The sequence below is a fragment of the Dasypus novemcinctus genome, chromosome 17, assembly GCF_030445035.2.
Source record: "Dasypus novemcinctus isolate mDasNov1 chromosome 17, mDasNov1.1.hap2, whole genome shotgun sequence".
Lineage (NCBI taxonomy): Eukaryota > Metazoa > Chordata > Mammalia > Cingulata > Dasypodidae > Dasypus > Dasypus novemcinctus.
Window position 1 is genome coordinate 11,837,290 of NC_080689.1, and position 144,179 is coordinate 11,981,468.

The 144,179-nt window shown below is 43.7% G+C and overlaps 2 protein-coding genes across 5 annotated transcripts in view; one reads left to right on the plus strand and one right to left on the minus strand.

Annotated features, from left to right (window-relative positions):
- ECRG4 (ECRG4 augurin precursor) overlaps positions 1-10,573 on the plus strand; it is an 11,297-nt gene extending 724 nt beyond the window's left edge. Inside the window, exons 2-4 of the mRNA XM_058278287.2 lie at positions 4,613-4,660; positions 6,665-6,822; positions 10,176-10,573. Of these exons, the coding sequence (XP_058134270.1) occupies positions 4,613-4,660; positions 6,665-6,822; positions 10,176-10,328 (359 nt within the window). The 3' untranslated portion in view covers positions 10,329-10,573. The remainder of the gene's footprint in view (positions 1-4,612; positions 4,661-6,664; positions 6,823-10,175) is intronic.
- A 14,158-nt stretch (positions 10,574-24,731) lies between these two features.
- UXS1 (UDP-glucuronate decarboxylase 1) lies at positions 24,732-121,623 on the minus strand. Of its 4 annotated transcripts, none has more exons than XM_004461135.4 (15): positions 121,371-121,623; positions 92,887-92,914; positions 91,485-91,533; positions 89,804-89,847; positions 84,854-84,914; positions 78,228-78,408; positions 61,667-61,771; positions 56,638-56,697; positions 54,680-54,801; positions 45,289-45,408; positions 38,417-38,460; positions 34,358-34,418; positions 31,147-31,204; positions 28,749-28,852; positions 24,732-25,613 (listed from the first exon to the last, which is right to left on the minus strand). In XM_004461135.4, the coding sequence occupies exons 1-15, from the start codon at positions 121,462-121,464 to the stop codon at positions 25,482-25,484; spliced, it is 1,263 nt and encodes a 420-aa protein (XP_004461192.1). In that variant the 5' UTR covers positions 121,465-121,623; the 3' UTR covers positions 24,732-25,481. The 4 variants fall into 4 exon arrangements, with proteins under 4 accessions (XP_004461192.1, XP_004461191.1, XP_058134272.1 ...); XM_004461134.3 differs by having other exon boundaries at positions 91,485-91,548; positions 121,371-121,586; XM_058278289.1 differs by lacking the exon at positions 121,371-121,623 and adding an exon at positions 120,699-120,717.
- Between the last annotated feature and the right edge of the window lie 22,556 nt (positions 121,624-144,179).

Genomic DNA, 144,179 nt, shown 5'->3' on the forward strand with positions numbered 1-144,179 from the left:
CCCTGAGGGTTCGCAGACCCCACTTTAAGAACCGCTACCTGGAATTACTCGTATGCTTTCCCCCGATAATACCTGCTTACACGTGCACACTGCTTTGTGGTTCATCTGCACAGCCCCGGGTATCCACGAGCACCTCTGGTACTTGCTGCTTTGCCTTGCAGCTCTTACGACCCCAGTTGTACTGCGGAGGTACTGGTGCTGGAAGGGGTTAAGTGACTTGCTCAGGAAAACTCGTTAATGAGACAGCTGCTTTTCCCACTATACAGTGGTAAACTGAAAGCAACCTTGGCCTTGCAGTTCTGTATTTTGCTTATTCAAAACAGCCATGGAAAAGCCAACTCACTGCTGAAGAAAGGGAGGAATTCTGCAGTGGGAGGGTGGGGGGGGACCTGCGGGGGGCGCTCTCAGTACAACTACAGGTGATGCTAATCAGTAATTACCTATTTACCTTCCCCACTAGCTCCTCCCGTTTTAAGTACATCTGAAAAAGCCACGTGAGCACTGGCCCTAAGCTGTTCCTTTCCAGGACTCACATTCTAGTTACTCCATACCAAGAGCTTAAAATCTCATCTCATCGAACTGGCATGTGCTCATGATATATCTCATGATATAAAATGAAAATCTTTATATGTATGTAGTCCCAAAGGTGACGCTACAATATCCAAAAACATTGAATGGAGAAAAATATTAATTCCTCGACTTGATCAGTTTATTAATAGTTAGCACCTACAAAAGGGCATCTTGCAATTCTGAATCTGAAGCTGAAAGATCTAATTAGCTCTATTATCACAGCCTAGTAATAGTAAGTGATGATACTGGGGTAAAAATCCATAATGCAGAAAAAAAATGTCACAGCTGTTCACTGGTTCTTGGATCCTTTATTCAAACAAATTTAGCTTTGTGTCCAATTATATGTATTAATATTTATAGTTCAGTGTTTCGTAATTAGCACAGGAACAACATACATAATTCATAATTCAGGGTTTACCTGTGCTTCGCAGTTGTATAGCTGAGATTTGGGAAGCCTTCTGTTTCTGGAGCAGCAGCTACACACATTTGCTGCTAGAAATTGCAGCCTCATCACTAAAGCCTAAAGCCCATATCTATTTCAACGTTGGAACCACACTTTACTCATTAATTTTTAAACACTTTTACAGACAGCAAACAGATGGAAGGACGATATTTAGCTCCGTGTGCTACCCTGTGAGTTGTTAAAAGATTGGCAAATGTTAAGGTATTAATGAATGCTAATATTAGTACCAAAGATCTTATCTTCTTTGGCAAATGTTTTTATGGATTTCTTCATTGACTCTTAAGATTGGAAGAGAAGTAGTAGTTGCACCCCCATCGAATTAAATAATCCCCTCTTACCAAATACTTATGCTCAAACACCTCCTGCAAGCCTTGATCAGAAACGTCTCAGGGAGACTCATTTCATATTTGGGTGACTGCCCAGCTGTTGGAAACCTGACTTAACGCCCTAATCTACAGCAATTGGCCCCTTAAGAGCCATAGTTCTCCTCCTGCAAGTTTCATCTCTCTAGGTTAAACAGCTAAATTCCTTTAATATTTTCTCACATAACAAATGTTTGAGCTCTTGGCTACCATTTGCATCTCCTCTGACCAAAACTCCCATTTTTCTTTGACTTTCCTAAAGTGAATATTGTAAATTGAACAAAACAGTAGCAGGATAGTCTGGTCAAAGTAGTGATGGCACAGAAACAGGACACTTATTTTCTTTTTTTTCAAGATGCTATATCCTTTTATTAACCCAGCCCCAGACTGCAGTTGCTTTTCAAGAACCCCATCGCTGTAGACTGTTGTGGTGCCCAGAGCCGGAAACCACTGGCTGCTGCCCACTGCACTAATCTGAGAGCTCAGCTGTCCCGGAGAAACCCAGCTATTCCCTGGAAGATGTGAAGCCACCACCACTCTGCTTCCCCAGTCCTTCAGGATCATCAGAGAGCTCTAGATTCTTCTCATTTCTGGCTCTGCCATTGAGTCTTTAAAAATAGGGTGACCCTACAGTTGATTGTCCAAGCTGGAACACTTAGAGAGGGAAGGGGCACTATCACTAAATAACCCAGGACCACGGGCATAGCCTGGGATTGCCCTGGGAGACCCAGCCGCGAGTCATGAGGGAGGCACTTGGTAAGTCCTAGCAGTTTGCCCGTCCCATCTCAGAGACACCGGCAGCAAGCTCCCTGGCTGGCACAGCTCTTCTACATGCAATCAACTTACACCCAAAAACGTTGCAAACACAGCGCCTATAGGGGCAGTGGCAAGTGGCTGCTTATGGGCCAGTGGGGCTGCTGCCAGCGGTGTTCAGATTCATGTTTTATTGCCCCTGGGCCCACTGACGAAAGGCAGCTGCCTTAAGAGCCCACGCGTGGTGGTCATTTGAGAGCCCTGGCTTCGGAAATGTATTTTCTCTCCCCAGGGGCCTAGTAAATTTTTAAGCAGGGGTTCCTAACTTTATTTGGATTGCAGACACTTGAGAGACTGGTGCAAACAATGGCTCCTCTTCCTAGGACATTGCACCTTTGCAGTTGGACACACAATTTCCCACACCTTTTCAGATGCCCGCAGGCTGTCCGTGGCCCGAGGGGGTGCCTGACGAGGGGTGCCTGCCCGAGAAGCAGCATCGCCACCGCAAGGCATTTCTCAACCGGGCCGGGAAGCCCGGGGGCTCCCCAGGAGCTCCAGTTCGCCCTTCACGAGACAAACCTTGTGTCTCATTTTACCTGAAAGGATTAGAGGTTCTTCTTCCCTGCAAGTTTAGACAAACACCTCACAGGCCCTCAAACCCGTTCTCCACGTGAAGGGGGCTGTTCTGTGAGGCCAAATGGGATTTTCTATGAAAATGACTGGGTTGATTTGAAACACTTTCAGAATTGTGTGAAAACAGCAGCAAATGTACAAATAATGCCTGATTACAGGATGACCTGGGCAGGCTGTGCAATTGGGCTGAATTTTGTGAGAATTAAAGCATGTTCTCTCCCATCTGTGTGTCACCCCGCTCACTTGCTTCTCACTGCCACTAGGTGTCGGCAAAGTGAGTGGCTCCATCAAGGACAGGCACCAGAACCAGCTCTAAGTCTATGAATCAGGATATTAGAAAAGTGAACCCACTTTTAACCACTCTAAACTTGAATGAATTGTTCTCAATATTTTAGCCCACTTTTCAATTGGGAGAGACTGAGTTGGTAAAAACAGGGAAACATTTTTGTCACTGACAACACATTTTTAAAGCTTTTGACACCCCCTCTCCCCATCTACCCACAACCTAAAAGAAAACAAAACAGAACAAAAAAACAAACAACCAAAAATCCAAGGTACCTGACTTGAATTCACTTAAAAAAGAAAATTTTCCATGTAGGCAGGATCAGAGAGAGATCTGAGTTCTGGTTTACATTACATACCGCCAAAGTACCGCCTTCTAGAAGCAGAATGCATCGTTTAGTGTGTGGGAGGGGGCAGCTGACAGAGAGCTGTGGCAGGTGGAAGCCGCGTGGGGGCAGTAAACACAGTGTTTGGAGCATGGGCTCTGGACCCAGGCCTCTTGGGTTCAACTTCCAACTCCAGGACTTTGTTCTTTGTGCTTGGGCAAATCTTCATCTTCCTGTGCTTCTATTTTCTCATCTTTAAAACTGTGTGAGAACAGTACTTCCACCACAAGGGCATGGTGAAGGTTAAGTAAACAAACATGCATGAAATCCTTAGCATAGAGAATAAGCCCCAGAAAGCACTCAATAAAAATTATTCTTTTTTCCAGTTAGCGTTTTTCAGAAAAACAAAACCCACTATTTAGAGACACCCAATTTGCCCATTGAATCAGCTTCTGGAATGTATGAAATAGCTGAGCACGTGCACATCTGGTCACCCACGTGTCACTTTCCCAGGACTGCTATAACAAAGTCCCATGAACTGGGTGGCTTTAAACAACAGAAGTCAATTCTCTCCCAGTTCTGGAGACTAGAAATCTGAGAGCCAGGTGTTGGCAGGGCCCCTGCTCCCTCAGAAGGTTCTAGGGGAAGATCCTTCGTGCCTCTTCCAGCTTCTGGCGGCCCCAGTGTTCCTTGGCTTGCGGCGGCAAACTCTGCTCGCTGCCTTCCGCTAGCTCCCGTGGCCGGCCTCTCTCTGTACCTGTGTCCTCTCCTTGTCTAGAAAGGAGAGCAGTCATTGGGTTTAGGGCCCACCCTTGGTGAGCCGTGGCCATTGTCACCAGTATGAGCCGTGGGCAGCCTGTATTTTGTTTCCTGGCAGGAGGGGGCCACAACTGTGATTAAATACTGTGTCTCTGATGATTAGTGCCTAGAAGGAAAGGACCACGCGGTGGGGGCAGGCTGATGCGGAAGATGGCTTTCCATGGGGGATGTGCATGGGGATGAGGGAAGGATGAAAGGAAGGGGTCCCCGCATTAGCGGTGACCGCGTCGCGGGGGATGCTAATGGGGAACCCTGTCCTGTAGCGCAGTCAGGACTTTGCTGATGGCCAAGTTACCAAACCGAGGTGGGGGCACACAAATCATTTTTCCGACAGATATCCATGTTTGAGAAATTCAAGGCTATGGTGCAACTCTGAAACTGATATCCATTTATCATTCCTTTAGGTGGCACAAGTGGAAATAAACTCAAGCTGATGCTTCAAAAGCGAGAAGGTAAATATACCCCAAATGGATAAGGGCCACTTGCTTACCTGCCAGAAAGGAAGCGGTGATATTGAACACACTGCCCAGAGTCTCGTATTTGGATGATCAAGTGTTTACTCCTTACAAAGGGTAACGGATCCCAAGGTCTTATTCTGTGGGTATGTGGGGTAGTATTTTATTAGATAAATATTATTACTGGTAAATGAAGATTGCTTTTTGGAAGGCTGTCAGTGTGGACTCAAAAATGAAAGAAACAGTGTGACAGTGTTAATTGAACGGTTTATTTTAGAACCACCAAACACTTGAGAGCGCATATCTAAATTTAGAGCATATCCTCTGGAGTCCATAAAACCCCCTCTGTTGGTGGAGTACTCGGAAGGGCATTGTTGTGTACTCTGTATCCAATTACCTCTTCCCGGAGGGGAGCAGGTTGAAACAGGAAAACCTTCCTGCAGCTAGCCCCTGTTCTGAAAAAATGCTTCTAACGTCAGCGTGGCAGGCAGCAGAACGGAGCCAGCGGAGCAGGCTGGGGCCCTGAAACGCAGCTTCGGGACCCGCTCTCCTGCTGGAGCTACTGGACCAAGGAAGTCAGTTGGGAGGGGGATGGCCCGTGACTGCCCTTTCCCCTCTCCGAACTTTCATCTCCATCTGTAAAATGAAGCGGTATCTTTCCCTTAGGAATGAACATCTTGGCCACATTTCTGAGGTGACCCTGGTAACCCCATCTTCTTTTCTTTCCTGGCTGATGGGGGACTCCAGGGGCCGAGGTCTGCTCTGCTTATCTGCGTGCTTCCCAGGGGGCCCTCACAGCCGGCTCCCCCCGCGGATTCCTGGAGCCTGTGCGGCCCCCTCTGGGGGAGGGGGTTCGTGGGGTGCTCCCCCCTACGGCAGAGCTCCCGGCAGCTTTCTCCCAGTATCTGCAGCCCCTCGGGAGGCCCTGGCGCACCCCCAGGCTAGCAGGTGGCCCAGGCTGCTCAGGGGTGACCAGGTGCCCTCACAGGCCCAGCCTGTCGGAGGTGGGGCCTGAGAACGAGCAGGTGCCATCATCCCGACTCCTCACGGGCATTCCTCAGCTCAGGGCCGGAAGCCCCCACTGAGCGCCTGCCACAGGCACTGAGGGGCGCACACGGGGGCCCAGAGGCGCAAAAGCGAAGCCTGCTATTTTTACCCAGCGACTGGCACGACAGCAGGCCCTTTACCGACGCTGTTGACTCGTTCTTCGTTTTTCGTCACAACGCTGGCTTGCCAGTCCAGCGTTGCAGGTGCGGGCGCCAGGCTGGGACGGTTCAGTCACTTGCTCGGAGCCACCGCTGGGATGGGTGCAGCAGCTGCTTCCTCTGAGCTCAGCCTGTAAAGGTGGTCCCGGGTCCACCACTGAGATGGCCTTAGCTGCGGTGTGAGAGGAGAGCCAGGGTTGAGCACCGGTCGGCACTTGATTGCTTGGCGGGGATCAGCCCCTGAGGCCCAGAGGTGGTAGCCCAAGGGGGGCTGCCCGTGCCCGCCACCTCCTCTGAGAAGTCGGGTCTCCTGCCAGGCGGGGCTGAGTCACTGCCCTCGCAGGGCTCGTGGTTCCAGTTCTCTTTGCTCAGTCTTCTCAGTTAGCAGCATCCTCTCGCATCTGCACAGACAACGAGCGTGCACTAGGCATGCAGTTCTGTGCCCTGAATGCAGGGGCCCTGCTGTGAGCCACTGCCCGCACCCCTCTGGGCATGGTGCCTGGGCTGCAGGGGATGAGCCGAATTTCACTTTTTTCCTGGACCCTAGAAGGTGAACTGTTTTAGCCTGTGCTTTTTTATATGTCTGGACCCAAAAAATGGGAGAGCTTACAAGCAGCACAGAAAAGTGATGTTTTTGTGCTGTATTTTATCGCACATCACGGGAAGGATGAAGCCAAGAGTCAAAACCATCTTATGCATGGAGGGGGAGGGCAGGATATAGTAACTGTGCTTCACCCCAGTAACACAAAAAGAGCTAATTTTTTGGCCTTTGGGGATGGGAAATTGATCATTTCAGCATCTGCCCCCGCTAAGACTAAAGTGGCCGTTGACGAGAGCAAAGCAAAAGAATTTTTAAACAGCCTGAAACGCCCGAAACGCCAGCTGTGGGACCGGACCCGGCCGGAAGTCCAGCAGTGGTACCAGCACTTCCTCTACCTGGGCTTTGATGAAGCTGTAGGTATCTTTCCCACTGGGCGTCTCACTGTCCCCGGGGCAGTGGGGTGGGGACGGAGGAAAGGCTGGGAAATAGAATCCAGAAAATGTAGGCTGCATTATGCGTTCCAAAAACATGAGCCCCCGTTAGATGCAAACCGCTCTTTGGTGTAATACGAGTGGTGTAATGACATCAGCTGGATTTTCTTCCCATCACACTGAGCTCGGAGGGGAATCTCTCAGGCGAGGAGAGGCTTGGAAGACAGAATTCCATAAAGGCCAGAGGCTAAAATGGCTGAGCCATAAATTAATCAAGAATGTGGTTTTCCTAGGAACCCTTTTTAATTTATCTGTACGTTTTACCCCTGGGTGTCATTTAAATAACTCAAAACCACAAAAAGTTTTCCAGCTTTACCTTGAAATGTCAAAAACAATAAAATCGATGCAAGGACTCTTGAGGATAATGGAAAGAGATAAAAAGTGACTTTTAAAGAGAGACAGGTCTTTGCAGATATTTCTGAAAAAAGTTGCCAATGCATTAGAGGAAAAAAATGATTTTCAGTTTGTGGGTCTAAATAATAGCTTTAATGGATAAATTCATGGACTTAAGGACAAAAAAATGCTTGTAATTACAGACTTACAACTGGTATAGGTAAGATGGTGGCCAGGGAAAGGTAGACAGTTAAAAGCTTATATTCTCTTGCACAGGAGCATTTTTACAGTGACTGACAAGGATGACCCCATCACTCGCTAGGAGAGCCCTCTGTGAAATTTAGCCTGTGTGCTCCTGCCCAGTGGTAGATGAGTGTCTCATGGGCAGCATCTTCAATGGGGTCAGCCGATGGGTTTCTCCAAATGGGCACACGATGCATATGGTGCATGGAGGGGGCATACGAAATACTATAATAGGTAAAAACAACCACCACCTTAGAAACAACCTTTACAGTGGCTGCAGAAAATCAAATCATGTGACTGTATCACGATTTCCTTCTTGCACCCTACCACTGGACAAATAGATTGTTCTCTATGATCTTTTTTGCTACTAAAAATATATATATATATTTACTGTTCAAATAGCTAAGCACTTCATACTAAACTCTCTGCCAAGCATCATTCTAAGCACTTATGTGGATTAAGTTGCTTTCACAAAACAACCTAATAGGTCACATCTTAGTTTACCAGGGCTGCTGTAACCAATACCACGGACCAGTTGGCTTAAACAACAGGAATTTATTCTCTCACATTTTGAAGTCCAGACATCAGAATCGAGGTGCCGGCATAATGGAGCTTTCTCTGAAGTCCGGAGCCTTCTGGTGGTGGCTTGCTGGCAGTCCATAACTCAGCCTGCCTGGCCAGCTGTCTCCCCTCCCCCCATGTCCTACTCCTCTGCTCGTAAGGGCCCCACTTACATTGGCTCGGGGCCCATCCTGGTTCTGTTTGGCCCCCCTTTAACCAGTAATATCTGTGAAGATCCTATTTACAAATGGGTTTGCCTGCACAACTGGGAACATGTCTTGGAGGGGGCCTGATTCTGTTTAACAGGAAAGGAGCATTATTTGGATCTTTGTGTATAGAGTTTGTTCCTTATTTAGCAGTACATTCTGACCAGCGGACTTACTGGGGCAAAATACAGAAGCACGTATAAAGGCCTCCAAATATTTTTAAATTACATTTTCTCATAAGTCATGTATGAGAACCCTAGTTTTCTAGCCCCTTCAGCAGTATCAGGGATTCTCATTGAAAACAAAAAAGATAAATTTTCTGACTTGATGGATGGAAACAGTATATCATCTTTTAGTAATTCGCCTAGTATCTGCTGGGCAGGAAGTTTAACATGGAGAAAAGGCCAAAATAATGTCTGGTGACAAAAACAGAACTAATATGTATGTAAAATAAGATTATAACAAATTCTGCATTAAAAACTAGAAGGAAATACAGCAAAATGTTACAAGCAGTTGTCTTTGGTAGTGGAATTTTATGATCCTTCTTTTTCTCTTTGTCCTCCTCCCACATACAGATTTTAAAAAAGAGTTTGCATTATTTCTGAATTCACAAAAATTTTCAAATTTTATTAAAAATATATGTATGTTTTTTCAGCCAAAAGCTCAAATAAATTTAGCAAATAACAAAAGGCAAGGAACAAGATTATATCATGGAAAAAAAAATAACCATGAGAACGAGCGGGGAAGGGAAGGAGGCTGCGGTCAGAGTTCAGAAAGGTCATCAAGGACAAAGATCCCTTCTTTGGCCGATGGAGTGAGCAAGTTGCCCGGCCTACCGTGGCCCTCCTTTTTGGTTTTATGCCCGCTCACCCAAAATGGACAGCTCTTCCGCAGGGAACTCCAGCCCCACAGAGTTTTCAGACTTGAGTGACAACCCAATTAAAATGAAATTTTAATTGACAGCCTGATTAAAATGAAAACCCAGATCCCTGGGACCCAATCACCAGGGAACTCAACCCAGACGGTGCGGGCTGGTGCCCGTGAACCTGCATTCAAGGGCATCCTAGACATGGAGGCAGGCGTGCACAGGCCACGAGAACGCCGGGCTCAGAAGCCCAGGTTCCGTGACATACAGACACCCCCAGCTGTCTCCGGAGGCTCGCGTGCAGATTCACTCCCCTCCTCTTCGCCTTCACACGAAACCTCTTATCTTGCACCCTCACCAACAAGAGTAGCTTCTGCTTTTAAAAATGGATTAACAGCAAAAACCAGTGGCCCGAGACAGAAATCTGAATGTCCTGCTGTACTTTCTATTAATCGTCCATCCTTCCCCTCCCGTCTTATTAACTGCAACTGTCTATATTCAAATCTATCACAAATTGTAGGCTTCCTGAAGGCAGGGAGGATGTCTCACCTGCTTTTGGCAGCCCACCAGTGCCTACCGCCGCACCTGACATGCTGTGCCCCTTTAACCAGCGTTTGCAGCATGAATAAACCCACCTGTGCGTGCTCTGCCAGTGCAGAGGTTGATTTTATTTGGCCAACACGTATTAAGCATCTACCATGTGCAAAGCAGTGGTCCCAGCAAGAATGTATAGTACTTGATGGTAGGTCAAGTTGGCAATTTTTTAAATTTTTTTTTTACCAAAAAGAGGGAAAAACAAGTGTGGGGCATAGTTAGAACTGGTGCGACTTAAGTTTTCAAAGGTACAGGTGTGCATTCCTTTGGAGAATAGCTTTCTCGGCATTCTTTAGGTGGCTGGCACTGACTGCTAAGCACAAGAATACTATGGCAAAGACTTACTCTTAGTAAGGGGTGTCTAATTGAGGAAGAAAAGCCACCCCAGAGAGAAGTCCCGGCAGGAAGCCAGTGACCTAGGGGAGTGTGTGTCCTTAGATCAACCCTTTATTGTTATTTTTCTTTTCCTTCAGAAATTTGAAGATGACATTACGTATTGGCTTAACAGAGATCGAAACGGGCACGAATATTATGGCGACTATTACCAACGTCACTATGATGAAGACGGTCCCCGAAGCCCCTACAGCTTTCGGCACGGGGCCAGCGTCAACTACGACGACTACTAACCGTTTCACACGCGGACAAGAGGCCAGCAGGGCTTTTCTCCGTGGATCTCATAAAGCCAGTTTGGTTTCTGTTTTGCTTTACTTCGCCAGATCTTTTCTACCTTCCTTTTTTTTTTAGAGCTTTTTCTGACCAGAAAGGAAGAGTTAAACAAAGAAGAATGTAGAAATGCCTTTTGATATTTCATGCAGGTCTCTAACAGTGCGTTTCACTTACAGATAGAAATAAAAGCATTTGGTTAAAAACACAGCACTTCTCTGTGCACTCATTTGGGTGAAAACGAAGCTGGCGACGTGCTCCTTCCCTCCACGTTTCTGAAGCTGAAGGGTCACCGGAGAGGCCCCTCTCCATGATCATCCCAAGCGTCCCTCTTCCAAGCAACACCCCACCACCACCCCAAGCGGACAATTGTACCGAGCAAGGGGTCTTCAGTTTGTTAAAATTCAGCCTGCACCAAATGCCAGATATAAAATGAGGAAGATAATTTAATTGAAAATTATTTATGGTGACAGTAAGGGCTTTGAGAGTTCTAATCACTTGACAGGCACCCGAGGCCTTTCTGGGTCCCAGACCTTGAGCTGGGGCTGGACATATTTCATAATATCCTACAGGAAATGAAGAGCAATGGTAAAAAATAAAAAATGAAGTTTGGTTGATTTGGAGCCTCATCCATTTTATAATTAAAACATAAAACTTTAATCACTGAATTCAGTAAAGATGTAAGGATATATTTCATCCTATTTAAACAGCTTGAGTGAATGAAGGGAGAGAGGAAAGAGAAGTGGTGTTGGGGTGGGGAGGAGGGGGGAAGGTGGGAAGGAGATGGGGGGGAGGGAGTTTGGTATCCAAGGAGTCTTGGTATCCTTGCACCACTGCTGAGGGGGTGGGAGAGGGAGTCAGAAGGGGTTGTATGCTCATTTCTGAGACTAATGAACACATTTTGTTCTTCAGGGAAAAAAAAAATGCAATTTTGCATAGTCTCTGAAAACATGTCCCCATTCACAACTCTAGCTACTAAATACATTCTGGGCTTAGTAGAAGTACTGGACTCAGGAGACAGTGTTTATATAAAATCATTCCTTGGAATTCTTTCCACTTTCTTTGCGACTAGTTAGGATGTCAGAGTGGTGACAGAGGACTTCTTGCCTCTTTCCTAAACTTAAAGAGAGCGCTTTCCATGCTTCTCTATTTGCTGATTGAGTTTTGTAGATGTCCTTTATGAAGTTACGGAAATTTCTTTGTATTCTTGATAAAATTTTGCTCAGCACTATTATTTTAACAGCTTTTCTTTTTCGTTTTATTGAGGTATAATTAACACACAATGAAGTGCACCTATTTAAAATGTGCCATTTGATGAATTTGACCCATGTATGCACCCATGTAAACATCACCACAATCAAGATAAGGAAACCATCCATCCTTCCCCGAATTTCCTTGTACCCCTCCATCCCGCTGACTCCCAGCAACCGCCAATCTGCTTTCTGTCACTCTAGATTGGTTTTCATTTGCTAGAATGTGACATAAATGAAATCATGTGGTATTTAATCTTTTTGCTTGACTTCTTACACTCTACATAATAATTTTGAGATTCAGCCAAGTTGTTGCATGTATCAATAGTTCATTCCCCTTAATGGCTGAGTAGTAGTCCATTGTATGGCTCTTTGGGTGGTGTCCAGTTTTGGCTATTACAAGTAAAGCTGCTGTGAACTTCAGTGGACAAACCTTTGAATGCTTTCATCACCCTTGGGTAAATATCCAGCTGGGGAATGCCTGGGTCACATGACAGGTGGATGATTTACTTTTTAAGAAAAAGGCCAAATTGTTTTCCAAAGCGGTTGTGCCATTTTCCGTCACCCACCAGCATGGATCAGAGTTCCAGTCACTCCTTAGTCTCATCCACTTTTGGTATGGCCCATCTTTAATATTAGCCATTCTAGTTGTAGTGTAGTGGGGTATCTTGTGTTTCAAGTAAGCATACAATAAAAATGGCCTTTTTTGGTGTACATTTATGAGTATTAAGATGTTTAGATTTGTGCAACCATCATGACAATCGAGCTAAAAAAACAGCCCCTCATGCCCAAAGCTCTCCCTCATGCTAAGCACTATTTTTAATGTCATAAACTGATGTTGAATTTTTTATCTACTGAAATAATAAAATTTTTCTTCTTTATGTATTAATGTGAATTCTATTAATAAAAACTCCAGTATTAACCAATGTTGAATTCCCAGACTACACTTGATCATGATGTATTATCTTCTTTATTCATTGCTGGGGCTGGTTGGTAATATTCAATCAGAATTTTTGTATGAGTAAAGTGGGCCTGTAGTTTCCCTTCTAGTTCTGTTCTAGTTAGTTTGGATGTCAGGGATATGCCAGCCTCATTAAACGAATTGGGAGTGTTTTCTTTCCTATTCTCTGTGTAAGCATGGAAGTAGCTGTTTCCAGTTTGGGGGCATTCAGATAAAGCCATTTGGATATGGTGTTTGGTGATAAAGGTGGGGATTTCCACTATGGCTTGCATTCCTTTTACAGTCAATGGATTATTCTGATTTTGAGTTTCTTCTTGAGTCTGTTTTTTGAAGTTATCCATTGTATCTAACTTTTGAAGTGTATTGGGAGTTTTTCTTAATATTCTCTTATCTGTTTATAATCTCTAGCCTTGGTGATTCTTTTCTTTTTTCTATTCTATTTCATTTGGCCTTTTAAAATATGAATCTTGCCAGGTACTTTTCAAATATGAAGCTTTTGTTTTGTTGATTTCTTCTTTCGTGTATTTTGTTATTTCATGAATTTCTGCTCTTTTAATTTCCTTCCTTCTACTTCTGTGGTTCTTTGATTTGTATCAGATCTTAGCTCTACTGAGCTGTTTTTTTTTTAAGGGATGTACTTAAAGCTTCAAGTATCCCTCCAAGTATTGTATCCCATTAATTTTTATGTGAGATATTTTTCTTCTAATTTCCATTATGATCTCTCCCTTTGACCCATGAGCTGGTTTTAAGTGTTCCTAAATCTCTAAGGCAATGAATTTTTCTAATTATCTTACTGGTTGTGTTTTCTAACTTAATTGCACTATAGTGAAAAAAAATGTAGTCTGGCTGATCCCAATCCTTTCAAGTTTATTGAGGCTAGCTTTAAGTCCTAGCATGTGTCAACTCTGGAAAATGTTCCATGTATGCTTAAAAAAAAGTATCTTCTCCAAGAATCAGATGCAGTTAAGGACTTAACTTCATCAGTTCAAGCTTGATAGTTGTACTGTTCATTTTCTATTTTCTTACTTTAAAAAATTTTTGGACTTCTTATTTATTGGTTACTGAGAAGTCTGTTAAAATCTACTACTATGAGGCGGTGGACTTGGCCCAGTGGTTAGGGTGTCTGCCTACCAACATGGGAGGTCTGTGGTTCAAACCCTGGGCCTCCTTGACCCGTGTGCAGCTGGCCCATGCGCGGTGCTGATGCGCGCAAGGAGTGCCGTGACAAGCAGGGATGTCCCCACGTAGGGGAGCCCCATGCGCAAGGAGTGCGCCCCCTAAGGAGAGCTGCCCAGCGCGAAAGAAAGAGCAGCCTGCCCAGGAATGATGCTGCATACACGAAGAGCTGACACAACAAGATAATGCAACAACAACAACAAAAACACAGATTCCCATGCCACTGACAACAACAGAAGGGGACAAAGAAGACGCAGCAAATAGACACAGAACCGATAACCGGGGTGGGGGGGAGGGGAGAGAAATAAATAAATAAATCTTAAAAAAAACCTACTACAATGATGGATTTGATAATTTCTCCATTAGTTCTGTCTGTTTCGCTTTATAGATTATGAGGCAATGTTATTAGGTACACACACATTTAGAATTTGATGTATCTTTCTGGTGAATAGAAGCTTTGTATCATGTAGTTAACTTGCTGATTTCTAGTAATGCTTTTTGCCGTAAGTCTCCTTTGACATTAATGTAGCTTCCTTTGGTTAATGTTTGCTTGGGTTATATTTTCCATTGTTTGGCTCTTAATCTTTCTGTATTTCTATACTGAAGATGTATCTTTTGTAGGAGTGTACAGCTGAATTTTGGTGTGAAAATATGGCATAACAAGGTCTTAATTGGATAATTTAGTCCACTTACAGTTTTTGGGATTAGTGATAAGGTTTTATTTCTACCATCACACTTTGAACTTTTTCTCGTTTTCCCTGCTCCTTTCCCCCTCTCTTGCCTCCTCTTTCATTCATTTGAACTATTTTGTTTTCTTCTACTTCTTTTGAAATTATACATTGGGCATATTTTATTAATGTTCACCCTATTTAATATATATTTAACAACAGTTACATGTAATCAATAATACATGGATCTTGGTATACTGTATTCTCCAATCACCCTCTTCTGGTTTATATGCTCTTGTAACTTGACATTTCAAATCTAGTTTCCCCCACAAATAGACATTATCCTTGTTTCATAGAGTCATGGGTTTGTTTAGTTATATATTAACATTTGCTCACAATTTCTCTTTGTAACTCAGACCATGCATCTAAGATCATTTTCCATCTGTCTGAATTACATCATTCAGAATCTCTTTAGTAAATGTCATTGATGGTAAACTCAAGTTTGCTTGAAAATTTCCCTTGCTTTATTTGGTATTGGATTCTAGTTGGAGAGTTATTTCATGAATTCATTGAAGAGATTACTTTACCGTCTTCTGGTTTCCACTATTGATATTGAGATTAGTTGATATTGAATGACTAATTGCCATTCCTTTGCAGGTGATACTGTTTTCTCCAACTATTTTTTTTTAAACCTACTCTTTTTCATTGACACCTCTATCTACACATATGTCTCTATATTTATGCTGGATGGGTTTGTTGAGTTTCTTAATCTGAGGATAAATGCCTTTTAACAAGTTTGGAAAATTCTCATCCATTACTTCTTTAAACAGTGCTTTTTTTACCCATACTATTATCACTTTTCTGGAACTTTGACTCAAGTGTGTAAATCTCAATTTAATTTTATTAAATTTTTCAAATATGCTTGATTATATCTCTCGTTGCCTGCTTAGATTTTCAAGTTCCTCTTTTGAGTGTATGAGACATTTCTGCTATATTCTTTGTTACTTCCAATATCTGAAGCCTTTGGGACCTATTTCTGTTACCTATAGTTTCTCACTCACGGTGTCTTAACTACCTGATTTCAGGTAATTTCTAATTGTGACCTACACATTTTCTTTGACACTTCATTTTTAAAGTTAATTTGAATTCCTCCAGGTACTGCTTTTGCTAGTGGCCTGGGGTATGATGTGTGTGTGTGTGTGTGTGGCGGGGGGGGGGAGGACACATCTACCAAACTGGGAACAATTTAGGTTACATTGTCCTCTTTTGGATTTATCAACCTCATGTGGATACTCTGTGGTTACTATTTTCATGGGTGATGGTTCCCACCCACTCATCTACCCACCACCCAACTCTGAATGAAAGAAATCATCTCACTGCCCCTTTCTGTGTAATGGGTTTATTTATCATTGATCCTACAGCAGTTTGATATTATTGATGAATTCCAAAAAGAAATGTTGGATTATGTTTGTAAACTGGTCTTTTCCTCTAGGCATATTAGAGGCTTTTGGAGTCAGAGGTTTTACTTTTACTCAATTAAATAATGATTAAGTCTTTGATTGGGCCACATCAGTAAGTTGCATTCCCACCCCCTTGGTGGGCAGGGGACTCACAGAGAAACCTCAATGCAGAGAAGGGAGGGTGAAGTTTTGAGCTGGAGCCCTGGGAAGTAAACACACAGAGGTAGAACAGCTGAGCCCAGAGAGAATCAAGCCCTGGAGAAAGAGTCAGAGCCGGTCACCTGACAGTCCACAGCTGATCTTGTGGAGAAAACAGCAGCTGAACCCGGAGAGAAACAGAGCCCTGGAAGAGAGGAACCCAGGAAGCCTGAATCCTGGCAGACATCAGCAGTCATCTTGCTCCAACATGTGAAAATAGACTGGTGAGGGAAGTAACCTATGCTTTATGGCCTGGTATCTCTAAGCTCTTACCCCAAATAAACAACCTTCATAAAAGGTGTTTGGTATTCTGCATCAGCACCCCTTTGGCTGACTAATACAAATCCCTACTCCAAGGGATCTCTGCACAACCTTCAGAAAAGCTCAAGCAGGAACCCTCAGGCAATAGTTGGTTTTCTTTTATCTGGGATTCTGCAGGTTTCTTAATTTTGTACCATTTAAGGAATGCATTTTAAAAGATCTATGTACCTTAAAAAATTTTTTTTTTAAACTGGAAAAAAAGATACTTTTGAAAAAAATCATGCTCATCATTTCATTTGCTCTCACTGAGAGATTTATTCAGAATATCTAATTTACTATACTGGAAACAGAATTTCTATTTGGTTGTTTATTTCAAGGATCTTCACCTTTTCTGTGTCTAGGAATCCCTTCTTAGAAAGTTTTAAATGCAAAGCATAAGATTACAAAGGACACCAATTATATTGAAAACATTGTCAATAGTTTAAAAGACAAATTTGTGATAGAGTAATATTATTTAGTGGCTGGTCTATACAACTACTATAACTTCAAAATAGTAAAAATAAATGTTATTTGGAGATACCTACAACAACTATAACATGATGAAATATCCAATTTGATTTCTGTGGATAACAAAGTCCCAGCTAAGAGAAAATACAGTTTTAAAAAGATCTATATTTATAATACACAGCAATGCTAAATTGGAGTTAGTTCAGTGAAAATAAAGATGCTAAGTTTCCCCCCATTCAAATTCAAGAAACCCTTTAGTTAAAGGGGATGCCAGTCAAATCCTGTAATATATCCAGAGTGGAAGCTTCTGACGATTCTTAGGACAAGGATTAAAATACTTGATGTGTCTGGCCCTTGCCAGCCTCTTTAGCCTCCTCTTGTTCTTTGTGCTTCAGCCACTCCACCCTGTCAATTCCTGCAGCAGGCCATGCTCTTCTCTCTAGAATGTTCTCATCGCTGGCTTAGGTAACTCCCAGACTTCGTCAGTGCTCAGTGTTGTCACTTCCTCTCTCCAATTCTCCCAGGTCAGCTTCCCCTCACAGACTCTGATATATCACTGCAGACCTTCCTTTATAAGATTTAGCAGAGGTGATTCTTTCTCCCTGCTAGACTGTAAACTCCAGGAGAGCAGGGGCCAGAATTGTCTTTGCTCAGCACCCAGCAAAGGAGGTGCTCTTCAAGACTTGCTGAATGAATCCTGACTACACTCAGGAAGTTTGGAAGAACTGATCTAGTTCCATTTTTACATGAGGAAAACGATGGCCACAGAGGCTGAACAACAGGCGCCTTCTGGGATACAAAGTGAGTTAGGAACAGAACAGACCACAACTCAGCCTCAGGGGCCTTCCCATATTAAAGTATTTTTCTCCCTCCTCCCCAGAGACACCCACTTCTTATTGCCAAAGCATGACTCCTGGGCATACGGTTTCCCAAGCCTGTGCTCAGCCTGACAACAAATTCTTCCACGTTGCCTCCACATGGGCAGCCTGAAACTTTCTGAGAAGTTTGACTTGATCGAGGATGAGAATCTGAGGCCAGCCAGGTGGAAGCTGGCTCAACTTTGGTCAGAGGCCCTTTTCCAAGTGCTTTTCCAGCAATACCCTCTGATCCTGAGTGCCCCTTTTAAAATGAAAAGCAAACAAAAAACCTCCGTCTTCCTCTATGGATCAGGATTATTCTATATTATGGGTAAGCCTAGATACAGGAAGAAACGTTAGAGTCATTAGGGATACACTGCCCACACATCTCTGGATTACAGATGAAGAAATTAGGGCTCAGGGAAGTCACCTGACTTGCTTACAACTAGGCCAGAATTTTTCTGGTAGCTTAGTGATCTATGTTTTCCACTTCCTGTAGCAGAAAGGGAAAAATCAAACCTCAGAGATATAGCAGGCAAGTGGGATTTATAAATAACCATCTCAGGGACGGAGACTTGGCCCAGTGGATAGGGTGTCCGTCTACCACATGGGAGGTCCACGGTTCAAACCCCAGGCCTCTTTGACCCGTGTGGAGCTGGCCCACGCACAGTGCTGATGTGTGCAAGGAGTGCCCTGCCACGCAGGGGTGTCCCCACGTAGGGGAGCCCCACACGCAAGGAGTGCGCCCCGTAAGGAGAGTCGCCCAGCACAAAAGAAAGTGCAGCCTGCCCAGGAATGGCGTCGCACACACGGAGAGCTGACACAACAAGATGACGCAACAAAAAGAAACACAGTTTCCCGTGCCACTGACAACAACAGAAACGGACAAAGAAGACGCAGCAAATAGACACAGAGAACAGACAACTGGGGTGGGGAGGGAAGGGGGAGAAATAAATTAAAAAATAAATCTTAAAAAAAAATAACCATCTCATTTCTTTTCTTGTAAAAACGTAATACACCTAATTTAAGACGGCCCGGGAAGAGGAAAAAACACAATGGGATGCTGCTGCTGTCAGCATCAACCATTATAATGAAGCACAGGAATGGCCTGGGTGCGCAGCAGATAAAGTAGTTAAGTGTGGAATAGACTTCGCTACAAATGAGGTGTGGCGTGCATCCGATGTAATTCAGGTTTAAAAAATTGCTCTCTCCTGGCCCATTCTGTCGTGTTTCTAGTTCCTTTCCTCTTCTTGCTGAGAAGCAAATTTTGTGAAAATAAACTGGGAAATGTGAAATGGAACATGGTAAGCGTTAATTACTGAGGAAGCCCATATACCGAGCGGGTTCTTACTGTGCTGACAACAGACTAATGTCACCTCCCGCCACTTGATCGCTGAAGCTACCACTAAAAAATGCGACCGTCCATCTAGGGCTTTTCCTCTTGGCCAGCTGACAGACACGGTTCTGTTCTGGAAGTAATAAAGACACACCATTTCAAAGTAGGAAAATCAGATGTTATCACCTTTACATGTACTTTGAAAATGTTTTGGTAAGTTTTTACTTCATTAATATTTAAGTACTGTGATTCCATTTTTAGTGATTTATTGTTGATCCCTACTTCATCCTTTTTAATGCCTTTTAGGTCTCACATGTATTTTCCTTCCTTTATTTAAAAGTAATCTTTCAAATTCAAGTTTTACCTGAGAGAATGATGGCATAGGGCATAGAGCAGACCAGGACAGAGCTGGAATATTTTGATATGATCTGATTTTTCTCTGCCTTTTGATATTTTTTTCTTTGACCTGTTAGTAACGGTGGACTACATTGACTGACTTCTGAATACAAAAAAACAGTCTTACATATTTGGAATAATCCCCACTTGTTCATAAAAGTATGTAATTCTCTTTATAATCACTGAATTCTATTTGTTACTATTTTAAGAATTTTTGCATCTACATTCACGAGGGATTTGGGCCTGTAATTTTCCTTTTTTTCGTACTGTCTAATTTGTTATCAGGATAATACTTGTTCACAAAGTGAACTGAAAGTATTCTATCCTCCTATTTTCTGGAATAGATTGTGTGAAATTGGTGTTAATTTTTTTTTTTTTAAACATTTGAAAGAATTCTCCAGTGAAAAGTTCTAGGCATGGAGGTTTCTTTTTCAGGAGATTTTAAACTATAAAGTCTATTTCCTCAGTAGTTATAAGGCTTTCCAAATTATCCATTTTTTGTAGGATGAACTGTGGTGGTTTGAGATACTGGTCCATTTCATCTAATTTATGTGTGTAGAGTTGTTTGCAGTATTCCCTTATTCTCCTTAATGGCTTCAGGATCTGTACTCATTTCCCATTTCATTCCTGAAATTGGTGCTTTGTGTATTCTTTTTTTTTAGTCTTGTTGCAGAAGTTTGCCAATTTTACTGACCTTTCCAAAAAGTCAGTTTTTTCCTTCACTTAGTTTCTGTGTATTTTGGTTTTCAATTTTGTAGATTTCTACTCTTTGTATTTAATAATTCCTTCCTCATTCTTGCTTTGGGTTTATTTTGCTTTGTGGTTTTAAGTTCTCAGGACTTAGATGATTGAGACATTTCCTCTTATTTAATAAATGCATGTGGAAAAAATATATTTTCCTCTCATTAACAGATAGTTTGGGGGGAATCAGTCCATTTTATGTAAGTTGTCAAATTTACGTGTAAAATTATTCTGGGTAATTATCCTTTTGATATCTGAAAGTGATAACCCTATTTCATCCCATATATTAGTAACTTATGTCTTCTCTATTTTCTCAGTTTTTTCTAGAAGTTTGTGAATTTTATTGCTGTCTCTGAAAAGTCAGATTTTTCACTGATTTTCTCCTTTGCTTGTTTTCAATGTCAGAGATATGTCTTTATATTTACTACTTCCATTCTTCTGCTTAATTTGCTATTTTTTAGTTTCTTGAGTTTAAGATCTCTGGTTTGAGATTTTTCCTCTTTTTGATATAAGCATTTAGTGCTATAAATTTTGCTCTCAGCACAGCTTTACCTGCATCCAGATTTTGATGTTTGTGTGATTAGTGTCCAAACATTAGCAGATTTTCCTGTTATCTGTTACTGATTTTAGTTTGATTCCACTGAAGTCTTAGAGTTCTCTGTGTGATTCAATTCTTTAAAATGTGGTGAGTTTGTTTTATGACTCAGGACAGTCTATCTTGGCGTATGTTCTGTGGGCATTTAAAAAGAATGTGTATTCTGCTGGTGTTAGGTATAGTATCCTATACATGCCACTTAGATCTTGTTGGTTGACTGTGTTATTGAATTTTTCTAGATCCTGTTGATTTTGTCTAGTTGTCCTATCAATTATTTGAAACTTATCAAAGGCTACTGTGTCAATTTTTACCAGTTTGAATGAAGCATAGAAAGCTTACCTTTCTTTTTATTACTTTACATGTCTCCATTTATCATATAGTTGTCTTATTTATTTTCACTGGGTTTAGAATTCTGGGTTGGCAATTCTTTTCCTATAGCACTTGCAAAATGTTGTATCACTTTTTTTTTTCTGGCCTCCATGGTTTCTGATGAGAAATCAACTGTCATTCTAATTATTTTTTCACCCAGAGAAAATGTATTGTTTCCCTCTGGCTATTTTCAAGATAGTTTCTTTGGCTTTAGTTTTTGTTGGATTTCTTTGGGTTTCACCCAGCTTCTCAAAAATATATATATATATTTTTGGCCAAATTTGGGAAATGGTCAGCCAATTATCCTGGAATACTTTTTCAGCTCCACCCTTTCCTTCTCCTTTCTGGAACTCCAATGATGTGATTATTACTTTGTTACAGTTCTGCATATCCCTGAGGCTCTTTGGTCATTTTCTTTTTCTATTTTCTCTCTGTTGCTCAGACTAATTTCTATTCTATCTTAAAGTTCACAGACTTTTTCCCCCTTTTTCCGCTCTATTCTGCAGTCAAACTCATCCAAGGAATTTTTTATTTCAGCTATTTTTCAATTTTAAAATTTCCATTTAGTTCTTCTTTATGTCTTCTATTTCTTTGCTGATATTTATTTTTTCTTTTGTTTCAAAGGTGTTTATAATTGTTTATTGCAGCATCTTTGTGATTGCCTGTTTTAAAATCCTTGTCAAGTAATTCTAACATCTGTCATCTCCATGTTGGCATCTGTTGGTTGTCTTTCCCGATTCGGTTTGAGATCTCCTTGGTTTGTGGTATGACGAGTTATTTTCTGCTGAAACCTGGCTATTTCGAGTGATGTAGACTCTGGATCTTACTTAAATCTAGTGTTTTAAATGGCCTCCTCTTACAAGACTCCAATGAAGGAGGGACACTTGTCTTGGCCACCTCACTACGATGGGCGTGGAAACGCAGGCTTCCACTAGGTCTCCCTCTAATATGCTTGCTGGGTAGGGGACACCTTGTCACTGCTCCCCCACGGCCTCCACTGAATCCCAGCAGCAGTGGGGGTGGGGGCGGCTGCCTTGTGATGCTGAGCAGTGAAACCCGTAAAAGCCCCGACTCTCCAGAGGCCTCCTGACACCATCCCAGTGGAGAGGGAGCAGGCCTCAGGACTTCTGGGTGGAGGTGGGTGGAGGAGATGCAAATTCCAGCCTCGACCAGACCTGCTACGCAGCTGCTGCTGTTGGGGGTGGGGTCTTCGGGGAGGAGGGGGGATTGAGTGTCCTGCTATAGCCTGGGAAGCATAAAACTCTAGGCCACCCCCAGTACAGGGGAAAGCTTTGCCCTTTTTGTTTTATCTTGTCTTTGTTTCCTTAAAACTGGCCTTCATAATTTGGTAAATTTAAGAGCCAGATATTTTGATTCCTACATCCTGAGCGTTTATACTGCATGACATTAGTTTTAGTTCAAATAAGTTGTATATAAAATGCAGAAAAACAAAATTCAAAAGTACCAAACTAGTAACACTTTTAAAAAAAATTAAGGTTGTTGATAAAAATTCCTATGTTTGTCCTTCCCACCACAGCTGTAGATAAGAATGACCCTTTTTCCCTAATATTGCTGAAGTACAAACAGGAAATAATCAAGAACCTTTAATACAGAGAAAACAGATAAGCAAAACAACAGCCCATTACTGCTGTCTTCTGAGGCTTATGCGAATACTGAATACTGTGGTAACAGTTCTTGTGGTATTGCAACTTTTCAATTCCCTAGTCTATACTTTTCAATTCCCTAGACTTTTTAATTCCCTACCAAACATGATGACCAACCAAAGAGAAAGTCTAGGTAAAATACAGAAATCACTTTAGCATACAAATTGAAACGTTAACAATCCAACTGCCCTGCCCCAGGATATTGCTGAGAATTTCCTGGAATTTCCTGTCTCTTATGAGACCAAATTGTAATGTACAGTAGCAGCTAGACCAGCATTTCACTAGATACAACTCTAGGCTGAGAATTGAGGTCAAGTTTACATATGAACAAAAATCATTAACCAGAACGGCAGCCTGTCTTGTGCCGTGGCCACAATCAAAGACATCCTTGTGCCGTGGCCACAATCAAAGACATCGTCAGTGCTCAAAGAGTTGCCACAATGCCACAAGACACTACTTGGGACTAGTGGCTGGAATCTTTACCCAGGAAGAAGCAGTTGAAACCAGTAATTCAGACTCTGCTCTGTCATTTGCACACTGCTTGAACACCACACAATGTGAATGTAGTAAAAACTACAGAAGTAAAAACTGCAGTAAAAGTAGTTGGTCCAGTTTCTTATTCTTGCAACCAATGGCAGTGAAGCTTCAATTGTGAACCAATGCCAAAGTGCTGGGGCCCCCAATTCCAGCCTCCCACCAAGCTCTTTTCAGGCCCCCTCAACTCCACCCTCTTCTATTCCTGGGAAATAATACACTTAATTCAAAGCACATATTATTTCCGTGGTTGCCATACGCCTTTCCTTAGTGTGAATTAGATACAATCCCTCTTCCTCCTCTTTCACCCTCCCCTAAAAATGCAAGCAAGTTATGAAAATTGTGGGGAAGAGAATTCTGGACTCTGAGGCCTTTGGGTACTCTCAAACCTCACTGTACAGTTTGGTGCCACAAAACTCTCAGCTATGCATGTTTATGCTCATCTGGGGTCACCATTAGTAGTTTCTAAATAAGCTTCTCAAGCCTGTTCATCTCCCGTTCTTTCCCATTTCTGGACACAGTATATTACTTGGCCTAGGCAAAAGTAATAGAAAATGAAAAATGAGAAACTATCCTTGCTTCCTCTTTTTCCCTCAAACCATGTCCAATCTAGCACCAAAGCTCTCAGTTCTAGGTTGGCTGCATCAGAATCTGCTGGGGGAACTTAGCATGACAAAGAAACAAAACTACAACTTTCTTGGCCAAACCCCTGGAGATTCTGATTTGAAATACATATCCAATGGAAAAAAAAAAATCCCACGTTGGTTTTAATGGACAGACAAGCCTAGTTTACACTGCAAATAATAACATGTTATAGATCATATTCTGGTTAGTACCACAGAGTCTTCCATTCCAAATGCCTCTGATCCACGGAAACGAGCCCTGCTTACCTCTTCAATGCCTGATCGCTTTAGTGCCTGTGCAGATTTTTGTCTCTATGATGCAGGACCAATTGATTTGGAAAATTTGATGCTTTAACTTACTGTTTCTACTTAGGAGAAAAGAAAAAAACAAAATCCTAACACTAAGCCTGGAAAGAATTGTCAATTAAAACAAAAGCTATCAAACAAACATTTTCGCTTAATAAACCTGGTTCATAATCATTCTAAATCAGACAAACAGCACTTCTTTTTCTCCATTTGGTCTGTGTTCCCATGAAGGACACAGTATGCTATAACCCTGAATAACTTAAGGCCTGAAACTATCCCACATGCATACATTTCGTCCACGAAGCATATATGAGTTTTAAAGAACCACATGTCGAATTACATATTATACAAACCTGGATGATTTCAGAATTTTCTTTTAAATTCTTTAAAAATTAAATTCTCCACGACTTTTTCTTAGAACCAACAATGCATCAAAATAGAAAGCCAACTTTTAAAACTGAAAGTCCATGACTAGCAAGTTTCAATATTTTATTAAAATAGCATATTCAACCACTGCTAACCAAGAATACGTTCACCTTTTTTGTTTTTGTTTCCGCCAGAATATGCAGCACAACAAAGTAGTGATTTCAAATATCCTTAATCATGACAACCAACAGAAATATTTCAAAGTCAAGTGTGGAACTAAAACCTAGACCTTGGAAAAATTCTGAGTGAAAAAGAAGCATAAAGCTCTCAAACAATTCTTTTATCCACCTTAAGGATAAATGTCGGTGTGCCACCCAGCTGACAATACTGCTAGTTTTTTTTTTTTTCTTTATGCATAGTATAACATCTCATTTATAAGTACCTACTTTTATAAATAAAATTGGCATTTTTCATCCCATTTAATGTTCTTTTTTCAGCTTCACAAAGAAACCAGTAAATAAAACTGTCAACGACAGTCACAACATATGCTCTCACAGCAAGATAAAAAACTTGAAAATACGCAAAGATGCATCTACCATATTTTACATAAAAAGACAGATTTAAAAAGTGCAAGGCAAAATCTGCAGTTTCTTGAGGGGAGTTTTTAGGCACATCCATTTCTTTAAAGCAAGCTTCAGAAGGAAATTCCAGTTTGTTCTTCATGACACCTGTTTATAAGTCTTTCTTTAAAAAAATAAAAAGGAAAAACAAAAACAAAACCAAAACAACCCAAAATACATCCCATCAAGTGTAAAACAGGGAGGCTCCTGTCCCAAGAAGTGAGGTTTTCAGTTATGGCGTGTTCGTCCTTTTTTTATTCTTGCAGGTTTGGGTTTGGGAATGTATTGATTATTTGCCTGGTACTCGAGTTCTTTACGGAAGTAGTGGATGGCTTTATTTAAACCTTCTTCCAGTGGGACCTGGGAAAAGAGAAAGTGAGAATGAGAGACAAGTAGTGTTAACAGAAGGTCCTCCTGAAAAGAGTAAGTGTTGTCCGTTGGGGCTTTGCTGAGGAAGGAGACGCTTACTGTTGGCCCGGCCTCTGCTAGGAATACTCAGGACACCACACGCTGGTCCCCGGGCATCGCTGCCGACCTCCGAGGAGCCAAGAGGTCCTCCAGAAGCTGACTTTAAACCACAGTGGGCAGTGGACCGCATGATGCACTTAGCTGAGGTAAAGTAAGTTCTAACCTCAAGAGACCCTGAACGGTCTCTGGCCAGCGAGGTGTCTACTCCAGCTTGAATCATAAATATCACTTTTTAAAAATAACAAACACGGGCTCCATCCTCTCAGAAGAACGCAAGTTCCACACTCGACTCACCCGCCGCAGCCTCTCCTGTGACGCTAACCCTTTTTGGCCTTTCAGGGGACAGCCCGCGCTCACCCCGCTGACATAGGAAAGCCTGAGAGGGGGCCCACGACAATGATAGCAGGTAAAATCATCGTACTTTGGAGCTGCACGTCAGCAAAATCGAGTGGAAACCACTGCTGATTAGAAAGAGGCGGGCAGAGCACAGAGAGAGGGACTGCCGGGGGCAAGGAGAATATTCCTTGTCTTGATCGTGCCCATAGTTTCACAGGTGCAAAAATGTGCTGAAACCCATCACATGAAACACGGGCAGCTTGTTGTGTGTCAACTATACCTCAACAAAGCTGTTAAAAGATACACATGAGGAAGTAGTGGGATGATATGACTAAAAGCTTCCTTGGACCAAATCCTCAAAAAATTTTTATGAATGGTAACTACTAGTAGAAAGGCAAAGTTGGTAGATGTCCCATATCCTGAGAACATTAGACTATTGTATATCTAAGCGCCAGACAAATTAAAATTGGGATGATACGCATACCCCACATAATGTAAAAGCAATAGTTAATATGTAAGAAATCTGCATGACACATTTTTCAAAATATTTTAAATTGTAGATTTTACCTACAAAAGAACCAATGGCAAACTCCTTCCAAAAACAAAAACAAAAAAACCTTCTTATCTATGCCTGCTTATGTAATTGGTACAGCTGGGATTTTAAATATGACATTTTGCTTACATCTGGACATAGTCATATTTTTATTCCTTTCAGCAAATTTCTGTGGCCTTAGGCAAATCACTTTTTAAACTTGTAGACTGCTGTATAAAATCAGGATTGGACCTGAATTCTTAAGCACCAACATTCCAGGACTCTACTTAGCTTCCACTTCCATGTACAGTTTTAAAAGATGAACGAGCACTTGGCTGCTTCCCCGCCTCTCTGACTGTGCCACCGAGAGCCAGGCAGCCGCCTCCTACGTGGACTGGGTTGAATAGTGTCACCCGAAACCCACCCAGCAGCCCGTGAATGTGACCTCACTTCGAGATAGGATCACTGTAGATTCCGTCAAGTTAAATGAGATTATACTAGAGTAGGGTGGGCCCTGGGTCCAATGACTGGTATCTGCGATGGCTCAGTTCATGCGTCCACTGCGCCAAGTGATGGTGTCGTGTTGTCGGATCAAACAAGCACTGGCCTGATTCTATGGTGGGGACAGTTTGTGGCCCTAAATCATCAGTAAGTAGATTGCATCTACGGCTGATTGTCTACAATCAACTGAGGAGACTGCCGTCAACAACGAGGGAAGTCTCATTCAAGTAGGTGAAGGCCTTAAAAGGAGATGAGATGGCTTCAGCGGTCGGAAGGGAGAATTCCCATCCCTGCGTCAGCCAGCCAGCTCCTCCCGGGGAGTTCATCGAAAACCTTCACCGCAGTTGCCAGCTGGAAGCCTGCCCCCCGGGATTTGGACTTGCCTGTCCCTATAGTCGCGTGAGCGAATTCTTATACAAATCTCATGATTTTTACAGCTCTCTCCTGTCAGTTCTGTTTCCCTAGAGAACCCTGACTAAAACAGGCTCCTCCTAAGAAGGGGGAGTTTAGACACAGGCACACAGGGGAGACGGCCACGGCACGACGGAGGCAGAGACCATCTACAAGTCAAGGAACGCCCGGGACTGCTGGCGACTCCCAGAAGCGAGGGGGGCTTCTCCCCTAGAGGAGGAAGCACGGCCCTATGGACACCTTGACTGTGAACTTCTGTGAGAGGACAAATCGCCCCAGTGTGGAGCACTGTGATACAGCAGCGCTGGGAGGCGACGACACAGGGCCGTCCAGGACGGGTCTCCACTAACTGAGCACCTGCGCTGTGCCAGGCGCGGTCACGGGGTGGGGCGATGGGCTGTGCACAAACACCAGCAGGCCTCTGCCCTCAGGGAGTTCTAGGGGGGCCCCTGGGGGATAAGCAGACGAGCGAAAAACTGTGGAGTCGTGATCATGGGAAAAAGGGGGTGAGTCTACTTTAGATGTGGTCGCCCGTTTGGGCCTCTCCAAGCAGATGGCCCATGAATGGAGACCTGAAGGAAAAGAACGCCCCGTGGAGGGTGGAAGGAGCACCGAGGGGGCTAGGAGGGCAGGCTCAGCTAGGGAGGGAGAGACCAGCAGGTGGGCGGGGGGAGGCAGCATCTCCTCAAGGTCTCGCAGGTGCCGGCACTGGATCTGACTTCATTCTAAAACCACAGGACGGCATGAGAGGATGGTTCGCTCTTCTCCTCGCCCTAAGGTCACCCACGCGTTCAACCCGGCGGTGCACCTGGGGGCGCATTCTGCTGCAAAGCACGAGGACGGATGGGTCCTAGGAAGGCTCGGGAACTTCCAGGCCCCAGTTCCCATGTTAACTCCACCTAACGTGGCATGGCCAGAAACTTGGGGATGTCTGCAGACAGGGAGGTCACCCAGAAAGCTCAGGCCCTGAATGCATGCTGCGGTCGTCCTTCACAATGTGTTCAGGATCAAGCCAGGCACGTGTGATTTACTTAAAATAGCACCCATTTTAGGCCAAAGCCACATCCCCGGTAACAGAGAACAAGAGGCCAGTGATACACGAGAAGTCATTTAAGGGCATGGAGAAGGCCCGGGAAGACCGGCCCTCCTCACCCCACGGAGGGGCCGCTCTGACAATGGCCAGTGACTCTAAGGGCACACAATCTGGAGCTGGGGAGACGATTTCCCAAAGGGGCGTTCACACTTACCACAGGCTCCCACCCCAGCATCAGCTTTGCTTTTTTGATGTCAGGTTTTCTTTTCTGTGGGTCATCCTGGGCTTCGGAGAGAAACTGAATTTCACTTCCACTACCTGAGTTGTTTTCAAGAAAAATTAAAAAGTGAGAGACAGCCACAAAGCAGGAGACACATGACATTTTCCCATATTCCTCCCGGGTGGAGTGGACTATGGGTACAGAGTGCATAGTCTGGTGTTCCTGAAGCCACTGAGAGCCACAGACGAGACTGTTTTGCTCAGAAATCCAGGGGGCATGAAGGGATTCCTTCTGGCTCCACACGAGCGGGGAGGGGCGCACATTGCTCTGCCTCTACAGGCCCCGAGCTTACCTTCCGGCAGGTGAGAGGCCTGCCCCTCAGCACCGCCTTACAGCGTGGACCTGCTAAGAGCAGGGACGAAGGAAGAAATGCCCAGTAAACCACTCTGAAGTACACGGGGCGTGCGGTCGTCTGCTGCATCCCCAGCCCCCAGTGCAGTCCCTCCCCCCAAAATCCCAGCTTTAAAAGACAGAACTCGCAGAAACGTCACTTGCCAGCTCTGGGCCCAGGCCTTAAGACCTGGCCACCTTCTGCTTTCGTACTCTTGCGAGCCAGGGCTGACACGAAAGCAAGGTGTCTAGCTATCCTGCTGGGAAGACCTCATGGGGACAGAGAGAGACGCCTGCTTGTCTAGCCCGGCAGAAGAAAGCCCCTGCTGAAGTCGGCCCAGCTCACAGAATCCTGGACAAATAAAACAGTTGTTGTTTCAAGCCCCTGCAGCTTGGGGTGGGTTGTTACACAGAAATAAACAGTAACGTGGTGGTTTCCCTGCATCCCCCTTAGAGCTTCTCAGACTTTCAAGGGCACATGGATCGACCAAGGATTCTTGACAAAATTCAGACTCTGGTCATAGGCCCAGGCTGGGGCTTGAGAGTCCACATCTGTAACATCGCTCAGGCGATGGTGATGCTGCGGGCAGCAAGGTTTTAGATCTGCCTGGATGCCATGTAAAATGTTAGATGACCACGTCCCTGCTTCACTTTGGTTGGGAGAGACAGATTCAGAATGTGAAAGGTGAAATGGCCCCGAAATGGCCCCGAAAGGGGGGTGCTCGCCAAGAGCTGCTGCAGGTATTGTCTAAAGGACACCACTGCCTCTACTGTCACGGGGAAGATGATTCTGGATTTCCACAGTTTATCAGAACAACGCTGGTAAGCAACAGCCCAGTCCCAGGAGGACAACCTGGTTTTGCACTACCCTGGAGAATCAATCCAGCAAGATGTAGGGTTCAGAGAGTCCCTCCAGTGTATCCTGCATTGCACTCATCCTTGGCCTGCCCATCCACAGCTCAACTCTGTTGTGTCCCGGCTCAAATTTCTAGATCAAACCCAGAAAGCAGACTTTGTCCAAGAGCCAGACTGCCCAGAGCTCAAGCAGACCTGATGCCATGACAGAGGTCTCACCCCCTCTATGTCTGCAACCCAAGGACTGGGTCAAAGATACATGAACTGAAGGCAGGGAGGGAAAATGAGGTGTACTATGGGAGCATTTTCAGGGCTTGGTATTGCCCTGAATGTCACTGCAACAGCAGATAGACGCCATTATATATCCTGCCATAACCTACAGAATTGAGTGGGCGAGAGTGTGAACTACAGTGTAAACTATAATCCATGCCTAGTGGCAATGCTCCAAATGTGCTCATCAACTGCAATGAATGGACCACACTAATGAAAGAAGTTGGTAGTGTGGGGAATGGTGGGAGGTGTGGGGAGTAGGGCATATGGGAATCCCTTGTATTCTGGGGGGAAACATTTTGTATAATCTAAGTATCTTTTAAAAAAAATAAAAAATATATTTAAAAAGAAAAAAAAAATACACGAAGCTCTTACAGATGACGAGCACACACTCGACAGAACTGACTGCACCTCCAACATTTCACAGCCAGGCTGGCCAGAACAGCTAAGACCATTTCAAACTTGCCGGTACATTCAATCAGAAACACACAGGCTGGTGGCCCTCTCCGTCGCTTGGCATTTGCACACCAAGCAAACAAGCCAGTATTTGGAACCACAAAAACCACATAATTTTACCCCCGTGCAGGATGATCTAGCGGTCACGTCTCAGATGCTACAAACCAATAGATTCTCCGCACTCCACACAGACCTGCAGTCATAATCAGGACAAAACCAACCCCTCCCCCCCAAATCACCTTTATCTTTCCATTTCTTAATTAAAGAATCAGAAAACAATGAAATGTTCCTGATAAAAAAGTTCTGCTTTTATCTAATTCAATTAGCTTGTAGTAATTAGACATTTTCTAGTTGAGGTGTTATCAACTGATAGGGTGAGTGCAGGCTGGATTTCACTCACAGAATGATTTATCCTACTTACCAACAAGGTTTTTAATTAACTGGGCAAATTCTAGAATTGTGTGCTCTTCTGGGTTCCCCTAAGGAAGAAATGGTTTCTGGTTAATTAAAATGACCACAACCACCACCACCCCAACCACGCTTCTGTCTTCAAAGCTGTTTGAGGCTGACTCTGACACCATAAAGTCACAGATCCTCCTGCCTCCTTAAGCAATTTCATCTGAGCGTCAAGTTTCATTGGGGCTCTGAATTTATAAAGATGATGCTGAGTCAACCTGGAAAGCGGTAAACTGCGCCTATTTTTACCTTTGTTCTCTAGACTAATTGCCATTTTACAAGACCACCCTTCTGATAGGTTAATAGTATCGAATGAGGACATTCAGTTCTCAGGTTGCCTTATTAGGACAAACAACCTCCATCTCGGGAGTTACCATAACTTCAGTATCACTTTGCATAGAAGTTTGGGTTTGTGAAGTTAGCTCTCCTAAAACAATATAGCTCCTAAGGACTTGCAAAACTTGCATGTGAAAGCCAGAACAGAAATGGAATGCACCAGCAAATGAGTGTTCTGGGGAAGCCAGGGGGACACAAGCCATACATTTTATAAAGTGAGCTTACTTTTTCTGGGGAGATGGGTGTGGGCGGGGGAAGGGGATGGCTTTAAAGAAAAATACTGTTTTCTTTTCTTCCTTCCATTAAATACTATAACCACCACCACCTTTCTCCCCTTCCCAATCCTGTCTGTCTTATCTATCCACCCCTCATCATAAGAGGCCACCATGAAGGCTGGCAATCACACCTCCTAAGTACCCTTCATTCTCAATTTCCTAGTTTGGTCTGAAGCTAGAAGGTAAAAGAAGCAGAAGGGGGCTGAGGCTCCGGGCCACATGAGTTCAAAGGAAGAACTGACTAGGAAAGTGGAAGGGAGGGCAATGGGAAAAAGTGGCCCATCATTATTGGAGCTCCTACTAGACACAGCTTCAGGCTTTAGGGAAGGCAGATTTCTAAAAGAGATGGGAGCTCCCAAATGTCCCCGTGTTAAGGCCTTTCAAAATGAGGACAGGGAAGCGGACTTGGCCCAATCGATAGGGCGTCTGCCTACCACATGGGAGGTCCGTAGTTCAAACCCCGGGCCTCCTTGACCCGTGTGGAGCTGGCCCATGTGCAGTGCTGATGTGTGCAAGGAGTGCCGTGTCACACAGGGGTGTCCCTCACATAGGGGAGCTCCACGCGCAAGGAGTGTGTCCCATAAAGAGAGCTGCCCAGCGCAAAAGAAAGTGCAGCCTGTCCGAGGATGGCGCTGCACACACAGAGAGCTGACACAACAAGATGACGCAACAAAAAAGAGAGTCCCAGTGCCACCGATAAGGATAGAAGAGGTCACAGAAGAACACGCAGCGAATGGACAGAGAGAGCAGACAACTGGGGGGTGGGGGGAGAGATTAAAAAAAAAAAAAAAAGAAACACAGATTCCTGGTACCACTGATAAGGATAGACACAGTCACAGAAGAACACACAGCGAATGGACACAGATAGCAGACAACTGGGGGGGGGGGGAAGGGAGAGAAATAAATAAAAAATAAATCTTTAAAAAAAAAACTAAAATGAGGACAGAAGGAACGTGGTATCTAAAGTAATTAGTATGGCTGCTCAGAGAGATCACTGAAAAAAAAGGCACATTTTAAAGAACGTGTAGGAAAATTTCACAGGTAAGGATGGCTTGGACCTTTAAAAAGTATCAGACAGGCAAAAACTCAAAACAATAGGTTTGGTTCTGTTTTGAAATGTATGATGCCAACCACGTAGTCATGAATCGGTCAACATTCCCGTCGGGCAGTGACCGCTCCAGGATCCCCATCCTACTTGGTAAGGATTTCTTCCTAATTTGATGAAAAACTGAATGATATCACATGCTCTCAAAATTACTAGTTACAAGGAAAAGTACAAATAAAGGTTTTTGACCAAAGTGGTTTGCAGGAAAAATTAGGCATGGCTACAGCTGGGAACCTGGGAACCCTAAAACCCAGCAGGAAGCAGGAGAGGGTTTGGGAGGAGCCCCCTGAAACTGACTTCAAGGCTTGGTCACCAATTAGCTCGAGGTAAGGCAGTGTTTAGGGGGCTCCCTGGAGAACTAAGGGGCTTTAGTGTAGGCTGTCATCAAGGAGAACATCCTGAATGCTGGGAAGTCCACACTGAACGTCTCAATGTAAAAGAGATGGGATGAAACAACTCAGAAGACAGTGACCAAACGACACGGCTGCTGGAGCCAGGGGAGAGGAGTTGGGGGATAAGAGTGCACCCGTCAAACTCCTGGAAAGCATCACCCTGCAGAGATATTGGCCTAGCTCACAACAGTTCCCCAGATGGAGTAATAAGGCAATGGATGAGTGTGCAGGGAGTGACATTTTTAACATTTTAGTTCAATATAGGGAGAACTTTCTGCCTGTTAGAATTGACCAAGACAGAATGAACTGCTTCGAGGCAAGACAGGTTTACCAGCACTAAAAGTGTTTAAGAATGGACAAGAGACTGGTCAAAACAACACTTCTGGGGAGTGGATGTGGCTCAAGGAGGTGAGTGCCTGCCTCCACATGGGACGTCCTGGGTTTGGTTCCCAAATGAGAAAGCCAACTCAGGGAAGCCAATGTGATTCAGGGGTTGAGAGCTGGCTCCCCACATACAATCCCCGGCCCCGGAACTTAAAACAAACAGACAAAAACAAACCCTGAAACCAAAAAACCCCGAAACCCTTCCAACATGGAGATTCTATGACTGCAGGGGGCAATGAAAGCAAAGTAGCAATGAAGAAATTAATTTATTCAGCTGACTTACAGATGTGATCAGTTAACTGAGAAGTGTTCTCTCTTATAAACTTCCACCTTTTAAAAACTCATTTAATCAAGTCTTATAAAGATAACTTGTATGTTAAATGGTGGGGAAAGGAATGCACTAAAAAAATGCCCATCTACTCCCTCCAAAGGGGCTTTTACAAGTTTTTAGACCTGTGCCCTTCAGGTGGAGGAAGGAGATGCCCCTCATCATCAATATCTTGCCGAGATTTTATTTCTTTGTATTCGTTTTCTTTTCTCCTCTCCAGTACTCAGCAAGCAACAAACACAAGTGCGGTAAGAGTGCTAATGGCGAGTAAAGAAACACCCGATGCCTTTCCTGACTTCACAGAAGAATCAAAGTCTCACCTGCCCTGCAGGGTGGAGAGGGGACTGGGTACTCACCAAGTTGACAGGGCTGCTGACGTTGCTGTTCATCAGAGCCACAAGTCCATTCACGAGGTCACTGGAAAAGAAGGGATGACCGTTCACGCGCAGCCTGCTCGAAACGCGCGCGCCAAGCACCAAAGGTGAATCGATCCTCCCAGAATAAAGCCGAGAGGAAAAGCCAAACTGCAGGCAGAATGTCAAAACAAAATGCTACAGACCAAGATGGTGCTTACGAGGCTCGTTATTTATGGATGAAATGATATGCTATCTGGGATTTGCTTTTAGTGGGTGGGGTGCAGTGGAACAGGACTGAAGCTGAGAGATGGGGGCTAGTGCTCAACTGCTGTATATCTGCAGGATATTTTAACAATTAAAAAAGAAAAATAAATTCATATAGGCATATGCACAAGAAGGATGGAGTTTAGACAAATTTTATGAACCCAGGTTATTGGCCCATACAGAAGCAGATGATATTTTTAAAAAATAAGATCCACCGAGATGAAAGAACTTCAGTATGTAATCTCCATACTGGAAAATCATAAAATAAAGCCAAACAGTACTGACTGTTGAAATAAACTAGAAGATTGTTCCCAGTCCCCCAACCTTCACTTCACACACGTCCACCCTCCAAACACCTCATATGAAATGGTCGGAGATAATCTGGATGTTTCAAATGGATTGTGACTGCGCCATGAGGGTGAACGTAAGTAAGCAAATTTTCGCTTACCAAGGTTTGGTTCTTATTTTCAGAAGCTTTAAAGCGTGGCTCTGTTAAGAAAAAGTTACTTCGTAAAAATGACACCTCACTGCTACATATAAGTACTTTCTCTAAGTCTATTTTAATCCGCCTATTTCTATAAAGACTTTTCAAGTTCTGTCCTGGTGATCCGAATGAAATTCATCTTAAAATGCCTCCCTCCTCCATCCATCATTACCAGAGAGGAGCAGATTATTATGGGTCAAGGCAAAATTTCAAAAGCTAAAATGAGATCATTTTCGCTTTCCTTTTAATTAAAAAAGTTTTTTTCTGGAGGGGTATTTAGTAAAACTATTTTTTGCTCCTTTGTTTACAATAAATGGGCATTTTATATGAATATGTTTAGTGTTCTATTCTCACAGCTCAAGGACAAATGTAAACAACAGCTGACCTTTGATGATTTCTCTATTATAGAAACTGGCAAAAAGTCACTTCATCACTATGGCAGAAATTATTACATCACAATATGTTCTCTTAAGGCATACGCCTGTGCATATTCACAAAAAGACATTAAAAGCTGCCATTCAATAGCACCCATAACATTTCTTAACACTGAAGCTAGGGGAGAATTAATGTGAAATTGGAAAACAACTGACTCATATTGCAGTTATCCTCCTTGGCATAAAGGAGAGCAGATGGGCCAGGCATCTTTTGTCCAATAAGCTGGCAACTTTTAAGGTCAAAATGGTATAGATCACGCTCTTTTCACCTGAAGCTCTTTGAAAGTGTCATTTTGACAAAGTGACTTTTTAGAAAAAAACATAGCATGCCTTTATTATGTGAATGAGGACATGGCCTGACCACAAAAATATCAAACACAGCCATGCCAAATGTCAACACTTATGAGCACTTAAATCTCAGAAATCCTGAACACTGTTTCAAGGCTGTCATGGATTCTGGAAATAGTTAATTTTGTACAGGAACTACAGATGCAGATGTTGTGCTCTTTCACTGTGAAGTAAAAGATTCTCCATTTCTAAAATGGGGATTATAAGAAGGAAGCTTTGGTAAGTTAATTGTCTCAGTTTAGTCTTGAAAAACCAAAAGCAGAAATAGGGAAAATCCTTGAACCAAATTTGCTAAAGTCATGGAAACCTCATTATTCCACTAACCTGAAATCTGAGAGAATATAATCAAAGTGGGGGAGAAAAAACTTGGCAGTGCATATGAAAACAGGCTTTTCCAAAAGTGTTGTCGACAACCGTCAGGTGAAGCTACGTCGGCCTCTTTCTAATCTGTGTATGAGACAATGATGGGGTACGTGAACTGCACCTATTAAAGCAGGCAGACCCCGTAGGCACATTCTGTCCTGAGCTGGGATCGCATGTACATCGCATGTCAATCGTTAGCTAAAGAAGAAAAAAGCAGCTGAAGCTCTAATCTAGTTTCCCTTTTACTGCAGTCTCATTACTATTTGATGTGTGAGAGCTGGAGAAATTTAGGGGTGGAGCACTGGTTTGGTAGTTGAAGGCATTTCAGTGTAACTGCGGATTGCCATGACTGTCTCGAAAAAGCACACAGATGGGGGTGAGTGAAGGAGAGTGGGATGGAAGTGTAGTGTTATGGAAAGATGGGATTCAGTACACAGCAGTCCAATTAATACAGTCCCAATATAGAAAAGTGCCACAGTAGTCGGTTTTCTCACAACACACAGTGCTGTGTTCCGTGCTCTGAATTATGGCGAGGTTATGCCAAAATAAAAACAATCCTAGAGGAGGGCAGCAACCATTACCTCGTTAAATCACTCCTTAGAGCATTATCTGTCTATCTGGGCAACAAAGTGGGGTTGGTTATAGTTTATCTCCAGGCTTTTTGCCCTGCTTTGTAAGAGACTGATAGATGGGAAGGAAAAACAGTGGCCCTTAAGATCTGTTTGTTTATACCTTTCTTTCGGACTAAGAATGAAAATTCACAAACACTTTCAAGAAAAATCTACAGTTACAGCTTTTCATTTTTTAAATTATTTAATGAGAGGTTTAATTTCTGAAAGGGAAGTCTATCCAGCACCTCCCACAATCATGCAGAAGTACATGTCATTTTTCTGGCTAAAGTAGGGCTGGGGGGGGGTGGTCAGCTGTCCAGACCTGCAACCCCAAAGCTACCTCCTCATCCCTACAGGGAACCTGGGATGGCACGAGACACCAGGAACAACATTCCCTGATTGATGGGCACTCCTGGGTATTTGCACTGAAGGGTAAAACTACATGGAGCCTGTTGGAAACTGAGGCACAGTGGCCTCACAAGGAGAGACGTGCTGTCTCCATGCTAGTGCTGTCTCCATGGCTACGCTTGCAACCTAAGGAATGCGGAAATTAAGAGTTCCCAGCAAATGGGATGAAGCTGTTAAAGGCTGAAAGAAAAAATGAGCACATACCTTTTGTAGTGAATAGAACACTTAGACTTTGCACCTTGAGATAAGACTTTTTAGAATTCCTTAGACTATGGGTAATGCTGACAGTTAATACGTGTTGCTGCTTAATGTCACTACGCTTTGTTTATGCTTATTGGCACGTAGGCTATGTATGCCTGCTCCTTGGCACATACGCTGGGGTATATAAAGAGCCCCATGTAAACAATAAAGTTGTCTGAGGAGTCATTACTCACAGACCCCCTGATCCCAGCTCTCTCGTTCTTTTTCTCTCGCTCTTTCTCTTTGTTTCCTTCTCCCTTTTCTCTTTCTTTCATTCCCGATACCCTTCGGGTCCAAATCTCCAACAGGAGCCAAAATAAACAACTGGACTTTACAATGATTTAAGACACTAAGAACCAATGGAATTGACTAATATAGTACTAGATTTATAAGTACTGACCAAGAAAAACAATAAAAAGCACCGTGCAAATCTATTTTTAAAGTTCTTTAACTATAGCTGTAGTTGCATTTGGCTTGAGCACAGAATCCGACAACATTAGGACGCTCTGTCTTATCCCGCACCCTTAATAAGGACACGCTCATCCGGAAAGCCACGTTTAAAACAGGTCAGGTTTTGAGAGGGGTAGGCGTGTCGGACCCTCAAGGTCGCCACTTACAGCAACCTGTACTGAAATCATTCAAGTTGCCCGCAGAGCTGGGCAAGGCACCTACAAAACACTAGGTGGCAGTAAAAGATCAGAGGATGAAGCACATGCTCCCGCCCCCGAGCCACTAAAACAAAGCGAGCTTTGCTCCAGGACTGTCTCCCATCTCCAAATCAAAACTAACTTTTAACCAGACCACGTTCCTGGAGCGGTGGAAAGAATTCACCACTGATGGAACAGCCGCTGATAGTCAGCCCAGCGCGTGCCCGGGCGCGCCCCCGCAGGCGGCCGACGTGCCTTACCTGACGTACTGGAACGCCCTCGTCTGAGACCCGGATCCGTACACCTGGAAGGAAACCGAAAGTTAGGTACCGGTTTCGGAACACCGGGTGGTTGTTTTTAAATCCCAGAGGACAGACTGAACTCAAATGCTCTCTGCTCGCCCGAGGGCGGAACCAACGGCACCTCTGCGCCCCGAGGCCCTGACCTGCTGTCACCGCTCAGGGCCGGCGACAGGAATGGCAGCACCTGTCCTTGGTACCGGGACCAGCACCAAACAAGGGCTCAAGGACTATTTGCTGAATAGTCCTTTTAAAGAGAATGAAAAGATGGAAACAAGCATCCTCTGAGAGACTCCCCAACAGCCTACGGTCCCAGGAGACCATGACACGGGGACTTAGCTGGCTTGCAGTGGGGGACAAGGCAGCCAGAAGGAGGGACTGCCTTCCGGAACCGCCTGATCCCAAGACAGATGATCATCACCCAGGCCTTCGTCCCACGGGGGAGCTGAGCTCCAGCCCCGCAGGCGGCACCGGGGAAGGCCTCCCTCGCCTCCGGCTTCCCAGGAGCCAGATTTGAGGAGGAAAAGGGGAAGGGGCAAGCACAGCAGGAAAACACGCCTCACACCCAGGGTGCTCTCTCCTCTTTTTAACAGTTGAAGGTTTCCAAGGCTGTTTTTTGTTACCCCTATGATGAATTACAGATGCCAACTTCATAAGTAAATTGGTTTAATCTATTTAGGTTACTGTTCTTAGGTGAAAGGTTCACAGTAAGAAAACTGACGCTGGGGCAAGTTCTGTCTGCAAGCCATGGAACCTGCCGCAGCAAATCTCAGTGCATGAAAATTCAGGCAAGATGCAGGGTGGGCCTCTCACAAACAGCCCTGCAGTTTCCTTGACGGTCCACCTGAAGCCAATTCTTTGACCCTACTGAAGCTTATGCTCCATCTGGGCAAGGCAGAAAGAAAGCAACGTGCCTGGTAAAGCAGAAGTTCCATCCATTACTACGATGCCAGTTCTGTCATTCTCAAAATCCACCCCTGCCGCTGGTGTCCGAGAGGTGTTACTCTTCATATTATGATTATTTTCTTACAAAAGACTTGTTTTACGAGATGAGTGACCTGCAGCAGTGACACCTAGCTTGACTCCAAGTTCAGCATTCTTTACCCTACCCCACTCATCCATCATTTCAGAATGGCCTATAGCTTCAATTAACTATGCCTTGAAGCTGGCACTGGGCTGATCTCCAATTCCATTGTAACATGGGTATCAGATTTGGGCAAGACCATTAATCCAAATTTCAGCCATTCCTAGTGGGCCATTTGGTGAGTGTGTTGTTATATTTCTGTTCATTTGCAATATACACCTTGCCTTTTCTGGGTTTGCCCAGTCACAGCTGAAAACGTACAGAGGCATCTCCACCTACTTTTCCTGCTGCTTTCAGTCAGGGCCCACTGGCAAGAGTGGGCCAGCAGGTCTGCTGACAGGTCCTGGTGACATTCACAGAAAACCCACTGGATGTACAGAGTGGCGATGGAGTTCGACAACTCATGCCAAAGACCTGGTCTCAGTTCGAGCTAAAGGTCAGCATCACCCCGCAGTTGTGATGTTCCACCCGTGCACCATTTCAGAGCTGAGCAGCCCAATGGGGAACCCAGAAGCAACCTCTGGTTCCACCCACACCTGCCCATCCCCCGTTGTGGGGAAACGACTCAGGGCACTGTGCAGAGGGCGAGCACACACACTGGACTGGTCAGGCAGGGGCTGCCGGATTTTGATGAATCATGCCCAACACTGCTCCATAAAAATGAAAAAGGGACGTGTGACATAGACACTCAGTAGCTTGAGCGTCATGTAATTCCAAAGGGAGATTCAGAGCTACAAACTGGGAAGTCCGAAAAGGCTAGTGAAGACTGAAATGACCTGCAGTTTGACATGATTTCCCATAGCTGCCTTGTTCAAAGCGCCCTCGTGGAGAAGGAAGTCACAATCTGGCACACCTGGCCACACCTGCAGGGAGTAAATAAAGTGCAGGTGCACCTCCCCTACCTGGCTCCTTGAGCACCCTCCTCCCCCAGGATAAACCCAACCATGCTCGCCCTGTCCAGACCATCTCCGAAAGGCTGGGGTGGCTAGGTTCCCTGCTGCAGGCACTGCACCTGTCAAAGGATGCTCACCTAGGCCCCCGGAGGTCCAGTGGCAAAAGCCCCTCAGTGGGCCCCTCCTCCCCCACCCCTCTGCCTGATACTACCCCCCATTCCACTGGCACCCCGACACTTGATGTCCATGGCAATTGGGCCAGGGAAAGGGAGTCCCCATTACAGGCAGAGGCAGCAGAGGCAAGTTCCGGGGACGCTGCTTACCCGCAGCCTGGAAGGTGTGCTCCAGGACCTGCATTTACCTATGGGGCCAGGTGCACGGTGCCTCTGGAGCTGTGTACCAAGGACCCTTCCCTTCCGGCAGGCATCCTTGAAAGGTCCTAGTGGATTTCACTTTCTATATAGCGTGTCATATCCTTCTCATCTAGATTTTGGTTTCAGTATGACTCCCTAGACCACCAATACTTCATTTTGCAATATGAAGATTCAGAATTCACATGTATGAGGTTCACTGTGTGCGCTAAATGTGAAAAAGTCAAAAAGGGTGTGTCTGTGAGAGGATGCTCTGCCATCCCCCCCAAACACCCTCCTTGCCCTTGTAAGACACCTGTGCAAACCCCAATTATGGCACTTCTCAGGCCACTGCAATGATGTGCTTGCCTCATGAGAAGGAGCTCAAGGGCAGAGGCCAATTTTTATTTACGGACTGTGCACAAAATAAGTGCTCCCTAACTGTCGGGACATGAATAATGCAGGGATCCACTGCTGAAAGTTAGCATTTTGTACAGCGCCCACCCTCCCCAAGCCCCCTGATATAAGACAGTGTGAAATTTAGTACTGTTTGCTCCATGTCACAGAATGGGAGAGATGCAAGATGGATGAAAGGGTCAAGGTCACCATACGAGGCTATGCTCAGGTCCAAGCAGCACACTGAATTAGAAATTACCAAAAGTGGAGTGCAGCAGGCAGGGAACTGCCTCTGGCAGGCAGCAGCGGGTGGAGGACGTGGGGAGCACACCCTTGTCTCTTCTCTCTCCACCACCATTTCTACCTTCCATGGTATCTCGTGCACCTCAGAGGCCAGCTCTTTGCTCCATGAAGAAAGACCCAATTTTAGGAATCACTGAAAATCTGACAGAACGCATAGAATGGTAAATATCACACCCACTTTGAATTCACTGTAACAAAAGTCAGATTTCTCCATGATTTCCCTTTGTACAGAACAGCAGGCTTTTCAATGGAGACCGACCTGGATTCAAACCCCAGTTAGGTCATATCCTGGCTGTTCCTGGGCAAATTCATTTCAATGAAGCTGTTCTCTCATCTGTAAACTGGAATAAATGACAGTAATGTGGAAAAAAAGAATTAAAACCTACTGTGAAAGCGTGTGTACACGTGTGTATTTTAGCTGACTGTGAACTAAAGTCTTTTTAAAAGTAAAACTTAAAAAGAGTTAGCTTCAATATGAGCCAAATATCTATTTCCTAAACCTCCTAATCTGGAATAAAATATTTCCTGGACCGTGATTCATTTGACTTAAAATACAACTTCTTTGTATGTCTACCTGAGCTTGGGAATACAGTCCCTGAGTTATTCCAACAGCATCTGCCATGGCAGTGGCTCAGGGCACTGGGACACGCTGAGAGGTAACAAGGCAAAGGGCTTTGAAAGTAAGCGATGACAGTGACCCAGTTTGGAAAAGAGGGAGCTTACGACCCTGCATTATTCCCAGCTGCCACAAGAGAGGTCCTTGGCCTTAGAAAGACCCTCTGGAAATGCAGCAGAAAAGGAAGAAGTCAGGCACACCTATTTCCCTTCTTTAATAAATGAAGTGTTTTCAAAGGTAGGCTGGGCTGGAACCCATGATCAATGATCCACGCACCCTCACACCCCCGCCGAGGTTTCCCATAGAACCACCTGGCAAAAGTTTGCAAAAGCAAAAGAAGATATCTCACCTGGACAGAAAAGGATGACAAAGTTAGAGACTTCATCAAATTATTTATGGAAAATATTCCGTGTAATAAAAGGAAAAAACCCAGCTGCATTCTGAAACGCTTCCCCGAGGACCCCTTCCGCCTTCCACCAGAGGTTGAGAAAAGACGAAACACGGCATGTTTTGAAACGAACTGCACTTGCTGATGGTACCAGCCATCCTTCTGCTTCTATCGCCGGCATGACGACAGCCTGAGTCAGCGCTGCCTCCCAGGAATACACTTTATTCTCAGGGCAGGCCGGGGGACTTGCTTTCCTACCTAATGCTCTGGGCTCTGGCTGCTGCCAAGGCTGCAATAAATGAAGAACTTGTTTCTTGGAAGGCATTTAGCAATTTATTCTACCCACAAAGCAGCTCTGGTCTTGTGATGTGAGGAAGACTTACTGAGAGCAGTGGCTAAAAAAAAAGCCCCCGGGGTAGCACTGAAGCTGAGAAATTCTCAACAAAGCAGCTGGGTGGCAGAGCTCCCAGGGTTGGGGGACCCTGCAGCCCTGAATTGCAGGCAAAGGGTAATATGGCTGAGAGTCAACTCTGCCTCCTAAGTCACAGTTACAACTGCTGGTTTCTTGAACAAGTCACCAGTCACTTGTACTGAGAAAGTAGAGCAGCCTTCCACAAACCCAGGCACTAATCCAAACTTTACTGAATGCCTCCTCGTTCCAGGCACTGAGTAAGGAATAAAACTAATCACTGATTTCAAAGAGCATACACGGTAGTTGAGAACGGGGACCTGAAAAACGAATACTTCTTGGGTGTAAATGCAATGAAAAGAATGAAAAGTATGCTTACAGAGGGACAGATGCTATTAAAGTTATAGAGACTGGCCAAGAAAGACACCTCTAATGAGAGGACGACTACACAGGACCTGAGACACGTGAGAGGGAAGCAGTGAGGAGGCCTGCAAGAGGCGGCCCAGGCTAGGGCTAAGGTGGTGCAGGGCAGGGGGAGATGGGGAGGAAGGGGAGATGGGGAGGAGATGGGGAGGAGGCGGGGAGGATGGGGGAGGAGGCAGGGGAGGCGATGGGGAGGCATGTGGAGGGAAGAGTGTAGACTCTGGGTTCTACGCTCAATGAGATGAAAAGCCATTCAAGATTTTTTACTTCTTTTTAGAAGGATCACGCTGGCTGCAGGGCTGAGAATATAACCATCAGGGAGGACTGGACCAGCTGGGAGGCTGTGGGAATAAACTGGGAGAGGGCTGGTGAAGGCTTGGCCCCACACAGCGGAGGTGCATCTACTCAGGGCCAGGCCATCAGGACTTGCGTGTGGGTCTGCGGTGGGGGCTGGGAGGACCAGAAGGCCTGGGTGTGCCCAGAGTGCTTGTCCTGCCCTGAGAAGGGGAGGGCGGGACGAACAGGTCTGGGGGCACTGGGAATCCAGAGCTGGGGTTTGGGCTCACCTCCCCTTACAAAGCATCAATAAACAAAACTTACCTATAAAATGTGCCTTGCCCTAGGGGAGCACGCCATTTTTTAACAGACAAGCTTTTCATTTTAAATTGGTAGCGGATCAATTGGCACAGAGTTTCTGTTTGGAGTGATGGAAAAGTTTTGGTATTGGATGGTGGTGATGGTAGCGCCAATACTCACACTGCAATTAACATTACTGAATTATATGCTTAAAAGGGTCTGGAAAGATTAATTTTAGGTTGTATATATTTTACCAGAATACAACACAAAGAGTGAATGCTAAATGCAAACTATATGCAAATTATCTATTATAATAAAATATTTCAACTGTAACAAAGATTATGAGTCCCTAAAATATGCCTAGACTAGAAAACCATTCTGCAGAATTCTCAAAGTAACAGAACGCCTGTCTACTCTGGATACCCACCAAACACTGCGCTCTCAAGGACCTCAGAAGGTTGCAAGGACAAAGAAGTTGAGCCAGACAAGCTGGAAGCAGAATGGGAAGGGAAGGAGGAAAGAGGAGGAGAGAGGGGGAAAGCAATCAGGATTCAGCAAAAACCAAAGGAAACACAGGGAGGTTCACCAGCACACCCGACTTTTGAAGCACGCCGGGAACGCTCATGCCGAGGACGTCAGGAAAGCTCTGCAGTGTCCCTCGGCCAAGGGGGAGGGGAACACGGAGGAGGCGGGCACGAACAGCCCACCCTGCCCAGAGGCAGGAGCGAAGACCTGCCTGTGTGCACACCTGACAGCAGGCCTTCAGCAGCACCACATGTGCCGCACACGTCCTCAACCCTGGCCGCAAGCTGGAGCCACGGACGCGGACCACCTGCATCAGCACCTCCGCATCGGGCTCCTGAAGCTTCCGCGAGTTGAGAAGGACTGGCGGACGACACAGTGCTTATTGCCAAGATCACTGCCGAGGTCCAGCCCGCACACCTCTCTCACTTATCCCAACATGTTGCTACTCCTCAGCAATCCAGAGTAGCTGAGTGAAGACACACCCTGGCTAGAGCCTGCACGCCCAGGAAAAGTCACGAAAGGTCTCAGCAGGCAGGTGGCAAAGGCAGATAGACCTGAAGCACAGGCAGGGACGAAGCCTGCAACCAATGGCGCCGGGACAATTGTGGGCTCAGAAGGCAAAGTGACTTAAGATACGTGACTTGGCGATTGCCTCTTCTGGATTCTACCCCAGGGCCTTTCCTCCCTTCACAAAGGTCACTTGAGGCCAGTGCACAGACCAAAAGACCCATGAACAGCAGCAACTTCAGAAATGTTATGCTCTGACTCAAGATCTCCTCCTTCATCACGTGTTGCAGATTGCAGATTTGGTTGTGAAGGGGACCTAGAAGCTTGAAATGCCACAACGCGCCTATGGAGGCAGGTACACACCGTGAGCGGCTCCCCCTGCAGGGCCTGCAGGATGAAGTTGCTGACCACCCGGCCGTCGTTCATGTGCATGCGTGGCCCAAAGGTGTTGAAGATTCTGGCCACTCGCACTTCCACGCCTTCCTGCAACAAAGAAGGACAAGGAAAACGTGTTTCACGTTGCAACCCATACATGCGCTGCACATAAAACATGCCAGAAAATGTTCTGCTGTTCATTCCAAAATAAAAGTGTTTTTTTCTTCTGATCATAGAATTTGCTTATTATAAACAAATTTAGAGACTACATGAGATTATACCAAAAAAAGTAAAGCATGCCCCAGATTGTACTACCAAAGGCTGTCATTATGGATGTTCAGGTAGATAACCTCAGAGACAAGTGAACCGTGCAAGGTCAAAAATGTGTTTACATCATTTTTATTTCCCTGCAAATATCTATTTTCCCCAAAAGGACCACGCTATGCCGATCCCTTTATGCTCTTTTTTTTTTCCATGTAATATATTGTGCAACTTTATCACTTATTAGAGATTTAAGTGTCAATAAATGTTGTATAACCAAGAAGAAAATCAAGATAGTGCTTCCCTTATCTTGGGAAAAGCAGGGCAGATCAATATTCTCAAAAGGGCTACACTGTACCCACATCCCCCAATATGTTCTACTTCTGGTCTTTCTTAGTTCAGTGCCTCCTTGTGGCTCCATTGCCACCATCACCTCCATCAGATTCACTGACATAACCTGGGTGCTCCACTTCCTCCTTCAATCTTGTCTCTATACAGAGTGGACTTTTAAACATTCCATTGGGCTCCTCTGATTCTCTTCAGTTCACTTAGTATAAAGACTAAGAATCTCTACCCGAATCCAACAGGGCCCTGCCGACCCATCGTCACTGCCCACTTACTAGGCGCAGCCACCTCGGCCCCTTTCTTGGCCCAAAGGACACTTGGCCTTCCCACCTGTGAGTCCCTCTGCTTACTCCCCTCCCCGGCTCACTCCTTCTCATGCTTCGCCTCTCCTCTTAAACACCACCTCTTCAGAGAGCCCCCTGCCCCCGTTCAAAATATGCACACCTTGCCCACTAATCAGCCTCTGAGCTCCTGGGGACAGGGACCCTGGCTTTTAACGTCTGCCCACCAGTGGCTGGCAAGGGGTGGCATGTGGTAGGGTGGTTCCAAGCATCATGGCCTGAATGAGTAAGGGAGGGAGGGGGAGAGCGTCAGGGAGCCTGCAGGTGGCCATCCCCGCCAGCCTCCTGCCGCACTTGCACGCTTCTTGTTTCAGACTTAGGTCACCTCTTTCCTTAACATGCTTTCTGGCACTGTCCTCAATAGCTTTTTTTTTTTTTAACTAGGAGGTATAAGATTACTAAAAACTCATGCAGAAAGCTCCCATACACACACACACACAGTTTTTCCCATTATTAACACTTTTACATTCCTTTGTGACTCCTGCTTTGCTGACCCCACTCTTCTCCGTGTCTACTGCCTACGGTTCACCTGGGGCCCTACAAGCTCGCTGCAGGGGAGTTCACAGCTCAGTAGCTCTCTTGCTAGAAGACTGTCACAGCAACCTTGCCACTATCATGGTAAGAGATGGCAGTGATGTTGGAAAATGATTTTTTTTTTTTAATTAGAACACATTCAAGGACATCCCCGGACTTCACTCACTCTTGCTGTATGCTGGTATTAAACACAGCCCGGGCCACGTGCCTGGGGGAGTCACATGTGCCATGTATGTGTGTCTCCAAGTGGGAGGCCCTAAGGGGCGCAGGGCCATGTCAGCGTGAAAGCATTCATACCTAAAGTCACAACCTATTTAAAGGGGAAGAAAATAAACTCATCTCAGAAACAGCGGAGCAAAGGTTTATGCCACATTTGTGTTTACCACAGCACACTTTATATTCATGAAATACCAAAGATATCTTAAGCACCCCATAAAGGTACTTAGCTGAACATAAACAGCCTGGAAAGATTCACACCAGCATTGTTTACAGTGGTCATCTCCAGGGTGGCACTCTAGAAGCTCATATTCTATGTATTTTTTAAAGATTATTTTATTACAGTAAGCATTTACCTTTGTAATCAGGAAAAACATTCTTTTTATAAAACATAATCAATAGAGTATATTTTTTAAAACCATGAAAACCTTCTCCCATTTCACAGGCTGCTTTTACATGGATAAATTTGCTAAACATTTTTGCCCCCTGCTGAATTAGAAGATTTTATTACATGGGTGTTTGTTTGTTTATACTGGGTAACCATTACACTTAATGAGTAGAATGCATTAACGAGGAGTTGCCAGGGTCCCGAGGTCCCAAGTTAGTGGCTGACTCTGGCCAGCCACCTCTGGCCGCGAGCAGCCTCATCGATTTCCCCAGCGTGCAGGACAAGCACACGCGGTTTCATGCGCTGTGATATGAAAAAGGTTGGGAAAAACGGACCTGACGGGCAGTTAACTTTTAGAAACCAGAGCACTGTTCTTGCTAACTCTTCTCAGCAATACATTATGTCTTCACATGAGCGGTTCCGATTCATAGGACTAAGATATGAGCTATTATTTCTAAGTCCGGGAAGAAGCCAACCTTCTCTGCTGACTAACCAGACTACATTAAAAGGGGGAAATGAGGGAGGGCCTGGGAATGACACAGATGCTGAGCTCTATAGAAAATAACTCAAAAGTATGCATTTGCATTTTACTGATAAGATGAGAAAAGAATTGATGTGGATGAACATGGCCTTATTCTAGCAAGAGACTGGAAACACATCAGCAAATTTACAGTAATCAAACCCATGAGCCTCACAGGGGGCAAGCTCCTTGGGCTGTGCGAAGTTTGCAACAGTAAATTGCTTTTATCCTCCTGACTTTCCCTTTCTTCAGGAACAATATTCCTGAACACAGGCTCAGGAGAAACTGGATTCTGCTGACATTGACTAGCCAACACAGAAAAGAGCTCGCTTTTGTTTTTATTTTCTGTTCGGATCCAAAACAGGCCATAATGGACGGTGCCTTTGGAAAGGTACAGTGACAGGACTAGCAAGGAAGTTCTTCCAAGAGGTCAAGCTCCCCAGCCTGCTTTGCATCAACAAGAGTGTCTCATATTAAGCCTAAATTCCTTAGATGAAATGAACATAAACCCAAGGCTCACTCCAGCTGAGACCTGCTCTCCCTTCCATGTGCTGGTTGGTATATCCTGGACCTTGTGTGCCTATTCATCTTTCTGGGCATCGTCAAGAAACCCTTCACCTGGACACTAGGCCTACCACTGTTTCCCATGACCAGTTTTTAGGCACCTGACACTCATCACCTCTGATCCTCACAGTGGCCCTGATGAGTGGAAGGATGGACAGTTGGAGGGTACACAGACAGGGCTGTTTACCATGGTGGCTATGGCAGTGCCCCAACTTGGCGGAGGGTATAATTACTCTCCATCTCCCACCTGAAGAAAGGTCCAGTGTCTGACCCCAGGCCTCCTTCCCAGGAAGGGTAGAGCCAGAATTAAAACCCAGCAGGGCCCGCTATGCCACGATGTCTCATTTAAGAGAAAATCCTCCTTGGATTGACCAAGAAGGCAACACACAAATGAAACTCCTGACTTGCACTCAAACCCCATCTCTGAGTAGCGGATTTTTGCTGACCACCACTCTCAGTCTATTTGGGTTTCCCATCGTGGGTGAGATGTTCAAGGCCTCTGAACATACAAGGCAGTGATTCAGAAAACCAGCTGCTGAATCATTCTTAATAATGACTGTTTCACTTTTGTGTTTGGTGGTTTTGTCCCTGTGGTGAACCATGAGTCATTTATATGACTGCAAACTTCAAGAAGTCTTGATCAAGGACAAACACAGCTCCTGCAAGTTTGACTTCGTGACAGCATAAAATAAATGGAAATTTAAGAAAGGAGAGAAAGGATAGTATTGAACAAAGGGACACTTCACATAATCACACAAAGTTAAGTGCCACATGAATTAGCATTTTGGTGACAGTGGCACATGCACTGGAGTAGGCTTTGGAACACGTGGAGAGTTTTTGTCTGGGTTCTGTGATTCACTAGCTATGTGTTTCTGAGGAAATCACTTATGTTTTCTAATATTTGCAATGGGGACAATAATACTCATTCTGCCTAGCTCACAGGAATTTAAAGAAGAAAACCCGTGAAGTTGCTTTGAAAACCCTCATCATAATTGTATATCACCAAGCAATGATTCTAAACTGGCTGTCTCGCTCCCGCCTTTGTCCTTGTTCACAGACTAAACTGATCTCACCTCTGGTGACCTCATGAGGGGTTACCTTAGAAACATCTCCATCAGGAGATGAGGACTGCAAGGGGAAAAGGGGACCTGGGGACTGGTGGTGTAAGGCAGTCACCAGGCTGCTATAATGCCCAGCCAGGACGGGTGAGCCCACGTCAGCACGCCTCGTCTTCTCACCTGGGGTAGGAGAGAGGGCAGAGGGGGAGGGTGGTATGTCCCGAGACACTGAGCCAGTGAATGGGGCAGGCTGGGGTCCTGGTAGGAAGTGACCTAAGTGGTCTGACGGAAGGACAGGGGCTTTCTTCTTCCTCCTAAAGCTTCCCAAGGACAGAAATTTCAGCTGGATTCTATGGGTTCCTCCTCAGCACTTCTTTTAAAATGCAATCCCTCCTGGGAGAGCTGTCCATCAAACCCCTGACCGCGATGGTATGAGCCCTGGGGTTTCTGACAGCGGGTGCAGGAGGGGGGACCAGAGAAGAACTGTCCAGGGAGAGGGGCTGCTGATGAGAGAGAGGGGCCTCAGGGGCTTGGGAGACGACAGTCCCCCCTCACTATGCTTGTCTATAACCCGTCCGGAAGGAAGTACCCACATCCTGTACCTGTAGGGAATGGGGGCAAAGAAGTAAGAATGCCACAGGTTCTGCACGCCCAGTTCTCTGTGACACTTCCTTCACCTTCTGCAGGCTTCCAGGGGTGTACATGCACATCCCTCGTCTTGTAGGGAATGCTAAGGCGACAGGAGGACCAGAGGGCTGAACCAGGCATTCCCCACCGCCCCTTATAAATGCATCTTGGCAGGGTCTGCTCCCTGCCTGGAGCTAAGACTGAGGCCATCACAGAAGGCAGAGCTCATCGTGCTGAAGCAAGATTCTCCAAGGTGTGAAATGCTCCAATTCATGTGGGTGAGAGTGACAGCAGAGGGGAGAGGCCACACCGAATCAGGGGCTGGGGGGTTGCGCTGGCTCAAAGCTTCCCCAACAGCCTGGCTTTAGTGTTACCAATCGGGCAGACATTCCCTAGCATTTGCCAGGTGCAGGCTACGGTCCTCCTCACTGCCAGGCCAGGAGCAGGTAATGCTTCCCTCACGAATCTCCAGGAGAGACACGTGGGGCCCGCAGAGGACACCTCAGCCAGCAGGCGACAGAGCCGGGGACAGACCCAAAACCACGGAGGTGCAGAGCCACAAGCCGCCTTGTGCAGGCTGCTTGCTGAACACTTTTTTTGAAATATGAAAGGTATAATACATATACCAGCTATGTCAGTTTTTAAAAGTATTTTGATGCTGAACAGTAAAACAAAAACACACCCTTAAAATCACAGGACGGGCTGATCTCTGAGCTGTTGTGCCTTCTGCTCCACCAGTGTAAAGCTTTATGAATTACAGCCTGTTGTGCAGACCCAGCCCAGTCATGGGCCACAGATCCTGGGAATTAAAACTCCTGTGGGGGCCATCAACTCACATGCACACAGCGCTGACCTCCGACCAGACACGGGCCCCACATTTATAAAACCACAAAGGCCAGATGCACATGGAAGCAGCAATTTATCTCAGAGATTTTCAAAATATTCACGACAGATGCTCTTGGATCCTACCTTCAATCGTATTCCGGCCACTGGAAGAAACGACAAGGGAGTGTTTCTTTAGGTAATGGCTGTGTTCTGAAATGAGCAGGTGAGGGGGGATTTCTGGGAAATCAAATTCAATTTTGAATAGAATTCCTTTTTGAATCCCCAGTTTTACATATAAGTTTATCCAGAATGAGATACACCCATGTACCATGAGAGGTCTTGATGATAAAATGAACATCTGTAGTTACAAAGGGATATATCAGATAAAAAATATTAAGAATTGAAGTTATTAAAATCAAGTATGCCTTTGGCATACTTTCCCACTGGGTTCATACTTCTTTCTGATCACTCTTTAAAACAATTGTTTCCAGATGGCATAACTTGCCATACTTGAAGTTCTGAATTTTCCCCTAAAACTTGCTCTCTGGAAAGGCTGCACATTTAGAACTATGAACTGACGGCGTCACAGTGCAGCTCCTTGTTGATGGATCTCACTGCTCTTGAGGAGCAGCTGATGATTTTGGAGCAATCCCGGGAGGGTGACTGACTCGCTCTTAGGAGCGCCTCGAAGGAAACCACAGCTCCTCCCGACTCAGAGACACACGGACCGCGCTTCCTCTCAGCGAGGCTTCCTGACCGTCCTGTGACTCTGCAGAACGATTCTGAAAGCTCCTCCTGGGAGCGCTGGTGGAGAGGAACACGGCACTGCAGGCAGCGAGCTTGGGGTTCAAGCCCTACCCAGGGCCAAGGAGCAGGAAACAAGCCTGGAGCCCGCTCTCCCGTCTGTAAGATGGGTCTAGGCACACCCACCTCGCAGGGGCTGAGCGGCAATTTACCAGCCCCAGCCCCAACAGCCCCTGTGAGCGTGCAGGGGGTCCCCAAGTGTCCCTTCAGACAGTGCCCCCTTGGGACCGGCGCGACCATGCCCTGAGGGCACTGGGGCCAGGACTCAGAATCCAAGGAGTTACATTCACGGAACTGAAGAGAAAAGAGGAGCTGCAAAATCAGTCCCAGAAAAGAGGCGGTGCTTTGCAGTCAGAGGCGCAGAGGGAGCCAGTGATTTGCCCCAGACCAGGCCACAACCAGAGGGTCAAGTGTATCCCCCAGACGAGGCCGCTGTCCCGGGACCAACCCTGAACCCGCAGATAAGGCCACTGCCCTGGGGACCAACCCTGAACCCCCAGAGGAGGCCACTGCCCAGGGGGCCAACCCTGAACCCCTGAGAGGCCACTGTCCAGGGGGACCAACCCTGAACCTCCAAACGAGGCTGCTGCCCAGGGGGCCAACCCTGAACCCCCAGACGAGGCCACTGCCCAGGGGGCCAACCCTGAACCCCTGAGAGGCCACTGCCCAGGGGGCCAACCCTGAACCCCCAGACGAGGCCGCTGCCCAGGGGGACCAACCCTGAACCCCCAGATGAGGCCGCTGCCCAGGGGGACCAACCCGGAACCCCCAGACGAGGCTGCTGCCCAGAGGGCCAACCCTGAACCCCTGAGAGGCCACTGTCCAGGGGGACCAACTCGGAACCCCCAGACGAGGCTGCTGCCCTGGGGGACCAACCCTGAACCCCCAGACAAGGTCGCTGCCCAGGGGGCCAACCCTGAACCCCCAGACAAGGCCGCTGCCCTGGGGACCAACCCTGAACCCCCAGATGAGGCCGCTGAGAGGAGACACTCTTGCCAAGGAGGAATAATGAACCACAGGCACGAGGTACCAGCTATTCGCATGATGGACTCATAGCAGGTACGTCACTTTATAGGGTTCCAAGCAATTCCACCCACGCGGTTAAACTCCTGAGACCCTGTGAGAACAGAGGTTTAAATACCAACAGTTCCAGAGCCATCTAGGCGTCACATTCCCAGGTTCAGGTTATATATGACTGGTGCAAATTCAGTACTAGTAGGAGGAGGAATACACAGATTGTCGGGTATCCATGTGCTACTCCCGGTAAACAGTCAGTGCTCAATCAAAGTTGCATTACTATTAAACACTGTAATTATCTTAAGTTCATTTCTTAAGATAATATGTATATTCAGAGAAGCACTGAGTCACACTATTAATCATTTAATACAAATGAAAAAGTCAGTAAAAAATGTCATAACGGCTCACCAGCTTTACCTATGTAAAAATTCACTAAAGTAAAAAACATCATAAGACTGAAAGGAAGAGAAAACAGATGAGAACCAGATCACTCCTCAAACGCATTATGTAATAAAAAGCAATAAAACAACTTGCCCCTCACACACTCCAGTCAATTTTCATAGGTAGCAACATATACACAGGTTGTTGGGTATCTGGGAGACCATCTTAAACTTTTGTGTCAAGATATTCCAGGACCAAAAAACGATCAAGGCATGTCCTTTCTAAAATGATAGACATTTCTTAGAATAAAGACACAACATTAGCTGACTTCCCAAAGGCTTTAGAGCAATTGGTTTTGTTTGTAGTCAAGAAATAAAGTAGAGGCATATTTCGCTAAAAATATGAAGAAAAGGGCCCCCTGACAAAACTCTGAAAAAAAAAAATAATGAGGCAACGTGTGCGTGGTATTACGTTGCCGTAGCCCCTTCAGTGCTCTGGAAACGACCGGCTGTGAGGTGTGGGCAGCAGGGCTCCCGCCTCCTGCACGTGCTGATGCTATTGGCTCCCCGCCCTCCTAAGATGTAAAAGCTCGGAGCCCCCCACTCCCAGAGCCAGCAGCTTGCTTGCAGCCTTGGCCACTCAAGAGACAGGGCCCTCAGCCTGAAGCCTGAGAGCACAGGCCGGCTCATGTCTGACCCGGGCCCTCCATGCCCACATTTATTTATCCCCATAGTTCTCACTTGAATAAAGTGGGGGAGTGGCTCATTTTCAGAACGTGTGATCTGGAAGTGCTGCTCCAAGCACACTGAGGACAAATTCACTGGGAAAATGGATGAAGCGAGCCAAGTCCAAGGCCGGATGCTCCTTGGAGGCCCTCATCTGCGCGAACCCGACTGCCCTCAGCAGCTCTCTTAGGAGGGCATGACGGGAACCAACAGTAGGTCACCTGGTGAGAGTCAGGATGGGAGCCTGGCTCTTCCTGCTTTGTCTGCGGCTCTTTCTGCTACACCACGTGGGTGGGCAAACCTGTGACCTGAAACTATTCGCCGTAGGAGCGTCCAAGTATGACAAGGGACAATGCATAAATCAGGAAACGTAAATAAATATATATATAAATAACTCTACCTAAAGAGGTACAAATTAAGCAATAATGAATTCATTTTATACCTATTATAATCAAAAGGAAAGCAAAAAAAAAAAAAAACCCACTGATATGGAAAACACTTAGTGCTGGTGGGCAATGCCAGTAAAGAAGCACCCAGATCACATTCATACAATAGCATTCTCAACCTAAGAATTTCCCCCAGGAAATCACTTTTTTAAAAGAAAGGAGATCTGTAGAAGCTCTTGATAATACTATTCTCCAACACCCACCCCTAGCAAAATTATTCATGGCATTTAATTCCTTTACAGCACTTTATGTTTGATGCTGTTGAAAACATCAAAACCGTCCCCCAAGAACAGGTGCCCTGTGAGCAAAACCCGACTAAATCAATACCTGCTTCATATAGGCATAGCACATGGTCTCGGCAACGCGTTTGCCTTCGTCGTAACAGGCTCGGGGTCCTATTGGATTCACGTGGCCCCAGTAATCCTCACTTTGAGGGTGAACTTCAGGATCTATGGATGGGGAAAGACAGGAATTTGTTTTCATCCTTCCTGTTACTCCGGCTTACGAACACTGCATATTTATGACACAAAAGGGTGCTTTGAAAAGACCAAGGTAAGCATTTGCAAATGCTTAAGGAAGGAACCTCAGTGTTCTCAAATCAATTCTCTAAGTTCCAGTGGGACCGTGGTGTTTTTACCTCCAATGAAGTAACGGTGGCATTTTACTATTTTACAGAAAAACTAACTGAATTAAGAGATCAAAGTCAATTTTAAGTCTTCTCTCTCTTTCATAAATTGTTCTTCACTTTTAGGTTGTTTAGACAAACTATAACTAAATATAATCCAAATGAAGAGTTACAAAGTTTAATTTTATATTTATAACATATAATTATAGCAAAACATATGTTTATTGAGAATTTTTGAAAAATCCCCATGGAACACAATGACTGTCAGCTACCCATCGCCAGAACAAAGTTGAGAACAACGGATGGAAGAACCAGAACACAGCGGTGGGTGAATTCCACAAATCACAACAGAAAATTGCTTACGCACCCTACAGAAAACAAGCTGCTGTCAAATACGCAGACGACAGAGCAGGTGGACAGTGGCGTGGGGGTAGGTGTGGGACAGATGTCACTGTGCCCTTGTAGACAGAGAACAAAGCACCTTTACCATTTTAGAAAGCTTCAGCCCTTCTGACTGTATCAGCACTACTTGTTTTGTGATATATTAACTCAGGAAGCAAAGAGGACCCACCAAAGGCCATGTCCAGGGATACCTGACTCCCTTGCTGAGCCTTGATACAGAAAGAGGGAGGGGAGGATGCAAGAGTCCACTCCCCTGCCTACTCTAAAAGCAACTGAGCAAACACGTGGCAGATATTCCTAAGATCTCAAGGTAGAAGCAGGTGCCGCTCTACCTTTTCATTGGGATTACAAAGAATATAAACTGCATTTAGTAGGATTTTTATTTTGGTGGGGTTTTTTTTTCCATTTGGTCCCCTTACTATGGAAAAAAAAAAAAAAGCATCTCTTCAGCCTCATTTCTACAGTCCACATAGTAATGTGATGTAGAAAATTACATCATGCCAGAGTCCGGCTCCTACACTCTGCCGAGTCAACTGAGCAGCTCTTCCCAACACTGCACTCACGTCTGTTTGGGGTTTGAGTAGAAATCAACATGAACTGAAAATGGGACTCTCATCATCACTCCAAACACTCCCTCTCTTTAAGAGCAAAACCGAGGCACTCATGGACTGGGGAGGGGAGAATGAAAGCACTGCAGGTTGGTAAAACAGGTTCGTGATTTTTCTGGATCTTTTTAAGGTTCTTCCAGAACTGTCTGTAAGTTCCTTGAGCAATCAGGGCATGACTCTTCACCATTTGGACCTTAAAGGCCAACCTGCAAGTACTTGGTCGGTCAGACCCAGAAAACTGCATTGTTCCCACTAGAGAATAACATACGCCAGCTAAACAGTTAAAAATAAAACCAAATGAATTCGATCCCTGGGGTACCTTCACAACAGAATGGTAAGAACACTTTCGTGGGATTCGTAATGGTGGATCCTTCTTTATCTGCAAGGCCACGTGACAAAATACCCCAAGGGCGTGCTTCGGTGGCTAAGGAAATAGTCTCAGGGCACCCAGAGGAGGGCCCTGGAGACTAAGGCTGAGGTGGGAAGACGCTGTGCTATCCTGCACAGGAATACGGAGTGGTTTTGATCGTCTCAGGAATGGAATCCTGAAATCATCTTTGATGGCTTCTTAAAAAAATCTGAGACAGGCTGAAAACAGTCAAATGGGGCTGGAGCCCCTCCCCCCCACCATGGGAGCACCACTCACTCACCTCCGTACACCTCAGAGGTAGAGGCCAGGAGCAGACGTGCTCCCACTCGTTTCGCCAGCCCTACAAAAAACAAACGAGAGGCTGAATTTCAGGAAAACCCATGCATGTGCACATTTTTACGGCTAATGTAAGTAATTTCTTTTTAACATTAAAGGCACCTGATTATCTATATATCATTAATTATACACTCTTTTTTTTAAAAGATTAATTTATTTCTCTCCTGCTCCCCCCCCCAGTTGTCTGCTCTCTGCGTCCATTCGCTTGTGTTCTTCTGTAACTGCTTCTATCCTTATCAGTGGCACCGGGAATCTGTGTTTCTTTTCGTTGGGTCATCTTGTTGTGTCAGCTCTCCATGTGTGCGGCGCCATTCTTGGGCAGGCTGCACTTTCTTTTGCGCTGGGTGGCTCTCCTTATGGGGCTCACTCCTTGAGCGTGGGGCTCCCCTACGTGGGGGACACCTGTGTGGCACGACACTCCTTGCATGCATCAGCACTGCGCATGGGCCAGCTCCACGCGGGTCAAGAAGTCCTGGGGTTTGAACTGCAGACCTCCCATGTGATAGGCGGATGCCCTCTCCATTGGGCCAAGTCCGCTCTTAATGCCTTGCTTCGGAACCAAAAGAAAAACAAAAATCATACGAAAACTGCAAATGAACTCCCAGGACAGAATTTATTGGATACTTATAGCTGTAAGCAGGGTCAAATTTTCACAAATGTGGATCTGTTAGTTCAATAAGGTATGATTTGAGATTCGTTAATTCTTTTTTGTCCCTAGAATATCAACCATTGTTTAGTATTTTACCAAGTAAATTCACTCTTGACAGAAAGAAGCTGGGCCCAGCTCACCTTTTTTTTAAAAAAAAAAGATTTTATTTATTTATTTCTCCCTTTGTTTTTCACTTGTTGAGTCTGTCTGTCCTCGTTTCTTTATGAGACAATGGAAGCCAAACCCATGGCCTCTGATGTGGGACGGAGGTGTCTAATCACTTGAGTCACCTCTGCTCCCCGCTTTGTTGTGTCTCTCTGCTTTTCCTCTCCACAGCTCTTGTTGCGCTATCATGTTGCGCCAGCTCACTGAGCCTGCCTTCGCATCAGCTTGCAGTCTTCTTTAGGTGGCACTGGAAACCTCTGCTCCCGGCTTTGTTGTATCTCCCATTACGTCCTTTCCTTCTTGTCTCTTGTTGTGTCAGCCATGCTTGCCTGTCACGCGTACTCACTGTCTTCTTTAGGAGGCACCAGGATCTGAACCAGGGACCTCCCATGTGGTAGGCGGAAGCCTGGTCACCTGAGCCACATCTGCTTCCCCGTCTCATCTTTTTTTTTTAAGATTTATTTATTTATTTAATTCCTCCCCTCCCCCGGTTGTCTGTTCTCTGTGTCTATTTGCTGCGTCTAGTTTCTTTGTCCGCTTCTGTTGTCGTCAGCTGCACGGGAAGCATGGGCAGCGCCATTCCTGGACAGGCTGCACTCTCTTTCGTGCTGGGCAGCTCTCCTTATGGGGCGCACTCCTTGTGCGTGGGGCTCCCCTATGCGGGGGACACCCCTGCGTTGCACGGCGCTCCTTGCGTGCATCAGCACTGCGTATGGGCCAGCTCCACACGGGTCAAGGAGGCCCGGGGTTTGAACTGTGGACCTCCCATGTGGGGGACGGACGCCCTAACCACTGGGCCAAGTCCGTTTCCCGCCCCATCTCATCTTAACTTCCATTATTCCCCCCAAAATGGTCCACCAACTTCTTCTTGAATGTGACCTTCCATTTCTACTGCCCTCCCATTTCTTTTGTCAGCCCTCCCCTCATCCTCCTGCCTTTTCATTTGCTTCCTTCAAGGTTCAACCTAAAAGCTGCACCTCCTCCAAGTGGCCTGCCAGGTGTCCTCAGTCCTACCCTGAACCCCTTTCCAACACCCATTCTTCACACTTAGCATGGACTAGCGTCCCTCAATATCTATGTTTTTTAGACTGGTGGTCAAGGAAGTACGGCAAGCACGCCACTCTTTCATACCAAGTCCCACTGTACTGTAGCTCATTGGTGGCCCCCTAACATCCTGCACAAAACCAACTCTGCTACCTTTTCCAACCCAACCATGTTCCATGCCAGAGTCTTCTGTGCACAGTACACCACATGGTACACACCCCTTTGCATTTGGCTTTGCACACAGGGTGGAGGTCCAGGATGTGTGCCCGTGACGTGTCGCTAGGAGAGAGAGGCAAGGCGTGCAGGCCTAATCTGTGGGCATTTCTGGGGGAGGCTGGGGTGGAACCAAAGGGTCCTAGCATGATGGTGCCAGGGGTATAGGAGCAGCTGGGGAAGGAAGCAGGGAGCCATGAAGCCATCAAGAATAACGGGGAATGGTGTAACTCGGTGGTTGAGTGCCTGCTTCCCACATACAAGGTTCCCAGTACCTCCAAAAAAAAGAGAGAGAGAACAAGGTTGCTGAAATGGTAAGGGTTTGAAGATAAAACTGCAAATTCCACAATGGTCTTGAGGCAAAAAAAAAAAAGCTCAACAGTGAATCTCCATTCTAACTTGTCTGGTTGAGGCAATCAATGGTAGTCGCTCTCAAATGAAGGACCCTGCGGCCTTTTTCCCCCTCATTTAAACCTTTCTTTTGAAAGAATCGTAGATTCAAATGCAGTTTCAGAAGTAATTAATATAGTGCTATCCCACAGAGGCTTTACCAGTTTTGCCCAAGGGTAACATCGTACCAAACCACAATCCAATACCACCACTGGGATCCTGACATCGATGTTTTCATCACGGTGAAGGTCCCTCCTGTGACCCGTTATAGCCAAACTCCCTTCCCCATCCCTTCCCTGACCATTAACCTGTCCCCCATTTCTGTAATCTTGTATTGCAACAATAACATGTACCTTTTAGGACTGGATTTTGGATTTTGTCATTCCACGTAATTCTGTGGAGATTGAGCTGGGCTGCTGCTTGCATGCAGAGTCCACTGCTTCCTACTGCTGAGCAGTGCTGGGGGGCAGGGCGCTGCTTAATCATTCGCCTGTTCTAGGGCATGCAGGTCTCGGCGCTGGTAAATGAAGCCATAAAGCCGCTATACTTGAACACTCACTACAGGATGTTGTGTGGACAGAACTCTCCGCTTCTCTGGGATGACGCCCAGGAGTGCTCTTCTTGGGTCACGTGGTAGGCTCACGCTCAGTTGTTCAAGAAACTGCCTGTTTTCAGAGTAACCGAACCACTTCCCATTCCTACCACCTGTGGTCCTTCTAGCTTGTGTTTTTGCTCTAAAATTTGGGGCATACAAATATGCGACGTGCTGTATTTTCAAGGGCAACTGAGCTGAAGGCTTTCAAAACCAAGACGATTTCTGCACCATTTCGGTAGCCTGACTTACACAGGATTCATAGAGGCGACAGTCCTTGGGTGAAGCCAGGGACGCTATCCTGTGTTGCTCAGTGACCTGGGATTTATGCTGAGACTGGACAAAAAGGTTTCTTCAGATGGAAGGAGCCAAGCACAGTACCAGATGAGGAAGGGCTTGGGCAGGCACCAATCCATCATGTGTCAAGTACAGTTACGGCCAATCACCACTCTTCTGCGCTCAGAATATGAAGTCTCACTTGGGTCTCTTCCGACCTAATTTTCTACCTTCTGCTTTTGTCCGTCTCACTCCTGGAAGGCCGTTCACTGTTCCTCCAAGACCTCCATGTCCAACTCTCACTCATGACTCAGGCCCTGACTCAAAAGTCACTTTCCCCTTGAATTCTACTAGCAGTTCCCTGGAGCCTTTTGCTTCCTGTTATGCTGCTATGTCACCTCCCTATAAGAAGCTAAGATTCCAGGGAAAGGAACCTTCTATAATCCTTACCTTATCTCCCCCCAGCCTTGGGCCCAGGAACTGCATCAACAAATAGATGGAATAAATGATCTCCTTTTGAGTGTCTTGTGTTTGACATGGGTTTCCTCTGCCGTGTCTAGTTCTGGAATGGGGGCGGGGGGGGGGGGGGCAGAGGAGAGAGTGTGGGAAGGGGCTGGAGGGCTCTCAGAGCTTGTGCATCAAGAATGGGACAGCCTCCACCAAGCCACCCCAGAAGCAGAGATGGAGGCACTCTGTCTTGTCTGGATAGGTTACAACAAAGAGGAGGACAAATTCCCCCTCTAGATGAGAAGAATGGATCATTTTACTTCATACAGAGTCTGATTCCCTCAAATGTTTAGTCCAAGACTTAAAATCCAATCTCTGGCTGCCCTTTTAGTTCCCTGTCTCCAGGCTTCATGCAAATTCAAATTAAGTGCTGCATTTCCCAAATCCATTTCTATAACCTGTTTGTATATTCCTATAATTTAATCCATTTTTACATGAAATTTTAAAAATGGGTTCCTTCCTTCTACTCTGCATCTAATCAAAAACCCTAGATGCTTGATACCTGTGCCAAACTGAAGCACGTCTCTAAATTTCAACATTAACATGCGCATATTAATCCACAGCTGTACCTCCGAGGCATGTTATCTGTGAATATGCACATACAGCCACTTTAACCAGGCTGACTCTTTCATCTTCCCTTCTAAAGTGAATCTTGCAGTGAGCCTGGAGCCAGGCCCTCAGTTTCCACACCCTCCGTGAGGACAGTTCCTCTTCCCACGGCTTGAAGGAGCACCGTCACAACACTCTCCTGTGCCCGGTCCCTGACAATCCATTCTCAGGCTCGAAGCCACCAGTGCTTCCTGCCAACAAAGACGCAAGCAACTAGTTCTGGGCTTTGGTCAGCTCGTTTCAAGAGGGGAGAGGGAGAGGTTGCTGGGCAATCACTTTGAAGAGCAGGCGGTCACTTGAGATTTCCTCTGAGGGACCACAGAAATTACTAGGACACAGGAAAGTTAGACTGTCTCCCCCAAGACAGACTCTGATGGCAAATAAAGTCACACTGACACAACTCTGCCTACCCGCTAAATTTTATTTTGGGAAGATCAAGATAAAAGTCTAAACCAACTTAATTAACTATGGTCGGAATGTTCCAAATGCTCCCAACAAGAGCAGCAAGGTAAGATAATGACAACTTACCCAACATATTTAACGTCCCGATCGTATTGGTCTTTAACGTCTTGATAGGGTTATACATGTAGTTTGGAGGGGAGGCTGGAGATGCCAGGTGATATATCTGGTCAACTGAAAGAGATAATACGGAAATACATTATTTCTAAGAAAAACACTAAAACTATTTCCAACTCCTAGGAACTGCATTGTGAGAATAAGCGTTGTTTATCTTCCACCAAAATTCTAGTTGTTAATGTATTTTTAGTCATGAAAGCTAATTTACATTTACAATTAGAAGAACTTTAAACAGAAATACAAAAGCTAATTATCTGGAACCAAAACATGTGCTGGGCCAATTATTTGAGTCTTGTTTTCCTCAAACTAGAGGCAATTTGATTACCAAACTGATTTTTTTCTGAAAAGATTTATCCCAGACAATATCAGAAGGAAGACTGATTTTCAGACATTAGAGCATAAATATCTAAAAGCAAAAGTACAAAAGTATGAGAGAAAAGTAGCTTTCACTTCATTTTTATGCATTCTGTACATAAAATCAGACCCTGAGCTAGGGGTATGGGAGAGTGGATTTAAATCCACAAATGGCACAATTAAGATTCTGCAGAACTCCACTCATGTGCAGACACTAACTGTCAGATCACCCATTCCCAAATTATCCACTCTGCAGGCTCAACTTACACCTACCACACAGCTCTTGTGGACTGAATTTCTACCTGTGAAATGGCACTGGTGGGTGAATATGAGGAGAGTCATTCTACTAGACCGAGTCTGTGCCATTTCATTCCACTTTAGCTACAGGTGAAAGAAAACACCTGCCCTCCCCGCCCCTCAGAGAAGAGCTGCAGAATGGGGATTTTAAAGCACCCCCCTGCACACAGCACAGCCCTTTCCCCGCCCCCACCCTGCCCCCCAGTTCCCGGCCTGCTGGCTCCTACACACAGCCTCTCGCCGTTTTCCTGTCCTGGTGACCACAGGCTCTCCTTGGCAGTTACGGCGCACCAGGGGATAGGTTCAGAGATGACAGGCCAAACAAGCAAATGTGGCGAAAAACATGTTCCCATGAAGAATTAAACTTTTCTTATGAACACCCCACTCCTGCCTCCCCATCTGACCTGGAAATCTCCTCTAACCTCCAGGACAGCAGAGGGAACTGAACAGTGACTTTGGGACCTGGGGCCATCTACCTGGCACACACGCCCCATCCCGATGGTGATATGACAATAGCATGCCCATGCTAGCGGGCCAGAAGGGTGGCTCCATCCAGGACTCTGGGATCTGGGCTGGTTTCCTACCTGATTCATTCGACTGGTTGCAGAATTTCAAGCTGAGAGTGTCTGGGAGACTGAGTGCACAGAAGCCACTTAAGGGAAGAGTTTACTGCAGGCCACTGGAAAAGGGGGATGTTTGGGAATGGGATACAGGTATTGCCCAGGCCCATGGAAATGCCAAGGCAGGAACGTGGGAAATATGATGGGTCCCCTCTTCTGGATATTTCTAAGGCCTCTTTGTTTGCCTTGACTACTTCAGGGAGCTCCTGAAGTGATTTTTTTTTAAAGGCTTCCTATTTTAAAAATGATACTCAAGAGAGGTGAAAGCAGTTGGAAAAAAGATTATTAGTGGAGAGGGGTAAACCTTTAACAAACTGAAAAGCAAAATTAACCGTTTTAAGAAGACCAAACTAAACTCAAAGCTAACAGAAAGAAGGAAATAACAATTACAGCAGACATAAATGGAATAGAGAATTGAGAGCGAGAGAGAGAATCAATGAAACCAAAAGTTGGTTCTTTGAAAAGGCCAAAAACTTGACAAACCTTTAGCTAGACCAACAAAGAAAAAGAGAGAATGCAAATAATTAAACTAGAAATGAAAGGGGAACATTCCTACTGACCCCACCAGAAATAAATAGGAATATAAGAGTTAGTATGAACAACTGTATGCCAACAAACTAGACAACTGACATGAGTCAAATTCCTCAAAACACACAAACTATTCACGCTGACTCAAGAGGAAAGACAAGACCTCAACAAACCAATGAGAGATTGGAGCAGTAATCAAAAACCTCTCAACAAATTAGATTAGCAGTTATGTAAGGCAAAGGAAGGGGGATCGCGAGATGACTGCTAAGGGGTAAGGGGTTTTTCTTTTTGGATTAATGAAAATGCTCTAAAACTGAATGTGGTGATGAATGCACAACTCTGTGATTATACAAAAGGCCAATGAATGTACACTTAGGATGGACTGTAGGGTATGTGAATATATCTTAATAAAATTGCTTTAAAAATGAACTCCCAACAAAGAAAAGTCCAAAACCAGATGGTTTCAAGAATAAATTATACCAAACATTGCAAGAAGAATTAACACTAATCCTGCTCAAATACTTCCAAAAAACGGAATGGTAGGGAACACTACCTAACTCTGAGGCCAACATCACCCTAATATCAAAACCAGATAAAGATACCAAGAGAAAAGAAAATTACAGACCAATATCACTTATAAATATAGATGCAAAAATCCTCAAACAAAATATTAGGAGACCAGATCCAATAGCAAATAACAGAACTATACACCATGATCAAATGAGATTTATCACAAGTATGCAAGGGTAGTTCAACAAAAAAACCAATTAGCTTAATATACCACATTACAGAACAAAGGGAAAAACCACATGATCATCTCAAGTGATGCAGGAAAGATCAATGACAAAATCTACCACTCCTTCTTAATAAAAATATTCAGAAAAATAGGAATAGGAGGAAACTACCTCAACATGATAAAAGGCATATATGAAAAACCCAGGGCTCACATACTCAGTGGTAAAAGAAAGCTTTCCCTGTAAGATCTGGAATAAGACAAGGATATTCAAAGTCACAGGTATCCAACATTGTATGGGAAATTCTAGCCAGGGTAATAAAGCAAGAAAAAGAAATAAAAGGCATCCAAATAGGAAAGGAATAAGTAATACTTTCCTATTAGGAGATAATATGAGCCTATATATATAAAATTCACAAAAATCCACAATAGCTCCTAGAGCTAACAAACAAATTCAACAAAATGCAGGTGGGATACAAGAGCAACATGCCAAAAATCAGTTCAGGAAAGCGGATGTGACTCAAGCTATTGGGCTCCCGTCTACCGTATGGGAGGTCCACGCTTGATTCCCAGAACCTCCTGGTATCAGGAAGGTCACCGCCTGCATGGTGAGTGGGCCCAAGCAGAGAGCTGGCCTATGCAGGAATGCTGGCCTGTGCAGAGAGCTGGTGCAGCAAAATGATGCAACAAAAAGAGACACAGAGGAAAGACAATAAGAGACGCAACAGACCAGGGAGCTGAGGTGGCATAAGAGGTTGAGCGCCTCTCTCCCACTCCAGAAGGTCCCAGGATCAGTTCCTGGTACTGCCTAAAGAGAAGACAAGCAGACCCAGAAGAACTCACAGCGAATGGACACAGAGAACTGATAACAAGGCAGGGGGGGCAGGGGTGGGAATCTGTACAGTTATTCCTTCCATATTGTAGGGATTAGGGGTATGGTGTCCCTGTGATCCGGAAAAAAAATTCCATGTAAAATTTTTTGGCCTTTCCTTTGCACCAGAGAAGAAGTCTGAATTTTCTCTTTTTCATTTATGGGGTTTTTTAAGTACCTTATTGTAAAATTTGGGTTAAGTATTGAGTAAAAGGCGATACTATACAATATTATATATATATATATATAAAACGCATTTGAGTTTCTAAACTTTTTCTGTGTTGCCTGCTGGCCTTTGCATGTAATCTGCAGCTTTCACAAAACTCCCCCCATATTCCCATTTAATTTTTTATGCTGACACATGATATATAAAAACTGCGATGGGGTAAGTCACCATGTGGAATGAACAACTAGAAATGAACAACTCGAAGAGGCACTCAAGAAACCAAAACCCATTTATTTATTTATTTTTAAAGATTTATTTTATTCATTTCTCCCTCCTCCCCTTCATGCCCCCCGTTGTCTGCTCTCTGTGTCCATTTGCTGTGTGTTCTTCTGTGTCTGCTTGTAGTCTCATTAGGTGGCTCCAGGAACTGATCTGGGACCTTCCGGAGTGGGAGAGAGGCAACTACTCTCTTCTGCCACCTCAGCTCCCCTGTTCTGCTATGTCTTCTTACTTTCTCTTCTCTGTGTCTCCTGTAGCATCATCTTGCTGCACCAACTCTCTGCATCACCAGGCACTCCTGTGCGGGGCGGCTTTCCCAAGAGAGGCGGCATTCCCATGCAGGGTGGCACTCCTGCATGGCGCTGAGTTCCTGCATGGGCCAGCACTCCACGTGGGCCAGCTTGCCCTCACCAGGAGGTCCTGGGCATCGAACCCTGGACCTCCTATATTGTAGACAGGAGCCCAATTGGCTGAGCCACATCTGTTTCCCCAAAACCCAATTAAAATAGCTACTAAAAGAATCAATTATCTAGGAATAAACTTAAGCAAGCATTTATGTAAAGAGGGATTTATACATGGAAAAATACAAACTATTAATAAAAGAAACCAAAGAAGACCTAAATAAATGGAAGGACATTCCACGTTCAAGGACTTTAATACTAAATCTTGCTAAGATGTCAGTTCTGCCCAAAGAATTTTACAGAGTCAATGCAATCGCAATCACAATTCCAATAGCATTCTTTGCAGAAATGGAAAAGCCATTTGTCAAATTTATATGGAAGGGTAAAGGGCCCTAAACAGCCAAAACCATATTGAAATAGAAGGTGGAGGACTCCCGTTTCCCGATTAAAACTAAATAGAAGGCTACAATCTGGCACAAGGACAGATACATAGATGAACCACATATCTGATAAGGGTTTAATATCCAGAATATAAAAAGAAAGCCTACAACTCAACAACAAAAAGGCAAACAACCCAATTAAAACATGAGCAAATGACTTAAATAGACATTTCTCCAAAGAAGACACAAATGGCCAATAAGCACGTGAAAAAATGCTCAATATTATTAGCCAATAGGGAAATGCAAATCAAAACCACAACAACCATTTCACACTCACTAGGATGCCTAGTATTTTTAAAAATTGGAAAATAACAAATGCTGGAGAGGATGTAGAGAAATAGAAATACTTGTTCACTGTTGTTGGGAAGGTAAAATGGTGCAGTGGCGGTGGAAGACAGTTTGATGGTTCCTCAGAAAGTTAAGTATTGAATTACCATATGACCCAGCAATCCCAATTCTAGTTGTATACCCAAAAGAATTGAAAGCAGGGACTCAAACAGATATTTGCACACCATTGTTTATAGCAGTATTATTCACAATTGCCAAAAGATGGAAGCAACTGAGGTATCCATCAACAGACGAATGGATAAACAAAATGCAGTATATACACACATATATTTGGTCATAAAAAGTAATGATATTCTGATAAATACAACAACATACATGAACACTGAAGACATCAAGTTGAGTGAAATAAGCTAGACGCAAAGGGACAAATATTTTAAGATTTCACTGATATGAAATAATTGGAATAAGCAAATTCATAGAGTCAGAAAGGAAAATACAGATTACCAGAGGCTAAGGGTAGGGGTTAGGGAATAGGAAATTAGTGCTTAAATTGGTACAGAGTTTGTTTGGGGTGATGGAAAAGTTTTGGTAATGGATGGTGGTAATGGTGGCACAGCATTGTGCACGTAATTAACAGCACTACATTACATATTTGAATGTGGCTAAAAGGGGTAATTTTAGATTATATATATGTTAATAAAATTTTTTTAAAAAATCATAGGACAGTACAAACAGTGAACCCTAATGTAAAGTATGGACTACAATTAAAAATTTATTTATTTATTTATTTATTTATCTATCTATCTAGCTAGCTAGCTATCTCCCCTTCCTTCCCTCCCCCCCCCTCCCCGGTTGTCTGTTCTCTGTGTCTATTTGCTGCGTCTTCTTCTTTGTCTGCTTCTGTTGTTGTTGTCAGCAGCATGGGAATCTGTGTCTCTTTTTGTTGTGTCATCTTGCTGTGTCAGCTCTCTGTGTGGGCGTGTGGGCGGCGCCATTCCTGGGCAGGCTGCACTTTCTTTCGCACTGGGCGGCTCTCCTTATGGGGTGCACTCCTTGCGTGTGGGGCTCCCCTACGTGGGGAACACCCCTGCGTGGCAGGGCACTCCTTGTATGCATCAGCACTGCGCATGAGCCAGCTCCACATGGGTCAAGGAGGCCCAGGGTTTGAAATGCAGACCTCCCATGTGGTAGACGGATGCCCTAACCACTGGGCCAAGTCTGCCACCTACAATTAAAAATTATAATCATATTGTTTTATCAATTGCAACAAAGTTACCATATTTATGCCAAGTGTTAGCAGGGAAAACTGTGTGTGGGTGGTATATGGGAACTTTGCGTTTTCTGCATAATTTTTTTGTAAACGTACAACTTTCCTAATAAATTTTTTTAAAATTTAAAAAATGAATGGTTTTGTTTTGTGTATTTGCCCTTCTCCATTTCCCAAATCTGGGAATATAAGAGCATAAATCCTGAGCCATTCCAGATCAAGCCAGAGGCTCTTAATGCTTGCTCTGTATCCATTACCCTGAGAGGCCTCTGAAAGCATGATGTCTGAGTGGGGCACTTCAGGTGCTCTAGGAAGGAAGCCTTTGGATCTTAATATTTTTCTTAAAAACACCACATTTGAAAACCATTGTGTCAACTAAAAAACAAAATTGAGTGGGTAAAGGGGTGGATATATAGCAATTCTGTATTTTCTACATGATTATTCTGTAAACAACAACTTCTCTAATAAAAAAGAAAATTATTTTAAAAAGTAGAACAAAAGCTTATAAAAGAAATAACCTTTCTTTCAAGAGAAGTAAGAAAACTCAAAAACCTGCTTAAGGTCAGTCAATACACAAATTCGTTGAAAGGATCTGTCCAAATAAGAGGAAAATCCTCTAACTGCTGTCCCCACCCCCACAAGTTATTTTGAGTGGATAAACAGTCATAAATAGAAGCAAACAAAAATTCTATTACAGGAACTGTAAGTTATCAAGATAGTATTTTTAAATCAGTCCTTACAAAATCCCGTAACTGTTAGGTCATTTTATTTTTCAAGTTTAGAGTCCAACTCATAGTTTATAACCAGTATGAAAAATGGATCAATTTCTGCACACTCTGGGAAGCAGATTTGGCTCAACTGATAAGAGTATATGCCTACCATATGGGAGGTCCGGGGTTCAAACCCAGGGCCTCCTGACCCATGTGATGAGCTGGCCCACATGCAGTGCTGATATGCACAAGGAGTGCCCTGCCAGGCAGGGGTGTCCCCGGCCTAGAGGAGCCCCACGCGCAAGGACTGCGCCCTGTAAGAAGAGCTGCCCCACGCAGAAAAAGCGAAGGCTGCCCAGGAGTGACGCCGCACACATGGAGAGCTGACACAGCAAGATGATGGAACAAAAAAGAGACACAGATTCCCAGTGCTGCTGACAAGAATGCAAGGGGACACAGAAGAACACAAAGTAAATGGACACAGAGAGCAAACAATGGAGGGGGGGGGGAGGGAAAAGAAATAAATAAAAAATTCCTGCACACTCCACTTAAAAGTTCAAGGACTCTACATTTACGTAGCAAACTATCAACTCTGTGAGACAAGCCCCGTGTTTCCTCTTCAAAAACCCTTGTCACACCCACTGCTGCTCCCAAGCAGAGGCCAACAGAATGGATCCAGAGAAATATTCAGACCTGTCTATTCAACCACAGAGCACAACTAAGTTGTACCCAAGACTTTAGCTTGCTTCCAACCTGTCTTGCAAATCACTAGCCTGCCTGCTCAAACAAGATGGGGTTAACATAAGTTTCTCAAAAGACAGTAAAAATCAATTTGTGTGGGTTGTGATCTTACAGAATAAATATACAACACTATTTTCATTCTGGGGTAACAACATACGCAGGGAAAATAAAAGGAAACTGCATTAATGACTAAGAAAAAAAGAGTTTGGGAGTGCATGCTAATCCCCTGACATCAAACAGAAAGATGGTCTAACCTGTACCCTTGTCTCCTTTCCATATGCAAAAGTCCCAACTTTTCCCTTCAAGGATCAATTCCAACGTCAATTTAAGCAGGAAGCCTTCCTGCTGCCCCAGTCAGAAGCAATCACTCCCACAGCGTGGTGCCTGCACTCCAGTAGACCGTTTTTTTATTTTGCTCTGGAAAGTGCTTCACACACATCTTTCTTCACTAAATGACAAGCTCATTGAGCACGGGAAGCAAGACCCCTTCCTCCTTACAACCTCTAGAGCTTTGCACTGCATGGGGAGGGCAGAGCTACTCCAAGGGCAGAGCTGCTCCAGTTACCGGAGAGGCCACGTCCTTGCAGGTGTCCTCACATGTATCTGAGTCCACATGCAGATTTCCTGGGCTCGATGCAAAACTAGTAGATCAGAATTTCCACATGGCCCGTTAAGATTCCATTTTAAGCAAATATCCCTCCATGGTGCTTTGGAGTGGGCACAAGACTCCAAGTTAGCTGAGTGCAGGGAGGAGTTCCAAATGGGGCTTTTCCACTCAAAAGGCTCTTCCATCCCTTTCCACCCCTCCGCCCCACTCGTAGTTAATCTTCCTGCCGCTTCCTATCAGCCAACCTGAAACGCCAAGGGGCTGCCCAGGAAAACTCCTTTCTGGCTTTTACGTAGCAGCTCTAATATCTCCTATTTAAGAACTTGAACACACTGTAAAGACAAAAGCCCCTCCTTCCTATGATAATGGGTTCTGCCTGCAACATTAGCAAACCGCTGCTCATAGTGATAATAATTCCAGTTCCTATCCTAAAAAAGGACACTGGACCAGCCTGCCAATTCATCAGTCGGGTAAAGAATTACAGAAAGGAGGGAAGGAGGGAAGGAAACAGCTTCGGAGCAAGCAGAAAGAATCACCAGAGTGAGGCGCCATTTAAATACCAAGTAAGATTAATAACAACCAGCCCTGGAATGTAAACACAGCAGCAGAGCTAACCCTCAGGGCCCACCAAAAAAGTCCTTAGAAACATGTCATAGCTCAACGTACACCCAGAAGGGCGCAGCATTCAAACACTTAAGTGGGGGATGGCGAGAGAGGAAGGCAAAAGGGAGAAATACACCCCGGTTCACTTGCTGGACTGGCCCCTCCAGATGCTGACTGTCCAGTGACTCTCCTGCGACCCCTTTGACATCTACGATGGCCGCATGCTCAGCTAGGAGAGTACGACGCTTAAGAAAGGAGCCTGAATGGGGTCAAGCCAATTACCAAAGAAGCAAAAAATCAAACCGTAAAGCAAGCCAATTTGTTCATTTTTCACATAAAATCCTAAAATAGATTCCAAACTGCATCCCTGCCAGAGCACAGGCAACTTATTTTTATGCTGGGAAGAGGATGGGCGAGGGGTGGGGCAGCTGAGGCTTGCTCTGCCCTCCTGTGAGTTCTGGAAAGGGAAAACCTGACTGGCCTAACCACAAATGAACTTCTTATGTGTTTTTATGAGGAACTTCACTGTGCCTGAATCCACATAAATGATACTGAAATATGAAAGGGAAAAAAAAAAACCACTAGAAATTGAGCAACTCCTGGGATACCCCAAAACTACTGTCCAGAACCCAACACAAAGAAATCAAGTGTTATAATCTACCAAAGAGAAAATTCATATAAAAACTGCTGTGTATTTTACATCTCCCTGTTGACCTTTTTTTATTAAAAAAAAAAACAAAAACTGCAGTTCCTAATATAGCCCAGTTTCAAACTTCCTGCCTGGTGCCATGCCCATACTCTATGAATTTCACTCTGATAAGATCTAATCAAGCATTTTCACCCTGAAATTGAAGATGACAGAAAAACTAAAAAATCAAAAACAAAGGGTTGGTTCTCTCTGAACTCACATGATTTTTTAGCGTGCAGTAAAATCCTATCGTAAAGATGCCCACAACAGGATTCTGTTTCTCTACATTCCAAGTCAGAGGCCTGGCATAAATTACTGCCCCGAAAGAGGTCATTCTCTGTAGCCCCAACACCGTATTTATGACGGGAAACATGATTTTAAAAGATACAGAGCATTTCGAGGTGCAAAGATCAAATTTCTGTTGGAGTAAAGAAGTACAAGTTGGATCTGGCTTGATTTCCTAACAAACAATATTTACTTAATGCAAAGGCAAGACTGTACATATGTGCCACAGGCCTGCCTCTGCCCCTGGGAGCCACGGGCTATCAGTCAGTGTTGCCAGTCCGTCAATTTTCTGCCAAACCCACAGCATCTCTGGCAAATCCTGAGTGGGTTCACGGGTGATATCACCAGTGAGAAAGCATCTATAGTGCCCTGAGCTGCACTTTGGAGAGCCCTCACTGCTCCAAATTAAAAAGAGGGGGCTCAGTGAGATCCAAAGCCTCTGCTTTACATGTTTCTACTTGCAATATAAACTATAAATTTGGAAAGAAATTCCCAAGTTACAATAACAAAAATATTCTCATCAGAGGCGAGCACCTCACATGTCTACATAAATGTGGACCCAATATCCTTGGGGGACACTGCTCCCATCCCACTTTCTACTTTCTCCTGTCAACTCAAGGGTCTGGCTACTAAGAGCCTTAGCCCCTTCTCTTTCTCTTGGTGTCTGCCCCTCCTGGCCTTTCACAGGCGCTCAGCACCTGCATTACAGGTGGGTAACAGAAAGCCTCCAGGCCTCACCTATAAAATGAGGACACTCAGGGCCCACCTCACTCAACTGTTGTGACAACTACATTTGTTAATATACACACTGATTAGATAGTACCCTGCATACAGAAAGTATTCATTAAACACTAGCTACTGTCATCTTTTGCTTTTCCTTTCCTAGGATGCTTTTAACTCAGTTATGACAGATCCAGATGTCTGGCTCTCCATGACACAATGGGCACTCCTGCCTTTTTCTGTTCCTTACAAAAACACTTGTTTATGCGGACACTGGGAAAACAAACTGGGAGGGCTTTTGCAGGGTGGCATGCGTTATATGTATTAGAAACCCGGACATGTATTTTAAGATTTAAGATTATGATGACAGAGACACAGATACGTGCTGGGCTGCTTTCTATGGCAAGATGTATGAGAGCCCCAAATTGGAAACAAAGTAAATATTCAACAAGCCAGGAATGATTGGATAAGCTACAGTATATTCATATGATGGGGAACAGCTAATGCAATGAAGTTAGGGAGGGAAAATGTGCCCCTGTAAAAAAATCTGCTATAGCCACATAGTAGAATATTAGGGAAATGGGGGGGGGGGTGTGTGAGGCAGCTCTCTATGTATGATATAGAAAGATCTCCAGGATACACTAAATGGAAAAAAATGGGATGCAAAACCATATATAATGTGCTTTTTCCATAAAATGGCGTAATTATGAATAATTATTTGTATAAGCTATTACACATATAGATACTCCAGAAGACTACCAAGAAATACTGGTACTGCTTTCCTGAGGGAGCACTGGGAACAAGGAAGACAGGAGAATAGAAGTGGGAAGGAGACCATCCATCCATCCTTCCATCCTTCCATCCTTCCGTCCGTCCATCCATCCATCCATCCATCCATCCATCCATCCATCCATCCATTCATACCAGGTCTGGGGATTGAACCCGGGACCTCTTACGTGGGAAACTGGTGCTCAATCAGTGAGCTGCATCAGTTCCCCAAGTTTGTTTTTTTCGCTTGTTTGTTTGTTGCTTGTTTTTGTTTTTAGGAGGCACCGGGGACCGAACCCTGGACCTCCCATGTGGGAAGCAGGTGCTCAACCAATTGAGCCACATCCGCCGCCCCCCCTTTTTAAAGATTTATTTATTTATTTATTTCTCTCAGCTCCCCCCTCCTGCCCCAGCTGTCTGTTCTCTGTGTCTATTTGCTGCGTCTTCTTTGTCCGCTTCTGTTGTTGTCAGCGGCACGGGAATCTGTTTCTTTTTGCTGTGTCACCTTGTTGTGTCAGCTCTCTGTGTGGGCAGCGCCACTCTTGGGCAGGCTGCACTTTCTTTCGCACTGGGTGGCTCTCCTTATGGGGCGCACTCCATGCACGTGGGGCTCCCCTACACGGGGGACACCCCTGCGTGGCACGGCACTCGTTGTGTGCATCAGCACTGCACGTGGGCCAGCTCCACAAGGGTCAAGGAGGCCCGGGGTCTGAACCACTGGGCCAAGTCCACTTCCCTCCCTTTTTAATCTTAAATGTTTTGAATCATAAAGCTACATTACTTAATAAGCATACTTTTAATATTAAAACATCACATTAGAAAAATGTTTGGAGGTTAAGTCAATGGGTTAATTTTTGATAGGAAGAATAATTTTCTATTTTTTAAAATACTTTTCCAAATTTTCTTCAAGAATGTATTACTTTTATGAGTAGCTAAATTATCCTTTGGAAAAGAGAAAAAAGCTGAAGACTCCTTTCCGTCTCATTCGTTCACAAATAAATCAGGAACCTGGTGCTTTCCTTTCCCTTAACAAAAATGAGCTTATCCCATTTAAGTCCTTCATTCCCATTACACTTTATGGAGTGGGCTTCCCACCGAATGAGCACTTCCATGTCCCTTTACTTAGCATCAGTTCTGAAAACCTCCAGGGGTCACTGCGTGATGTCTGGTGCTTGGCCAGTCCTCACTCCAAGACCACACCGGCTCTGCCTTCAGTTCCCTGCTTCCCCACAGAGCATGCGCGGGCCACGAGGGGCCTCCAAGCTCCACGCTGGAATGGGGGCTGCCCTGAAGCCGCAGCTCCATTTCAGCATTCTTGACGGTCGATCATCTCTCTGCTGCCACAAAGCCTGGCTTCTCGGGAGCTTCGGAGTCCTTCAGAGATGAGTGTGAAAGACAATGAACTTCATTCCTTTCAGAACTAAATATCTTGCATGGTGGATACACCTGCTTAAAGGGAAACATCCTTGTTGGCAAAACCTAAGAGTTCTTTCTAAAGCAGCACTCTCCTTTCTCTATAATCCAACACGATGACATAGTGCCCCTGTAGAAAAGCCCCTCTTGTCTCAAATCATTCTGATAATCCCTTAGTATGCAGCAGTTCTGGAATTCTACAGTCCCCCTTCTCAATCTTGATCCAACATTGCAACCCCATTCCCCCCCAATTCTACCACTGCATTCTGAGTCCAGAAAATAGGAATGTCCCATTAGAAATGTGAAATTAAAATCATGTTGCTTATCTCTTGGCTTCTGAAACACAATGGTTATACCTTGCAAATGAAAGGGGGAAATCTGCTGTAAAAATGATAATGAAGCTCTGCTATGATCCTCCCAAATTAAGTGACCACATTAATTGCCTCATCAATTCAAATAACTTACAAGGCCCAGAAAAACAGATAAACCAAAGTAAATTCCACAAGATAATTTTCAAAGTGCAAGAAGATTTTTGCTGTGGTGTAAATATCAGATCAAATGAAGTTTTTCTTATTAGAAAAAGGCACTAAAAACAGAGTCAGGTATAAAATGGTTGGTCTGTGTATTTGTTATATTTCCTTGTCGGGCAATGAAGAAAACCTGATCACATAAACAGGAGACATGCACTTGTCTGTAGCTGCCAGAAGACCGAACTACACATGAGAACCTATGGTGATCCCACTTAGGAAAAGCACAGGTTGTCAGGGTCAGTAAGGGGGGAAACTAAAGCAAAGTTTAAATGAAACGCTACCACCACTGCACGGCGGAGTCCAAGGCAATGGCATGAGCCCGGAAGGGGTCTAAATTATGTCATCCTTTGTGACAATGCAAAACCGAGGAAAGGGGAGGGAGCATATTGAATGAAATGAACTTCATTAAATTCACGTTTTCTGTCTGATTTAAGGGGGGGGGGGAACAAGGATTATTACCTTTGAAAGCACAACTGTACCACCAAATGGGATCGTTTCTGCATTTAAGACGTTCATCAGAATTAACTGGGTATTGTGGACACACGGAGTGAAGTGATGAGGGGCCTTATGGGGCAGGTGATGACCAAGCCCATAGAGAACTCGATGTAAAGTTTGGAAGGCCACTGAAGGGAGGTAGCTAAAAGCAGACACACCTTACACTATAGAGGTGGAGAAATGTCTTACACTCTCCCAACATACACGCTACTTGAGGTGACTTATTACTCCGAGTTTTAGTCATTTACTGTAAGCTTCTATTTGGTGTGTGTGTGTGTGTGTGTGTGTGTCCTATACAGAGTCAATAATCAGAAACAATGGAATGGCCTAGAACAGTTAAACTTGTCAAAGCTCATAGAGTCAAAGCAGAGAATTTACTTACCAACTACCATTTTTACTGAGTTTTTGTTTCAATGGTACTTAAATGATATAATCAACAGTTTCATTTAACAACTGTTTATTACTAAGAGCAAAAAAGGGGAAAGAGACCAAAAATAACAATAGCTATCGCCTGGGGGGCACTGTGCAAAGCCCTGGTATTAGCTTTCTATTGCTGTCCTAATTTGCTCACCACAAATCTAAAGGCTTGGAAACCACCCTTTATTATCTCCCAGTTCTGCAGTCAGATGTCCAGGCGGAGCAGCTCGGCTGGTTCTCTACTCGTTTCACGAAGCAGAGCCCCAGCTGTCAGCAGAACCATGTTCCTTTCATCAGGGTCGATGAAGCAACTCCCAAGCTCATTTCGGCTGTTGGTGAACTCAGTTCCGTGTGGCCACAGTGCTGGATCCCAGGTTCGTGGGATCAGCTGCTGGCTAAAGCCGCCTGCCTCCCTGAGCTCGCGGCCCCCCTCAGAGCCAGCCTCGGGGGCCTCGAGCCCCCTCACGCTTTGCCACGCTGATTTCCCCTTCTGTCTCATCCCTCCTGCCTCAGCCTTCCAGGTTCTCTGCCTCCTTCCTCCAGTTTTCAAGGTTCAAGTGGTTGTAACATTGGGCCGCCCAGATAACCCAGGATCATCTCCACACTTAAGGCCAGCTCATTGTCACCTTAATTCCGCCTGCAGAGTCCCTCACAGCAGGGCCTAGGTCAGCCTGATGAGGAACTGGGAGAGGGGCTCGTGAGAATTCTTCCCACCTGAGCCCACCGCACGTATTCCCTCAGTTCTCCCTCACCACCCCGGAAGGAAGAGTCTACGCGTCTACTACCTACAGCGAGCATTTCACTTCGTGAAGCCATTTTACAAAAATGAGTCTAACCCCCACATAAATAAATCCCAGGGGGTGCAATGTTTAAACACTTTAAAAGGAAGCAAAATGAACAAACGAATACCACAGATGAATATTCATCTATCTTGGTATGGTCTTAGCATAAAAGAAACCGAAGAAGTAGCAAAGGGGGAATGAACAGATTAGGTATATAAAGTACAAGTTTTCAACAAAAAATTAGAAGGGAAATACTGGATTAGGGGGAAAAAAGCTAAATATATGCCTAATGGTTAACATCCACCCTTAGGAAGAACTCATACTAAAAGTAAATTTTTTCAATGGGTAAAAGGAAAGATTTGGATCTCTTTTGTGAATTAACATATTAGAAATTCTAACTTTTTAGAAACCAAAGAAATACTGGTTTCCATCAAGTCTGCAAAGTATTTTTGTTAGTAGCTCTTTTTTTTAAGATAATGCTCAATGCCACTAAGATAAAAGTGAAATTGGTGTCGCCATGCAATGAAGGGGACATATTAGCATTTGGCACAATTCATATTTGGACTCTTTACTGAGAAAATAAAATTCAGCCAAAGGTATAATAAAACACTAGGTAACTTTAAACAGTGATAAGCATAAATAAACCATGGTCTGTCCATACAACAAGCATTGCTCAGCCATTAAACTGGGTCTTTCAGACACTTTTAAATTATATGGGGAAATGTTCACAATTGATAATAATGGAAAAAAGCAAAATGCTATATGGTATGTGCACAAGACGGGGGCAGGATATTATAATAGCTTTGGAGCCAGACAACCAAGGACGAATTCCGGCTAAGGCAGTTAATAGCCCTATAACTCTGGGCAGGTCACAAGATGAGTTTAAATTTTTCACAGAGGTACATGAAAATGATAGTACTTACGTCTCAGGGCTATCTATGATCATATTTAAATGAGAATGAATGCAAAGTCTTCTTGTTCCTAAGTATTAGCTCTCGTTGGTATACTTTAAAGAATACCTTAAAGAATCTCAGTGGAAGGGAGACCTTTCAAAGTCTACCAAAGACACCCAAATTGTCCTTCCTTTAAAGCAGCAAAGGTATTTTAGGGTTTTCAACACTTACATGTGGAATCGATGAACTATCTATAAGAGGTAAAAGGGACTTCCTGCAAGTGGGGAAGGCATCAGATTCGTTAATTGATGGGACGATGCCCTACACAAGTTCTACCTCATTAGATCCATGACTTTCAGCATCGGAAGCGCCATATAATAGTGAAGATAAGACAGCCACACATTTATAACCACTCTTTTTTAGGATAACCACTCTTTATGAGGATAGCACCTTGTGCTCAGTAAGTCCATTTCAAAATTAAACGGAATACAACATCAAATGTGGCTGATTCAAATGGCTTACCTTTGGCACCCCACCATCTCTGGTAAGTCCTCCTATGAGGTCTAAAATGACGATAATGCACTATTTTTAGTAAGAGAACAGCCATTTTCACTCACCTTCGATGTAGAGGGGCTCTACAACATCGTGGTTAATTAGCTCAAAGTTTTCATGGCCGATCCAGTGTTCCACGTTTCTCTTCCTGCCCGTGAAAAAGTTGTCCACTACTGTCACCTCATGGCCATCCATCATTAGTTTGTCAGTGAGATGGGATCCCACGAACCCTGCACCCCCAGTTATCTGCATTAGAAGAGTGTGTGAAACATCACTAGAAGAGTACGTGTGAAACATCACCGGAAACAAGAGAAGGTCCACAGACTTCACAGTCCCATCTTTGGTACAGCCACAACTCAAAATTTGGGAACAGGGAAAGGAAGAAAGATGGGAACAGCTTTTAAAGCACTATCTTTATTCTTACTTCAGAACAGGAAATCACACTGTCTTTAAACATCTAACCCACCTAAAAATTTTTTTTCTTTCTTTTTTTTAAATGTCACATTCAAAAAATATGAGGTTCCTATATACCCCCCACCCCCTCAACCCACTCCTCCCATATCAGCAACCTCCAAAATTTAAACTATCAGCCAGTGAAAAACAGAAAAACAGTAATTACAATTTTTCTTTGACAGAGCACTTTATACTATTAAAATGTTCTTGTTTGATAATGGATGTGCTATGTTCAACATCATTTATATAGTTCTAATACTACCACTGAAAAGTTTAAGAGCTACTTAAAAAAAATGATTAGCAAATTGCTGAGATTTAGTGAACTACCAAGACAGTATGTGATATTTAATCTGGACTCAAAAACCTCATGAAAAACTAGGTTCATTCAAACTGTTTATAAAAAAATTAATAAGCAATATGTGTTGTTTGTGGATTAGAGCTCTGAATGATTAAGTTCCATGATCTGGTTAGTGTCAGAACTAGTGATGATTATGGCAAATGATGCAGCCAAGAGGTATGGTAGGTTGAATTACGTACCCTCCAAAACACATATCCTTAAACTTGGGCCATACCCCTATGGCGCAAACCTCTTGTAAATGTTTAGGAACTCTGAAGATGCCAATTTTAGTTAAAGTGGCTCAGCTGAACAAGGGTGGCTCTTAACCTCGATTACTAGAAGCCTTATAAAGAGAAAGCCAGGAAAGAGCCAAAAGCTAGAAGCCAGCAGGGACCCAGAAGAGAGAGAGGAGGCCGTCATCACGTGATGGGAAAGCCAAGGAGCCCCAAGGATTTCTGGCCATCCTGCACCAGAACACAACCAATTCCAGGAGAGACCAAGCTCTTGCCATCGTGCCTTGATTTTGTCTTCTAGCCACTGAAACCATAAGGTAGTAATCCTCAGTGGTTAAGCCAACCCACTGTGTGGTATTTGTCATAGAAGCTGGGCAGGCTAAGACAGAAGGGGGTCCCTAAAGGAATAGCAGGTTCTCTAAGACGTAAACCATAACAAACATGAAAAGTCAATTATGTTGCAAAAAAATACAAAATTCATAAAAAGACTTTATTCAAATTATGTGTGCAACTGGAAGGGACTGGATAAAAAGTACTTCTTATGTGGGATGGGCAAGATTAGGAGGGAAAAGAAGCTAAGAAAGCTAAGACTTTAAATGTGAAATTATATTCTCCTATTCTATATTCTTTTCTACTCTATTTCAGTCTCTTCTATTCTTCTATCATATCCTATTTCTATTCTTTTCTTCTCTTCTCTTCATGAGGTAATCTCCTTCATTATCAAAATTCTAGTTCACCTACCCTCCTGTTTCATGTTAAGAGCACAGAATTAAGAGGAGGAAAAAATACTCATCTTTTTATCTAAAATAAAAACACATGCATAACCCAAAGGTCTATGGCTTTTAAACATCTAATTCGCCATGAAACACTCTGTTCAAAGAACTCACACACAATTTCAATTCTTCTAACAGGCAAATGCAAAGCTGGGTGAAGAAGAAAGGATGGCACAGTGGGGGCCCTTGTTTAGGCCTGCCCCAAGAAAACTTTTCATTCATTAACCACCAGCTAGACTAGATTTCTATATGGATGAAAATATTAATATAATAATTTAAATTATGAATGGCCAAGAGCAGAAATCCTGATGACCAACAACTTTCAATTAGCTAAATTTATGCTTTCTTGAGAGCATCTTAGATTTTTCTAAATCTGACACCTACTACATTAGTTTCCTTAAGGCCACCATAATAAATTACCATAAACTTGTAGCCTTAGAAAAACAAATTTATTATCTCACAGTTCTGGAGGCCAGAAGTCCAAAACCAAGGTTTTGGCAGGGCCATGCTCTCTCTGTTGGCTCAGGAGAGTCTTTCTTTTTCTAGATTTTGGTGGCGTCCGGCATCCTTGGTGTTCCAGGGCCCACAGTTGAATAACTCACCTCTGCCTCCGTCTCCCCTGTGTGTCTTTGCCTCTGTGCCCCTTCCCCTCTTCTGAACACCAGTCATACTGGATTAAGGGTCCACTCTCCTCCAGCATAACCTCGTCTTAACTAATTATATCTGCAGTGACTCTGCTTCCCAATAACGTCACATTCTGAGGTTCTGGAAGCTAAGACTTCAATGTATCTTTCTGGGGAACATATCTCAATCCATAACACCCAGAGAAGTTGAGTTTTTGACCAAGATCCCCAGTAATGACAGAATAAAGCTACAGTTTTCCTAATTCTGTGCTCCTTCCACTACCTATCAATTTGTCTGGTTTATGTTTTATCTGTCGCACTCCTGAGTTTTACCTGGATACCTGAACAATGACTATGAAAAAGGATTTTCCAGAACAAAAACTATTTCAAATTTGGCTCATAGCCAGTGCTTAACTCAGGGAAGAATTTCATATTATTTTACCTTCATTTTATTGCATTTTTCCAAAATGTCCACTGGTTTTTAATCAGAAAAAAATACAGTTAAAAAAATGAAATTTACTTTTAATGTAACTCTATATATGCACATATTTCTTTACATAAGTTGTTCTGTTGCACTTTGAATTTTAATCTCCGTACCCAAAACATTCAGCTGGCAGCTTAGAATTAGTGTCTTAAATTATACACAATTGCCTATAACATTCACTAGTTTTAATAGTGACATAAAATTGCTGGAAGCACTTTACCTTTGCGAAAATGCATTTGAATTATTTTTCTTGAGTAGTTATTTCCCTTGTTTCTAAAATACTTAAACATTTGCATAACATAGCTGGTGGTTATAAAAATTTTCTCCAAACCCATTTTAGCCCTTTAGGCAAACATTTCAAATAGAAACAAAACTGCAGAAGCTTCGCACTTACAAAGTTTCCTCAAAAAAATCTAATCACCAAACAAAAGCATGCCCTTTGAATAACAAAAAACTAATACCAAAAGATGGTAGGAGGAAACATTTAACACCTGGTTTAGAAAAACTTATACAACTTTGCATGGGCTTTTTGCAGTTTGTGAGTTTATCTCAACATTGATTTTTTTTGAGGTACCCGGGGCTGGGAATTGATCCTGGGACCGTGTATGTGGGAAGCTGGGGCTTAACCACTGAGCCACATTTGATTCCCCTCAATGAATTTTTAATTCTTGCTCTTTGGGTGCTAAAAAGGCAGCAAAAGTCATTTAAATCAAGGCCAGCATTCAGATTTATGACTGCTCAGCAAATCTTTAGCAAAAAGAATGTATTTTTGAACCAATCTCTTTCTTTGTGCTTAGGCTTCAACAATTTCTAAAACAGCCTGAAGAAACATATGTCAAACTCAGGTACTAAATGACTATAAAATGTGACAGCCAATAAGATGGCAGATGACAAAAAACATGAAGTCCATTCGTTGTGGTTATCTATAAAGTGAAATAAATTCTACTCAGCAGCAATAGGATGTTTACCTCTTATGGACGTATTTATTATTATAAAATAATAATCCTGTGTGATTGTGAAAGGTTCATATATCAGTATTGATATCAGGTTTTTCTGATCAATATGACACATGGCAGCAAAAAAATTAACTTTTCTTTGATACTTGACATTGATATATTTCTCAAATCATGCTCAAATATATACACATTTTAATGAGATAGAAGAAATAACCCAAAAAGATGGACATAAAAGTACAACAGACTCCAGAGGCTGCTCAGGGTGAGACATATGTAAGCATTTCGAAAAAAGCAAAAAAAGTTCCACAACTTCCAGAAAAGGGAGATTATGGTGGTGAAACAGTTTAATAGTGATTCAGGAATAATATTATTTTGGTGTTTGCAATACATGGTTCTGTAATCTAGATAATGGTTAAAAGGACACCAACAAAAAGCAATCTTGCATACTACCCATTTATTTATCAAGGACTCAAATAAAAGTTTCTTGCAGAATGATGGTAAAAGGAGTGCTACAGATCCATTCCTCAGCGAAACAACATTACTGGTGAAAATTATTTTTAAAATTGCCATTTAAAGTCCCTGGAGATTGTCCTAAGAGCACACAGTAAATGAAGAGACATTTCTTTAAGAAAATCCACTAAATCTCAGGTTAAAAAAACAAGATCCAAACCATATGCTGTCAAGAGAAGACCTACTTTAGATTCAAAGGTACAATTGGTCAAAACATAGGAAAAAAAAGTTGTATCATACAAAAAGCAATCATATAAGAAAGCTTAAGTGGCTCTACTAACATCAGACGAATAGACTTTAAAACAAAAAATATCACTAGAGATACAGACACATTTAATAATGATAAAGGATCAATCCATCAAGAACACATAACAACTATAAAACTATACAAACCTAGCCAGAGAGTGCCAAAATACATAAAGCAACAACGGAAGGAATTCAAGGGAGAAACAGACACTATAACAATGATAGTTGAAGAATTAAAAATTTACTTTCAATAACAGATAGAATTAGCCAGAATATCAACTAGAAAATAGAGGACTTTAACAACACTATAAACCAACAAAATCTAAAAGAAATCTATAGAACACTCTACCCAACAACACCAGAATACCCATTCTTCTTAAGCGCACACGAAATATTCCTCAGGATAGGCCATGTCTTAGGCTGTAAACAAACCTCAATAAACTTAAAAGGATTCAATTAACATACATTATGTTTTCCAACCACAATAGAATGAAATTAGATCTCAATAATAAAAAGGAATTTGGGAAATTTACAAATACATGGAAATTAGAAAACACATTCCTAAGCAGCCAAGGAGTCAAAGAAGAATCACAAGGAAAACTGGAGAACGTTTTGAGATGAGTGAAAATGAAGAAATAGCATACGAAAACTTATGGGATTCAGCTAAAACAGGAATGGCAGTTTGATATTATTTATGAATTCCAAAAAGAGATAATGATTATGTTTGTAAACTGGTATGTTCCTCTGGGCATGATACCCTTTGATTTATTTAAATTCAAAGGCTTTACATTTACTAGATAAAATGGAAGATTAGGGCTTTGATTAATTAGGGTGTGCAGGCTTGAGTCCCCATCCCCTTGCTGGGCTATATAAATGGATACTCCATCAAGGACACAGAAGTAGATACACAGAGAAGATACACTGAGGAAGAGAGAGAGCTCCCTAGACATGTAGACACAGCAGAGGCTCCAGGAAGAGAGATGAGCTTATCGCCTGATAATTTATAGGTGACCTTGTGAAGAGAACAGAGCAGCTGAGCCCAGAAAAAAACAAGCCCCAGGAAGAAAGATGAACCTTAAGTCAGCCTACAGCTGAGATCAGAAAAAGCTAGACCCATGGAGCTTTAAAGAAGAAGAGGAAGGCTGACCTCTCACAGACGTCGCCCGTCATCTAGCTTCAACACGTGGCAACAGAGTTTGGTAAGGAAGTAACCTTGAGTTGGACTCGTTAGGGCCTTGTGACTTTTACCCCAAATAAATACCCTTTATAAAAGCCAACAGATTTCTGGTACTTTGCATCAGCACCTCCTTGGCTGACTAACACAGCAGAGTTTAGAGAGAAATTTATAGATATAAATGTCTGTATTAAAAAAAGAAAAGTGCTCAAATCAATAACCTAAATTTCTATCTTAAGACAATGGAAAAAACTAATCTTAAAACTAGAAGGAAAGAAATAATAAAGATTAGAACAGAAATGGGTAGAATAGAAAAATAAAGAAAATCAACAAAATCCTGGTTTACAAGGCCAACCAAGAAAACAAGAGAGAAGATTCAAATTACTAACAACAGAAATCAAAGAGGGGAAATTACAACTGAACATCATAGAAATAAAAGGATTATTAGGGAATACTATGAACAACTGTATGCCAACAAATTAAGATAACATATATGAAATGGAGAATCCCTAGGAAGATATCATGATGGTTAATTTCATGTGGCAACTTGGCTAGGTTATGGTGTCCAGCTTTTTGGTCAAGCAAAAACACTGACCTGGTTGTTAAAGCAAGAGTATTTTATAAATTTAAACCATTAGTCAGTTGATTGTATCTATGGCTGATTATTACTACAATTAATAAAGGAGAAAGCTGAGATTAGGAAGTGGCTGCTAATGGGTATGGGTTTCTTTTGGGGTGATGAAAATGTTCTGGAAATAGTGGTGACAACTGCACAACTTCCTGTGGATATACTAAAAACCAATAAATTGTACACTTTAAAAGACTGAATTTTATGGCATGTGAATTATATCTAAAAAAAAAAATTTCTTAACATTACAAATACTAATATAATACACACTTACCAAAATTCTTTTACGGTCCTTTTCTGATAAAAATTTTACTGGTGGGTATTTCTGGGTGAAGCTGTATATCATGAAGAGATAAAAAAAAAAAAGTCAGACAATTCACTATTTTTTACTCCTTTTCTCTACTCTAAATGAGTCCTTGCTATAGGAACCAAGGCATCACAGACTAAACTGAAATCAAGAAATATTCAACATTCTTGTTTAGAATCGAACTAAGGATATGACTTGAAATCCTATCCCTGAAAAGTGAAACTTGTAGAAGTTAAGGCTCCCAGAAGACACCAAAGCTGAGGAGGCACTAATTCTACTAGGTCAATTCAAAGAAGAAAATGAGAGACGAGGAGGCATTCTCAAGATGCTGTTTCAGGGCTTAGATGAAAGAAAGCACTAGTAAAGCCATATTCCCCATACAGGAGCTCATGCTTTGCCAGAGTAAGAAAGGAAGATAAGAACAAAGTTTGTTGCCCTTTCCTTAGCATTTCTCACAAGTCCACTATTCCCCTTCCTGACCAGTGCACCTCGAAAAATGATCTGGCATCAGACCTGTCTCCCATGACTTTCTCTGAACCTACAGTAAGTCCTGCCCTATCTTTCAATGTCCTTTTCACCCCACTAAAGTTAACACGGGCTCGTTATCACAGTGATTTTCCCACAAGCAAGGCAGTATAACTGGCATATAAAACATTAAATGAGAGTGGGTAAATGAAGATTTGAAATATGTATTCTTAAAGTGATTCAGTTCAGGAACAAAAGTCCTGTAAACAAAGGCAGAGAAATCAGCTTCACAGTCATTATTTTTTAACTTCATATGATTAGAGAAAGTGTCATAGGAAAGTGGGTGACAGCTGAACACTGAGGTGGAAGGAGAGAAAAAGACTCAGTAAAGGGGCAGGGGCACCTGACCCTTCACTCTAAGTTACTAAGAATTGCACCAGTCTGGAATTTTTAAATGAAATTTTATGTTATTTCTATCAGAAAGAAAACAGCGAACTGTTTTCTAACAGACTTAGAAGAAATGAAACTCCAGCAAAAGCATAATAGACATGCAAAGGTTAGGAGTGAGGGAAGGACTGATAACGGCTTCTAACGCTGCATGGGAAAACCTTGATTTAAAAAAAGAAAAATACATTTGGCTTCTTACTTCATTTTTCTTCAATACATAGCACCCAAGTTTAAATCAAACGTGCACTATCAAGTTATCAAACTTTAAAACTATCTGATAAGCCTCATTTCTTCCTTAAAAAGGTTAAAACACAGTCACACACACAAAGCTGTAAGTAATAGCACAGGTAAAAACCCCTCCAGGGCCCTCAAGTATGAGTGTTTTCCCCTCTGCAGTCTTGGGTGACACAGCATAGTAACTGCACAAGGTGGTCTTGGCTGTATCCCACCTGAGGCCCATTCAGCATCGCTGAGCATCTCCTGCATACGTGCACAGGGCAGGACAAAGTGGGGCAAAGAGCTCTTTTAAGACCTGAAGGGGCTGACCCAGCTTATTGGCTCACCCATTTATTCCCTTAAGCAAGCACTTTTTATTGAGCACCTATTCCAGCCTGGACACTGGGAATGCAGCTATAAACAAGACAAACAACAGACTCCACCCACTGAAGCCTGCATTTCATAATGTGAGAGACACAAGCAAGCAAGTGGAGGTAGACTGATGTACGAATTGAGAAATAGATCTTTTCTTACAACTCCCACCTCCAGAATTCATCCTTTACTGTTTTATGCCATGTCAGATGCTAACCTTACTGTTTGGTTGGATAGCCATTAAGAAGTACTTTGATCATTACTTGCCATCTATTTAAAGAACATGTAAAGATAAAGAGATGAAATAAACTAATGGCATGTAATCTAAGTATTAAGAAATGGGGTGTAGTAATAAAGAGAAAAAGGCCACATATAATCCCTTACTCAGGCTTCTAGATGGCACAGCCCTCATTTCTTTTCCTGGATAATCTTTTTTTTTTTTTAAAAAAAAGATTTATTTATTTATTTAATTCCCCCCCTCCCCCGGTTGTCTGTTCTCTGTGTCTATTTGCTGCATCTTGTGTCTTTGTCCGCTTCTGTTGTCGTCAGCGGCATGGGAAGTGTGGTCGGCGCCATTCCTGGGCAGGCTGCACTTTCTTTCACGTTGGGCGGCTCTCCTTACGGGCACACTCCTTGCGCGTGGGGCTCCCCTACGCGGGGGACATCCCTGCATGGCGGGGGACATCCCTGCGTGGCGCGGCACTCCTTGCATGCATCAGCACTGCGCATGGGCCAGCTCCACATGGGTCAAGGAGGCCCAGGGTTTGAACCGCGGACCTCCCATGTGGTAGACGGACGCCCTAACCACTGAGACAAGTCCGTTTCCCCCTGGATAATCTTTAACTTTCAAAACTATCCTTTTTCCTTGAGGCCACTTAGCTCAAACTGACAATCACATCAAGAAAACATATTTCTAGTTATAGTCTTATGATGCCAGTGTCATGATGATTGTTTGATCATCCTTATCACATGATCGGACAGGAAAAATAAAATTAGACAGAGCTCCATCAATTTCTGACCAAATGCTTCTTTCGTTACATCAGTGCTTGTGTTTTAACTCAAATAACCCTGCTCATCTGTCACCTGTCTTGTCATCCAATCTGAAGGAGTAACTAGCAAATCAGACCCAATGGGCAAGTGCTAGCCTCTTCCTTATTTTAAAAGCAGCTCTCAATTGATAAGAATCACTGATAGATGATTTAAGATTAAATTTGTACTTGTGCTTCTCTTTTTCGTTTAAAAAGCACAAAGAACATAGCAAAATATCAGAAGGAATCACATAATTCTCGTATCTTGTTTGTAAGCCCCTGCCTTAGGGAAGTTATCCAATTGATTCACTGTCTTTTCATAAACTAATGTACCTTCTTCTTTAAAGAGATTGATTGCAGGTACACAGACTTTTTCAACCAACAGAAAACTTTTGGCACATTACTTTTTTCACCATAAACTATTTTTTTAAAAGCTTCAATTAAAATCGCTCAAATTCAGCCAGTCTTACTGACAGCAGAATTTCTGGCTCTTATCCAATGATATGTAATTTTTAATGATGTTAAAGAGCAATATATAACTTTGGAAAATAATAGCAAGAAAATTCTAAAGCATATATAACAACCACTCATTACTGAGTGAATATGTTAAAAATCACTGGTAGCTTCCCTTCTAGTAAGAGTTGAACTTAATAGCTTGCCTGACTATTCAGCTGAGGACAACAAAATGAATGAATACATCTTGTTTGATAAACTCTTCTCCAGCCTTATTTTCCTTTGATCATTTACTGAAAACATCAAAATTAAAGGTAGAAAAATTACTCTTCATTTCTTCCTTTTTATTCTGGGCTTGATAAAAGGCTCATATAATGCTGAAATACATCATCCAAACACAACCCAGGAAAAGAAAATTTTTACGTAAACTTTAATGAATGTTTTCATTTTTCTTTTTTAAACTTTTAAAGGCCCATCTGTTACTCTGGCCAAGCAAACAAAGTTTTCGACATTCCGGTGCCTAAGGTTTGTTTCAGAAGTGACTGAGAGAGTGCCTGTGCAATAAGAGTCAAAAGGTGATGAGGAATTTTGTTTGGAATCTCCATTATATGATACAATTCTTTAAAAATTCTTACACAACTCTTCCCTTCTATCTACTTTTCCTGAACTGAATGCTGGAAACTTTCTAATGTACCTTGGTGACAAAAGCAAACTACACATGACATTTTCCAGGCTCCACATCCATACAGTACTTACATATGGTACTTTGTTTTAGGCCATCCAAATTGTTTTTTGCTTTGGAATTCTGTTAATCAACTTATTTTGGAATTCTGTTAGACTAATTAATTTTTTACTAGAAACCACCAGACCACTTCACAGAAGTTAAAAGAAGACTTAGCCTCAACTTCTATGTAATGAATTTACAGGAACTTAGAAATTCACAGTGTTTGGAAAAGGAAGATTTCTACACATTTACAGCCTTTCTTCTTCTTTCTGATTATTTGGGTATTAATACTACTCAAATGGGGGAAAGGAAAAAATCCTTATGTATACATTTATTTAGATTATTACAATTTATCAAAAACACTTTTAATTTAAGAAAACTTTTAATTTAAAATCTTTGTGGGTTTTTAACTTAGGATCTTTATGAAAGTGTGTGTATATGTATGTATGTATTTAATTTTTTTTCTAGAAAGAGATTTCATCAGAAACGGTCTTTAACAACAAAAGGAAAAAATAAAGCTTAAAAACAGTGCATCCAAATTTTTAACGTAAAAATTTATCTTTTCATGGGAAAGTTCTTTGTCTTGAAAGTACACGTAGCAGTGGCATTATTGATGAATTCCTAAAAGAAATATTGGATTATGTTTGTAATCTGATCTTTTCCTCTGAGTATATTAGATTATATTAGAGTTACTTGATGAAGTAATCAAGTAAATCTCTTGTGTCAGTAGGGCATTGAGTACCCATCCCTTGGTGGGTGGGGACAAACAGATAAAAGGCAAGGCAAAGGACAGACTTGAGGGTTTTTGATGTTGGAGTTTGATGCTGAAGCCTTAAGCTGGAGCCACAGGAAGAGAGGAAACCTGAACCAGAGAGAAGCAAGACCCTGGAAGGGAGGAACCCAGGAAGCCTGAACCTTCACAGACATTGGCAGCCATCTTGCTCCAACATGTGAAAATAGACTTTGGTGAGGGAAGTAATTTATGCTTTATGGCCTGGTATCTGTAAGCTCCTACCCCAAATAAATACCTTTATAAAAACCAACCAATTTCTGGTATTTTGCATCAGTACCCCTGTGGCTGACTAAAACAGTACACATCTTTCATATTATAGAATTACTTAGTTTAAACACTTATATTAGACATTGACCTTAACCTGTCACATAGCTAAGATATATACATTTTCCTCAACTCCAAAAAAAAAGTACACATACCTTTTCTCTAAATCCCTGATTTTCTCTCTTAGTGGTTCCACAATCTGAAATGACAATAATCAAAATCAGTTTTAAGGAAAAAAGCAGTCTTCCACCACTCTCTCCCCATTCTGACCTTTCAGGTAGGCAGGAAATCATGTAAAACAGATTTTAATGTTTTTCCATAATATACTTCCAGCTTGGAATTAAGATATACCACTTGAACCATATTTCTAGAATCTCAATGATGAACTGTATTGTCAGAACTTTTACTCCACAGGTGCCTAGTTCTTTGAGAAAGCTAAGCTTTTTACTTATCTACCTTAGTAGGAGCAATAAAAAAAGGTTTTTTGGGCTCATAAAACAGGCAGAGCAATACCACCAATTTCTTTTCAGGAAGTAAAGAATCCCCTGGGAGCAGACGTGGCTCAAGCAGTTGAGCACCTGCTTTCCACATGGGAGGTCCTGAGTTCAGTTCCCACTGCCTCCTAAAAACAAACAACAAGCAAAGAAATGGGGGGAAAAAACAACTCAGGGGAGCTGACGTGGCTCAGTGGTTGAGTACCGGCTTCCCACGTACAAGGTCAAGGGCCCTGGCACCTCAAAAAAAGAAAAAAGAAAAAATCCCCTAAGTGCTGCCCACAAAAGTTTAACATCAGGGAGCAGATAAGGCTTAAATGGTTGAGCACTTGCTTCCCATGTACGAGGTCCCAGGTTTGATCCCTGGTGCCTCCTAAACACAAAACAAAGGAAAAAAACCAACTCTCATCAGGATAGATGTAGTTCAGTGGTTGAGTGCCGGCTTCCCATGTACGAGGTCCTGGGTTCAAATCCCTGGTACCTCTTAAAAAAAAAAGCTGAACTTCTTGCTTCTGCAATTATATTCATACTACCATCTCTAGCACATAAATTACAGGCTCCAATCCACCACAGCCATGCATGTTAACACATGATCTGACGAACTACCAGGAGCAATCCAAGGCCTTCCCTACAATTCTACCATTTGGCATCAAATGAAATTTCACAAGGGAGTAACTCCCCATTCCCTTCCACAATTCATTCCTTTGACCAAAACATAAGCAAGTATTTAAAAAATATGAGGTGTCTTAGCAACCAGGTGCTGGCCTTCAGTTAGGGAGCTGTGACTTCCCCACCTGTGGACACAGATGCTCTTCCTGTCAAGTCGCAGCATCTGATTTGGGCCTTTTTCCTTTTAGCATCTGCTCAGGTGAGTGGCTTGTTGGTATTTGCCCCCATCCCTGGAAAAGGGAATTACTTTTTTCTAAGGAATTCTGGAAAGACTCACCTGAAAACTCATGTAAAAGTTTACAATAACTTTGCCTTTAATAAGGTAGCCTTTGCTTTAATACAACACACTTCTATAAAAAAGGAAAACATCTACACAGAGATGACATCCACGAAATACAAACAGAAAACAGAAAATCTCCCTTGAAAGAAGGGAAAGCCTTTTTTTTTCCTTGAGGTTCCAGGGCCAGGAATTGAACCCAGGACCTCATCTGTGGGAAGCTGGCGCTCAACCACTTGAGCTACATCCGCTCCCATGGAATGCTTTTCTGAGAGATGGTTTTGAAATTGTCGAACAGCCTAAAGCTGCCACAATAAAGATACCAGCACAAGCAAAGGAAACAAAATGGACAAACACACGGATAAAACAGAAGCAAAATATGTAAAAGAAACTAACCTCTTCAATCTTGCTTTCAATTTTTAGTTCACCATTTTCCTGAAGAGACCTGTTGAGAAGAAAGCTACAGAACTGAGATCAACTAAAAAGCTTTGTGACTTCAAGATTCACTTCTGAATAAACTATCCTAGCACAAACTAAAGACTGCAGAGCATCATTCTCTCCTTCCCGTTTATCAATCCTGTACACCAATTCCCTCCAGAAAGGGGTGCACTTAAGAAAATAAGACAACTGGGGAAGGGAATCTTCTCCTTAAATCAATCTGTGAACATGTTCAATATTATCTAACATTATTTCCATTAAAACTAAAGTCATCTCACTTGCACATTACCCCTAACATGAAATTTTAAATTAAAAGCAGGAAGTGTGTCTATGGGAGTCCAGGTCTGTCTGCTGCGATTCTTGGGGACTTAACGCAAACAGACTTTTTCCAAGTTAAACAAACAAACAAGAGCTCCTTTAAATGGGATCTGAGCACCCCACCTAGCTGTACACTGAAGCCTCTTTGTGGGGGAGACACACACACGCTGCCCGAGGTAGGAATCAGATGACAGTGACCCACCCACCTTGCAAACCAACTCAATGTGAAAAGCCACCCCGGGCACAGTCACTGGTTACCCTGACAGCTGGGCTTCAGCAGTATTAAAATACCGCTACTAACTTAACCATCACAATCACGATGGTTACTCTTACATTTTTTTCATTCCAAGAAATACAAAGTATTGTGAATTTGTCTTTAAATGTAAAAACTGTACTAAGGGCTCCAAAGGGTTTTACAGTGAGTGCTTATTATTTTCTGATTTTTAGAAAGGCCATTTTTTCTTTGGTAAAAAGAAAAATCGACACTACAAGTTTACTTTTACGAGTGTCCTTCTTGGCCCATTAAGCACAAATAATGCACACTCACGCCAGAAGTCTTCTCCAGCCTAAACCAAGACAGGCTGGCACCAGCACCCACTAGTTTGCTCATGAGGAACCAGGCACTTTTTCCAAGACAACTGCCTTCTCAAAGGGCTTTGGAAAAACCCCACAGTGCTCCTGTGCAAATCACCCAGAAATGCAATTTACAACTTAGTAGTGTGAAAGCCAGGATTAAACCTCTATTATCTACACAAGGAAGGAAAGGGACCACAGGGGCAATAAAGAGGAGCAGACCACGGCCCCGTTAAGACTGACCTTTACACCTGAGCTTCACTGAGGTGCCCTTAAAACCAGCCACATTCCTCAAGAGCATCCATCCACATGAGAGGAGAACAGCCCAGATGTGTGCCGAATGGCAAAAAACGTCAGTTTTGTTTTTAAAATACTCTTCAACCAACCTGTGACACATCATGGTGTGTAACAACTGAAATATGCCTATAAAACCCATGCCAGTGTCCAAGTTATTAAAAAAAAAATTTACCTCATACTAGCGAAGTTGCCCCAAACGGCTGAAAGAGAAAGAAAAAAAAGCCAATATTTTTCAAGTTCACAGCATTCAGTAATTCCAACTGATAAAATGTGAATCTTTACCACTTTAAATCAATAAAATAAAATGCACACTTTACATTCAAAATAATTAAGTCCTGTTTTTTAAAAAGTGAGAACATGATCCTCCACCTCCCTTTGGTACCATGCTGGAGTTGAGCTGTATTTGTGTTTTCATGAACAGGAAGTCCTCAGTCTCTGGGGAAAATCGCATCACAAAGATGAATGAAAAACATGCCCCCAAAAGATTCTAGGGTACAAATCCAACCTCTTCCTTGAAATATTGATGAAACCAAAACCAGAGAAATTTCGTGAGCCCTGATCACGTCTCCCTTACGGCTTCTCATCTGCTGGTTTGCCTCCCTTGACTGCAGGCAGCTGGAAAGCGCTTCCTCCTGTGCCTACCTGGGCTTCGCGAGGCGTGCACTGCACCAGCCCCGCTCCACAGTGAAAGTGACTTACTGATGACTTTAAAAGCATAACGCTAAAAAATAAAAACAATGCTAGACCATAAGCTGCACTTTAAGTTACCGAGAAGAGGGTTATTGCTGGATGCGAGACTACAGAAAAATGTCATAAAGAAATCTTTACTGAGAGTGTGTGACCAAATATCAACCACCACTAAGTGCCAGGCATTCTTGCAGGTGCTGAGGAAAACAGCAAATAGAAACTCTCTGAGTTCATGAAGGTCTTGAGGTTAGGATCTAATCCTAGTTCTCTTCAAATTTTCATTGTCTGGCACATAGGAGGAGGTTAATAAATGTTTCCTGAAGAGGATTCAGTGTCCAAAACCAGGCTCCCATAGGATATGGCCCTTGCCAGGAAGTAGAATGTTGTTGATTCCATACAAACACATCCCTCTTCAAAGAGGAGGAAACTACTGATAGAAAAGCCACCCTAAGAAAAGGAAAAGGAAAAGGAAAAGGAAAAGGAAAAGAAAAGAAAAGAAAAGAAAAGAAAAGAAAAGAAAAGAAAAGAAAAGAAAAGAAAAGAAAAGAAAAGGTAGTAAGCAAGTGAGAAATGGGAGAAATTAAAATAAATCTACATGAGATTCATTATTCATTTAAAAAACCACATAAACTGTTTATAGCTTTGGACTTTGTGATTCTATTTTTGAGTGTTAATCCCCAAGAAGAAATTATACACACAGGAAAGCTGCCTTCAAAGATAGTTATCATGGCCTTATTTATGAGCAATATATATGGAGCAAGCCAAACTACTCAACAATTAGTGAAGAGTTATATAAATTATGATACAAACATTTGATAAAATCAGGACGCTACTAAATGACTATGCAAGTATGTTGAGACATGATAATGAGGTTATGACAATACCAGGTTAAAAACAAACCAAAACAATGTAATTTTACCTATGAATGCATAGAAAGGAAGACTGTGAAAATGCCAACACAATGAATGGAGATTGTGTTGTGAGTCATTGTTTTTCTTTTCTTGAATTTCTGTGCTTACCTTACTTTCAAAATTGGAGGGAAAAGACTTTTAAACGCTTGGTAAGCTCCATGTCCTTGGCTATCCACTGCTGTCTTTCCCCAGACAACCTGACTCAGTTCCTCTACGCGGGAACATCTTGCTCAGGCCTCAGCTCTCTGACATCAGGTATCACTGCTGCCAGTCCACCCCAACAGCCCCCAGAGAGCACCAGCGAGGCCAGGATGCCACGCCGCGCAGGCGCTTTCCCGTATTTGTGCGATCCCAGGTAAACACTTTGTATCATTGCTGCTTAAGACAGACTCACCGGGTCATCTTTTTCTGTGTTAAAGAACAGGATAAGAGAGGACTTATCCATTTCTTAAAATGCCTTCTAAGTGGATGGTGCCAGGTGACAACTTTTCAAATCATTCCAGGGCTACTGGTTTGTTCAGGCTTTTCGTTTTTGTTTTATTCAGACCTTTTCTCAAGTCGGTATAAAACTGCTATTTTCGGAGTCATTTCTCAATCCTTATATTATCACTTACACCATTTGGGAGCACCTAAAGCTGCCACTCCTCCCTGACAACTGGTCTTCCTGGATGTCGGGAATTTCTCTCCATCTCCCCCTCGGCAAGCTCCCCAGGGATCTGTCCTTGGTCCTCTTCCCGGGACAACGATGTCCACACCCACAGCGCTACCACCGCTCATAAATGGGTAATCCCTGAATCTTCCGCCCTGCAAACCCTGTCTTGGCTTGTCCCTCCCTTCTCCCCGGGAGTTCCCGGTGTCCACTCTGGAGAGCCCAGACAACGTCATACACCCTTCCCCTGAGCCCCAACTGGCAGGTCCCACTTGAGGCTCATCAGGCGTCAGGGCAGTACCCCACCTGCCTCCCCCGGGACACCCCACTCCATGGTACTCTCTGCCCTCCCTAAACCACTTGGCAGCCCAGCTTTTGCCCCCTTACGACGCCCCCTTCCTGTCTGAACGCAGGTTGTTTCCTCTGCCACAGATGCACCCACACCTCACACACATTTTCCAGGTGGAAATGAACACTCCAGTCTCTGGAAAGCCTCCCCAACCTCCCTTCCAGCTCCAGGGACACCAGGCAGCTCTATGTGTCGCCACAGCACCCCCCACAGGCTTTCTTTTAATTGACGGTTTTCAGGCCTGGTTCTTATTCATCCTTGGCATATGCCAGGTACTAGAGGTCCAAGCACCAAAATGAGCTGAATGACTATTGAGGATTTTTCCCCCCATTCTTATAGCATTTATCCCTTGCTTAGTACTTTTCATCTTCAAAAGTATTATTATCAATTAGTCTTTTAAATGTTTTTATGGCAAGGGTCCTTGGACTTAATCCTTTTACTGGAGTCCTTTAAAGCAGAGTTAAGTTTGGAGAGAGAACGGGAGCAGATGCAGTCAGTGGCTGAGCGCCTGTCTCCCATGCACGAGGTCCCGGGTTCAATCCCCTGTACCTCCTAAAAAAAAAAAAAAAAAAAAAAAGAAGGAAAAAAAGGAACGGGAACCTAGAAGTTAGACATCAACAGAACCTGGAAGAGAAGGGAAAGACCAGGAGATGCTGCCATGTGCCTTAGCATGGGACAAGCTAAGGACCAAACGCCTTGATGACTTGATTTGGACTGTCTTTTGGCCTCAAAACCGTAAACTAATAAATCCCCCTTATTTAACTGGATCCGTTTCACGGTATTTGCTTGAGCAGCCTAGGAAACAAAAGCAGCCTCCTTGAAAATCATCAAAAAATTCTATTTTGCTTTGGGGAACAGTAAATCAGCCTCCAGCACAGACCAAAGACCCGACTCTCACAGCAAGGAGGAAAAATCCCTGCACTGCTGAAAATTTATTCCATGGTGGAAAAACACAAGAGATTTCCAATAATTATGGAGTCTTTACACCTGTAGTTGTATTTAAACAGCTTAGAAAAATGCAAAGATTTTAAAAATCAACATTATTTAAAATTAACGTTGCATTTAGAATTTTGCAAACTGCTTACTACTTTGACCCACCTTACAAGGTCTCTAGAAGATCGCTGATAGTTACTAATAGATAAACTTTATAAATATTTGCACTTAATTGAACCAAATTAAATTCATTGCTTATAATACAGGGTCTCAATATTAATAAAAGAAGGTACAGAAGATAATTATTCACTGCTATTTATAAAGGGCTTAAAACTGAATTCTCCTGCAAAGCTTTCAAGATGTATTTTAATTAATTTTTAATATAAACTTTAAAAACATTTGGTATATCACACTGAGGCACACAGGTTCCATAATTTTCATTATGTCTATATCTAAACCTCATTAAAATCCATTAAACAAAAATTTTCATTTACAGCAAAAATTTGAATTATTTTTAAGGGTCCTTTTCTAACAAAGAAAACATTTTAAATGCTAACCCAACATTTTCATAGTTTCTAGTAGTCTAACTTGGTTTCTTAAAAATTTATCAGCTATCACTTGAGATGAATCCTTTTAAAACACAATTTTTCAGTTTGGAATCTCTGGTTCTCCACGTTTCATCAGCAAGTCTGGGGAAAAAAGGGATTGGAAGTTCATGTAAAATTGTGTGTCTATGGCTTTCAAAATTTCTTGAATGAGTTCAAGACCCCAAGCAAATTAAGAACCACCAATTCAGAATCCATAAAAGCTTGGAATTTTAAGAGGCTTGTTTTCGAATAGGGATAGATTCTGAGTCTTTGAATGGCCAGGCCACACAGAAAGTGGAAATCCTTCAGACCCGATCCTGGCCTGGGGCAGCAATTTCAATTACTGAATTTTAAATACTGTAATAACACAGGATCAGACGATATTACCATTTCCATTTTAAATGGCTGCAATATGCTTTAGCAAGTTTTTATTGGATAGCCTGGTCAAGTCGTCACACTGGAAAGCACAGGTCCTTTTATACCAAGTGAGAGAGACAAGCGTGCCATGGAAACTGCTCTCAGGCCCCTCCACGTGGGCACACAGTCACACAGCAGGCCAGCGAGCACGCTGCCATAGACGTTCTCGTCGCCTGGCCTGCGAGAGGCTCGCCGGCTCTCCTGAGGTTTTGCCTTCCTCTTCTGATGTTTACTAAAATCCTTATTCCCGTACCCACCAGCCTTTCATTCAACAAACCATGTACCTGTGCCCAATGTCACTGTTCAGCAGGCAACACCGTGGGCTGGCCACTGTGACCCAACTGCAGCATGATGTACAGGGGGTCCCCAAGAAAGGTAGCTTCCCAGAGGAGGGGCGAGCTGGCAAGGACGGTAGGAGTCCACCTCACAGACCATGGAAAACGCCAATCACAACCTCACTGGCCCAGTAAAAGGGGGAGCAAAGGCCTTTTTTTACTTTTAAATTCGTACACGTATTTACTGAACCCCTGTGAGGTGCCAAGCAATGTGTGAGGTCTGGCGGCAGCGGCTTCTAACCCAGGCTGCCCCCATCACATTGAAAAGGCTCTCCTGGGCCTGATAATGACGAAGAACCGGGACGGGGTGGAGTGTGGAGATTGTCTCAACCAATACCACCTAGCGCTGCGTACGCCTGCTAGGACCTACGGGCCGCCGGGCACCTGAACCAGGGCCACCGGGCACCTGAACCAGAATCAGGTGCTCGGACTGCAAGCCCCTGACTGCAGCAGTGGAGGGGGGAGAATCGCCAGGCTGTGGGATCTGGTTACCTGCCAGGCCACGCCTCACCTGCTGCCACCTCTCCTCCCAGATCTGGCTCAAGCCATTCAGGCCCCAGGTGACTTCTTCCACCTGACAAGCCTGCACCTGCCTCAGGGGCTGTTGCAATCCGCTCTCCTCCCACCAGCCTCCTCCGCCTCCCTCCCCAGGTCATTTGGGTGTGAGCTCAAAAGTTATCCCTGTCCCAAAGCCCCCAAAGTACCCCCCCAGCCTGCCTTTCCTTTCTTTCAGTGAATTTAGCATCAGCTGATAGTTTACCTCTGAATCTGTTTATTGTCTGCCCCCCAAAATAAAATGTAAGCTCCAAGAGAGCAAAGATTTTTTCGTGTTTTGATTAATACTGTTATCTGTAGCACCCAGATATATATATGTACTAAATATTTGCTGGGGGGGGGGAGGAAACTACCAAATGATTGGGAATCACTGCTCTAAGACATGGGTCTGTAATGTCTTCTTTTCTGCAAAGGACCAAATAATAAATATTTTAGTCTTTCTAGTTCATAAGACCTGTCACAACTATTCAACACTGCCATTGTAAGGAGAAGACACCTGTGGCAGTTTGAGATTATTTTACGAATCCCCAAAAGAGAAATATTATGCTTGTAAACTAATCTATTCCTCTGGGCATGATACCTTCGACTGCATTAAATTTAGTTGAGGGGTATTTGCTTGGATTATCTGTTAAGATTTCTGTAGGGCTTTTTTTTTAAAAAAAAAAGATTATTTATTTATTTATTTATATCCCCCCCCCCCCCTTGCAGCTTGCTTGCTGTCTGCTGTGTCTGCTTGTCTCTCCACTTTGTTGTGTTATCTTGCTGCACCAGCTCTCCGCAGGTGCAGGCCAGCTTGCCTTCACAAGGAGGCCCTGGGACAGGAACCCTGGGCCTCCCATATGGTAGACAGGAGCCCAATCAATTGAGCCACAGTCGCTTCCCTCTGTAGGGCTTTGTACTGGACTATGCCAGTGAGGCATGACTCAGGGAATTGTCGTGTTTGATCCTGCCATGTAAGAGAGCAAGGATCAGTTAAGCATGAAGCCCCAAGAGGCTGGGCCCATGGAGCAGCTCAAGAGACCAGCCCTGCTACATGCCTGACAGCTTACAACTGAACTTGGGAAGAAGGCAGAACAGCTAAGACTGATAAAAGCTGACCTTGGTAAGAGCGGAACAGCCGAGACTGATATAGGAGGTCCTACAAGACAAAGTCCCAAGCCACCTTGAAGCTGAAATTGGGAAGAACACAGAGCAGCTGAGCCTGAGAAATGAAACCTGGAAGGACGAAGAAACCAGGCAGAGACCACCCACCATCTTGTTTCAACCTGTGGCAGTTGGCTTTGGTGAGAAAGCACCTCTTATGTTGCCCTGAGATGGACATTTCATGGCCTTGCAACTGTAAGCTTTTATCCCAAGTAAATACCTTTTATAAAGGCCAGTACATTTATGGTATTCTGCATCAGCAGCCCCTTGGCAAACTAAAACCACCACCATAGACAATCCATAAACAAAAAGATGTGGTTGTTTCAACACAATTTTATTTATGGACACTAAAATCTTTTTCAAATAATTTTTATGTACCACAAATTATTCTTCATTTTTCTTCAACCACTGAAAATCTGTTAAAACTTTTGTAGTTCATGGGCCTTACAAAATGTGGCAGCAGATTGGATTTGGCCCATGATGAGGTGTAGCTGGCTGACTTCTACTCTAAGGGCTATAAGAGTGACAGGTATGGATCCAATCCAGGCCTGCCTTAGGTCTGCCAGGGTCGCAGCAGCTAAGTACGGCAGAATGGTTGGGCGAAGCAACAGGAATTTACCATCTCACAGTTCTGGAAGCTAGAAGTCCAAAATCAGGTGTCAGCAGGGCCACATTCCCTTGGAAGTCTATAGCTTCCTGGTGGTGGCTTGCCGGTCACCCAAAATGCAACCTCTGCCCCTGCCCCAGACCTACCCTGATAGTCTGGCCTCATCTTTGCTATTAACATCTTCAAATGAGGTCACATCACAGGACCAGGGGTTAAGACTTGAACATGTCTTTTTTTCAGGGGCAAGGGGAGGTACAATTCAATCCACAAGAGAGTTCTTGATCTTGAAGGGGAGCCAGACAACAGTCAAGTACAGTCAGAGAAGTAAAGGGTGCAGGCAACAGAGACCCGTGGCAGTGGGGAGGGGGAAGGGAGGGTCCTCTTTGTGAAGGTAGGTGTGGGGAGCACCTGGAAGGGGAAGTCTATTCTGGGCTTTGAAATGAAAAGGAGGGCAGCACTAGCAGGGTGGACCCATGGAAGGCATTCTGGGGAGTGGAAGATGAGATTACATGGTCAATTAGGGCCACAATGTTTGTTTCTTCTAACAAGCTCTAGGAATTCCCAGGAGATTCTGTTAAAGAACCAAATATGGCCCCACTGTTTTGCCTTGTATAACAATTCCAGGAAGCTGGGCTCTAGTTTGTAGGCGACGAGAAATTATTTAGGGTGATGAAGGGCAACAAGATGTTCCCACCCGTGGTTTAGCATACCTGGAAGCAGCAGAGTGAGGGACAGACGGTCAAGGGAAAAGGCTGGCAAAACCAGGAGGAAATCTAGGAAATAATCTGTGGGGATGGGGAGCTGAAAGTTAATATGCAGAGGCACGGGGGAAGGTGAGAGAGGCCACAGAAGTCACTGATGACTGGGTGGACTGTGATGTCACAAGAGAAGAACACCAAAAAGGGAGAGGGTTACTGGGGGAGAAGATAATGGTTTAGGAGAAGCACATGCCCAGTTTGAAGCATCCTGTAGCAATCCACATAAAGAAGTCTAATAGGAAAGTAATATCTGAGGCTGGAACTGGAGAGGCCAGCACCAGTCAGGGATGCAGAAATGGGACATGCATGAAGCTAACTGTAGCAGTTTGATATTACTGATGAATTCCAAAAAGAAATATTGGATTATGTTTGTAAACGGATCTTTTCCTCTGGGCATATTAGATTATATTGGATTTATAGCTTTACTAAAGTAATTATGTAAACCCTCTTGGCCAGTAGAGCATTAACTCACAGATAAAAGGCATGGCAAAGGACAGGGTTAAGGGTTTTTGATGTGGGAGTTTGATGCTGAAGCCTTAAGCTGGAGCCCCAGGAAGTAAGCTCACAGAGGAAACAGAAGCAGTCCCAGGAAGAGAGGAACCCTGAGCCCAAAAAGAAGCAAACCCTTGGAAGAAAGGAACCTTGAACCAGAGAGAAACAAGACCCTGAAAGGGAGGAACCCAGGAAGCCTGAATCCTTGCAGATGCTGGCAGCTATCTTGCTCCAACATGTGAAAATAGGCTTTGGTGAGGGAAGTAACTTATGCTTTATGGCCTCGTATCTGTAGGCTCCTATCCCAAATAAATAGCCTTTATAACAGCAGATATACTAGCAGATTTCTGGCATTCTGCATCAGCACCCCTTTGGCTGCCTAATACACTAACAGAGTGAAGGTTCTCTAGAACTTGGCATTGACCATGGCATCTGATTGGGTGGTTATCACAGCCCTGGAGGGATCTCGTGACAGTGCCAAGATTTGCATTCCAGTAAGAGCAGCAAAATGCCAGTATCACTCCATTTATTGAGCACCTGCCCCATGCCAGGGCTTCTACACTCGTTTCTAATCACAGTGTAATGTCATCGTCCCATTTTCACAGTGGGAAGAATAAAGCCCATAGGTATTATGTGACTTGCTCAAAGTCCGAGCGCTGGTGACCACCCAAATCCCAGAGCTACCATTTCAGAGTGTAAGGTCCTCATTCTAAGGCCCTTGTGATCTGCACAAGGGCTTCTCCACTGAAGAAAGGCATCTTGTTAATTCCCAAACTCGTTGAGGCTATATTCTCCCTAGCCTCTAAGCTAATCCCTTATCCTTGGACACCATGTGGTATGTGGTCAAAATAAAAATGGGGTGGGGGTGAGGGCGGGGAATAAGGACAGAGCTTATTCAAACTTTGAAGAGTTCCCCATTTGAGGAGAATGAAGCAATGCCAGCCTTCTACTTGCTTGGGTCAAAAGCACTATAATTTACTCAAGCATACAAAATAGAAATCCTGTCAGAACAGAAGGCACTGTGAGTCATTTAAAATGAGTATTACTTACAGATAAAGTTCAGTAACTCGAAAGCACAACACTGCTGTACCCTTTCTGCTGTTGTTTATGGGTCCCCTCAACGTTTTCTGAGTGTCAACTGCAACAAAACACTTAGCTAAGCTAGAACTCATCTAACTGCCAAGTTCTCACTGTAAAGCTGCAGAGTTTTGTGGTGGGGTTTTTTGATTTTCACATAAAAGGAGAGTTCCACTGTGGCACTTTTAAAACATGGCCAAGAAGTCTCTGGCTGGCCTCCCATGAGAAGTGAGAGCTGTTTCCTCCCCTTGGGTGGTGGTGGACTTGTGATGCCTGGACCACCAGAGACGAGTGGAGGTGGCACTGTGTGGGCCTTGGCAGCTCGGTCATAAAGGCCACACGGCTTCTGCCTTGCTTTGGGGACCACTGGCTCCTGGAGCCTTGAGCACCACATAGGAAGTGAGGGTACCCCAAGACTGGGGAGGCCGTGTGGAGGTGCCTGTCCATCAGGTCTCAGACTCTGAAGGGAAGAAGCCTTCCTGGAAGTGGATTCCCCAGCCTAAAGAAGAACCCCTCCCACTTCTAATTCCTGACCCACAGAATCTGTGAGCATGCTGAAATGTGGTTTATACAAAAAAGATTTGAAGTAATGGGAGAAGAGCAAAGATAACCAGCCAACATGCACTAACCCCCTTTCATCTATGGGGATTCAGATGTCATGGTTGCAGCCCTCAAATCAACCCATGTATACAGGGACAAATTTCTCCCCAATTGATATATTCCCCACCAAAGGTATCTATATCCTGTCCTCAAGGCAAACAAGCAGCTTTTACACAGAGACTTACCATCTGGGTAAAAAAACTCAGGTCCAGGCTTAAGTGCTAGAGAAATCCTGCCCACCTCAACAGCCCCGCCTGCCCATCCTAGTCTGACCGTGTCCTTCCTGCCCCCATCTGAACTGGAAAACGAACCCACCTTTCAGTTAACCAGTAAACGCTAAACGTGCACCAGGTACATGCTTACGCACCTCCAAAGAACCTCAACAATTCTAGTATGCTGGGAAAAGCAAATATTTGATTCACCTTGGATAAACGTTGAGGCCACATCACTATGATGTTTTCCCAAAGCAGATAAGAATATGCATGATTCTGGTAGGAACAAAAGCATGATACATCCTGTTAAGTTGATCAGAAGGTTCAAATGAGAAAGGGGGATGTGCAGAACTGAGGGAACTTCCCCATCTCCTGTTCCCACCAGAAGAAACAGCACGAAACAACAGACAAGAGCAGCAGTCGGCAAAGTAAACTGGAGCCTTGCTGAATTCTGAAGTCGATGAAGCCTTAGCCCAAAGCTCCGGTCTCTGCCTAGCCCGAGGGAGCCTTAGCGCAAATGCCAATGCTTGCCGACACTCCTTAAGTCCAAGTCCAAAATGCCCAAGCTGCCCAGCTTGACAGTCTTCGTCCACCATTCTCAAGCCTGCCAAGCCTTTGCTCTTCCACAAGGTTACACAAGGATGAAAACTGTCCCAGATGAAAAGGCTACCTGAGGATACCCTGCCCGAGTGCCAGAGTGTTTCATAGGTCTGAGGCTACCCCGCCCTAAAGCCCTAGTACCTGCAGTCTCAAGCTCAGGGCACCTGCTCATCTCATCAGAACTCCCTCTGGTACTTGCTCTGCTCTAAACACCCTGGAGCTCAGAACTTCAGGGAAAAGCACCAGAAACAAGGCAAAAAAGAGATCAGTTTCCTTTCAACTCACCGCACTGCAGCCACTTGGAGTTACAGCTGTTAAGTCCAAATATTTGGCTGTAAAACATTTTTCAGTGACATAACGTTTGATAAGCTTACTAATAAAATCATCCTACATTCCCATGACAAAAAAATTTTGCTCCAAGATGTTTCTTAAAAATATATATGGTTAAAAATGAAAGAAACCACAGGCTTTGTAGGCAACATCTGTCTTTTAAGAGTCTTTAAATGTATAAATGTCACTGTTAAGAGATGCCAAGTAACTTACAGCATATACATAAACATATGCTACAGTACAGATAGCATATATATGTGCTATAGGAGACATATAGTCAAATCAGTTTTTTGCTTTTTAAAACTACACATACTTCATAATATGTTTTTGTTCATTCACAAAAGAAAGCCTGGGGGATATGGAATAAGAACTTCATATATTCTTGTATTTTTTAATTTCTACAACTTACAGGCAGAAAAATTTAAATACATTTTTGAAGTTTGTAAAGGACACTGACTTTGTCTGATCTAGTCCAGATAGGACAATACCACAGCTTTCTAAGAATACAGCCAGAAATTCAAAGCCATTTATTTAACTATGAGCTCAAGGAAATCTACTACTCTCATTGAAAAGCTTGGGGAAGAGAATCTCCCTTCCACAGGGTCCCTCCGGAGGACAAACGCCCCTTTAGACCAGACTTTCAGTATGTCCCCTGACCAGTAGTAGCTGCCTCCATAGCGAGGAACTTGTGAGAAATCCAAGTTCCCAGGCCCCACTCCAGCCCAGAGTCAGAAGCCCTGGGAGTGGGTGCCAGCCACCCGCAATTTAACTAACGTCCCAAGGTGCTGCAGGTGCACGCTCAAGCTGGAGCCTTGCTGTAGATGCCCACCTCGGTTCTCACTTGCTCAGACCCTCTTAGGACAACCCGTGTTTTGGTTAGACACCAACCAAGAGCTGCAAAGTTGAATACACACCCCAAATAAGCCCCTTCCCGCCACCCGCCCCCTCTGCTGTGGGTCTGCTATCCTTCCGCATGCCCCTTCTCCCTGGTACTGCCCTCCCTTCCCCCAGGCCCCCGGCTGGCAGACCCTGAGGAGCATTCCTGCAAGCTGCGCCTTTGGTCACCTCCTCCTCCGCTGCTGCGCCAGCCTGCACAGCCGCACTACGCGCATCGCACTTCACGCATCTTACGAGTCACTCCTCCTGAAACCTGCTTTGCTGCTTTTCTGCTCGGGAATCTACAACAGCTCTTCATTCCCAGCTTCTCCAAATTTTGATTATTAAAGTCTTGCGCATACACACACCCCCACAGAGGTTTATTTATAAATATATGTACCACTTGCTGAATTATGACTGACGTGTTCGTGGCACATACAAGAATAGAAAATTTTTAAAGCGTATATAAATAGAAGTTCCTAAATTTGTTTGCACAGCACCCAGTGTTCCATATCCTTTGGGTGCCTCTGCACCCTCCTCACACTGGCCTCAGGACGTGGGGTGTCCGCGGCCCTCCACTGGCCCTCTGCCACCCCCACCCTCCTTTGCTTCTGCTTCTGCTTCTGCTTCTGCTTCTCCATCCCCAGCCCCAGCACTCAGGGCAGTCGGGTTCTCAGCACACTCACCCCTGCCCCCCAGGACATCCTTTTGTATTTTAAAACCATCGGGATACAATTTGCAAACATATAATGCAAACTCTGTAGATGATTCATACAGACAGTACTGAACCGTCAACACTAAAAGTATGGGGAGAGGACAAGGCTAGCAGGAAGGGGGGCAGGTGCTTTCTGTAGGCTTCCGTATTGCTAAGTTTTAAAACTAAGTCCCAAGGAGATGGCATAAAATATCAGTAACCCCTGCACCTTCCTACTATAAGCCATAAACTCCCCGTGACACCAAATACCTTGGTTTCCAGGTTCTCCACTCAATCCAGCTCTCAGCAGTAACAAGCCTACAGAAAGCTACCTGCATAATGTAGATTAATAACAATTAGGTAACAAAGTCTTAGAGCTGGACTTGAGATACGATCTGTCTGCAAATCTTCACCTGAGAAAACCAAGCAATTTCTGCCTATTTGCAACAAGGACAACAAGAACTATGAGAAACACATTCCACTGATACATATTACTCAAAAGTTCCAGATAATATTAATATTTAATAAGTAAACATTCAAAATCTCTCAACCTAAAATAATAGCTCAGTCTGAAACAGCATGATATCTGGAGAAGGCAATCAAGAGAAGAGATAGAAAAATGCCAACCGCTACTACTCTCCAGAAAGCAGAAACGTCCTTTTCTTCTTCATGTTACCAGAGACAAATATAAATGGCAAGATGAGACCCTCTCCTTTCCCCTCCTTCCTACCAACAGACGGCTGGCACGGTATAGTAGAAAATGTGGCCCCATTATTTCTTTGTTCTCCCACTGAAACAGATAAAGTTTTAACCTAAGGAAATGTGGCAATATTTTCTCTCATATTATAGAAAAGGAAATATATTTCCCCTGAGGTTATCAAATGAACGCATCTCTTTGATTTTCTGATGACCAAGAAAGGATGGATTCATTAAAGAAAAACAGAGCATCAGTGGAGGGGAAAAAAAAATCCTTCCAGCCTGCTCCAGAGTTGGACAGAGAGGGCTTCCGGGAAGGAAGAGAGGAGCACTTCCGCCTAGTGCGGCACTGCCACCAGGAAGGCTCAGGTCACACTCCACGCTGCGTTTTCCACTGGTGCACGCTGAAATCAAGCTCGAGGTTCCTTCCATCTGACGCATCACTTCCCTGTGGAAACGGAGGGGTGAGAAGGCGCACCCCAGCACAAGGCCCGGCACAGAGCAGCCATTCAAGAAACGGGCTTTTTGCCGAGATGACGCTGCCTCTGCTGAAAACTGCTGAAATGTAACAGTGCTGAGGCGGACACTTCCTTTCAACTTAAAATGAAAACCATCCAGCTTCATGGGTAGATAAAAACAAGTGGCACTTCCTAGGAAGAAAAAGTAGATCCGGCCTACTCATCAACCCTCTAACAAAACAGAGAATGCTAAGATACAGCTAACACGTAAAATAATTTTTCAGAAAGTGGAACACTATGACTAAGAACAAGGTAAAAAAAGGTATACATATTAAGGATCAGTGGAAAAGACAAGAAGTTTTTTTAAAAAACAACAAGACTCTGGTCTTTGGGGCTAATGTTTCTTCTTGCTGTTGAAAAGTTGTTTTCTTAAAAATGTATCTGTTTGCCACAGGATCTTGGTGTAGAATGTGTAAGAGAAACTTGACAGGAATAAACTCCCCCAAAAGCATACAACTATATGAAAGAAATTACAAAACTTGACTGAGAGAAAACTTGACTAAATGACACGGACTTTTTCTGTATGGGAAGACATTGTTTTAATGTTAAAATTCTGATGATTTTGAGTTATTTTATCTTTGTACTTCTTTAATTTTTCCAATTGAGCACATTATTTTTACATTTCCACATGATTCTGAAATTTTTAAACAAGAGCATTAAGAAATTAAGAAGAGTTTTAAGTTAGCCTTTTTATTTCCTGTTTTACAAGGTGGGCTGTTGGGGAGGGATCAAGGACAACTGTCAAATCCAAAATACCACTGGTGTGGCAGCCTCCGGTCAGTGCTACAAGATGCACTCAGCGTGAACCAAGGACCCCCTCGTCCAAAGGGCATGCCAGGGAAAATGTACCAGGGAAATTGTTGAAAAGGATGATTCCCAGGCTTGATTCCAGGCAACCCACACCCCCATCTGTGAAGGCACAGGGAGTTTGAGCTGATTTTCTCTCGGTGGTGAGGCCAGACACAGAGACGATCCAGGTGAAATTGCTGTTTCTGTGGGTCGAAAATGGCTGAATATCAGAAACTACATGATTCAACCTAACAAGCTGTGGAAATGCCAGTCTTCTACCCACAGCTTTTATAAGGAAGGTCAGGGGAAAAGGGCTGAAGGTTGTAGAGTTTGTGAGGACGAAGAAAGGGGATTTGTGGAGGGGGGCAGGTGGAATGGAGGGATGAGTGAGAATGGGGACATGTGAGCATGGGGGTGTGCAAGGAAGGGGCGAGTGCATCAGAGGGTGGGTATGGGGGCTGCAGGTAGAGAGTGGAGGTAGGGGAGAGTGAGTGGGGAGTGTGCAAGGAACTGGTGACTGAGCGAGGAAAGATGAGCAGGAGGCCTGCTGGGGCGTGGGGGGAGAAGAAATGAAGAGGGGAGAGAAGGGAGAGAAGAGAGGGAGGAGGGAAGCCAGGAAGAGGTGGAGGGAAGAGAGGAGGGTATGTGGGATGATAGAAGGATGGCAGAAGAGTGAGTGCACTGCGAGGGTGGGCACATGCCATGCCAGAGGGAAGGCAGGGTGGACACTGCTAGGGGCGTAGGCAAGGTAGGCACATGCCAGTGGTGGGCAGAGTGGGTACGTGCCCGGGGTGGGCAGCGTGGGCACATGCCATGGGTGTGGGTGCAGGGGAGGGCAGGTGCCCCCTGGGAGGCCTGCGGGGAAGCCTGCAGATACCAGAGGCCACGAGGGTGGGCGTGGCAGGACAGGCAGCCGCGCAGGTGCCAGCAGGTGCCAGTCCCCCTGCCTCACTGTTCCGGGCCCAGAATGGCAGCAGGGGTGAGATGGGAGTGTGGGGGCTTCTACAGACCCAGCACAGGGCATTGCCCAGCTATGGCTCCGTCCAGCTGTGAGCCCCACATCTCCAGCCTCCAGAGGACAATGAAGGCCCAAGGGAACGGACTTTCAAGGGCCTGAGCCGGGAAAACAGGCTCTGGGGCTTGAATCCAGAAACAACGAGGTGGACAGGTGGCACCAAGCTATCATCAGTGCCCCTGACCAGTGCCTGATCAATTTTGTTCTTTCATTTGATTACAACTGAGCTGTCTGAAGCCTTCAGCTTCTGTTGCTGATAAAAATGCAGCTGCCTGCTCAGGTCTTAAAAAAGAAAACAGATGAAAGTCAAGTCACCTACATTATGTATGCCAACTAAATTCGAAGGCAAATTAGAGGCAGCTTGTTTTGTTTTTAATTTCTGAAAATATAAAAATATTCAAAGACACTAAGAATAAAATTCCAAGATCTCTCTACCCTAACACAATTGATTTCATTTTCTACAACATGGAGACTTCTTTTAAAAATGACCACTTTAAAGGGGTTCAAATGTTTTCCGTTGCTGTTTTAGTTCACTTATTTATTTTTGCTAGAGCCACTCTAAAAAGCTTAATCAGGGGAGGCAGATGTGGCTCAAGTGATAGGGCTTGTGCCTACCATATGGGAGGACCTAGGTTTCATCCCTGGGGCCTCCTGGTGAAAAAGAAGAGAAAGTGTGCCTGTGTGGCAAGCCAGCGCCTGCACGGCGAGTCAAGTGACAGTGCAGTGAGCCAGTAACTGCGCATGTGAGTCATGCAGCAAGATGATCACGCAACAAAAGAGACAAAGGGGAGAGTCAAAGTGAAGCGCAACAGAAACCAGGAACTGAGGTGGCACAGGTGACAGAGAACCTCTCTCTACATCAGAGATTGAATCCCAGGATTGAATCCCGACGAATCCTAGAGGAGAAAAAATGAGAAGAAAAGACCAAAAGAGAAACAGATACAGAAGATCACACAGCGAATGGACACAGACAGCAAAAACAGCAGGGTGGAGGGAGAGAGAAGGGGAGAAAAGGGGGGAAATAAATAAATAAATCTTAAAAAAAAAAACTTAACTAAAAAGTCAAAGAAACTGATGGTTGAACTCGAAATTCACTCCATGTCCTTCTCAGTGAAAGAGGCATTAGGAGAACCTTGGCCCACCCTAGGAGGGCCCACCTGCCTGCTGTCACATCCCCTCTGGGTTGGGGATACCCCCTCCAGCCTGGCTTACGTATGACCCCAGCGCCTACAGTATCCTTTCTCCCCACATGGCTCATAAGTTGAGGCTATCATCTCTTAAAAGAAATTATTTTAGTTCCTCATCGTATTTTTAAGAATTACTATTACTGCGAGGTGTAAGAGTATAGAGTATTTCCATTTTATAAGTGATTAACTTCAAAGAGCAAGGTTAGAAAACTTGCCCCAAAATACATGGTGAGCTGAATCAGGACAAATGAAAGCACCCTTGTCAGAGAAGAGCCCACCCAGAGTCGTTCCTTCCCACATTTACCCTTCAGGTAATGCCCAAGAACCCAACTCATCTGTAGAACATGAAATAGACATCGAGGTGGGTTCAGATACAACAGACTTGGCCTAAGAACATCCACCAGGAAAGCTCTTCATTCTCTCAACAGGCACTGGGTCTAACGCAAGGTCCCAGCATACCCTCGACTTCTTGGCGCTTACAGCAGTACCATGTGTCAGGGCTCGGGCAGATCTACAAAGGGGGATGCACACTGCAGAACGCCATCTTCAACTAAACAGGCTGCCCCCAAATGGGAACACCGATTCTACCTTCCTTCCCCCAGGGCTTGGCTCCTTAGGGGGATGTCATCAAAATCTCTCCCCCCTCACCCTGCATGAATTTTCCATTGTTTACTGCATCTCACCGACTATCTCACCGACTATCAGGTCAGCCTTCCAAGTTCTGGCATTCTGTACCTGAAGGACTCCCTGCTCCACACATCTGGCCACCTCCACGCTTCTGCTCACACCGGCAGGCCTTCTGAAGTGCTCGCCTTCACTTTCGCTAGCTCTCTCCAAGTCTGCCATCCTCTGAATACCAACGCAAGCCTCGAGGACACCCTGGTTCCTTCAAGTCCCATGTCCCTATTTCTCTTGTACCTTAACCAGAATTTCTTGAACTTGCCTGATTTCAAGAACTCCACGGGGGAACCGGGTAAGCTGTTGTAAAGGACAATTCCCAGTCTTGAGAAAACAGTTGCAAATTATATCACAAAGAGAGCTAATATCCCTAATAAATACAATGCTCTTAAAAATGAGGGGGAAACAAACTCAATGAAAACATGAACTGTTCACAGAAAAAGAACATTTGAAAAGATGCTTAACTTCACTCATAATAAGAGAAATGCAAATTAAAAATACAAGGAGATAGTAGTTTTCTTCAGTAAGATTGGAGAGCATTCAAACACTTAGCACGCTCTTCTAGAGAAGCTATGAGGAAACAACCGCTTCTTATACATTGCTGGTAGAAACAGATGCATAAGTTTATTCACTGCTGCATTATCTGAAGTAGCAAAATATCTGAAATAATTTAATTGCCCTTCCTTAGGAGACTGGTTAAATAAACTGCAGTACACCACAAAGGGGTACCATGCAGCTATATAAAAGAATAAAAGGGATGATGTGAAGTGCTTCCCAGGAAATAATGAGCAGGAGAACAAAAGATGCAAAATAATCTAGGTAGCAGCCTACCTTTTGGGTAAACACAAATTAGTACATGTATCCTCTGGTGAGCAACTATGCATGTATACACACAGATACACAGTTCAGATTTGCAAAAATGAATATAGAATAGATAATACAAACTAATAAAAATGGTTACCCATAGGGAAAGGGAACAGGGTAGATTGAGCAAGGGGTTGCTGAGATGTTTGAGTATAACTTTTAATACGGTTTGACTTTGAACTATGTATGTTTGACGTGTTTTAAATAATCACACACACACAAAAAAAAACCACACAAACAAACAAGCAAAAAGAACTTAGCTTGTATCAATCAGAGAAAAAAAACTATTTCAGGTAACTTTTGAACACAGTACCCTAACTGTACACCTTTAGTAGGGTATATTTTAAGGACTAAAGGAGTTGCAAGGCTATCCTGAATTTCCTTCAGTTTGCAACTGGTAGTGGTACTAATGTAGTTATTCTGAAATTATTTTGTCTGTATGGTAGTACAGAACAAATATATTGATGTTGGGAACAAGGTTTTAATTGTGGGGAAAAGGAGATGGTGATATGGAATGAAGGAAGGTACAGAAGAAACCTGTGGTGTTAAGATTTAAATCGGGGGTATCAGCATAAACTCATGAGTGAAAAACATGTATATTTCCTGCCTCTGCTCATTCAAAGGGCCTGGAAGCTATGACACCCCAAAAGCAGTGGGCACAAGCAGTGCTCAGATCTTGGTTTTTAAACAATATTCTCCACTAAGTGTTACCAGGGCTCCTTGGAGAAATACTTGATTCCAGATTTGGGGCAGGGGGAAAAAACAAGATGAGCCCAGCATATCTGGAAATCAAGGAAGAAGGAAGTATTCCAAATCTAAAAGAATCCATGAATCCACAGTGATCTGACTCTCAAAAAAAAAGAATATCATTAGTTGATTAGGGGGTCCCCAAAAAGACATGGCCATATCCTAATTTCCAGAACCTGTGTGTAGGACTTCATTTGGAAAAAGGGTCTTTGCAGATATGATTAAAGTATCTTGAGATTAAGAGACCATCCTGGATTATCTGCATGGACCCTAAATCCAGGGACCAGTGTCCTTACAAGAAACACACAGGAGGGAAACGGACTTGGCCCAGTGGGTAGGGCATCCGTCTACCACATGGGAGGTCCATGGTTCAAACCCCGGGCCTCCTTGACCTGTGTGGAGCTGGCCCATGCGCAGTGCTGATGCGCGCAAGGAGTGCTGCACCACGCAGGGGTGTCCCCCGCGTAGGGGAGCCCCACGCGCAAGGAGCACGCCCCGCCCCGTAAGGAGAGCCACCCAGCGTGGAAGAAAGTGCAGACTGCCCAGGAATGGCGCCACCCACACTTGCCCTGCAGCTGATGACAACAGAAGCGGACAAAGAAACAAGACCAAAGAAACAAGACGCAGCAAACAGACACAGAGAACAGACAACCGGGGGGGGGAGGGGGGATTAAATAAATAAAAATAAATAAATCTTTAAAAAAATTAAAATTAAAAAAAAAAAAAAAAGAAACACAAAGGAGCCGGCAATGTGACTCCGAAGGCAGAGATGACTCATGCAGCAGCAAGCCACGGATCCCCTGGAGCCTCCAGAGGGGCTTTGGGAGGGAGCACAGTACTGATGGCACCTTGATTTAGGACAAGAGCCTCCAGGACTGAGTGAGAATAAACTGGTACTGTTCTTAAGCCAACTCATTCATGGCCATGTGCTCCAGCAGCTCTAGGAAACTTACAGAGAATGAGAGGAGAATGCCAGTTAGTAACTGTAGAAGAACTTACAGAATTAGAAAATCACAATTTTGTAAGCCCCAATATAAAAACTAATTCGGGCACAGACCATCAATGGACGCTAAAAGCACTGGCTGGAGAACAAGACTGTCATACAAAATCAACACATCACCCCACAGACTGTGCACTGGGTCAATGTACCTTTAAAATGAAGGGGTCCTTCAGGGGCTCAAATTTGGCGACACCAACAGTGAGACATTATGCATCTCCTATGTAATGCAAATCAAAAACAAGCATTTAAAACATGTTCAACTTGAATCTAAAAACAAGGAAACCACCGGATACTTCCAGAATGTAGAATGGTTTATAGACCAACTGGACTGGCCAAAATTTTGGTTTTGTCTTTTAAAGGTAAATGTCATGAGAAACCAAAAAAAAGTCAGTGCTTCAGAGACTTAGAGACATAACAACGAAATGCAAATATGTAAACCTTGACTGAATTCTAGGTTTTAAAAAACAGGACGAAACAGACAAACAACAGAAAAAGCTATGAAAGGCATCTATGGTACAACTGGGGAAATTTATAATAGGGACCTCACATTAGATAAAATTTGTGTTAAATTTTCAGGGTGTGATAATAGTAATGAGATTATATAGAAGAATGTCTTTATTCTTAGGAAATGTATGTTAAAGGACTTAGAGGTGAAATAGGATTATGTCTGCAACTTTCAAATATTTCAACAAAAAGCTATGAAAGCAGAAAAAGCAAATGCAAAAAATTGTAAACAACTGGTAGGTCCAGATAGGAGGTGTTTGAGTGTTTGCTGAATTATTCTTAGAATCTTTCTGCTGGTATTGAAATTCTCAAATTCAAACTTGGGGGAATCGGCACAAATTCCAGATTGCACCCAGGCTCTTGTAGGTCTGGAGAGAATCCTGGGAATCTGCTCTTAAAAAGCCCACATTGATTCTTATCATCAGACAACTTTGGAAACACTATACAGTTTGCTTATTTTTAGCTATTTTTCTCCCTGGTTTATTGGCATCAGAATGATGGCTAACCTGCTTTGCATCCTCCCTGGCACCAGGCCAGTAAGTGTTTACTGAGTAAATTTAAGGGGACATTCACCAGACATGTGGGAGCTCATTTAATTGAGGGCAAAACTATGCTCTAAAGAAACCTCAGAGGTTTGAAGTCCATTATCATAAACACAAACTTAACAAATATAAAACCTTCTTTTATATGATTTTAGAGGGTTATTTTATATGATTTTAGAGGGTTAATTTAGTGTCTTTTTCTTTTCAGTGAAATAACAGTGACAGGAAAGACAAGAAAATTGAAAGGTATCACAAATGAAATTTTATTATAACAAATTCCATGATTCACCAAAAATGAAATGGATATTGCTAGATACTACAACTCTCATTTTCAAGAGGTGAAAGGGAAAAGATGAAAGAAACTAGAAAGTGAAAAGATAATGGTTCCTAAATCCCACTAAAATGTCAATATGTCATAAGGTAGATTTCCACTTTTGTTCTTGTTGTTTAAGGTTTAAACTCATGGATTTTTTAAAAAGTGGGTGGAGGAACAGCAACAAAATGTCACTGGAAATAAAAAGAGGATGGATGAGGAGTAGAAGAATTGAAAGAAAACAGAATCCAAGGCAGGTAGTGGGAAAGGCCAAGAACTAACAACTCGATTTATACCTAGAAAGGATCAAGAATTGATAAAACTGGTACATCTGGAAATGGGGTAACAAGGAAGCTAAGACAGCAAATGTTATTTTCAGTGTGTTTAAGCAGCAGTAAGATTTCCACACTCAGTCTCCATCCTGGCAGAAGACTGGTGGTTCCATCTCTGGAGAGGGTAAAATAGAGGGACTCTGGACTGCAGAACACCAGGTCCAACTGGGGTGATGAAGTTACTGCTAAGACCCACAGCTCTGTTCCCAACTCTGATGTCGGGGTGCAGCCAGGCCCTCGCCGCCTGGCAGCAGCCTCAAGAATCTTGTCTCCATATCCAGATACTAGAAGCAGGGGAGACAGCTCAGGAATTTGGTGCCCTGCCAGTGGGCCCTACTTTGGAATTTTCGCTCCCCAGGGTGACAGTAGGACTCAGTTGTGGTTTACCTACACATGGCTCTTCTGCCCCTTCTATTTGAACCTACAGTATTTCCAAGAGACTTAAATCTTTGGGCTGTCCATGTGCCAGCTGGGCCTTGAATCTCAGCAGAGTTGCAACACCTACTCTTCAGTTCATTGGAACCATCTAGGACAACTCACAAGATGATGATGATGGATGACAACCATCCCAAAGAACAGAGAGTCTGCAACTGCAAGCAAGGTAGTCCCACATCCATCTGCCCCATGGGATCTAAGCCTCCTCTCAGCTAGAGGTAGAGTGGACATCCTCATCCCAGAATCCTCAGGACGAATGATGGACTTACTGGTATTCTACTACAGACTTACTGTGATTCTTGCAACAGAAGAACCAGAAGAACTTATATCACTGATGTGGAGGTATTGGCCACCAGAGGTTCTAAGGAAAGGAAGAGGGAAAAATTGGTGTAATATGAGGGCATTTTGGGGACTTGGGAGTTGTCCTGAATGACACTGCAATGACAAATACAGGCCATTATATATCTTGCCATAACTTACAAAACTGTGCAGGAGAGAGTGTAAACTATAATGTAAACTATAATTCACATTTAGTGGTAATGCTCCAAAATGTGTTCAACAATCCAAACAAATGTACCACACTAATGAAGGATGTTGTTAATGTGTGAAAATATGGGGAGGGATAGAGAGCGGGGCATATGGAAATCTCCTATATTTTTTATACAACATTTATGTAATCTAAGTATCTTTTTTAAAAAAATAAAAAATAAATTTAAAAAATATATATTGTCTCCAAGAAGCTCAAGAGAAGACCTGCCACACTGAAAGCAGGAGGCCCCACCCATGGCGCACACGCTACAGCTGGGGTCCACAGGCAGAGAGGCGGCTCTGGGCTCCCAGGTCCCCACTCTTAAACATCAACAGGTAGCCTACGGTCCTCAGGAATCGGAGGAAAGCCTCCAACAAGAAAGAGAAAAGCAACTTGGAGGAAACAAACATTAAAAAAAATGACTAGTAGACACAAAGATGAGGAAATCCCCTAGAAAGCAGAAGGAAACTTCAAAACAAAAGGACTAGTCCAGGTGATTCAACATCAGGATAATAGTAGTTTCAGACAGACAGAAAAGAGAAAATAGATGAGAAGAAAAAAAAAGAACAATCCAAGAAAATGTTCAGAACTGAAGATTGAGTTTCTGGACTGCCAGGTCTCAAAAATATCTAGCACAATGGATAAAAAGAAGCCAAGGCATACCCCTGTGAAATGTCTGAACACAGGATGTATCAGTCAGGGCAGGCTTTTGTTAGCTGCAGCAACAAGCAATCCGAAACCCTGAGGCTTAAAACAACAAAGATTCATTCTTCAAGTTTACCTCTCACTACAACAGGTGAATGGAGGGGCTGAGGGGGAGCTTTGTACTTGAGCCTGCCATCTTGAACGTTGCTATTTATCAAGCCAGAGGGAAAGAAACCTCAGCGATAACTCAAATTCCCAACTAAATGCTGGGCCCAAGTGACTTTCTGCCAACTCCCTGGACGGAGCAGTTATGTGACGCCCACCACAGGGGAGTGGAAAGGATGACTCCACCAGGACCTGGAATTCAGCAAGCTGGAAACATTGGAAATGGCAGTGAACAATGACCACCATGGGCAAAAAGAAGATCCTAGAATCTTCCAGAAAAAACCAAAACAGGTCATTAAATATAGAGGATCAGAGGTCAGATTGGCTTTAAATGCCTCAAAAATAACAGAAGCCAAAAAGGAATGGAACAATGTCTTAAAAATTCTAAAGTACCTTTTATTTCTAGAATTCTACATTATTTATCAATTAAGCGTGACAGTAGAACGCTTATGGACATACAATGTCTCAAAAGTCCCCTCCTGTGCACATCAAAACAACGGACTATAAGAAAGAGGCAGGTCAGAAACAACCCAGGTGTCCATCAACTGATGAATGGAAAAATTGTGGCATGTACACATGATAGAATATCATGCAGCGGTAGGAAGAAATGAAGTCGTGAAACATACGACAACATGGATGAACCTGGAGGACATTATGTTGAGTGAAGCAAGCCAGATACAAAAGGACAAATTCTGTATGATAACCCTATTATGAACTAAATATATTATGTGAAATATAAATATATTATGTGAAACATAAAAAAAAAAGAAAAAGAAGTAGTCAGGAAATAGGAGCCCTGTGCAGGGCATCCAGACGTTGGACACGCCAGAAGGACTGAGCCTGGTAGTTGTTGCCCAGGCAGAAAGGGGCAGGTCAGAAGGCCCCAAGGGGACTTATCCAGTAAGTTACAGGGACAGAAGTCCTGATGCATCCAACCTCTGGGGGAAGACTTAGACAACTGACAAAAAGTTTGGAGTTGAATCAGTAATTGGACATAGAAAGTAAAGCCAATATCAAGCCCAGTTATTAGCTTCAGGGAAAACAAAAAGTGCTCAATAAACAAAAAGTAAAGTATAACATGGTTCACTGTGAATAGCATTTCCATAGTCACCAATGTAAACACTAAATGATGATCTAAAAATTACACCAGATCTACACATGGCTGGGGGTAGATGGCTGTGTGAGCACAGGCAAGGAGGGCAGAAAAGAATAAACAGCTTCCAAAGTGGAAAGTCACTGGAGAATACTTACCACTAAAAAATCAAGAAGCATATGATTTAGCAGCATGATGGTAAACAACAAAATAATCAAAAGAATCAGTTCAAAGAAGTTAAAATGTTAGCCTCTGGGTAGGGGAAATGGTGTAAAGGGTTAGCCTAATAAACTCTGAAGAAACTTTTTTTCCACTATCTGCATGTGTAACTGACAATTAAAAAGCAAAACCAAAACACAAAAGACAATTACAACTCACACTCTGCCGAGGGCACTGCCTAGAAGGATGGCATGATTTTCAATTCAATCCAACATGTGCTTACTGAGCTCCTCTGGTGACAGTAAGCACAAAGCCCTAAAGTGCGACAAGGGCTAAAACACCTAAAACACGGTCCCTGTCCCAAAGGATGTGGATTATTGAAGAGACACATGGATGAAAAAGTACTCAAGTGCCATGCAAGTTGGTGTCTGCTCACAGCCTGAGGCCAGGTACAGAAGAGTTCTGCAGTAGCAAGCAAGGGGCCACAGCAGGCAACAAAGACATTAGCAAAGATGTAAGAGTTGGAAGGAGAAAGACAAACAGAACTTGACAGCAGAGCAGAGAGGGCACTGCTAGAAGGGAGGCTGGCTAACAATGAGGAGTATGGGCAGTTGTTTCAAACAGAGGCGAGAGTTTATTCCTAACAGGGAGGGCAAGAATATTAATATTACAAGGAAGAGCAGACACTCGAAATCACAGACATCGCTCCTGCCTTCCTGCATTTCCAGTGTCCTTGGAACACTCCACCAGAAGCCCTGTCATTTTCGACCTGCCAAGCGTCTTAAATGTGGCAGCTCTGCTGATGATGAATACTGCCTCCACCCCAATCTTAAATCTTACAGCTCAAAAACCACCCACTGGGAGCAAGGGTAGCTCTGAGCTGGAACAGGCCTCCAGGGCCAGGCTCGCTGGCTCCTGCTTGCCTCATGGCTGTACTTTGTTTCTACACTCCAGCAACTCCAACCTTCTTTGCATTCCTAGAACACTCCTGGCTGGTGACTGCCACGGGACCTCTGGAACATGTCCCCTCCTCCCTCTCCGTGTCAGCTCCCACGCAGCCTTCCTTTTCAGCTCCTGCCCTGATGGCCTTGAGGCTATCATAAGCTCTCAGCATTCCTTTCTGTCAGAGCAGTTTGTCCTTAAAACCCTCATCTGGGTGATTACCCAATTAACGCCTGCCTCACTGGCTAGGCCAGCGTTTCCCAAAGCAGGGTCCCCAGACTGCAGCGACATCACCCAGGAACCTATCAGAAATGCAAAATCGGGCCATACCCCAGGCCTACCAAAATCAGCAACTTGAACTGGGGGGGGGGGGGGGGAGACAGCAATCTGTTAATCTGTTTAAAAAAGCAGCCTCCAGGTGGTGATTCTGATGCCTGCTAAAGTTTGAGAACCTAAGAACCACTATGCTAGACTATAAAGCTCCCCGGTGGCACAGGCCGGGTGCCTGCACCAGGGTTCCCTGGAGCTAAGCACAGCGATGAACACCGAGGACTCGGGAAGATTTCCCGTGTGAATAAACAACTGGTGAAAACCCTTCCACGGCTCCTGTATCTCTTACCTCGTTCATTCTAAACCCTTCTGCCCCCAGAATCAACACTGAACACAGCCCAGTTTCCAGGCCTTCCAGGGTTCGAACCCTGGATCCCCATTCCCCATCGGTGTGATCACCCATACACTTCCTAACCTCGTTTGGCCTCACTGTCCTCGCCTCAAATGTTGGGATGATCACAGTACCGATTTCCCACGGTTGTTGAGATAATTAAATGAGACAGTGACACGAAGAATCGGGCCTGCACACAGATGGTCAGCACTCACTCAACAAATTTAAGTATTATTATTGCTCTAAGAATAATTTTTCCACTTTAACCGGTCTTTCCTGTCAGGTCTCAGCTTTCTTTCCAACAAAATGCAGGATGGATGAGTGTACTCTAAGGTCTGCTGAGCAGAGATTATTAATAAACAGCATTTACTGAGGGCTTGCTTTGTGCTCTGCATCGTGAAGCACCTCACATCATTATGGAATTCCATGCTTATGAGAGCCCACTTACGCAATCAGGATTTGAACCCAGGCCTCCTTGATTCCAGAACTAACATGGGTCTGTTTCCCAGAACCCCTGCACTGCCGGGTTTGCCATTTTCCTGGGGGCATATAACTTATTGGAGACTGACCATGCACACTTCAGACAAGCCCCTCCTGCCTTTCAAAACGACTCACATCTAAAACCAGTCCTGGACCTTAAAATCTTCCCTTGCCTCCGGGAGTCCTGCCTGAGCTTCCTCGGCTTCAGTACCAGACAGCGTCTTCATTACACCGTTTTCCTAGAGCGGAACTAAAGGCACTTTTCCGAGTCCCCACTGTCCTCGGGAGTCCTATCTTAGTCACTCAACCCATCACAGCAGGGGGGCTCACCAAAGTTTGTGTCTGTCTGATGGCTAGGATTCAAGGTGGGAGTCGTTTCTAGTCCGATTTTGGTATTTGGGGAAGTATTAACAGCAGCAATTAAAATCTATTTCCCATCGATTAAAAAAAAAAAAAAAAAAGACGGTTTCGGCCGCCTCTAAGAAGATACAGGATCCACCACCTGCCTCCAAAGCATGTCCCTCGGGCCTTGTCTCAAGGCTGTTAAGTGAGGATGGCACCGAGAATCACAAACACCAAAAGCCGCGGGCCCACGCTCCGCCCTAGTCCCTCCCGTGGCTTTGCCTCCCCCTCCACGGTGGGCTACTCCGAGAACACCCGGGCGCGTGGGAGCCGAACGCGCGCCGGCCCTAGCGCCGCACCCACAGGGCCGCGCGGACCGCAGCGCCGCCGCCCGCGCCCACCGGGGCACCTCGGCGCAGCCGCGGGGAGCCACGGTGCTGGGAACATTTCGAACCAAAATAGTTAAATGCTGAGTTATTTCCCTGCCGAGCGAACAGTCGGAGCAGGGGCTCTGCCAACGGCAACGGTATTTTTACCCATTTAAGCCACAGCGCGGCCCCGGCGGCGGGGGCACCTCGGGCTGCGCTCCGGCGCGCGGCCCAACTCAGTACTCCCTGAGCTGGGGACCCGCGCCCGCTCCCGAAGGCGACGTGGCCGGACACCGGGGGCGCCGGGCCGGTCCACATGTCGTGACAGCAGTGCCGCCGCGCACGCCCCTCCGGAACCGCCACCGAGTCTCACGTGAAATGGGCGGGGAGGTGATTTCGGGTCACAGGCTGGGGCCACCGCGCGCACCAGGCTTGCCCGAGGACGGCGGAAGCCTCGGACCGCTGGGAAGCCCGCGCCGCGGTCACCGCGTCCCAAGTTCAGGGATAACTCCGTTCGGGGCGCTCGGTGGCTGCACCGGGGCCTAAGCGGTGTCAGTGGGTCAGGGCCGAAGTTCACCAACTGGTTTTCCCCCAAGAGGCAAAGAAGGGGTCCAGCGAGGGGCGTGGGGGCGTCGGAGCGATAGGTGCAGCCCCCGGGCGGCGAGGACGGCTCGGAGAGGTTGAGGGGAAGATCCCGGGGCTGGGGGGCTGCCCTCGGGGCGCGCACCGCCCGCAGCGCGGCGTCGCAGCCTCGCCACGGCCCGCGGACCCGGCCCGGCCGCCGGCGCCCGCCAGGAATGAATGGGGGCTCCCCGGCCGGCCCCTCGGGCGCGCACTCACAGGCAACATAGGCGAGCAGGGCGATGCCCAGCAGCAGCTTCATCCTCCTGCGGTTGATGGCAGACACCAGGCGCACTAGCGCCTTGCCCACCATCCCCGGGGGCCGCGCCAGTCGAGGACTCCGCCGCGCGCCGGGGCCCGCCTGCTGCACAATGCGCGCGGCGGCGGCGGCGGCGGAGGCGGCGGCAGCAGCGGCTGCAGTGGCGGCGGCGGCGGCAGCCCAGTGAGGCCCCGCCCCCGGTCGCCTGGCGCAGGCCCCGCCCACACGCGCCCGGCTTCCTGCCGGTGGGGCCACTGCGCAAGCGCAACTCCGCCCCCGCCACCTCCTCCGCCATTTCCCCCGCCTCCTTCGCCCGCAGGCGCAGTTGCTGTAGCTCTCACTTCGGTTTTCGAAGAATGTGGCTGGGCGGGGTGGCCGAGTCGGGGGTGCAGCACATGCGCGTTGCGGCGTGTTTGCTCCGGAGAGCGACTGCGAGCTGCTGGGGTAGAGGTGCTGCGCTGTTCGGATAGGAAAGCTGCGTTCCCATAAGTCCGTGTGCTTCTTAACAGCGCAAGATCGCGGTTTTGGTGATTTCTGAGCCTAGCCGAGCGGATGGCGCGTGCTGGGCATTCGAATGTTGCTATGAAACCAAACATTTATTTATGCTGGACTTTTATACTTGTAAAACCCTCCACGAGAAAATTTGGCCATGCCCTTAAAGTTCTTGAATGCCCCCTCCAGAAAGTTGACTGTTTCTCTGGGCGGTTTTGTTGGCTTAAGTTGCAATAGCGGTAGCGAAAATGATAAATCTTTAAACCCTGCTTAAAGTCAAAACCGGCTGCATTTTTCTTTGCTGTGACCAGCTTCACTGTCTTTCTTTTTAAAATACAGGTTTTAAAACATATTATTTTAAAAAAAAATAAAAAGCACTGCTGATTAATAAGTTTGGGATCAGCCAGAAAAAGAAAAGGAGGGGATGAAATAGTGCTTTGTCTAGGCCTAAAGAAAAACACTGGACTTAACATCATGTGTTTGACTCCAAACTTTCTGTTGAATGTTATTTGTTTCACATAGTTATGGAGGTGAATTAATTTTATATTTGGTGGGGTGCTGATTGCATATGTGATATCCAAATTTATTTCTTTGGTAAGCGTATATTGAATACCAACTTTAAGCTAGGAGGTATATCAGATGAACATAGCAGATGCTCATCGGATCCACAGAGAGAGCTGGTCCCTTAGAGGAGAAGGATGGACACACACCAGTCTGTGTGAATCCAAGCCAAGAGAGACCCCAAAAAGTGTTTGGAAACTGCAGGCTACAGCTGATCTTCAGCCAAAGAGAGTAGCATCTCTGGACCCTTTTGCTAAATTGACCAATTGACTATCTTCCTTTAGTTTATTGGAAACCTCCAAGAGAAATAACATAATTAGCAAATGAGAACAGTAATATCTTAAATACATCTTTCAAACTACATAGCATAAATGCCCAAGATTTTGCTACAGGCTTCCCCTGTCCCGTTCCTCCCTGTAAACACACTGAGAATCACTGAACTGGCAGAAACATGTTGGGCAGTTTCTCCAAGGGAGGAACTACACCCTCCTATCGACAGGATGCCGCCACTGTAATAGCCTCCTCTCAAGATGCCACGCCCCTAGTTTCTAAGTATCCAAGGAAGCTGCTAGATGACACTTCCACTGCAGGTGGACGGAATGGAATGGCAGACAAGGCCTGGATTCCCTCAGCCACCCTTCACCCAAGCAGCAGACCAGCCTGGAACAAATCTTTTTTTTTTGACATGGAGGTTTGGTTTCCTTACGGTTGACCTTTTGGAATTGGGTTAGATATATGGTTTTTGAAAAGAGACATGACAAGAGCAGGTGGGGCTCTCAGTTCTTCAGATTGATTCCATGATTTTTAGGTTAAAGTTGAAGAGCTGAGATGTGAGAAAAGATTTTGTCTACATTAGTCCCATTTTTAAGATCACTTTGACACTTGTAAGATTTCATGCACATTAGATCATAGGGAGAATTCCGTTGAAAGATACCTACCAATTCAAGCAGGCCAGAAATGACAAGATATATACAATTTCTGACTTCCAGAGACTCTTGCCAAACGTCCCTCTTCCACTGACATAAGTATATGGAACTCCCATCAGCAGCTGCAGTTAAAGTCCTTGCTGCTGTCGTTATTGCCGACAGGAAAGCTTGTAGCCCAGACTCAAATTTCCAGCTTAACCAGAGCCAGACTTGGGGAGCAAGCAATGGCGAGTGTAGACCTGGCGGGGACAAGGCTGTGTGGGAAGGGCTGAGAGAAAAGGGGTGTCAGCGAGGCCCTGCCAAGCTCACTGGGGGACCTGGGCCCTTAGCAGACACTTGGGTGTTTCTCTTTTCTCATCCCTTCCGCTAACCAGCCCACCCCTGCTCTCCCCGCCCCTCCAGCTTCTTTCTGAGTCTCGTGGCCCCACCCCCTTCACCTTGCCTTTGCTATCCACCACTTCATTCTTTCAGTGGATCTGTTAACAACGATATTTTTGAGCAATTACTCTTTACAAGGCAGTGTTCCTGACACTTGGGGTAATTAAAAAATGAATCATAATGTGGCTCCTCTCCTAGAGTGTTGAAAGCCGAAGGAGGAGGGGGAACCAAATGCCAAGCACTGTTTGTTATGCCAGATGCTTTCCTGTGGTACAATTTGCAGCTGCTGCTGCTTTCGTGCAAGAGGAATCTGGAGCTCTGAGAGTTTCTCAGACTTGTCTGAGGTCACATAGCTGTGTGTAGGGGCCTGAGCTCTCAATGAGTCTCTCCCTTAGAAGAGGACAGGTCTGTAGGAGAGTTAAGGCAGGTGCAGAAATTTCTGGAATTCAGGGTGGAAAGTATTAGCAGAAAGCTCTGGGTTTCTAGGTTCTCGACTCTGTCGCAAAAAGAATATAAGGACACGCCATAGGGTAGGCAAGGGAGTAAAGAGTCGATTGAGAAACGAGAAAAAAGAAAAATAACCCAGACAGGGCAGGGCCTACGGTAGACCTTTTCAAGACCTTTCCTGCTCCCCTCTCCTGATGTTGGGGAGGGACCCAGCTGTTTGCTGTTCTGATTGGTTGCCTTACGATCCCCACCTCTTGGCTCTCAGGTGGCCAATGAGGAGGCCTTTCTGTTTGGCGTTCTCTGCGGCTCCTTTTGAGCCTGGGAGTTGCAAATGGCACCTCGTGCCCAGGGTCTTTGGCGGCCTTCCCGACCTTCCCGGCTATCAGGGACAGCTGTGATCTCCAGCAGCGGCCTTCCCTGGGGGCTTGGGGTGGGGGGGTCTCATGGCTCTGCTCTGACCAGCAGAGACCTTCCCTGGGGGTTTCAGGGGGGTGGGGTCTCCTGGCTCTGCTCTGACCAGCAGAGGCCTTCCCTGGGGGTTTCAGGGGGGTGGGGGTCTCCTGGCTCTGCTCTGACGGGGGAGTCCAGCTGTTAAGCTTTATTCTTCCCAGCCGCCTTCCCTGTTTGCCTTCCCTGTTTCCGTACTGACCTGCCTCAGAAGTGCTAAGTGCTGAGGGACAGGGTTAGAAGTAAGGCTCAGGAATTTCACAGGAGGGTGAGACTACTCCAGACCCCGGTGTGTGGTGGGGCCTGGAGGCTCTTGCAAACTGAGTATTAGTGACTCTTTCTGGAGAAGTATTTTTGTAGTGGAAACCAGCAAATGCTGCGGTTCAGGACTTTTCTTTTCTTTTACCCAACAGACCTCTGCTTCCAGGAGAAACAGTGAGGGGAGGCTTTGCTGGTGGGAGCTACAGGAACTGAACTTGGAAGGATGAAGAGACTTTCTACTCAGGGTCAGGGGCAGCTTCAGGAAACAGCAAGGGGCGGGGGACAGCTCACGCTGGGAACAGTGGGACTCTTTGGTTTGACTAGAGGAGTAGGAACGAGAAGAGAAGGTATAAATAATGTTGGAAAGGGAAGATTCTAGAAGGTCAAAGGAGTTAGTACAAACCAAGCATCACCTCGTGCCCTCTTCAAGGGTTGTTTTCTCGGCTGGCGGGTCACCAGCTGTCTCAGCCTCCATCTGCACTTCAGTTCTCGCTGCGATCTGGGGCGCTGGGGTGCGCACGCTGCATTTTCCATGCTTCCCGTCAGGCTCTGCCAATGGGAGGCAATGGCGGAAAATCAGTGGGCAAAGACTTTCCTGTGTCTGGCTCTTCCAGCAAGGATGTTGCTGGTAGTTGCGGACATTTACCAGCAGGAATGAGGGCAGGGGGATTCTAGAGTGGGGGATTCCAGAGTGAAGTAGCCTCTTGTCAGAGGTACCAGCCATAATCCAGAACTGACCGCCCACCACGGTCATGGCTCCTGATCTCTGGAAATGCTCGCCCAGAACCCCTCTTTCTTCCTTTTGAGCTTCTTAACCCTTCCAAAACCTCCGTAGCCAAATCCCTGTGTTAAATTCCTCTGTTTGAAATACCTAGAATAATTTTCCCAACTAAACCTTGGTTGATAGGATGGCCTCAGGTCTTCAGTCACGTTTCCTGTCTCAAAGTTTCTCCTCCGGCCGCTGTTGTTTCCCTGCTGGTCATTGACCCTGATACCTGCACTGGGGTCTCTTTCTAGAGGATATCACTCCCTTCCCATGGGTCTGTGGAGAGCAGTAAATGGGAAGTAAGCCTCGTTGCCCCTTCGCTTGGTTTCCCACCATGCAGCACAGCAGGGTAAGTGAATACTCTAGACCATACCATAGGTCTGGAGAGAATGAAGATTTTAATATAACAGTAGCAAAAATAACTTGACACTGCGTATTCAACACCCTCATTCCTAGAATCCTTTTTAAAAACAGACTTTTAGAACAGTTTTAGATTTATGGAAAAATTGAGAAGGTAATTAGTGTACTTTCCTAAGCTGCTCAAGCAAATACTGTGGAATGGGTCAGGTTAAACAATGGGGATTTATGTGCTCATGGTTTGAGGCTGGGAAAACATCCAAATCAAGGCGTCATCAAGGCCATACTTTCTTCCCGAAGACTGTGGCAGTTCTGGGGCTGGGTATTGGTGGGCCCGGGTCCTTAGCTTTAAGGTCACATGGCAAGGCACGTGGCAGCATCTCCTGGTCTCTTCCTTCTCTTCTGGGTTCCCTTGAGGTTTAGCTTCTTGCTTCCTGTGGCTTTCTCTCTCTCTGTCTGAATTTCACCCTACTAAAAAAGTCCAGTCATAGAATTAAGACCCATCCTGATTGAGGTGGGATGCACCTTAACTGAAGAGCCTCCTCAAAAGATCTTACTTAGAGTGGGCTCACACCTGCAGGAATGGATTAAATTTAAGAATGTGTTTTTCTAGGGTACATACAGCTTTAAGCCACTTCCGTGGTATAGAGTTCCCATATATCCCATACCCAGATTCCCCTGTTATCAGCATCTTTTCAGTATGGGCTTTTCCTCAGATCATATCAAGGGTGCATACTATCAGTATGATTTAGTACTTTTGATGTTGCTCTGTTGTATGTTTTAGGAGAAAATCATTATGTGAAGCCCATACTCAAAGAGTGGGAAGTTATGTTTCACCTCCTGGAAGGGATAGTATCTATATAAAGTACTTGGAATTCTTTAGCACAGGAGATTTGTCTCTTTTCCCCATTTATTAATTTATTTATATAATTACAGACCCACAGGTCTTTTATTTTATACTTTGGGTTATAATCCAATACTAATTTATTTTGTTGCTCACATTTTCCAGCTTGGTTCCTGTGCCCTTGTAACATACCCACATCACTGTAGGGTGTTTTTTGTTTGTTTCATTTTGTTTTTTTAACACGTGTTTACTTTATGGTGCTACAAGATGCTCCAGGCTCATCTTGTATACTTCCTACTCAATTCTAGAATCAGCCATTTCTCCAAGGAGTACTGGTTCCTTTTATTGGGGAATGGTATTAGAAACCAAAATCTGGATGTTCATTGCTTCTGGGGTGTTTTGCTTCTAGGCCCTCTTAACTAACAGAACAAAGAAATACATGTGTGTATACTGCTAATAATGGGTGCATACATAGTCTGTATACATTTCTATAGGTAACCATCTGTATCCATATTGACCTAAACATGAGTTCTTACTGATGGCTCCATCTCCGGTCCCTTGCACATGGACCATTCTAGCCTTCTTCCCTTGCTTATATGTAAATTCCCACCCCAATAGGGAGACCCCTGGCTCCCATCACCCTCCATCCATTTCCTGAATTATTCATCTCCAGTGTAGATGTGTAATGTGATCACCTAAGAGTCTTCTGAGCACTCCACCACTGGGAATGGCCATTTGTGCAGGCTCCAGCCTCTTTCATCCCCTTCTCTTTCACACACACCTTTCCTCACCTTTCTCCTCTGCTTTCCTTCCTCCTCAGCGCCAGGATTCCTTTTTGTTTCTAAGCAGTGCTCTTTGGCTACCTCTTTGTCTCCCCTCCAGATAGTTCATATCCTACAGTCCTCACCGACTTCACTTAAACCTGCTAATAAAAATACCTTTCTAAGCAAATACAGTTTCCTTCCTAAGACCAGTTTTCTGGACTCACCCTTAAGTTATCTTCTTAAGCCTCATCAGGTAAAGAATGTGGTCTTTTTTCTATAGACTGTGGGGTATGAATGTCCTTTATTGGACACACAGTTCCTGTTCAGGCAGATTGTTCTGGCAGCATTGGATGGAATGCCTGGAGTGGGAACAAACTTGGGAGAGGTACACGCTTAGAAGGCTGGTGTAATAGCCCAGGTGACGTGGAGTAATTGTCCAGGTAACCAGAAACAGGAATAAGCTCTGGAAATAAATTTGACAGTTATTTCAGATATAGCACAACAGAAATTGGCAACTGGTTGTTTGTAGACATCAAAGGGGAGAAAGATGAGTCATACAGGATTCATGTTAGATATCCAGGTGATATGTTGTTCTTAGGTATTAGTGAAGATTGAAGGTATTTTTCCTCCCAGGTATTTACATTTTAATGAGACCCCTGGACTAGAATTCAAAGTTGGTAAATAAGATTCAAATGCATGCCACCTACAATAGAAATATAATGCCTGGAACTCTGAGTCAGTGAGAGTTCCTGCATCCAAACTCAGTGGGAAAACAGACTATTATCTGTTGGTAATGGCAGCATGGTTTGGGAGATGGGGCAGGTAGGCAGGTACTTTAGGGAAAAGGACTCTTTTGATTGTTCTTCTTCTCTAAGTTCCCTCCCAGTTCAGAAATTTTATAGTGAATTTCAGCTACTAAAAACTACTAATGAAGGACATAATTTTGAGCAGAGCCTCCACATTATCTTATGTAAACAGTGTCCTTATCTAGTCTAAGCTAGTCCTACAATCAGACTGAAATAACCAAGCAGCTGGGAGAGAGCCCAGTGATAATGTGCTCCTGGAAACCCACCTTGTGCCCTGCCCAGAGTACTATATGATAAGGAAATAGTGAATTGATCAGTTGATTGAAGATATCAGCCACTACTAAGTCATATTTTACAATCTCATCATTCCTTAACTATTATAGAAGAAAGCTTAAAATGGTGTTATTTTAAACACAAAGACAGGTCAGGAGAAAAATTCTGTGCATGTGTGTGTAAATGTATGCACATGTGTACTCACTCATACATGCATGCAGGGGATCTCCAGGGGCAGAGCTGCCTCTAAGCCATATGGCAGTTTGGTATGGTGCAGAAAAAGGCTCCTTTTTTTTTTTTATGTACACTTTACTTCCATCTGGCAGGAAGTTGTCGTAATAAATATATAAATATATGTTTTCTATCATATTGCTTTTGAGCAGTGCACAACTTTTACAGCTGTACATGGTCACTTTGCCTGAAGTGGGAATGGGGTGTAGTAATGCAGTGAGAAGGTAGAGAAGAAGATAGGAGGAAAATACCATTCCTTTATGCATGGTGGTGGTGGTGGGGTGCCTGGAGTTACAGCAATTAATCTTTTTCTGATTGGGAATTTTGCTGCACAATTGGTTACAATCTCCTGAGGCACTCAGAGCAGGCCAGCAGCTGATGAGTGAAAAAACTTACTTGCAATAGTCTTCCTCATAGCCTCCACTTCCATGTCAGGTGGGACCAGCAGTCAAAGCAGCAGGGGAAGTTGGGATGTGACTGAATCAAATTGAGCAGGAGAGGGAGGCTATGAAAGCACCCCTGTGACTGAAGTAAGAAAATGAGTAAAATAAATGTGACGATAATGCCACAGACATTTTGAGAGGGTGATCATTTTGAAGGACAACCTTCATTGAGCTGTATGTGTAAAAAATCTGTTATTTTACTCTTAAACTTCATGTGCAACCTTACAATTGCCTTTAAATTACCAATAGAAGGGATGGTAGCAAATCTCCATCATAAGGTAATATGTAGAACTCAAGGCTGAGATTCCATTATTGTAAATGAAAATGGGATAAAACTAAAGAGTTTTAGGATAAGAAAACATGGAGTGGGGAAGGAGAACAGGACAGAGAATGCAGGGCAAGAAGATGTCAGTTTATTCATTTTATTTTAATTTACAGAAACCGATCTTTATTTTCCGAGTTTATTCATTTTAAAGACAGATAAAACTAGTTCAATATACTGCTTCAAGGTTAAGCAAGTAGCATGGATGAAACAGCAGCTCAGGAAAGCCAAAGGCTTAGCACCTTCACACACCAGGAGAAGCTCTTCCTGAATGCTGCTTGCTTAAGGGAAGTTTACACAGCACTGAAAAAGAACTTCAAAAGGAATCTCCGGGGCAGTGAATGTGGCTCAACTGATAGAGCGTCCAGCCTACCATATGGATGGTCCAGTGTTCCATAGCCAGGACCTCCCGACCTGTGTGGTGAGCTGGCCCACGTGCAGCGCTCAACGTGCAAGGAGTACTGTGCCACACAGGGGTGTCCCCATGTAGGTGTACCCTCCTGCAATCAGCTCATAATAGCTTGGCTCGAAGTGAAGGCAACACAGAACTTAAATAAAAGGACAGAGAGAAAGACACAAGAGAAGAGATAAAGCTGGGACCAGGAGACTCACAGCTTCTGAAGCTTGAGAGCCTTGACCCTGGTTTCCACCTAGTATTTATTGGAAACTACCAAGCAGGTGTTTGCTATTAGAACTGCAGCGTCATCTAGAATAGGGAACAACTGCAACATCTAACAACTGCAACATCTACAATAGAACAGGTGTAATGTTTACAATAAGGACCAGGTAAGGTAGTTTCCCACAACAGTACCCCACATGCAAGGAGTACGCCCAGCAAGGAAAGCCACCCTGCGTGAAAAAAGCGCAGCCCACCCAGGAGTAGCACTGCACACACGGAGAGCTGGCACAGCAAGATGACACACAACAACAACAACAAAAATAGGCACAGTTTCCCAGCGCCGCCTGACAATGCAAGTGGATGCAGAAAAACACACAGTGAATGGACACAGAGCAGACAATGGCAGGGAAAGGGAAAGAAGTAAAATAAATCTTTAAAAAAAAAAGAGAGAGAGATCCCTAGGTGAATTTCTCAATACAATGAAAATAGAGTAACACTAAAATATCCCCCAAAGGCTTTTCAAAGGTGTCTGTCAACACCTCCCGAAGGAAATTGTTCTGAACTCTATTACATAATGGAGGTGATCGTTTACTTTGTGCTTTGCTGTAATAAAAGCAATGTCAGAACTGTGAAGAAACAAGTGCGTTGTACAGTAGACTATAATACTATAGTATTCCATGCACAATTTTATGAGTTGTTAATTAGAACTTGACTTTAATTTGCTTAATCACCTTAATCACCTTTATTAAACTTATAATATAAAGCTGTGTGTATCTAATTGAATTAACTGGTCACTTTTATGAGAGGTGCAGCATCCTTTCTTTAGTGAAAAGAGTATAGACCATTGTCATTTATGTCTGTGGTCTGCAAATAAACCAAGTCACAAATATGAAGCCTAACTGAATGGGTGACAGCCTGCTCCTCCTAAGGATTGTTCTGACCCTCCTGCATTTGTGTTCTGCTCTGGGAAGAGGGATGTATATGTACATGTTAGCATGAGGCCATATGTGTAAGCCTTCTTTAGTAATTTAGACCAATGCTTTCATATAAGAAAGACTTCTGCATTATCCTGCCAAGTGATGACAAGTACCACCAGGTGTGAAGAGAAAAGGGCACGATAATTAGGATTTGAAGTCAAATGATGCCAGCTTCTCGTTCTGTCCCAGCTGCTGATGTGACTCTGGACATGTTACTTAACTTCCATGAGCCTACATCTGTCTGTAAAAATGAGTTGAATCAATACCTACCTTTCAGAGTTTCTGGGAGGAGGAGAGAGAATTTGTGTAAAACTGTGAGTCCCTGTCACATAATGGACACTCAGTAAACACTAGTCATTACTACTGTTTGTTAGTGTTGTCTTTATTGGTGTTTTTGCTCAGCCAGTAGCTGACTTTTATGACTCTAAAGGTGCATTGGTAAAAAATGTGCTTTCTCATAACTTTGAGATTCATGCTGGATTGAGAACAGCAAGTCTTGCAATTAGCATTACTGGTTGATTTCAAGAAACTCCTTTACATCTAGATTTATGATAACTTTTTTTTTTTTTTGACTTGTTAACTTATGCATCGCTCTGAACTTTTCTAACGATTTTGTCCCTTTTTTTGTATTTTCAGAAACAGAGAATGTAATACCAAGACATGCTGACAACTTCCTTCACTTAGTGAAGAAAAAGTCACCTGTCTTTAAATGGGCCACATCACTTTCTAAGGCCTGTCACAAGCAGCAGATGCTGCAAAAACGCAGGTTGTGACTTAACAATAGGTACAATAAGAAAGTCAGTCACTGGGAGAAATGTGGCACTAATTCTCCTCATCTTTTAATCATATTGGTATAAGGCAGCCCTCAGTTCAGCTGGTGTTAAAGGTATGTTTCTCAGCATTTGAGAGGCAATCTTTTTCACCCAATCTGTGGTTGCTGGTAATTGGTTAAGTTGCAAATGAAAACAGAAGCCCTCATTTTTTTCCCCCATAAAGAAGGACACTGGAGTAATTCACAGACTCAAAAGAAGGACAGCAGGAACTGGGCCCTGGGCCTAGGACTGGCAGCACGCTCTCTCGTGCACATGGGCACACATTCCCCTCTGCATGTTTGGCTGACTTCTCTCTTATGCTAGATAGAATTTCCCCAAAGGTGGGAGAAAGGGTACCAAGAAGTTCTAGAATTACCTTACTCAAACTTTAGAACAAGAGCAGGTGGCAACAAACTACAGCCTGCAGGCCTCCTGTTTTTGTCTGGTTCATTTGTTAAGAATGGCTTTACATTTTAATTGACTAAAATAAAAAAAATAATTCATGTCGTATCAGTTATACAACATTCACATCTCAGTGTCTGTCAGGTTTTCTTGGAACACAACCATGCTCATTTATTTTGGGTGCTTGTGCTACAAAGCAAAGGTGGGCAGTTGTGACAGAGATGGTCAGTGACACTCTCATCGCTTTGCATTGCTGGCTTCTAGACTTCGGATTGTTCTCAAACCAGCATTAATTGCAAAGTTTTGAAGATGCACACTTTTTTTTTTCCCAGTGCATATCCATCATTGTAAGAATCATCTCTTTTGAGCAAAAACTCCAATAAAGACAATCCTATGAACATTTTTTGTTCATAGTGATGCAATTATAACTCAGCAGCATGTCAATTGCCATGTTTTATTCTTTTTTTTTTTTTAAGGAAAGTACACTTATTATGTCAAAATATGAAAAGTAGCCGTCGAATGCCAGGCTATTAAGGCATAGTGGAATGTGGACTATATGTTACAGAATTAGATGGCAAAGTATTATATTTATTATGAAATAATACTAGAACTGTGCTAAAAGAATACTGTTTAGGTTCACTTTACCAGACTAAGCACTCACTACAAGAGGAAGAACAGCCACAGTCAGAAAAATTAAAAAGTCCAAAACAGAATATTACATCAGAATTTCTTCAAAAAACTTAAAAATGAAAAGGCTGCAAATAAGCTTCAAATAGCTCACTTGGTAGCTAAGTAAGGGCAGCCATTTACCAATGATAAGTTAACTGAATGCATATTTATTGGAAAGAAATGTTTCCAGAGAAAACAATGTTTTAAATCAGAGGTTGGGGGTCTGTGGAAAGATTTCAGGGTGTCCATGACCTTGAATTGAAAAAAATCATCTTTACTTTCTCCGACCTCCAATGTTGAGTGTCATAAAACTCTCTGCACTACCTTCTGAGAAGGGGTCCATGGTTTTCACCCGACTGGCAAAGGGGGTCCATGGAACAAAGAAAGTTTGAGAAGCCCTGTTTTAAATGTTGTTTAAAACTATTAGCTTAATTTTAGCAAGAAACGGTTGCTCAAATTGTTGAAGACATTAGGAGCAACATCAGTCTTCAATTTAAAAAGAAAGCAAAAGATTCTAAATGATTTTCCTTGGCTCTTAATCACTCACAGTTGTTACTGATATTGATCACTTGTTTTGGGGGGGGCAATCAATAATGTGTTTGAAGTAACAGAAGAAGTCGCATCTGTAAATAGTCTGTGTGGAACCACTACAGGTGAGGATATTTTCAAATAAGTTGAGAAAACACTAATTTAGTATCTGAAGTGGGATCTGCTAAGATGTGTTACATCTGATGGTGGCAAAAAATATGTGTGGACTAGAAAAAAATCTTAGCTGGACAAACTTAAGATTGTGAAAATGTAAGGTGTTCAAAACCTTACATTTACTTCAGCAGCAGGTACTTTGTGAAAAATATTTGAATATATCATTTGCTATTGAACTAGTCATGCCAACAATGGACTCCATTTACTCTCTTGGGTTTTACCATTGTCAGTTCCATGAATTGTTGTTAGAAATAGAAGCTGGTATCCTGACTTGCCCTACCACATAGCAGATGGATGGTTTCACAATAGTAAGGTTTTACTGAAATTGTTCTTTTGGCTCAGAGCTGAGACTGGATTTCTGAGCAAGAAGAAACGCACGTAACCACTATTATTGTACACTGAATAGCTTTGAAAATTACCTTCTGTTGCAGACTTGATAACTAAAGTTACAAGGCAAAACAGCACTTATGTGTACAATTTATCCTGCAATAAGGCCATTTCAATAAGAATAATAACATCTTCAAATACCCTATTTCCAAATATGATCACATTTACAGGACTGGGTGTTAGGATTTGAACTTATCCTTTTAAGAGATACTGTTCAACCCTAGTAGATAGTGAGATTCTTGAGAGTTGGGAAAAATCTTCATTTTTCTATTTCTCATGATGTCTTGATCATTGTAGAGATTAAGTGAAAGTTTGTTGGATGGTAGAATAAATGCAAGCAAGAGTGCAGTCATTTGTATGGGTTAATATGACCCAACAGTTCACAAATAAAGCATCCATGTGTGTTATAAGGAGGTGAATTTAACAGGGAGCCACCAGATTATGATTATGGCTAGGTTTTTTGGTTCCTAAAGATAATGACTCTAGCTCTTCCACTATTGCCTTCTGGTCTGTCTATTCCTAGTCTTATGTCTTCCCTTAAGACCTGGCCCTACTTTTGCTACATGCTTCAGTTGAAAAAGAAGCATGATGATAATGATTTCTTAAGATTTTATTTAGATTTACTTATTAAGATGCTAAGATTTGTAATTACAGTGATTTATAGATGTTATTTTATTTAATTCTTACTTCAATCTTGTCAAAGATGTGTAAGTATTCCAGTTTTGCAGATAAGTAAAAAGAGGTTAGTTAGCTTTTCTAAAGTCAGGCAGCTAGTAAAAGGCAAAGCTTAAATCCACGTAAAATCCATTTGAAATCTAATTTCAAAGCCAGTGCTTCCAGCCCTACAAAATACTATGGTTAGATTTTAAAGTCTGTAATTTAGATAAAAAGTTTATGTTGGCAGAATGACTTAAATCCCTTAAATTATCCACTAAGGGAAGTTTATCTGGCTTGGATGTACAACGTGCTAACTCAGTCTTTCGTGCATTACACCTGAGAACCATTTATCTACTCTGAGGATTCTCAACATAGTGGCACATTAGAATCACCTGGATCTTCAAAAACAACAACAACAATAACAACAAAACAAAACAAAACTATACCTCTCCCCCCAGAGATCTGGGTTCATTTGGTCAGGATTTGGGCCCAAGCATCACTTGGTGGTTTTAATGTGCAATCAGTGAAGAGAACCGTTGAGATCTTAGACTTTTTAGAAGGATGAAAACATAAAGTCTCAAGCAATTGCAAGGTTAAGGTTCAGATGAAGGACTTTGGACAAAGTACCTAAAATTCTACTGCCTCAGTTGCCTTTCATTTTAAATGGGAATAGTAATTGTATCTGTCTCATAGAATTGTTTTATGGATTAAATGAGTTAATGTGTGTAAACACTTAGAAAAGCTCCTAACAGTATAAATGCTCAATAATATTAGACATTTTTTCCAGAAAGGAAAATTATTCAAATTATGGGGATCGCGTGTGAGATGAATGAAAAAATAAAGTACCCTAATTAATTATGAAAATGGATATTTGTGGTTTGATTGCATTTTCCATTAGCAGTATAGTATACTGATTTCAAAAATATTATATCTCAATTAGTCAAGAAATAGAGGTGATGTGCTCTAGAAAACTCAAAATTAGCTCTGGTAATGACAGAGACCCTGTTGTCAAATATTCACACAAAGAGTCAGGAAATAAAAGAGTGAAAAAGTATTTCTAAATTTATATATTATTTAATATAATGTGTTTTAAAATACATATTGTACAGGAGCAGTGCCTAGTGAAGGAAGACAAACCATTATGTCAGGCCCTTGATATTGATGATTGTACTTATGAACCTTTACTTGTGAAATTGAAACTTAGCCTAGTATTATATACTACCTAAGAGTTACCTCCTGAGAGCCTCCTTACTGCTCAAATGTGACCCCTCTCTAAGCCAAATTCAGCATATAAATATATTACCTTCCCCTGGTATGGTACATGACTCCTGGGAATGAGCCTCCCTGGCACCAAGGGATTATTACCAGGTACCAATTAGGAATGCCTCTGGAAAAAGACCTTGACCAAAAGGGTGAAATGGTAACTACAAATGACTTTTTATGGCTAAGAGATTTCAAAGTGAGTCAGGAATTCATTCCAGAGGTTATGTTTATGCAAATCTCAGCAAGATCTCATTGACTGCCACAATTAACAGTGCCTCAAAGAGTGGGGCTCCTGAGGGCTCTAGAGACATCCAGACACTATAAGCAGGGCAGACACCTTAGGGATTCGACAGTCTGTCAGTGGGCCTTACTTTGGAATTTATATTCCCCAGTGTAACAGAGTTAGAGTCATTTCTACGTTCTTTACACATGGTTCTTCTGCCTCTTTTATATGAACCTATAATTAGCACTATACTTGTCATATGCCCCAGAAACTTAAATCTTTGGTCCGTTCATGTGCCATTTGAGCCCTGAATTTCAGCAGAGTTGCAACACCTGCTCTCCAGTTCACTGGCCTCACCCCAGACAACTAACGATGTGAGGATGGACAACACCCATCCCAAGGAACAGAGAGTGTCTGCAATTGCAAGTAATTTAGTTCCAACCATCTGCCCCCATGGGATCTACCCCCTCTCAATTAGAGGCAGAGTGGGCATCACCATCCCAAAATCCTCAAGATTGGGGAATAAACAATGGACTAAAGTAGACTCATTATTATTCTACTATAGACTTACTATTATTCTAGCAATGGAAGAAGTTTTATCATTGATGTAAAGACACCGGCCACCAGAGGGTCTGAGGGATGGGGAAAGGAAGAATAGGTGTAATATGGGGGCATTTCCAGGATATTGGATTTGTCCTGCCCGATTGCAGTGATGAATATAGGCCATTGTATATTTTGTCATAACTTACAAAATTGTGCAGAACATTATATAATGTAAACTGAAGTTCTTGTTAAAGTGGGGGAGGGGAAGTGGGTGGGGCATATGGAAATCCGTTATTTTTTTTAATGTAGCATTTATGTAATCTAAAGCTTCTTTAAAAATAAAAAGAATAACAAAAATATATATATTGTAAAAAATACTAGATAAATATCAAAAGCATTTAGCACAGGACCTGGTTCCTAGCAGGTGACAATAAGTGTTTACTTTGGTTTTTAATAGAAATCTTGCTTCATCAGACCAGCACACACTCTTGTCTTTGAAAAAAGGAAGCACAGAACACCTGCTTCCTGTCTTCCCAGTCAGCATTTCCTGTGGCTTCCCTCTGAGCAGTATAAGAATACTGCCTTTGGGCAATGTTGGTTACTCTTAGCAGAGGGGGTAGGAAAGTGGGTAGGTCTTAAAAATCAGCATGTAAGTTAAATGCCCGTGTGATGCCAACAGTATATGTTTGCAGGGAGAACTGAAGGAAAAGAAAAATAAATGAGGAAGGTTTTTACCTCTTGATTTCTGCTTTCTGTTTCCCAGGACCTTTTTTCCCTACAGGGACTTCCCTAGGGCGGTGGCCTTGCCTGGGTCTACTATCAGGGGAGCAAAGCTGGGGCAGGAGTAGGGAGGGATAGGGGAGCATGACCAAGACGTCAGCAAGTCAACAAAGTCAATATTTAATCTTTGGACATTTGTTGAAAAGCTGACAATTTTAAGGAATATTAAAGAGGGTGCAGTCACACCCGGTCCCCTTAATGCCCACAAGTCCACTCTTGGATAAGGAGCAGGTGGGTGGGGATGAGCTTCCGTGGAGATGGAATTGGGTGTGAAGCAGTACATTTCACTCAAGACAGTGGGGAAGTGCCAAATAATCAAGGGAGTGAGCAGGTTGAGAAGAACACAGCATAGCTGAGATCCCCCAAAGCCAGGCACCATTATCCAGAGCATGGTCGCCACCAAGAGACAGAAGGTGGGGAGCTGGCGACAGAGCCAGGACTCCTGGTTCCAAAAGGGCCAGCCGGCTAGCGCCTGGGGGGTTGGGGCGGGGAGGGGAGAGATGGGCGCCTTCGAGGGTGATGCGCTCTACCGTGTGGGTGGGTGTGGAGCTTTTTTTCTGTGCTCCCTGGAGAGCGCTGGTGGAGGAGACCAGAGGATGTGGCCAAGGACCTTACAGGGCTCCTACAGATTTCACAAAACAGCCTTTTCCATCTTGCTGGTGGTGCCGGGAGCATCAGAACTAGGGATTTCTTTGGCAATTGGCTCAGACCAAATTCAGAAGCAGATCACTCTGGTGTGACTAGTAAATTTTTACTTAATCCCAAGCTTCTGTCGGACTTGAAAGATTCATGAGAAGAAAACATGAAGAAGACCTGGGTGTCAAAATATTAGTGATGAGAGGAGTAAGGAAAAGAAGAGAAGCTCTGAGGTGATTTCTTAAGGCTGTGCCTATTGTGTTCTTTCCCATCAGGAAAGCCGGAGCAGTGATTTGTGTACCTGACTTGCAACATGTTCTCTGTTCTGGCAATGTTTCTGATGTGCAGGTAATAAATTCTGGTCTTTAATGTGAATGCCAATGTACCCTACGAATGCTTGCTGAATTCTGATTGACCATCCCGTTCCTGGGAAGTGTATTAGACATGCAAATTAGGTCTTCAATTTGTTATTTTGTGAAGTTTGCCTTAGCCATTAAAGAGAGTGATTTCTCTGGAGTGTGTTGATTAATTAACTTCCCATCAGTGAAGAAAAAAAGCAGTCAGATGTTCAACAACCCATTTCACAAAGTCTGCTCTTGGAAATGGTTATCAAGTTTAGAGGCAGACTTCTTGCCTTTGAAGTAGACATGTTCATCCACTAAAAATCTGTTCATTATTTGAAGTCCAATTCGTTGTTTTTTTTTTTAAAGATTTATTTATTTATTTAATTCCCCCCTCCCCCGGTTGTCTGTTCTCTGTGTCTATTTCCTGCGTCTTGTTTCTTTGTCCGCTCCTGTTGTCCGCTCCTGTTGTCGTCAGCCGCTCAGGAAGTATGTGCGGTGCCATTCCTGGGCAGGCTGCACTTTCTCTCGCGCTGGGCGGCTCTCCTTATGGGTGCACTCCTTGCGCGTGGGGCTCCCCTATGCGGGGGACACCCCTGCGTGGCAGGGCGCTCCTTGCGCGCATCAGCACTGCTCATGGGCCAGCTCCACACGGGTCAAGGAGGCCCGGGGCTTGAACCGCGGACCTCCCATGTGGTAGACGGACGCCCTAACCACTGGGCCAAGTCCGTTTCCCCCAATTCGTTTTTAAGCATCCCAATGACATGGTTACATAATGACATTTTTAAGACAATTTTAAGAGTGAAAACTTAAAAGGTTTGCAAAAAGATATTAACAACCTACCTTTGGTACTCTATACTTTTTTCTTGCCCAGGAGGAGGAGCGGATAAGCATAATAGAGATGGAGAGGAATGTTCCCTAGCTGTTTTGAAAAGCTGGTCTATTATCTAGCTACTTTAATTAGTGCCTAAATTGGAAACTGGTATTATATATTACTCTGTACATGGGAGTTCAGCTCTGGAAAATATGCTTTGTCAAGCAGGCTTGCATAATATCCTCTTCTCCTCTTTCCTTTAACCAAAGTACCAATTATGTTCAGAATGAGCTACTGAAAATGAACTTCAGAACTTAATTTTGGGTCACCTAGAAACAATTTTGCTTTTTAAATGAGGTCCAATAAAAGCACTGTTAAAAAAAAAAGACAGTCTTGTTATTTTAAAGCAATTTATAGCCCTTTGATGAGCCATCAGAAATCATACATTTGTTGGACTCTGTAAAGTCAGGGGTGAATGTTGTTTTCATTCACACTCCCCCACAATCGTTTAGCAACTGGCATCAGAATTGTCTTCCAATTACGTCCTACTTAATGTGCCCTTGACACAGTGAGGGTGGCACTAGAGAAAATCTCCTCTCAGGGAATGGGTGTCATCGTATTGGGCAGACTCAGCTGAATAAAGCACGAAACCTTAACTAGGCGAATTTAATTCAGTAGAAACTAGGCATCTGAGAATGGAGGGGGTCATCCAAGTAGAGAAGTGATTAATCTGAAAGTATTGATCATCAAAGGCTTCCATTGGGAGATGAGTTTTGAGTTGGAATTTGAAAAAACTAAAGGACATGATCTGGCTGAAAGAATAAGGGGTACAAATGGAGGCACTACTAGAATATGATATATAGAGTTGTGTAGAATCCGAGGACATGTGTGCTTGATTTTTCCCAGGACTTTTGTGTTTTAAAAATCTGCATTCTAAAGTAGAGGGAAAAAAGACATGTCATTTTAGACCTTTAAATAAAAAACTCATTACTTAAAAAAATTCTGCCCAGAAGTCATTACCTCCTAGGAGAAATTCTGCTGCATACTCTGTCTACTTCCCTCTGCTCTTGCCTACACAGATGTCAATAAGCACATGCATATTTTGGGGCCATTGATGGTTTTTCCCCACCGGCTTGTCTTTGGGATTCCTAGGGATACTTTGTCTCCGGGTTTTTTGTAAATGTTTTCTACGGGCTTTGGTTTTGGTATCTAGTTGCTCTGTTTTTATGCATGGATTTGAGAAGATCTAAAAACTATGCTCCTATCACTGCTGACATCTTCCAGGGTTTGGTTCAAAAGTTTTTAAAAAACTTTTTATTATTGAGAATTTCAAATATATATTTTAAAGATTCATTCAGCTTCAACAATTATCAACTCATGGCCAATCTTGTTTCATTTTTACTGCACCTAATCTATCCATTCTGGATTATTTTGTAGCACATCTCAGCCATGATATCATTTTGTTTATAAATATTTGACAGTACAATTTGAAAAGATTAGGGCCTTCAAAAATAACTACAGTACTATTATCACCCTTAAAATGTTAACCATAATCATGTAATATCATTTTACGTACAAGCAGTCATTACTTTTTTCTCTCAGCACCCACCATCTTCTTCTGTATATACCCTTTGTTCTGTTTCACCTACACAATTAAGTGAAACTTATTTAAGGAAAGGTGTTGTGTCATAATCATCTTAGTGGATAAATGTCTTTTAAAAATTATTGAAGTGTATCACTTATACATAAGCAATAAGTGTATGGTAATAGTAGTGAATTTACAAAGCAAACATATATAACATCATACAGGACTCTCGTACCTCACCCTACTCCCAATAACTTGCATTGTTGTTAAACATTTTTAACTAATGATTAAAGAACATTATCAAAATATTACTATTAAAGTATTTTCCTCCAACCCGCCCTATTATTATTATCTTTATATCCTTTGAATATGAACATACATAAACCATTAAGTGTGTAGTAAAAATTGTGAACATACAAAGCAAACATGCATAACATCATATAGGGGTCCCATACATCAACCCTCCACCAACATCTTGCATTGTCATGAGATGTTTGTTACAAATTATGAAAGAATATTGTCAAAATCTTACTAGTAATTATAGTCCTTATCTTACATTTGGTGTATTTTCCTCCCAAACCACCCTATTATTATTTTTTAAATATATTTTTATGACAGAAGTTGTAAACTTATAAAACAGTCATGCACATGTGCAGAATTCCCAAACAACACCTTTTTATCAACCCACCACACTGTGGTGGTACATTTGTTACAGATAAGTTACTATCATCTGATTGTTACCACATTCGTAGTGTATATTTGGCACACATTTTCCATACTGCCCCAGTATCAACACAGTACATCTTTGGCATAGAGATAAGAATATTATATTATTATTGCTAACCACAATCCATAGGTCACTCCAGTTGTATTTTTCCCATGCTTCACATTCCTAAAACCCTGCAATAGTGACATACATTTGTTCTAGCTCACAAAGGACACTCTTGCATCTGTACCATCAACGAAAATTCTCATCCATCTCTTGGTTTACTGTGCTCTTCAGTTCCTAGATTATTCTCTAGCATTCTGTCAATTGGCATTTACATAACTAGACTACCATTTTCAGTCACACCCCCATTTATAAACTAGCTGTTGCTCACTATGTGTTACCATCCACTCTAAACATTTCCACACTTTTACAGTAAAGCTAATTAAAACTTCTACATACATTAAGCATCAGCAGTCCATCTCAGTCCTCCTCTTATCTCCTTTAAGAACCCACCACCTATCACCAGGTCTTGAAGATATTTTTTTTCCTCCAATTTCTTTTAGAAACTTTATGGTTCCTCCATTTATTTTTAGATTTTTGATCCATTTTGAGTTAATAGTTGGATAAGGTGTGAGATAGGGGTCCTTTTCTTTTGGCTATGGATATCCAGTGTTCTCAGCACCACTTGTTGAATGGACTGTTCTGCCTGAGCTGTGTGGGTTGGACGGGCTAGTCTAAAATCACTTGACCGTACATGTGAGGGTCTGCCTCCGAACCTTCAATTTAGTTCCATTGGTCTAATGTCTGAGTGCCGTGCTGTTTCCACCCCTATAGCTAGGCAATATGATTTAAAGTCTGGAGATGAGAGTTTGCTTTTCCTTTCTGGCCATTCAGGACCCTTTACCCTTCCAAATATATTTGATGATTGTGTTTTCAATTTTTTAAAAAATGCTGGTGGAATTTCCATCGGGATCTCATTGAATTTATACATCAACCTGAGTAGAATTGACATCTCAATGATATTTAGTCTTCCATTCCGTGAGCATGGAATGTTCCTCCAGTTATTCAGGGCTTTTTAAAATTTTCTTTTAACATTGAATTGCATTTTTCTGAATACAAGTGTTTCACATCGTTGGTTAAGTTCATTCCTGACTATTTGAGATCTATCTGTCATTTTATTTTCACCACTCTTCTGACATAAAATATCAATATACTTTTATTGATATAATCTTCATTCCTAGGCTTTCTTCCAGGCTAATCTTTCCTATCTTTTCAGGCTCTAGCACACCCCTTAGTATTCCTGGAATTCTGGTCTTTTGGTTAGAAATCTCTCAGTGTCTGTTTATCTGTGAATATTCCAAACTCGCCTTCACCTTTGAAAGACAATCTTGCTGATATAAGATTCTTGGTTAAAGTTCTTTCTCTTGCAGTATCTTAAATATATCATACCACTGTCTTCTTGCCTCCATGGTTTCTGGTGAGAAATAGCACTTAATCTTTTTTTTTTTTTTTTTTTTTTTTTTTTTTTTTTAAATTTTTTAATTTTTTATTGACTTTGTAATAATATTACATTAAAAATATATATGTGAGAGCACTTAATCTTATTGGGTGTCTCTTGCTTTTCTCTTGCTGTTCTCAGAATTCTCTCTTTTTCTTTGGCATTTGACATTCTGATTAGTATGTGTCTCGGAGTTGGTCTATTCAGATTTTTTCAGATGGGAGTATGTTGTACTTCTTGGACATGGATATCTATGTCCTTCAGTAGGGTTGGGAAGTTTTCTACCATTATTTCTTCAAATATTTCTTCTGCTCCTTTTCCCTTTTTTTCCCCTTCTGTGACACCCATGACACATATGTTTGCAGGTCTTTTGCTGTCATTTAGTTCCCTAAGAACTTGTTCAATTTTTTTCCACTCTTCATCTGTTCTTTTGTATGTTCATTTTCAGAGGCCATTTCTTCAAGCTCACCAATCCTTTCTCCTGCCTCCTCAAATCTGCTATTTTATGATTCCAATGTCTTTTTAATGTCATTTATTGTGCCTTTCATTCCCGTAAGATCTGCTGTATTTCTATGTATGCTTTCAAATTCTTCTTTGTGCTCTTCTAACATCTTCTTAATATCCTTAATCTCTTTAGTCATCTCATTGAATTTATTAAGGAGATTTGTTTGAACATCTCTGATTAGTTGTCTCAACTCCTTTATGTCTTCTGAAGGTTTATCTTGTTCCTTTAACTGAGCCATAGCTTTCTGTTTCTTGGTGTGGATTGTAATTTTTTGTTGGTGTCTTGGCATCTGGCTTACTACAGTACTTATTCTGGGTACAGTTTTTCTC

Coding starts and splice junctions, on each gene's coding strand:
- UXS1 (XM_004461134.3), bottom strand. CDS start 121,464: ATGGTGGGCAAGGCGCTAGTGCGCCTGGTGTCTGCCATCAACCGCAGG. Junction 92,915..121,370: donor CCTGCTCGCCTATGTTGCCT/GTGAGTGCGCGC, acceptor TTTCTCTTTCAG/CCGTTTGGGGCAACTTCGCT. Junction 25,614..28,748: donor TGCTGGGGTGGGAGCCTGTG/GTAAGTGTGAAC, acceptor CTCTTTTCCCAG/GTCCCACTGGAAGAAGGTTT.